Source organism: Corvus hawaiiensis, chromosome 14, assembly GCF_020740725.1.
Source record: "Corvus hawaiiensis isolate bCorHaw1 chromosome 14, bCorHaw1.pri.cur, whole genome shotgun sequence".
Lineage (NCBI taxonomy): Eukaryota > Metazoa > Chordata > Aves > Passeriformes > Corvidae > Corvus > Corvus hawaiiensis.
The window spans coordinates 20,365,160-20,503,638 of NC_063226.1; the positions used below are offsets into that span (position 1 = coordinate 20,365,160).

Sequence of the window (138,479 nt, forward strand, 5' to 3'; positions counted from 1 at the left end):
TGCCAGCTCTGGCTGCAGTGTCCCTGTGCTCACAATATTCCTGGGTTTGTGGCTAATCAGCTTTTTCAGGGGCTGTAGGATAATTCACATCAAGATTACGCAGAGTTCTGGAGCTTGGTTTGAGAGGTTGGAGGTTTGGGGGATTTTTTTTTGTAGGGGTTTATGCATGTTCCAAGATGTGGGTCTGGGGTCTTTTTTTTGGTGAGGAACTCAGTGGCAGCCTGGTGATTTTCCAGACCTGTTTGGCACATGTTTTAGTTTGATTATTGCTGTTACAGTTTGGTACCAGACCAGTACTCTGTGTTTTTCATGCCCAGCAGTATTGCTGTGACTGGGGGTATTGGGATAGAACTTGAAGCCATAACCATATTTTATCTTTAGTTAGAAGGATGGAAAATATCTGAGTATTGATTTCTGTTTGGAATTTTCTTTTTTTCTGCAGATCGATGTTTTTAAATTTTGTTTTCATTCTTTGTTGAGCTTTTTGAATCATGTTTCCTAATAGTAAATTTTTAAAGCAAAGATTTGTTCCTGGAATGTGGGGGGTTTTTTGTTTTTTTTTGTTTTTTTTTTTGTGGATGGCTTTTCAGCCTTTAAAAGGGAGAACAGAAGAGTCATGCAGCCAAGTTTCCACTAGTCATGCTTGCCACCTCCTTTCCTTCACTGTGTTTTTATAGATGAAAGGCAGAGGCTCAAATTAAATTGACCCCTGAAGGCTGTGCAGGAAGATCTGTGAACTGGCTGCACCATGGAGTGCTCTCCCTCCATGTGAGCCCCAGAGCCAAGCCTCTCCTCCCTGACAGAGGACACGGCCCAAGCTGTGCCAGGAGAGGCTCAGGCTGGACATCAGGGAGAATTTCTCATGGAAAAGGTTGTTACACATTGGAAGGGGCTGCCCAGGGAGGTGGTGGAGTCCCCATCCCTGGTGGTGTCCAAGGAAGGCTGGATGTGGCACTCAGCACTCTGGGCTGGCAGCAAAGTGGGGATCAGTCACAGGTTGGACTCAGTCTTGGAGGTTTTTTCCAACCTGAATGGTTCTGTGATTCTTCTGAAGCTGCAGGATGAACAAAGCAGTGACCAACCCCAGTTTTTGTGCTCTGGGGTGTGGCTTCTTCTGTGATTAAGTATTTCTTTCAATCTCTAAACCCGCAAACCTTGCTGCCCTTAGCAGGAGCAGGCTCCAGTCTGTGTTTGCTGCGTGATGCCAGACTCCAGAGTGGCTGTGTCACCTCAGCACCCCTCGGTGCACAGTCAGCCCCAAGCCTGGTGCTTGACAGAGGTGCTGTATCACCCCCGGGGCCGTGCCCAGCCTGTGCCCCGTGTCAGCACCAGTCCTGCACTGACAGCCACTGCATCACTGCTGATGGCATCTCTCTGATGTCTCTGGGACTGTCAAATCCATCTCTCATTGAAGATAATTACAAGTACTGTAGGGAGAGCCCGTGCTGCTGCTGCTGCCTGCCAGCAGCGTTGGCCTGCTGGGCTGTCTCCTGCTAATGCTCCTGTGCTGTTTTCCCCTTGGTCACGTAACCAAACCAATTCCTACAGAAAGTTGTTTTTCTGGCTCTGTTGGCTTTTTTTTATTTCACTCTTAGGTTCCATTTCTCTCAGCAGTGCTGCTGGGATACCTTTTTCTTTTATAAAATTACACCATCAAAGGCTGCATTATATATGGAAGATACTCGATGTATAAATCCAGACCCAGAATTCCAAGTAACTGCTTTTTTCATAAGGGAGGAAGATAAAACCGTTGAACCAGGACTTTATAGCTTTGAAATAAGATCAGAGATTAAATTTTGCAGGGCAGGCCTGTATCTAGAAGCTTCTAGTCACTGCTGCTTACCAGATTTCGCAGTCAGCTGGGCTGCAGCACATAGGAAACAGCTCAGAGCGCGTTCCAGGCACTGACTGGAGCCCAGTCCTCCCTGCAAGTGGGCTGATCTGCAGCCCCAAAACAGGTGCCTGAGGCCTGACAGGGTGTTTTTATCTCTTAGGCTCAGTTTATGGCAATATTTTTATTCCAGGTGCTAAATCTTGCCTTCCCTGGAGCAGGTGAGCATTTTGCCACAAGCTTTGGGGTGCTTGTGACTGAAGGTAAGGGTCAGTCTGTGCTGATAGCTGTGATAAGTGCTTGACTGTGTTGGGTTAGAGAAAAAGAACTTTTAAGAGAAAGTGGAATATCCTCTAATGCTGAAATTAATGGACCATGCAACTCTCTCTATCCTTTCTTTCTGTATTTTTCCTGTTCCCTAATTCCCCTCTATTTTCATTTTCCAATCAATTGTAGACATGTGGTTTCTAACTCTGTTTAAACCAGTACTTTGTTAATATTTGTCATAGCTGAAAGCAAAAAATGCTTATTTTTACACTTGTAGTGATTATGTGAATGTGTGATTTGTGTAACTTTTCAGGAAGTGCAACTAAAAGGAAATAAAATCTACTGCAAAGCTTCTCCACAGAATGGGTCGGCTTGGGAGGACTCTGGTGCCACCTCCCTGCTTAGGCAGGGTCATCCCAGAGCACAGGGCACAGGACTGTGTCCGGGTGCTTCTGGAATATCTCCAGTGAGGGACACTCCACACCCTCTCTGGGCAATCTGCTCCAGTGCTGAGTCACTCCCTGGGTTTGCAGGGACATGGAGGGGGTGGAAATCCCTGTCAGGTGAAATTCAGCCCCTGTTTCTGGAATAAGAAGCACAACTGGGGATTCACTGTGCCTGAACTCTGAACTTTTAGCTTTCTGATGTGAGTGGGAATGTGCACACCCAGCTGCAAAAAGACCTTGTCTACTGAAAAGAAAAATAGTGCAGCCTTTTGTTTTTATGTGAATATTTTAGTTTCTGCAACAGGGGATCCCTGAGGTCCTGGATTTTGCACAGCTTTTGCCAGGGTCAGTGTCAATTTGTGTGTCCACATTGCCTCCCTTGTGCAGGAATCTTCTGCATTCTAAGGAAAGGGATATTGCCATGGTTTAACTCATGGAAACTCTTGTTTTACTGGAAGCTTGACCAAAAGCCTCTGGTCAGAGATGGAAGCCTTTTGAAATGTATCTCCAGGAGTTTAATGAGATTTGTTGGAGGACAGCTTTCCATGAGCAAATTATGTTAATACGGTTATAAGTTGTTGCTTAATGACTCCCTTACACTATTAGCTATATTGCTAATTGTGTGGCCAATGCAGTTGTGCTGGTCTGAGGATATCTTTGGGGAGCAAATTAAAAGGAAATTACGCTTACTTAGACTTTCTTGTACAGGAGTAATTGCATTCATGTGGTGAATTTTATTTGCCAACACTTCTAGTGCGTTGCTATTTTCTGTTGTAGCCAAGATATAATGAATATTTTTGGGGTTGTTTGGGGTTTTTTTTCCCCCAGCCAGGTGTTGTGCAGCTCTTGCTCAAATTTGGGTGACCAGCTTCACTGGAGGTAAGCAGGACTGTGAGATGTCTTTTGTTATTAAAATACCAATAAATTCTCTGTAGAATCAGAGCCCTTAAGTGCTCCTCTGACCACTGACAGCCCTTGAGAAGTCTGTGCTGCACTTGTTTGTTAAAAACTCTGAAATGTCAGATCTGTTGCTGTTCATAAATGTTTATTATCAATAGGCAGCTGGAAATGTTACATCTGAAAAGGTAGAAACACCTTGATTTTTCAAGAGGCTTACATTTTTGGGAAAAAAATTAAATGCTTTTTATTTTTTTTTTTCAGTTTACAGTTAAGCTAAAAATACACATAAAATAAATAATTTTATTTGTTATGTACATTGTTTCACTTTGTACAGGTTATATGAGGGTCTGACATGGAGTCTGCACTACGGACGGAAGAGATGCAAGTAGAAAAGTACATAAAACTAAGCATCTGTTTTTGCTTTTTGCTCTTGCCCTTTTCTCCCCCTTTTCTCCCCCTTTTCTCCAGGGGAGGCTATTACCACTCAACTGGCAGATTCTGAGGTCCCGATTCTGTCTTTGCATACACAAAATTCTTACAACATCTAAAAGCTTTTTTGCCTGGAAAAGGCCTTTGAGTTTTTGAGCAAAACTAAAATAAAGAATTGGGGGGGGGGGGGGGTAAAGCCTCACCTTTTTTATTCCATGAAATAAAAGGGCATTTTAAAATACTCTCGGGTGTGAAGGCTGTTTCTGTGGTTGCTTTTTTTTTTATTAATGAAGATTTAATCTGACAATAAAACTTGATTGCTAAAAAAACTGTTTGCAGAGTCAGCCTGGGTCTCCAGGGCTCCCATATAGAAAATAGAGTACTTAAGCATCTACTACTGTCTTTTGCTTCTCAAAATCCTTAGCCCTGTTGCCCCCCAGACCTGCCTTATAAACACCCTCAGTAGTTTTTAAATAACTGTACAATACCCAGAAAAATAGACCCAAAAGTGCCCCCTTGCTGAAAAACAACTATTTATAGTCAAAAGGCCTCTCACTCTGTTGGCTAAAGGTATCACAGTGTTCTGTCAGCTCCTGCACAGGGCACATCTGAGCCCTGAGCACAGCATCTCTGCTGCCTCAGGAGGTGCTGCTGATGTGGAAATTCTTGCAGTGGGAAGGGAAAAGAGAAAACATCCCCAAAATAGGCCATGCTGAGCAGGGATGGGGTAGCCAGGGGGGACAGGCTGCACTGGTGTCTGTAGTGGGTGGGTGTTGATGGAGAAGGGTCTGTCAGGAGCCTCCCCCCTTGGCAGAGGGTTGGACTGGATCTCCAGAGGTCTCTTCCTGCCCAAGCCATGATTCTGCATGTAAGGAATGAACTAGAGCTAAAGCTGGGGGTGGTTTGAGCTCTATTTTTGTTATGGCTGGGGTTTTTGTTTTGCTTTGCACACCTTAAAAAAACCAGAGCCGGTGGAAGTGTTTCCCTGAAGCACAAAATGCTATCAAAGGTTTGGAGGATAAGGATCAAATGCTTTTGCTTTTTAAGTATACTTCTTTAGATGAAACATGTTTTCTTTTTAAAACAATGGTGCGTGGTCAGGAATTGCCTCCAGAGCAGTAGTGGGTCTGGGTGGAGGTAGTCATATGAATACTATAGAAATTACTCTTTTGTAAAAAGGGCCCGAAATGGGGAAAGAAGTGTGAAAATGAAATTTAATCAAATTATAAATGCCCAAAGTAGTCTTTATCTCCTCCCAAAAAATCCAGTAAGGGAGTGACTTTCTAGCTCTTTCAAGTCATGCATTCACTGAAAACTGCAGATTCTGCTGGGGGACAGTTTATTTTAGATGCCTCTCCAGTGAGTGGATTTATTATCCAACACAGGCTCACTGATTCCAATTAATTTTACCATGCTATTAATTAGAGTGCCTGATGCTTCTAGCCCACCTGGGAAGGTGTGACCAGCCCTGTCCCCTCCCTCAGCTGGGGCTGCTGTGCCGGAGGGCCTGGAAGTCCCTCTTGAGAGGAAGAGGTTCCTGCAGTGCATCCACCCCAAAAACAACTCCAGGAGTTCTCAGTGAAGTGACAACTTTCATTAACTGTAGGCAGCCCTGGTGGTTCAGATGTTTTTGCTGATTTTTTGCTGTTCTGTGTGTGGAATTGCAGCAGAGGTGGGAGGGGGTTCCTATTCCTTTGGGAATCAGCCTCTGAGGCTGCACAGAGCTTTCTATGTCTGTGGGACAGGATTGGACACTGCAGGATGAGTTCACAGGTTAAAGAGGAACTCAGCCAGGAGTTAAATCAACGCTGAACCTCCTCCTGGTTAACTGAAATATGCTTTTCTTTGGGATTTTGGCCTTTTGAAAAGGAAAGTAGCAACATCAAAGTGAATCTGGGAGGGGCAACGAGACAAACACGTAATGGTGTGAGAGCAGTGGGTGCTTGTGTGGTTTCCAGCTGCTAGAAAACCCAGAGGTAATTCAGATCCTTGCTCACACTGTTGCTGATTGTGCAGATATCCCTGCTTGCCCTGTCAGTAACATCCAGGTCCCCAGTGCAGGGACCTGCAAGTGCTCCTGTTCCTGGCAGGGAGCTCAGAGTGCCCTTACCCTGCCAGTCCCATCTCAGAGCTCCTCTTGCTCAAACCAAAGACCTTTATCCAGAGAGAGCACTAAAGAACATTGTACAGAGAAATCAGGGTGAGGAGCCCCTGTCAGGGATGCAGTTTCCTGCTGTCCAGGCTCCTCCAGCAGCCACACTCTGCTGCCTGGGCTGAGTGTCCGGGAGCTGCCTTCGCCTCTCCTGGGGCAGAACAGGCAGCAGGGCCACCCTGCTCCAGTCCCAGCCTCCCTTTGCCCTCCTGTGACACCCAGGTGAGTTGTCCTTGCCAGTGATGGGGTGAAAACTGATTATTACAGAGGTGATAATGTGACATTTTCCTATAGCCCTACCCCGGTATCCCGCTGTGCACCAGTGCTGAGCTGCCTGTGGAGCCCCCCCATGCTTAAAATGCTGTTGTACCAACCAATTTTAACTTCTTTTAAAGGTAAGGGTTTATGTTCATACATTAATATATTTATTTAAATATTCTTGATATTTACAGTGGCTGTTTCTGCTAAAAATCATGTTACATGGACTGTCAGGAAAGGGATGGAACACAAATACAGGAAGGTGACATTAAGGGTGAGGCATAAATCACAAAAGTAAAGGTGTCAGAATTTAGGCTTCCAGGGTATGCTGCTCCTGCTCTCTGTCTACTGCAGAAGTCCCCTAAATTCCCTTCATGGGGAAACCATGCGAGTTTCCTACATGGAAAATTATCGTAACAGACATACAGTTACATCCTAACCTGAATTAGTTGTAAGAAAATAAAAGTACATACTACTGCTACCAATATTAACTACTGACTGTATATAGCGCCTTTAAATTTGAAAGTGCTTATAAATAATGAACTAACCCCCCCTGCGAGGTAGGTAAGTATTATTATCCCTATTTTACAGATGGGGAAACTGAGGCATTCGAGAGGCTGAGTGACTTGCCCAAGGTCACAGGGGAGGCAGAGGCAGAGCGGGGAGTGGAGCTGAGCTCCCTCCTGGCTCTGACACTGCCCATGCTTCCTCTGAGGGGACACAGGTACAAACACAGGAGTATTTACATATTTACCAGTAAGTGAGCGATGTACAAATGCAGTTTTCCAAATAACCTGCACAGATAGTTCAGTTAATTTCTTGTTTCTGAAGCAATTTATGTAATCTCTGACCTGAGTACAAACACCTCCCAGCTCTATTAAATGCTTAACCCTGGGTGTTACTTGTTACCCTTTAAATTGGTGATGATGCCCCATCCCTGGAAGTGTCCAAGGACAGGGCTTGGAGCAGCCTGGCCTAGTGGAAGGTGTCCCTACCCATGGCAGGGGGGTTGGAACAAGAACTTTAAGGTCCCTTCCAACCCAAACCATTCCATGACCATTTGCAGGTGTGCTGCTTTAAAAAGCCATGTGAAAATGACACTGGGATGGGAGGTGAGAAAAACATGCAACTTCAAGAGCAAGAAACCTAAGAAAGGGTAAGTGGTTGAGATCTCAGTTACTCCTAACTCCAAACTCCTTGCATTATGTCCAGGGATCCTTCTTGAAGCCCACAGAATAAAGGCCAGGTGTGAACCAGCTGAGCCAAGGAAAAGTTTAACTCACAGGAGAAACTCAGTGTCCCATCAGCTCCTACCCTGGCCCTTGCAGAGACAGCACAGGGCTCATTCACTCATTTCTCTGAGGGAAAGAATAACTTTCACTAAAACGTGTTTTCTTTTTGAGCAATTGAAAGCAGAAAAATACTGGCGAAGTCCCAAATACTGTGACTGCAAGTGAATTAAGCAAAACCTGGGTTTTTTTGGGTTTTTTTAAATCAAATGTGTTTTTCAGAAGCTACTTCAATTTCACTCCCCTGAAGCTCCTGTTTTAGCATAATAATAATTCACAGCTGCTCCAAAGTCTATTGCTATCAACAGGGATGCATAGATGCAATCAAAGAGAATTTTGCCTTTTGGGGGACCAATTTGAGTTTTGCAAACTCCTGGACACGTGTATTAATCGCAGCCAAATCAAATATTTGTGTTGCATTCCAAAGTCAGCTCAGACTCACTCGTAGCTGGGAGCAAGGAAGGATCTCAGTCATGAAACAAAGCCCAGGGGAGCCCCAGCCAAGGAGCCACGTGAAGCATCTCCCCCTTTAGCACAGCACTGGGGGTTTGCAGATCTGTTACCCCTCGTGCCACTGCGATGTGGCAGCTCCCACCCCTGCCCTTTCGGGGCACAGCAGGGGAACGTGACTCACACAGGGAAGGGATTTTTACATTTTTGGGGGCAGCACTGCAGAGTTAATTCCATTTCTTTGTGTTGTCTGTACCTGGTAATGCATTCGAATTACACCATGTGAGCGTCACCAGCGGCTGTGTGCTTGTTCTCATGGAACACTTAAGAGCCTTTCCGCTGTCCAAGGATTATAAACCCTGTTTCTGGCCCGCTTTCAAGCCCAGCTGATGTAATCTGCATAACTGTACTTGAATTGTTTTCATTCTTACTCCTTACCCAGGAAATACCACAAAGATTTGCTGGCCCCACGTCAAGTAGAGTTCATAGACTGCAGTGTGGGTTAGGTGAGGCATCAAAGGATTCGAGTTCACCCCCCTGTAGCAGCTCCTGCTAACGTTTATCTTTGCAGAAACGTGCTCAGTTTGGTTTATTGACCTGTGGGGCTTTTATTGTGAGCACTGCCTTGGGGTGTTCAGACTGTGGCTCTCCCCTATCAATGGATCTGCCCCTTCAGCCAGGGGTGCTGGATTTCCTCATGGAATGATCAGCAAGCTGCTCCCCACCCTCGGGTTTTGCAAGTCTCCTTGTGTACCACCAATGTCAGTTTGCTCAGCCTTCCATGAACGAAGAGGAAATGCAGTTTTCAAAGACAACTCTAACCCTGCAATTAGTGTGAAAGCCTGAAATCTGTTGATACAAAAATGCCTTTCACTCTGCCTTAACTAACACATCCAGAGGCTTAAATATTTGGGGTTTTACACTGCCTGCTGGTAACAAGGCTGGTGTCATTATAAGCAAGGAATACAGAAACGTTTTTGAGTCTCTGCTCCTCACTGCTGATTTATCTCAAACAGGGCTGGCCTGGAGCCACAGTCTCCACCCTGAGGTCTGCACTGAACTCTTCCATGAGTCCAGGGTGTTGGCACCTCAGCTCTGCCCCAGGAGCTGCTGCATCACTCACATTTCTCTCTGTGCTCCACTGGGCTTTCTGGGTGAAGCTGCACAAGTGCCCAAAGGAAAAACCCCACAAGGAGAGTTTCCTTCACGAGAGGAGGGAGCCAGGTTTAAAACTTGGGCAGTGTCCAGCTGCAGGTGCCCCAGCATCTCTTATCCTTCTGCTCCTGACCCTCCCTGCTGCCAGCAGAGCTGCTCATGCCCCTTGCTGGTGAAATCTGACCCACTCCAGTGGCAGGTGTAGATTTTCCAGCATTATGTTTCTCCAGAGGCAATTCACAAGCCCGTTCCCAGGTGAGGTGATGGCTGGCAGCCACCCTGGGGAAATGCTGCAGCTCAATAACCCCTCCTGGGAGCAGAGCTCTGCATGAGGGCAGGAATGAAGCCATTCCCCAGTTCCTGGGCAGGACTTGCTTCCTCCAAGGAAGCAGCTGACCAAGAACAGCTCCGAGGCGGTGCTGAGTGCCAATCATCTGTGTTCCTTAGCAACACTGCAGAAGAAAGTTCAAGTATCCCACTGTTAAAAAATTAAAATAAAAATAAACCCCCCTGAAACCCCTGTTAAGAATTCGACCACCTTGCCCTTGATGGGGTTGTCTTCTCCCCCTCTCTGATGCTCCCTGGGACAACAGCAGTGACGGTGCCAAGCTCTGTCCAGACACTCCCACAGCTGGGGAAATAAAAGGTAATAAAAGATACCACGTCCTGCCACACTCCTTTTTGTTGCACCTCAGAGAAGGACCTGCAGAGCTGGAGCTGCTCTTGCCTAGGCTGCCTTTCAGACCTGCAGCTCAAGGGCCCAGGGAAGATGCTCTCCCTCAGGAGATGGTTTTCCCCCTGAAGCCCGACACCCATCAGAGAGGCAGCAAAAAGTGAATGCAGCACTGGAAGTAAGATTAGGAATTGCAAAATAAGGGCAAGGCTTAGAGCTGGGGTTTGGTTCAGCCCATTAGAAACTACTCTTGAGGTTTGTATTTCAAGCAGCCAGGGTTGGTTTGGGTTGCTTTCTTTTCAGTTCATCTACACAGAAGTTGGAGGCAAGGCCAGGTGCTGGCTCCCACTGTCAGCCTAATTGGAAGGTCCTTCTGCTCCCCAAAAGGGAGATTAGGTAAATAAGCAAATATGTTAGCAACAAAAACATGTTCCAGGTGGATGATCAAAGGGGTCTCATATCCAGTAACAATTCACAATATTAATATAGTGGCCTGAAAAAACAAGCACAATCAAAAGAATCAGAAGTCATATTGCTTAAAGGAAACAAAAAAACCCCAGTTGTAGGTTGAAACCCTTTTAAAAAATATTTTCAGCGTGATTCTCAGCCTCCTGCTCACCAGCTGGTTGTGTTGTTGAGCAAAACTGAGCAGGATGCAGAGCCAATGGTGTTGGACAGCAGCACTGAAACCCAGCTGGAGTGGGATGATGATGGGAGCACTGGAGAAATCCTTTCCTCAGCCACCCGCATGCCTGAAGTCTGTGGGGTTTGTAGACTAAGACTGCATCCAAAGGGATTCCTGTGGTGTATGGTGACCTTATAAACGGTGAAACCTTTAGTTTAGTATTAGTGAGTGTAAAAAAAGTAAATTAAAGAAGGTGCAGATGGCTATAAAATAGGCTGTAACATAAGTAGGTTTACACTTTTTTTTCACCTGTGGACAGAAAGGAAACAGATGAGAGCAAACAATTACCAATACTTGGCTGAGTTTTCCAGTGAGAGTTAAGAGAGCTTTGCTTAGAGCCGGGTGGTGACATGATCCTCCTGCCCATCTTTCCACTGGTTTATAAACAAGTCACAGGCCTCTCCCCATGAATCAAACACATCCTCTGACGAGTCTATAAGTTTGGAGTTAGAGGAACAAATACTGGAAGCACAGTGAAGGGAGCTGGTACAAACCACAGGGCACTCCTTGCTCTGTCCCGTAAGTCTCGTGTTCCCACTGTAGGCCACCTCATTGAGGTTAATTTCACTTTTGGAACAATTCTCTTCCCTCTCTCTGTCCATCGGAGAATATTTAATGTCTTTCCACATGTAGTGTGGCTGAATGATGCCGTCTGAAATGGTGTACATGGGCTCTGAGCTGGGCTCAGGGACGTGGCCGTTCATCTTGGAGAAGAGCAGGCCCAGTCTCTTGAAGGACTCCTTCTTGGAGCTGGAGAGTCTCTGAACTCTGTTCCCGTTCCGGACGAAGGAGCGCTTGCTGATGCCGTTGCTTTTTGGCTTCTCTTCCACCATGTTGATCCCAGACATGGTTTTAATCAGAGCAGATACGTTGAAGTCCTTTTTTTTGTTGGCTACATTGAAAGACACGCTCTTGGCTCTGGATTTTTCTCCAGCACCGTCCTCGTTTGTTTCATCCTTTTGGGACACCTCTGTGCTGCTGGTAGAGTAACTCCTCCTCTGGGGCTTTCTGTTCCCTAAGAGGTCAAGAACTTCATAGCGAAAACTCGAGATGTCCTGTTTTAATTCCTGGGGCAAGAGGAGACAGGAGTTACTCCCAGCAGCCTTATCTGACATGAAGGCATGACCACATTCCCTCGGGAGGGCAGTTCAGTTGTGCCAGTGGCTGATACCAAATCACACAAGAACATCACATCCAAGTCCAGGAACACACAAAAATGATGTGTTGGTAGTGCTGAGAACTGGGGACCTCACAAGGTTTTTTGTCTCCAAAGGCTGGGGACTGGCCCTGTTGATCTCTGCCCACCCTCTGCCCCTCCAAAAAAGTCAGATAAAAGAGTTATAGAAGAGGGAAAACTGCTGCAATTTGGCAGGAATCCTGTCTAGCTGATAGGCCCAAATTTAGCTTTGCTGGTCAGTGTTCTTAATATCCATCAACCCCAACCTATTCTTTGGCTCTGTCTGCATTAGGATTGGGAATGTGATGTTGATTCAAATCCCATACTTCATTCCTACCCTTTTCCAATGCTTTTGCCTGCATAGCACATTGTATATTAAAATCTGGGAGGTGATCATATAGAAGACACTCAATCATAACTCTCTCTGCCCAAAAACCCCGCTGGCCCATCAGATATATTCCCAGCTCCACTCATAATCCCATTTCCACACATCACAAATCACCGTAACAAGTTAGTGCAAACTCTGCAAGTGGCTGTTTGAATTAATAAAACAAATTATTGTTGAGGAATAATAAATTACCTTGAAGTTTTCTTCAGTTAAACCTTCGTTGGTCTTGGAAGTTCTTATCATTGCTGCAACGTATCTTTTCACAAGATTTCTTATCACTTCCTGGAATAGGAAACAATCCAAGTGATTCAATTGCTAGCTCAGCCCAAACTCTGTTCTTGCTGTGTTTCCCTGAGCTCTTGCCAACAGCAGCTGTCCTGACTCTGCTGGCTAAAAATCACTCACCACTAGAAACAAAATGCTTCCTTTTAAGCAGAGCAAACCTTGGGAAGGGGTGAAACAGCTTCCATCTTATGGATGCTCAGTTTTTAACTAAAGGCAAAGCAGGTATTTTGTACTGGAGTTTGTATGTGTCGAGAAAAAATTCTTGGAGTGGTCTCTCCAAGCAGTTCTTAGATGTGCTCTTTAACTCAGCTGCTGAACGTTTTTACTATTACCAATCTCATGTGTGCACACTGTGTATCCTGATGGGCTGAATTTGGCATTTGAAGGTGGTTTATCAAGTATTTGAAAGCCAAGGAGGTTGTGTTAGCAATAAATAATGTGAAGAACAGCCAGGACCCCATGGGACAATGGACATTCACCTCAAACCATGTTCCCTAAGGGCAGAAACTCTTTTCAGGATGGCTGCACCATCTGTGGGCAGCACTGGAAGGGTCAAATCACACCTCAGTGACTTCTCCAAGGACTCTCACTCTTCTGTGTTACCTGTTTGCTACACTCCATGGTTTTGGTTGGATAAGCTCCGTTTTGCTCTGCTCATGTCCCTCCCTGACGGCTTTACAGAAGCAAGCTGGTGCTTTGAGCTTGTCCATTTATCTGTGCCAGCCAAAACACACCAAGGCTGTTTGTGCATGTTGTGTGCAGGGAAGAGACTACTCCAGACCTGCCCTGCATTTCTCCCCCTTCATAAACAAGTCTGAGCACCACCAAGCTGAAGATGGTGTCTGCACCAAGGCTCTGCTGAGAGGTTTTTAAGAGATCCCAATGTCACAGCCGTAAGCTGTGCTGTGAAGTCAGAAAGCACCGTATGTCAGTTGTCAAAGGTGACTAATTATGTTAACCACCAACTTCAGATAAAAGTGCTCTTCAGAAAGCAGGAGATGTCTTCAGGAAGACAAATTACTAATGGCTTTTGGCAGTGGAGCCTAACGTACCACCTAACATTCTGGAGAATTTTTTTCCTTCCAGCATGCTGGCATAATACATCCCACTGAATTAAAGGGCTGAAGCTGGTGTTTTTAATAAAGTTTCATCCTTTTGTAGGTTGAGTTTAATGAGTATTTGATGACAGGCAAGCTGAGGATAAACAAAACCAGCAAGATTCAGCAAAGGAATCATTCCTCCTTTCCTGAGCCATCCCAAACAAAAGAACATCCCAACCACAGTCTGAGTCAGGGATACTTTACACAAAAGAGCAAGAGAGGAACAATTCAAGAGTGCAAAAATGCTGCAGAAATAGTTTTAATCAGGATGGCCTGACAGCCTGATGCCAATGGGGATGTGACCTTGACTTCCACAGCCACACTGATACCTGCAAGTTTTCCACTATTCCAGAGGGGCTGAAAGGCAAGGACAGATTTACTGAACCATCCACCTCCAATGAGGAAATGCTTTAATCCACGATAAGCAAAATCCTCTTAGAGGAGCTACACTTATCAAAATATATTCTGGAAGCAAGAAAGAATTGAAGTATTAGAAAATGAGGAGGAGAAAGAAATAGCAGGTAAAAGCTTTATGTGCCCAAGAGTTTACCTGGTAATGTTGATTCTGAATCAGGTTGTCAGCGTGTCGTTCCTGGAAAGAGAAAGGCATAGGGGTGTCACCTGTCTGGCCCTGTCTTTAGAGCTCCTGATGGCTCTGAGCAAGTTATGATCCAGCAACCCTCTGCTGATCCCTCACAGCCCAACACCCTCCAGAAATGAAGCGCAAAGCCGTGAGCTCCTTACTGTGAATGTTTTGAGGTTTTCGTGCCTCTTCTGTTCATTGTCAGAGTCATCACCTGGGCACAGCTGGTTGTGGATCCACTTGCAAAGGTACCACACCGACTTGGGGCTGGGCACAATGTTAAAAGGAGGGGGCAGAGTGGCACCTTCATCGAAGTAACTCATCCAGAGCTTTGTCCGTGCGAACTTCCACTCGATATCTGCATGGTCCTGTGAGAGAAAGGCAGAGACCATCAAGAGCTGCAGGCAGGTGTTCCTGGAGCCAGTGCCCACGGCTGAGGAGGTGAGGAGTGAGCAAGGAGGGATTTCTCTAGCCACAGGCAGAGCAGTATCACTCCTTACATCTCCCTTGCTGGGGGTGGGCTTAAAAAAATTGGTGTGAAATGCAGCTGGAGTAAAAAAATACCAGCCACTGAGAAATGAGAGGAGAGCAAGACCCAGCAAGGAGAATTCCATGTGCTAGAGGCCAGCTTTGTCCTTAAGAGGTTCTGCTTATTAGTTCACCAATGCAAGAAGCAAGAAAACACATTTCTTATTTTGCTTTTTGCTAGCACTTTTATTATCACAAACCACTGTTCCTCATGTCTAAACCCAATGAATTCTCATATTCTTCCCTGGGAAAAAGGTCTTCCATAGTGGTTTTTGATTTGTTTTTTATGGCCTCCATTAATTCTGCTCTTATAAGGAAATGACACATTTTATGTGTGCCGTATTTTACATCTTGCCTCTGCATTATCCTTACAGAAGCCAAGAGACATTTTACTCTTAGGTTGGTGGGGGTTTTTTGCATTTATATTATCACGGGGATGGCTTGCTGTGCCCTAGTGTTTTTCAACCCAACGAAGTGGAGGTGGGAAGTTAACACCATCATTTTAGAGCTGCACAGATAGACAGAGGGTCTGTACAGTCCCCAGGAAAGGACTGCTGAGTTATGGAAGAGCCTGACCTTACAGACTTCAAAACAGCTGGATTTGGGGAGCACTCTCTGCAATTTAGTCCATGGAGCCAACCCAGTAACAAAGAGCATATTCCCTCCAACATCAGGGCAGAGGCAGCTCCCTGCAGCCAGAGATCCAAAACAGATCTTGTGCTGCTTTGTGCTAGTTTTAAAGTTGAAAAAACGCCCCTGTTTTGTGTGTTCTGCAGAAATTCTGACATTAGGCAGAAAAGGGAGGGAAATGATTTGCGCTGAACACAGCTTACACCAGTACACTGAACCGAAATGGGGGATTTGTGTGCTGTTACCACTGCAGAGGACAGTGCTAAGCTGATGGCTGTGACATTTCAGCTGCTCAGCATTTGCCTGAACGGTGTCTGACACGAGATTAAACCAAAGCCACGATGATTCAGGCTAAGGAACAACGCAAGGTGGGAGAAAAGGACAACGCAGGACTTTAATTTCCCAAGGAGATTTCAGCGAGGTTGGAACAAGCAGCTTATTGAGCACGGGGTGCTGGGCTGCAGCTCTCGCAGGCAGGCACTGAAGTGTAGGACAGGGAGTTTAATAAAATATGGCTGAACATCATGCCCAAAAAATTACTACACTGGCTCTCTGGCCATGCTCCAGCGCCCTGACACGGGTAAAATATGCTCACATTTTGACAGTGAGGTGCAGCTGAACTCCATTTTGGTAAGGTATTCAAATTATGTGCAGCCCTCGATTTAGAACGACTGTCTCAGCGGCCCAGGAGCACATTAATCTCTGCAGATGGTCTGAACCAGCTGAGAACATGATTGTCCCCTGCCAATTTACCACAGCAAGCCATAGGTAGACTCAGAGGTGCAGCCTGACACGGCCCTTTTTCCTCCCACACCATCAGACCCCATAACTGCAGCATTGCTGTGAAGTATCACAGGTTGGTGCTGCTGGAAGTGAAGTTCTGGGTAGTAAAAAATGCAGTTTGTAGCAGAAGGAATAACTGCCACCATAAAAAAAAAAAAATGAAGAAGACCAACTCCTGCTCATTTTTAGTTCTTTTGTCTCTACCCGCCAGCCCACAGGACAACTCCTGCCTATCAACTGCTCCCAGTCACAGGTAGAGCTGCCCCAGCCCGTTCCAGAAGCAGGGCTGGCTGCTCCCTGCACCTAAAAGCTCCCTCATGCCCATCTTTCCACCTGGACCTTTCCAGGTGTGGGCAGCTTGAGCTGAAAAAAGAGGAATGATGGGCACTGCAGGCCAGGTGAGCCCAGAGGGACCAGAGAAGGGGGAGAGCAAATCTATCCCCAGAGAAGGGGCCTGAGCTGTACTTTCTGTGCTTCACTTGGATATAGCATTAGATATTACATTATTTTCCAGTTATCATGGAAAAGCCCTCTAAGATCATCAAGTCCAACCATTCCCCAGGGCTACCACTAACCCCTGTCCCCAAGTGCCACATCCACACACCTTTTAAATCCCTCCCGGGATGGAAACCCCACCACTGCCCTGGGCAGCCTATGCTAGTGCTTGACGATTCTTTGGGAGAAGGAATTTTTCCTGATATCCAAGCTAAACCTCCCCTGCTCACTACCAGGAAAAGCCCAGGGGCAGCTGCATGTTGCTGGTTTGAGCACCTACAGCATTTCCTAGAGAAAGAGCTGCATGAGCCCAGGGTTGAATTACACAGCCCTGCTGGGGCTGAGCAGGACCTCCAGATACCTGGCAGCACTGCCTGAGGCAGCTGGGGAGCTCCGGGCAGGGCAGGAACCGAAGGAGAGTGCAAAGGTTTATTTTGGGTAGAGACGTATCTTTTAAATTCTTTGTCAGCACAGGAGTAGGTGTGAATGTGCTGCCTTCCAACTCGGCATATTCTGTGATATTCTGTGATAAATCCACCCTTCCCCTCTACAAAGGTCCATCAAAGGCAAGGTGTCAGTGGTGGGATCAGGAGCTGTGACTTGGCAGCAGTTTCCTTCAGCACATTCTGAAAGGGCCGGTCCTGGGCAGACGCAGTTTGGCAGCGGCTGTCGGATGCTGTTTGAAGAGGAAGGTAAGGCAATCCTCTACCTTGGGGATTGCAAATTTGTTTCCGGGAAAGGAGGGAAAGGGCTAAAAAAGCTTTTCTGCACAAAGTGGGGTGTTTTTTTTTTACTTTTTGTTCTTTCATTTTAAAATAGCTGGATGGGACACTTCATCCCTAGAAGTGTCCCAGGCCAGGCTGGACAGGGCTTGGAGCAACCTGGTCTCATGGAAGGTGTCCCTGCCCATGGCAGGGTGATCTCAACCCAAACCATCCCGGATTCTGTGACTACAAGGGCTTTCCTAGGGGCTGAGTGCTGTGAAGCTCAGCAGGACTTTTCCCTTGGGAAGTTTTGAGGCTGGTCTGAACAAATCCCTGTTGGTTTAAGTGTGTCTGTGGGTGAGGCTGGGGGATGCTGGCTTCACCCCACCTGTATTTCTTCTTGTGCTGTCTCAGTCAACAAATGCACTGTACCCTCTCTTAAAAGACAGAGCAGACCCTCTGTACAAAGCTCGAAGTATCTTTTCTTCCCTTCTCTGTTCTGCTGCTGCAAATCCCCCAGGGTTTACAAACTCAGCCTGTCTCAATTATTCACCTTGATGTTTTGCGAACCTGAGCAAATCAGATGAGAGCTCCTGGCAGCAGTTTTGTGTTGGAAATATATAGCAAAGAGCCACTTCACTTTTACTGACAATGTCTTTGTGTGCCAGGAAACCACCATTTTCTTGGTTAGAGCTCTCCTTAGTGCCGTAAGCAGTAAAATCCCCACACAAAGCTACAGCTCCCCGAACTCTCCTCCCTGTGCTGAGTACCAAAAAACCACTTCAGTATCTGTTCTGTGCCCAGTTCAAACCTGGAGCAGCTGTGAGTTACAGCCAGGACATCAGTCCTTGCACAGGCTGTGAATGTGGCCCCACCAGACGTGCTCCAGGTTTGGGGTGTCTCCCCAGTAACTGCTGGCCCCTGGGCAAGAGATACATTTTTGGGAGGTGCCTGGGTCTGAGCAGTGAGTACAGGATCCTCCCGGACCTGTGCTGCCTCATGCAGTGTTCTTAGATGACAACTCTTTGGTAACATTTATAATAAGCTAAAACCCCACATTCACCGGTTTTGCCAGCGTGACCTTGTTGCTTTAGGAATTTTGATCTAAGTTGGGATTTCACTGTCCTCTCTTTGAGAGCTTCTGTCTCTCTCGCCCTTGTTCTTGTCACCATTTTCTTTCAAGCACTGTTCAGCATTTCAGCTATCAAACACTCTACTTAAGAGGGCTGAGCCCTCAAGCTCAAAGAACACATGAACTCAAAGAAACCAGCACTCAGCTTTGCTGTGAGAATAAAAAAACCTGTCTCACTTCCTATCACAATGTGAATGTGTCATCCTGGCCACATAATCCTCTTGCAAATCTCTGCCATTTGAAGTGAGAATTAATCTCCCACAAAGATTTTCCTGTGGGATGGCTGGAGCCATTTCACTGTAGCAGTTGCAAATATTTTCTAATGCAGTCAAAGTGATATATTCACAGATGTGCCATATTTTAAATGATTACCTGCTACACTAATTATCCAGGATAATTCAGGCATTAATCTCTGTCTTTATCTCTGTGTAGAAATGTGTTGTTTACAGTTTCTGAGATGTTTTCTATAAAGATTTCCATCACCCTCTCCTTGTTGGGCCATACAGGTAGGATCACACTTTGCCAAATGACAGCAGTGAGTCCTGACCCAGCCAGCACAGACGCAGCAGGGGAAGATGCTGTCAGCTTTCTGCATGAGGTGGATACCACTGCCACAGCCTCCAGCTTCCTTAACCTCTCCATGACTTCAATATTCCAGCTCCCTCGTGGCTGGGAAGCTGGTGGAGGAAATCACTGTGAATTTATCTGAGCACTCAGGAGCTGAAGCACATCCCATGGGAAGCCTGTGGCAGATCAAGGCATGGGAGTCCCATCTCCTGCCTCTTAAGTTCCTAGCATCCCTGAAAGCCCTGGGATAACCCTGAGCTTTGGTTGGCTCAGGGGACAGGCTGAGATGGATGCTGGTGATGCAGTGGATTTTGCAGGCGTCCCTGCACTCAGCTGCAGAACTCTGAGGGTTGCTCTGGATCAGGCTGGTGCAGAGCCGTGGCTCAAACACTCAGCTCCGAGGGGCAGGGTTAGGTATTAGGACAAAGTCCTATCCTGGGAGGGTGGGCAGGCCCTGGCACAGGGTGCCCAGAGAAGCTGTGGCTGCCCCTGGATCCCTGGAAGTGTCCAAGGCCAGGCTGGATGGGGCTTGGGGCAGCCTGGGACAATGGAAGGTGTCCCTGCCCATGGCAGGAGTGGAACGAGATGTTTAAGGTTCCCTCCAACCCAAACCATTCTGTGATTCTAGAAAACCTAATGCTGGGGTGATGGTAATGCTCAGCAGCCAGGCATGCTGAGATCATCAAACTTTTCCACTGTCAAACCATCCCAGGATAATCAGTTGCTCCAGCTCCTCTGTGCCATGCAGAGCTGCCCGAGGGCTCCTGCCCCTTCCTCTGGGAAGTGTGCTCCTGGGATGCAAATCCTCCCCACACCCACTTGGAAGGAATAACATATAAAGATCTCCAGCATCACTCTGGCTGGCACGAAAAGGGCTGCGTGTGCCTTTCCTGTGTTTTATTACACAACAGGCTGTGGGCTAAGCTGCAAACCAGGCTGCTGCCTTGTCAGCTGCAGATATAGATGGCTGTGACAATGCCCTGGGGACCAGGCTGTCTGGCTGTGGCTGAGTGCCTCTGAAGGAGGGCTGGGGAGCTTTCTAGTCGTGTCAGGAGTGCTGGCAGGAGCTGGAGTGATTTCTGCAGCAGGAGCAGCTCTCTGCTGCTGACCCGCCCCAGGGAAGAGCCACCAGCAGCCCCACAGGGTTAGGATGTGCCCAAGCTGTACTTCCCTCTAGGAAGGAAGGGGGGGGGATGGAACATTTACCTTGCAGGCTACTGAGTAAGGGAGGCTGGTTGCCTGAGAGGCACAGGAACTTCAAAGGTGTCTTTTTTGCTGTGTAATTAGCAGTGCTGCAAAGCGTAGGAGAAGTCATTAGACTCTATTTAATGTATTTCTCTCTCCACGTGCCTCTTTATTGCTCTGTGCTAAATCCAGAGCAGGAAACAGCACAGAAAATATATCAGTGCTGGCTTTCAAGCAGGCTGGCACAAGAAAGATGCCCTTGTGTGTCCTGAACAGAAAGCACTGCAGAAAGAGGGTCAGGAAAAACTTAATCTTTACAGAACTCGACACAGGCAACTCTTGTGCAGTTTTAAAGCTGTTAATTTTGTAATATTTGTTGGGCAGAGCTCGGGGGTTTGGTGACAAGCTCAGAGAAGCAAGCAGCAAAAATCCAAGCAGGCTCTTTGACGTAAATGGTGCTTAACATTTTTCAAAGAAAAAGATGTCATAGGAAGAAAAAGTCTGTGAGAAAATCAGGAAGCTACAAAGGCAATTAATGCATAGGTAATTCAGCTGCAGCTGGCAACAAATGACTTCGCTTTCAAAGCTGGGGATGACATACTGAAGGGTAAGAACTTAATAGGATCAATCTCAAAAATACAAGGAAAATTACTAAAGGGGGACAATCTAGCATTGGAAAAAGCAATTAGAACAGTTAGGGCATGAGACAGCCAGAGAAGAGATGAAAGTACTGATGAGCCCAGGCTGCAGTGGGCAAGGAAAAGTCCTGGACAGCAGCTGCAGTGGCTCTGAGGAGGAGCTGTGGCAGTGCCCTGGGACAGCGAGCCCTTGGCAGAGGAAAATAAGGGAAAACACACCCGGAGCACCCCCTGCACCAGCAGGCAAAGGCAGCTGGGTGGAAAGGGAGAGCAGCTCCCCGGGATGCAGCTCCAAGAGGGACACGGGGGGATTTTGGCTCCAGCAGAGAACAGGATGTTCATGAAGCACAGGCAGGTCCTGAAGAAATACTCATAAATAAGTACTAGCACTGGGGAACAAGGAAAGTGAATTCTTGGACCAGGATGCAGGCAACTGACCAGGCAAGAGCTACCCTTGTCTGGCAAAAGGCAGCAAGGCTCTTAGGTGCAGAAAGCAAGCAGAGCACAAAGGAAAAAAAACCCCAAATCTGAAGTTTTACACAGCAGATAAGCCATCACTGCAACTGTGAGCCATAAAAACCTGAAAGCTGGGGCAAGATCCCAGCTGGCAGAGCCATGAAAGAGCATGCTGTAATGGAGGAAGTTAGGAAAAGTTTCCTTGATTTTGTAGTGTCCGAGGCCCCCCCTTGGGAATGGCCAGGGCAATGTCAACAAGACACAACACAGCAACTGCATTTTATTGTAAAATGGATAAAGGACTCCACCTTTGGAGCCAAAGAGGCTCAGGAATTATGGAAATGGGGTTGGTTGCAATGGAAAAGAAAACCACAAGTGGCTCCTGAACACACCGGGTCAGGCAGAGAGCAGGGATGTTCCCTCCTGGGTGACAGCACAGCAGACCTGTCAGATGAGCTGTGGCACCGGCCATCCCTTCCCAGAACCTCGGCTGCTTCCCCCAGCCCCGGGGAATCAGTTTGCTTGTACTTGGAAAATGCATGCTTTAGCATCTCTGCTATTTATAACTTCCATGTGCAGAAGATATTCATAATTAAAATTTTTATTATAGCTTGCAATGCGCTGCATTCCACAATGTATTTAGGTTATATATACATATATAGAGATATATCAAATACTTTTCATCTCCCAGCATCTTGGATGGAAACAACGATAGCTAATGAGAAGGCCAGGGAATACTATATTGGAGAGAACACAGAGAACTGGGGATTGTGCTGGTTTTAATGCAGCTAAATTATGGGAACTGACACCTTTTTGTTTCTGCAGCCATATTCCAGTTAAGTTCCGTTTTTATTTTAATAGTCAGATAAATCGGAGCAGTGGGAAGGTCATGCAGAGAAACAGTTCTCTAAACAGCCTCAGCAGGAAGAAACAATGAGGAAGATATCACCAAGGCTTTGTTCTTCCTGCCATCCATTCTCTCTCCTTCATCACTGCCTGATAAGAGCCTCTTTTCATGCTGAAGGTCAGAGAGATAAGGGGCATCTGTGCCGATAATGTTAACTACCTCCAGCCAGGTAAATATCAAGTAACTTGAGAACTGGTGGGCTGAGCAGGCCCAACCTCACCTTTGGGTATGGCTAACCCAAAGTGTTTGAATGCTGATGACTCTGTTAGTAGCAAAGCAAAAAATAAACAAACTCGGCCTCATTTCAACTTGCCCTATTTCCAGAATATTGTCTTTGATTTTCTGCATAGCCAGTCAGGCTGGGATTTGATCTTCAGAGGTCCTCTCCAACCCAAGCCATTCTAAGAGTCTATAAACTTATCACTGCAAAGGGATCATATCTGCATTGCACTTGGAGATGCTGCTGGGCTTAGCAAAGTGCCCGTTCCTCTCTGAGAAACCATTCCTAAAGCTTAGGAATCAAACTCAGTTCTCTCTTCTGGCTTTAGGGTGCTCAATCACGTCAGTGCAGGCCGCCTAATGCTGGTGGGTGGGAGCCTTGGCACAGCTGGATTCTCTGCTGGACACAGCCAGGATGATTCTCTGGCACAAACTTGCCCTGGAAGAAGGAGCACTGCAGAATTCACCACTTTCCACTCCGTGTGCAAAGCACTTGGTTTGACCTTGTCTTCTCCAGCTGAGTCGCTGCAGGTGTATTTCAAAGGGGAGGACAAACCGTGACACTTCCATCCACCAGGTGTGCCTGAAGCCATGAGGAGAGCCCAGCAGCCAGCATGCAGCCTGTGAGTCACGGTGTGCTGGTGAGGACTGCAGCAGGACGCTGTGAAACTGGGCTGGAACAGCCTGTGGGGTTTGCAGGGGGTTTGGGAGGTGCCAGGCTTCACCTGCCCCTATCTCCTCAGAATTCCCTTATCTCCTCAGAATCAAAGCCAGGTGGGAGCAAGGCTGCTGTTCCTCATGTCCCACTCCCTGCTCCTCGCAGGAGCGTGACTCTGTGCATGTATTCAGGCACCAAATGCTTCAGTGTTTTGCCCTTTTATGACTGGCCATAAACTGCCTTTCCTCAGCAGAGGAGTGGAGCTGGGTTATGTGTTTTACTGAGCCTGTAAAGGTCACAGCACCAGAGGGAGCAGCAGGTGCCCAGCACCTCTGGAAGGCAGCCTGCTTGCACAGCCACTTAAATGCAGTGCCTGAGCCTTGCTGCCAAAAATTGAGTAATTGCTCCAAAATTTACAAATCCTGTGTCCTGACCATTTAAATACATCCTTGAGCCAAAGGGAAGGGATAGATTATAAATGTATGAGACTGCTCGAGTCTGTAGGTGAACCTTGAGCTGTGCAGATAGCACTGACTCAGGAGAGAAGCCCCTGTTTTCTCCCCCAAAAAACAGGGGTTATAGATGAGGGGCTACAGGGGACAGGATCAGCAAACAGAAACAGACAAGGAGCTAAAGCATCCAGGTTATTAATATATCCCCATTTAATTAGAAGGGGTTGTATGTGTCCTCTTTAATCTATATTATAAGCATCAACTTATTTGCAAGATTGCAGTGTGTTGAAAAGGAAATCTGTGAAGCACTGGCATCTAAAAAGCCATGTTTCAGAGAATTCTTAGTAATATAGCTGTTTGTTCAGTACCAGGGGAAGGCTCTTCCCAGATAAATCCCTTTTAGTTTTGCACTGCTTTTTCCTCAGTGATATTCTTCCTTTATCTTTCACTTTTCCTCCTTTCTCCTGCCTTTCTAACAAGAGTCCCCTCAATGCAGAAGCACAAGATAATGCTAATTGAGCTTGTCAGGCCTAAATAAAAGATGGGATAATGCAGGGGGCTGCAACCTATGTGGTTCCATCTGGATGCTTCAACTTCTATCACATAGCAAGAGCAAACCTTGCTGTGCTGCTCGCACGTAATGGGCAGAGAGTTATTGACCTGTCAGGCGGGGCACTGGGGTGTTAACTACACCAAAAAAAATCCCAGAGCCCAGCCCTGAAAATTCCAGAAATAAATGCCAGCAAATTCCCTGGAATATCTTAAATCAGCCAGGGCCCATCCACAGATTGCAAGCTGATTTTTTTTTTTTTTTTTTACTTAAGTGTAACGTTTCTGCCCTGAGTAAGCCCCGAAATGGTTGGGCCATGGTGGTACCCAGGGACACATAAACCTCTGTGGTTTCAAAGATGAAAAATGCAACAGAAAAGATGAACCTCCTGATTCTGCTGACAGCACTCACAGGAGTGGCAGGATTGGATCCTAAGATGGAGAATGAGCTTTGTCTGGTCTAACAACAGAAGATGCAGCATGTGAAGCTGGAGCACATCGAGTGCCTCTATTTAGAGGCTCTGCAAACACCAGATGAATATTAACAGCTTGATTCAAGTCCATGGGTTACATGTAATTAGGCCAAAGCCAGCAAAAAGACAAACAGTTCTACACCTTCAAATGAATCCTTTAGCTTGATAACAAAAAGCAATTAAGCTGCCTGCCAGTCTGGAGCAAAGCTCCAGGGCTAATTTCACACACGGACCTCTGGCTGTATGGGAGCATCTCAACACACCACGGCTGCAACCTATTTCCCTTCACTTTCCAATAAAAACCTGCTGGGAGTCCCCCCCCACAGCCACAGGGTCCAGAGAGAGCGCTCAGCCTTGGGAATCAATCCCACTGCTCTAGAGGTGGGCTACAGCTCCTCAGGAGGGAACAGAGAGTGGGGGTCCAGCATTTCTTCACATGGCTTGTACTCCATGGGGAAATAGAACAGGAATCACAGACTCATGGAATGGTTTGGGTTGGGAGGGACCTTAGAGATCGTCCCATCCCACCCCCCCTCGTGGATAGGGACACCTTCCACTATCCCAGGCTGCTCCAACCCCATCCAACCTGGCCTTGGACACTTCCAGGGATCCAGGGGCAGCCACAGCTTCTCTGTGCACCCTGTGCCAGGGCCTCCCCACCCTCACAGAACAATTTCTTCCTTATGTCTGATCTAAATCCACCCTCCTTTAGGTCAAGGCCATTCACCCATGTCCTGTCTCCCTGTCCAGGTGTCACTGAAGGCACTGACTAAGTGCAGGAGAATTTCCCATTGCAATTAATTATTGCTGATGCTGTGGATGAGTTTTAGGAGCACAGTAATTGAGATCTGGGTAATTACAGTTGTGCTGTGGAATGAAGAAAAGGTCTGAGTGTGTCACCTGCACCTCAAACACAGGTTCTGCATGTGGGCAGTGGCAGCAGGTGTGCGTGTTGGTCAGCAGGAGGCTCTGAGGGCCACAAAACTGAGGGACAAAGAGGGGGATTTCACTCAGCTGGCAAACCAAGGAAGAGCCATTTCATCCTCTTTCTAGAACCTCCTTGTTTCGCTGCACCATAAAAAGCTTCAAGAAATATTAATCCCAGCTTGTACTGGCAACATAACAAGAGCATAATTTCATTTCCTGCTGCATGACAGAGTCAAAAACCACCGACAGCTTAATTTCCAAGAAATTCAAATTAATGGTTCTGAAATGGGGCTGGTGAGATGAACATTTCCTGATGCTTTACAAGAGCTTAGATTTGAGTCCGGATTTAGGAGCTGGCCTTAACCTCTATAGGGGAATGCCTACCACCCCAAAACCTGCCACCTGCAGGGACTGGCCAGCTGTTGTATTTCAAACTAAGTTTATTGATTGATAAAATTCCTCCTTAGCAAAACCACCAGGTAATAACTGTGCAGGTTGTGCAAGCAGAGGAACATTTTCTGACAGTCCTAAGGGTCACAAATGACAGTGGGGAAGAGAATTCTGCTGGTGTTGTGAATTAAACCGGGTAGCAATTACTGCCGTGGTGCTGAGGGAGTTCAGCTGGTGCAGAAAAGTGGAGGAATCTGTGTGCTTTGCGGATGAAGAAAAGTTTGAAACTGCCACCTGAGGGAAATCCAATGTTATCTTGGAAACAATGTAATAGGGAGCTGAAAAATCTTTATGTTTCTCTGTGCCTTAATTTTTAAACTCTCTAGTCTGAGAAAATCCCATGTTTAACATCCCCTACACTTCCTGTCAAAGTTTTATTTATTTTTTAGCTGCACATGCCATTCCTGTTTACTGAACAGCTTTTGCTTTGCTATGAAAATATCTCTCATCTTCATTCTCATCCTTCACTTTGTGTGCTAATCCACTCTATTTCATTCCATCACGTAAAACTGCACCTGCAGTTTGGTGCCCAGTGCCCTGATTCCTCCAACCCAAACACTGGCAACTAAGTTCCAATTTCATCGTATACTACTCTCAGACTCACACTTAAAACTCTTTTTTTTTTTTTTTAATTTTAAAGGCTGCAGTCTTTTGCTGTAACAGCTGAGACGAGATAGCTTGAAATAACAGACACACAAACCAATAGGAGGATACAAAACACAATTTACAGAACGATTTTGTAACTTTATACTCACTGCTGGAGTGAAGTCATTATTCCAGCATCACACATAGACCCTGCATTACACACTCGAGGCTGCAACACCTTCACACACGGGAGTTAGAGGGAATCTTTCTCAGGCTCACTTTGGTGTAAGTAATCCCTGAGGTATTAAGCATCTTTGTGCTTTTATCCTAAAACATCTGAAGGCTGTGAGGGCTTGTATCTCTCTTTAATGTGCCGGTGGGTCGTGCTGCAGAGCTGCTGTGCACCGTTTATCACCCTAACTCACCTGCAGCTCTGACCACCAGCTCACAGCCCGTGCTTTTCGTCCTGCACGTGGCCCCTGCTTGCTGTTCTCCCATCAGTATTGCTCCTGCTGCTGCACAGCCAGAACTGTTGGTGCAGTTCCAGTGACTAATTGTTGCCTGACTCCCCAGAATATCACGGGTTTGTCCATAAGGAAGAGCTTTCAGAAAATATGTGAATACGAGTTCCCTGCAGCATGTACCTGCACTCGAGGGCACCACCAGGGCCAAAATGCACCTGCACCCTCAGGAACACCAACTATCCCGGTTATTTTGAAAAAATTACCAACTGGCAGGAGGACTGTATGACTTCAGGTGCAGCCAAGTGGCTCTGATGAGAAACAGCCCAGCACATAAAGTGTCCTCATCACCCACTCAGTTACTTTCTGCCACTTAGAAATGATGGAGCCACCTGGCTACTCTCACCTCATTCCCTTGTCCTTCCTCTTGTGATTGTGACAAATTCCTCTTTCCTTCCTCGGGTGATGGTATTTCTGTCATGTCTGGGAAGGTATTGAGATGAGGGACCTGGCAGTGCATAACATCCCATTGTATCCTGTGCTGCTTGTATAAAACATTCTGATCTTCCCATACTGAAACAGCACGAAGTGTATGGAAATTTGGGGGACTGCATTTGGATTTTGTTTGCTTTCTTGGTGAAAGATGGTGTCTGCCATAACCAAACTACAGTTTGGCAAAAGAGAAAAATGGGCTGTCTGAAAATAATCGATATTGAAACTGCTTCAGGGCACTCCTAGAAATATGTATTTATTGAAGTCTGAAATAGCTGAGGGAAAAAACCCAACAAAATTACGGCAGAAACGTTCTTCCTTCTCTGAGTCAAGAACCACTCGAAGCTGTGCAGAGGTTTTTACTCTTTGCTTGCCTTCCCCTGCCTTCCACAGACAGCAGTGGTTTCATGCTGTGCGCCTGCAGCACCTAATTAGCACCAAGCCCTGATCCCCAGACTGGGGAGACACAACCAAGGGGCAAGGAAGAGCAGTTCAGAGTCTACCTTCTCAAACCTCCCAGCAGAAACTCATGTGTGTGTATAGCAGAAAATCTGAAGAATAGCTGCTACAAATGCTTTAGGTGTATTTGTCCCTGGAAGAGAGGAGGGGAGGAAGCCTGTTTGCACTGCAGCAGTGCCTGGAGCTCGTTAACAAACGGGATTAATGAAGATGTCCTCCCCACTCCACTGCAGGGGAATCAGCAGGCAGAGATGCACTCGCGTCTCATCCCCCACGTCTGTTTTATTTCTCCGCAGTGATGCTCGTGGCACAGGATTTCCTGCTGGTACACTGGAGAAGAAGACCTCCAACCCACCCCAAGGACTCCTTTCCCCTCCTTCCCCCCTGGAAGCTGTCATTCCATGTGTATCCAGTATAATATAAATACCAGGAGGAAGAAATGCCCAGTCTAGCACCCAGCCTGCTGTGATTCAGCAGGGGGTGAACCTGATTAAGGGAGGTTAAAAAACTACCCACATTTGTAAAGCTCAGTGTTCATTAACGACTTGTTTTCTTCGGGGAAGCGATTAATTGATGTTTGCCCTTCGAAGACACATGAAGGAAATTCGTCCCTCAGAGAAAGCATGGAGAAATGTAGCTTCCAAACCCAAGCTGCATGCACTGCACGGGAAGAGATGGGAAGTGACTGCCTCTTGTCTTCCAGGGAAATGTCACTGCTTTCGGTATCAGCTGCAGCGAGACAGTTTAAGTGACAAAGAAGCCTCCTGTAGCATTTCCAGTGTCATTTTCCCGAGCAGGGGCTCATGGTGCACGCTGAACTCTGTGCTTTGCCTCGGTTATCTGGGGAGTTCAGTCCCCTACCGCCGGGTCTGTCAAGGGCAGACTTTCTGATGGGGCCAGTCCCTGCTCCCAGCTGCTCCAGACACAAAACCATTGACACAACAGCCCTCTCTGGACCGTTCACTTCAGTTAATTGTTATGATGGGTCCCTCTAATTCATGTGGGATTGTGTGTAATGTGTCATTGCATCACTCGAATTATTCAGGGGAAAGAATGATGAGTGGTTTGTGGCACAGTGAATAGCAAATACTGCTATTCTTATGCCAGTCTTAGGCTTGGGCTTTGTCTTAGTGACAAGCCTATTCGATGACAATAAAGGAAGGGGAATTGGAGAAAATGGCCAAGGAGAGAATCTTTGTTTTCTGTCCCTCATTCCAGTCTCCCTGGAATGTGAGGAGTAGCAGTGAACAAAGAGAAAGCACTTAAAGCATTGAAACAGACTGATAAAGCAGCGATGCCTTTGTGATAAACTGCTTTTCTGCTCATCTGGAAGGTCAGTGGTCCAGTTTTTCTCATACTTTTTACCATGATAAAGATCAGATGTCCAAAAGTATCAGCAATTTGACGGGTCTGTGCTCAGTTTGACCAAGTGAATTTAGGAGCCACTTGAATCAGCAGATAATCAACAACAGTTGTGGAACCTGTTCAAGAGAACAACTCAATACTCCCCTCTGTGCTTTAGCCAGGAAAGGAGCTCACCCACACATTTCCCCGGAGACTCGTCCAGGAATTTGGGAATGGAAACAGTAGGAGAACTGGTGCTGGTTCTGTTTTTTCTCTGCTTTATCTTCTAGAGTAAATCAAGCATCACCCAAAGCCGAGGAGGAAGCCTCTACTCTGCTTGTACCGAGTGACCAGCCAAGGACACAAACAACTCCCCCCAGTCCTTTTCTGTTCCCAGATGATGCAGCAGTCCATCACCTCACCATCTCCAAACCTATCATGATAGTGGTGAGAACTGGAAAGTAAGTGCCCACTGGTTTATCTGAAGTACTGTGCACACAAGATTTTGCTTGCTTCCATACTGTTCCTGTCCTTAAGAGCCTTAAAATGCAGAGCCACGCTGCTTTAGCTTTCAGTCTGTTGACAAATTTAATCATCAAGGTACAGATTGGCTTTTGGGTACACAGAATGAGATTACAGTGGAGAAGCCAGTTTTGAACATTCAAATGAAAGTTTAGTTTGGTAAGGGCTCTACAGCCCTGAGCTGCCTCAACTCAGATCCATCCTGCGCTGGGATTACTCAGGAATCTCAGATTATGGTTTTATAGCCAGGACACTCTGGTATTACAGATGGACATGATCTACTTTCAAGTGGGAAGACTGTGGAAAAAGAAATTGCAGGACTGGGCTCCCGATACACACGGTTTCACATGAGAAAACAGAAATAGGATTAAAAAAATATACCACAACACCCACCCCCCAAGTTAAAACCAAACATCAGGAAGCAGTGGGAAGGTTTCCCTTTATACACCCAAGATGGTCAGCAAGGTTACTCCACAGGAGGAGACAGGGGCAGATCACAGCCCATGAGTCTTTTCCAGCTAAGAAGCATTGCAAACAGAGCAAAACCTCCTCCGCAGGCATGATTCAGGCTGGTGAGCAGAAATCCCAACTACCTGCTGTCAGAAACTGGGGGCAGCAGTCTCCAGCATCCCAGAAGGTACCCACTTGCTTCAAGTCAGACAAATGAGGCACACGGGGAAAAACAACAGCAAAAAGAGAAGGAGGTAACTCACAGCAATGAGCTGGTAGGAGTTGTTCATCATGGCTATGAGCATGTTCAGCAGCACAACGAGGGAGATGACGTTGTAGGTCCCAAACATCGTGGCCCCAACAAATTCTGTGAACTCGTGTCTGGCTTTCACGTTGGTGACGTAGAGATTCAGCAGCCCGAACACAGACCAGAAGAGTGACTGGAGGGTCTCGAAAAGCCTGCAAAGAACGACGGATTTTTAGCTGGCTACCTGATGCTGGGGGATAGAAAATGACCTTCAAGGTAGGGATCACACAGACATTGGGGGACACCACAGAGCAGCCACTCAGCAGAGCCTTTTATCCCTCTCTGGGGACACCCTGTGCTCAGCCACAGTGACCCACCAGCCAGTGCATGTGAGAGTTGTCCCATCAACAGCATTTGCTCTCTGTCCAAGAGCCCAGTCCATGTCCTTGTGAGATGCAGTGAGCAGAACTACCCTGAGGAACTCAAGGCTCCCTTTCCCACTCTGCACACGTGCAAAGAACAGCCACAATATATTCCATTTAATTAAAATTGCCATGCTGTGATACTGCTGTTATCCATAAACCCTCCTGTTTAATCAGTGCCTGCATCATTACCATGTCTGCAGGATAAATGCTCAGGGAACCCATCCCAAAGTACAGCGTGACTGCAGCAGTTAAACAGTGCACAACAACAAGGCACCACGAGGTGGGAGAGGGCAGAAATCACAGCCTCTTGCACCTTTTGCTCTGATACAGGATGAGAGCTTGCAGTTGCTTCAGCTGCTGTGACCCTGTTTGCAATGCACCTGCCCAAAAACTGCTCTGTTTGCAATGCACCTGCCCAAAAACTCTGCTCTGTTTGCAGTGCACCTGCCCAAAAACTCTGCTGTGTTTGCAGTGCACCTGCCCAAAAACTGCCCTGTTTGCAATGCACCTGCCCAAAATGCTACTGTGTTTGCAGTGCACCTGCCCAAAAACTCTGCTCTGTTTGCAGTGCACCTGCCCAAAAACTGCTCTGTTTGCAATGCACCTGCCCAAAAACTCTGCTCTGTTTGCAGTGCACCTGCCCAAAAACTCTGCTCTGTTTGCAATGCACCTGCCCAAAAACTCTGCTGTGTTTGCAGTGCACCTGCCCAAAAACTCTGCTCTGTTTGCAGTGCACCTGCCCAAAACTCTGCTCTGTTTGCAATGCACCTGCCCAAAATGCTGCTGTTTGCAATGCACTTGCCCAAAAACTCTGCTGTGTTTGCAGTGCACCTGCCCAAAAACTGCTCTGTTTGCAGTGCACCTGCCCAAAACGCTGCTTTGTTTGCAGTGCACCTGCCCAAAAACGCTGGTGGCTCTGAATGGTTGGTGCAGCAGCTCTCACCCACCGCAGGGCAGAGTCCCTGAGAGAACCCTGCAGCCACTGCTCAGTACTGACTCAAATGAAAGAGTCATCACATTAATTCGGCTCAAGTGTTTCTCCTCTTTTGAAGCCTTCCTTGCATAGATGAACTAGACCTGACCCCACTGAGCTGATGAGATCATCCCAGGTCTGTCTTTGCTTCAGCCACAGACAAGTGACCTTTCGCAATCACGTCAGATGTGTAATCAGCAATCTAAATAATTGCTCTATTTGGGCATCTTTGTTTTGGCTTTCCAAAATATGGCATTTATATCATCCAAAAATGACATTTATATGCCTGTTTAAGAGTTTCCATTTTGGCCTGAGGTCAGCAGATATTTTCAGATGCGACTACTAGATAAATCAATATGAATAATTCAGATGCTTTACTTGACATACCAGGAATCTGTTCTCCCATCATCTCCAGGCATTTGTTCACATGTATCCCCCTGCCTTATATGAGGATTTTGTTTATACTTTGTGGATGTAGCTTATGTTTTTCACTGGCCAAAATCATAAAGATGCTTTAAAGCACAAATCCTTTCTCCCAGAGCTCAGGGTGTTTGTTAGGCTTATTAAATAACTGAGATGGTAAAAAGGATTCACCAAAGAATGCCAAGCATTTCTACTAGAAGTGGTGGAATGCTGGCTGTCTTTTAAAATATTGATAGTATTTTTACTTTTAACAGTAGAAGTATTGCTTGGGCTGTACGCACAGGAGAGTTCCTGTCATTAAACCGAAATCAGTTCCAGAAGTGATCAATGTGTTGTTCTGGATGCACAGCATTAACCAGGTGTGTAATTTGGGTCCAGACTAAGGCCAACGTATTTAAATGTGAACATGTCCTGACAAAGACACCAAGTGGTTCCTGCAGCTCTGCACAGCAGTAAGGCTCAGGTTTAATGTCCTCAGTGTTTAATGACAGGATGGGCCCACAGCTTCTTTTCACAGTCCATATTTCAGGGGGGGTTCACACTTTCACACTACTTTGGAATTTTGGAAATTGTGATTGAGAGACTATCCTGTCCTTCTGAGTGTACTTTGAATCTTAACCAAACAGGAGAATTCTCAAAGCTCTACCACTCTCCATGGGAGCTCAGAGAGAGCAAGTGTCCCCTCTGCCACAGGAACCTGCATCCCAGGGGGAGTGGCAGGATGACCCTCCAGGGAGAAGGACACAGCAGGCAGGGAGCTGTGACTTCCTCCACCCCTTCCTCATCTTCCTCACTCTCCTCTCCCTCCTTCAGTTGCCAGCATCACAGCTATAAACATATTTTCCAATCATCTGCCTAAGCAGCAGGCACTCTGCTTTCTGAGGGATGGCAAGGCCAAAGCAGAAATGCTTAAATTATTCATGACTTCCCCTCCTCGCTGTCACAAAGGAATATTACTTTTCCATGATCTGTGTGTGCAATGCAGAAAATTTCCTCACCAAGAAAATGTTAAAACCCACCCTTTGAGAGTAACAGGAAATAATGTGCCAGTAAACAGGTGTCACACTTGACACGAGCTGCACACACTCGAGGGGCATCCTCTTTCCTCCCCTTGCAGAATTAGAGCTCATTGTGTGACTGCCCAGGAATGCTGGTGGGAATCAAAGTGCACTGATTCAAAGCTTTTCAGATTTATTTCTTCATAAGGAATGAACCACAAGCAAAGGGAGGGTACCCAGCTCTGGCTGGACTGGCTCCAGCCTCGTTTGCTTCCCCCTCCAACCCAATATTTGGATCTGCAGCTGCTCCTTCCCAGCTGCTGCCCCATGCTGTGCATCTGTTCCCCAGCCAAATGTCAGCTTGTGCTGGGGGTGTTAATAACGACCATTTAAACTTTTAAGAACACGTTAAATAAATTTCTTAAGCGAGCCTCAAACAAAAAGTACCTGCAGAGTGTTCTGTCCCCTGCCAGGAGACCTCACTCCTAATGGATCCCCTCCCACTGGGATTTTGTTTTACACAAACCTCTGCCACAAAGGCTGAGCCCCCTCAATTTCCTTTCTGTGCTACATTCCCTTGGCAGGGGGTTTAAATGAATGTTGGGGTGGGAGAAATTGTGGTTTGTATTTAAGCTGATCTACACACTTTCTGCTAAGTGCTTCTTGTATAATTTTTAGCTGCCAAGACATTACACCTTCTTACAGACTTCAGGTTGGTTGGTTTGGGGTATTTTTTCCTGCTGGCCCAATGCTCTTTTTCCTCAGTCAAATCCTGCTGTTGCTTTCTCCACTTACCTGACACAACGAAATCTGTAAAAAAACTGGTTTGCAGTGGTGACAGGCCCAAACCAGAATGCAGAACCAGATAGAGCTGTCCACCATAGCTCCAGAGAAAGGCAGGATTTGGTACTGGATAAAATCCAGTGGGTTTGACCCTTCCTGAGGTAGAATTTGCCCCTTAACACACACTGTGCTTGCCAAACCTTCCTCCCTCTGGCTGCTGCATCAATAAGGATGCAGAAAAAGGAATAGTATTTGTTATTTAATTCCTTTGCAAGGGCAGCACGACACATTTCTGGGGCACATGAAGCAACTGAAACAGAAAAGAGTCTGAAATCTTAAATTCTGCTTCTCATCAGCACAGTGCAGGTCCATTCACTTCCCCCCAGACAGAGATCGGTTTCATGAGAAAATTAATCAAGCCTATGGTGTTCCTGCTCTGCAGAGGGAAATGGCACATGTCTGGTCTACCAGGTCATGATGCTCTTGAAGGATGGGCTCTATCCCATGAAAATTCCGTGTTTCTTTCAGGAGAGAGCCCACAGGACAATGCTGGCACCTTTCCTCTCCCAACCAAGTCATGTGGCCTCAGCCATCATCTGTTTTTGGTAACGGTGCAAATATGTCCCAAATCCTTTCTTAACCCCAAGCCTTCAGCTGACAGAGGGTGGAGAATTATTGGGCATCATGACAAGTTTTATTTAATTTAGCCTGAAGTGGTGGACAACAGTTTTGTTTTGCTTGTTTGCAGGGCGTGGGCCTTTTTCTAGACCGTGCTTTATTTATTTCTCCTGCCATTGTGAGTTAAGTACTGTGCAAGCGGCAAGAACAATTGGGTGGGGGCTGATTATTATAATTATTTCTACTATTAGTAATTAAAACAAATACATCAGAAAGACAATTCATTTTTCAGCATGTGCTCTCTCTTTCAGCTCTGCCAGCTGTCCTCACAGCAATTTCCATGCCAGCATCTCAGTAAAGCACCAGCATTCCCAGCAAAAAAAGGTTCTGCTGGGATTTTAGTCTGCATGGAAATCAGAGAAGCCTGCAACATCATGCATCCAGAAAAATGGTCTAGGTGAGATTGTTGTTATTGCTGCTGCATCACGTTATTTATTAATACCTGTTTTTAATAGGTTTATCTCTTATTCTCTACATTTTATTCAAGTTCCCCTCCTTTCTTCAGTACTGTGGCAAAAGGACACCTCCTTTCTCAAACATACTGAAATTGTGCATAGACATAGTAAGACTTAAGGTGCAGGATCATGCAGGGAAACTCCATGGTCCAGAACTAAAAGGTCTCCCACTGCCAGACCTAAGAGTCTTTGTGACAGCGGAGCTCAGCAGAATGTCTGCCCCACTTAACTCACACCTTTCCTGCAGAGCCAGCCACCTCACCTGGTATTTGCAAATGAATAAATAAAGGCTCTGTCAGTGCAGTGGCAGGCAGCAGGCAAAGGCAGGGGAGAGAAGGAACAGGGGAAGCAGCCTCAGAAACAGAAAGGAGAGGATGTCTTACGTGGAGAAGGCATTGTTCTGCTTCTCACATCGGATCCCCTTGCAGTTGTTGGGTTCCTCCGAGGCACTGGTCTCGTAATAAAAATAAAGCTGGTTCAGTCCATTGGCAAAAGCCAGAAGCACCAGACAATAGATAAAAAGGAATTTGAGGATGTCTAGCAGCATGCGTCCCAGAGAAATCTGCAGGGGTCCCAGGTGTGAGTTTGCTGTAAACAGGGATATGAGACGCAGGGAACTCAAAATGTTGGATATTGCAAAGAGGGCTTCTGCAATGAGAGTCGGGTGCCACATCTCCCACTCCTCCCTCGGGCGAGAACCGTTGTACTGGAAGAAAGAACAAGGGTATGAAAGTGAATTGTGTTGTAATGACTCCGAGTAACTCAGAGAGTCACACCTGCTGATTCTAACCCTTCACAGGTAAATCCTAACCAGCTACTGTGGCACAAGAAGGACTTTTAACCCCTTACATCTCAGCTGCTGTCAGACTCAGGATTCAGGACTGATTAGGGCAGAGATGAAGGTTTAATGATGCTTTTTTATCAATTCTGCCTACTATATTATGATCCCCTGATGGTGAGAGATGTGGGACCAGGTTTTCTTTAGAGGCTTTGGGTATGCTGGCTGTTCTTAGCCTAAACTGAGAAATTTGAATGTAATTTGTTTTACATTTGAGTTCACAGTCTGTGGGTTCCTGAGGTCCATGGGTTCATACACAATCTCCTCTTTCAACAGTTAAAGGGGTTCAGATTTTGGCATGTTCCAGATGTACATTTCCAGTTACTTTTGTTCTTTTTCCTCCTAAGTATGACTGCACATTATAAACAACTGCACATTCCAGGAACAATGGGAGGGAGGGAGAAGGAAGGGAAGAAGAAAAGCAATGAACTATTGGATGCTTTCCTTCCCATGTAATCTCTAAAAAAAAGCTCCAGCAGCCCAGAACCAAAGGGCTTTCTTCATATTAATTTTCTTATTAGTTAATTTGTCATGGCAATTTTAGGAGAGTTGCTAAAGCAGAGGTCTTAATTACAGCTGAAACACTGGGTACAGTTGAGTGCATCAATTACAACATTAACTGGGTTTGTAATGTAACTGTAAAAGCAGAAGCATTTTCTGAGCAAAGAGCAGCCAGATGCGAGCAGGTAACACAAAAGAGCTGGTTCTGTAAAATGTAACTGCTCTGGTTCTGTAAAATGTAACTGCTCTGGCCAAACGACAGTGGCACAGAGAATGGAGTCAAAGACATTTAACATCAAGGAGTAATTGTCCTTTTAACATTTGTCTCTGCTCATTTAACATGCATAGAAAGGCAAAGCTGCACTCAGAATAACACAGCTAACACCATAACCAGCGTGTTTAGGGCCTCTAAAATAATTTTGGTACGTTTGAAAAGGAAATGGTACCAATCTCACACTGACAGACAAGACTGCAGAGACTTTCTATTTAAATCTGAAGGTCCAATACATGAGCTCCCAGTTTTTTCAAGGGCTCAGCAAAACGTAGGCTGATATTTCAAACTGTCCCTCTGTATGAAGGAGATGAGACATGAGACAAAGGCATTTCAGCATGACCTCGGATTGCTTCTGACATTTCCAAACTGTTCTTTATTACGTGAACATCATGGCCTGAGCCTGTTAACTTGATTTGAAGATGGGTCTTAAAATGCCTACAGACAGGCAGAGAGGTTAATTTTTTGTGGATATCCAGCAGTGGGGGTAGGTGGCTGGGATTGGGAAGCCTGGACAGCAGATTTGCACAGTTATTCCCAATTCTCTTCTGCAGGCTGGCTGGACACAGCAGCCCAGGGCCTCTGCTAAGGTTGAGCACAGATTGCACATAAAGATATGGGAAAAGGTCTTCTGTGTCCCACACTTATTTTTGAAGCAACTGGTTCAGGCCGTATTTTGGCCCTTTATAAACTGATGGTATCTCCTTGCTTGGCAAATAGAATCTTCAGAGGAGCCTGGCATCACAGGTAACAGAGAAACAGCAGATTTCAGAGTTACCTAATGAAGCCGGGTATCTGGGAAGGCTGGAGGAGTTTGTTTTAATGTCTGTTCAGAAGATGAAACACAGCAGAGATGTACACAGAATAGTACAAATAAATTACACCATGCTGTCACATTTACCCTTCCTCATTACATGATAATTCAATGCAGCAAATGAAAACTGATTAAGAAAGTATTTTCACCCTATAATTAGCCTGAAGATTCCATTGATATCAGACAATATTAGAGCCAGGTCTTGCAAGCAGTCAAATCAAGGAGAGAAAAAAAAAGTCTTCACGTAAAAACAAGGATGGAAAACATTAGTGTCAGTATGCAATTTATTTTTTCTGCTATTTGGCAGAAAGTTAAATGTCCGTGTAATCCTTTGAAGTTCTAAGAAGTGTTAGAATATGGTATACTGGCGTATATCCCAGCCTGTTCCAGCTCAGGGCTCTTCTATAAATAACAAACCATGTTGCAAAATGTTTTGAAGCCATTATCAACGTTATAAACCCTCACGTTTGTGAGCACAGTGCAACCCGAGTGACACAGGGCAGAGGGAACTTCTGTGACCACGTATTTCAGAACTGCTCCCACAGAAGCTTTGATGCACCCTCTCAGAGCTGTCTGACACTGGCCCTCATCAGGAGCTGACCTGAGATCAGCCAGGTTTAATCCAAGAGGGTTTGATCTGGGCTCAAACAGATCTATTCCTGCAAACCCTCCTTTGTGTGCTGCCATATGGGGTTTCATAGTTTACCTGCACGTTTCTGTAGCTCTTACAGGGAACACAAACAGAGCTGTACTGCCTTTGTACCTGTGCTTTGGCTGCGAGTTTAAATCCCAGTGTGTGACTGCATAAACCCGTGGATGCACGGCTCCTCTAGTAATTTGTGTGTGAGAAAGAACCAGATTGTTAACATTTTAAGATTTCTCCGTGCATTTTACCATTTCCAGCTTTTTTTTTTTTTTTTTGTATTGCTTGCAGTTTAAAGACCAACCTTTCAAGTCTGTAATTTCCTCCCTGGTTCTGAATGTTGGGAGAATAAAAGACATAATCTGTTCCTGCTTTGATGCTGTTACAGAGCTGCCTCTTCAGGGAGCAGCAACCAGCTTAAAGCTTTTCCCTTTGAAAAGCTGACTCACCACGACTGCAGCCTTCAGAATTTTACAAAGGCCCCATAGCAGGGCTGTTTGCATTTTGGAGTCAATGGGCTTTTGTGATATTTTCTCCTCTTTCCCCCTCTGCCTGCTGGGCAGGACTAAACAGGGTTCCTCTGGGGAAGTGCTTGTCCTGGTTACTGGGAGCTGGGCTGTCAGAAGCAGAGCCCTTCCACCAGGGCAAAACTGGAAAGAGCAGGAGTGGCCAAGGAGCAGATCCCAGTAACTCGATTTACACCTGAGTAATTTCACTGACTGCAGTGAAACTGCTGCTGATTCATAGCAAGGGAAGAAGTAGGCCAAGCACAAAGCTCCAGCTGAAGCCAAAGAGAGCTGTTGCATAAGGAATTTTACAGGATGCCTTTTGTGTCTTGTCTTTGAAAAAAGGGAGACAGAAGGAAAGTGCTTCAGGCCATCCCCTGGCTTCAAACCCTGTGCATATGCTAATCTGGAGCATCACAAGTTTATAAATGTGGAAGGTGCTTTTGAGGATGAGCTCTGATGTGCACTCTCCCCACAAATGGAACATGACAGGGAAGAACCTACAGGGTGTTAAAGCCCCAGCTTGCTCCTTTGTCATTTCCCTGCCCATAGGTTACATATTTAAGAACAAGTTGACCCCTTTCTATCAGACAGAAGCCTTTCTATCAGCCTTGCTCTTCTCAGTAGCCCTTTCACAAACTCCTGATTCATAATCTCCAGATCTGTAGGACTACAGCATCTTGGCTCTAGAAGTTTTCAGGTAACCCTTCCCTTGTTTTTCCTTTTTATTTAAAAGCCATGTTTTCCCTATGCATTGTTGAAGGAGGTCCAGTGCCAGCACAGGAAACAAAGTGCTTTGGCAACTGAGTAGCTACAAAAGGCACAGAAAGTGGAGAAATTTCTCCCCAGTGCCCAAACAATCTTTTATAACTTTTAATCAAAGGGTCAGAATGAGCAGGATGTTCATTCTCCAAACAAATTAATAAGCTCTCCAGGTGAATTTTCAAAATTGGACTGCTTGAAAAGCTGCTGTTTTCTTTGCTCTGTGATTTTGATTTGTACAGTTTGTACCCTGTGTACTACAGCCCTCACCAGCACATTACAAATTCCCTCTCCCAAGTTACTGTACCTTGACGTAGGCAACAATTTTGAGGGAGATAGTTGCAAGATAGAGGGAGTTCATTGCAAAATCCATCAGATTCCACCAGTCATGTACATACTCATTGAATCCACCATCCCACATTTCCTTGATTTCTCCCCAGATGAAACCTGGAAAGAAAGGGAGTTCATTGTCATGACAAGGCATTATTTGCCATTAAAGCTCTGTGTGTATATATATGATGTAATACCAGACAATTTGACATTAACAGCTTGGAAAAAACGCCTCATCCCTCCTGCCTTCTACAAAGTACAATGCTGCTGATTATATTTTACTAGTCTGTGGGGAATGTAGTCTAGAGAGAGCTGAAAAAGACCTTGGTTTCCTACCCAGGGCTCCAGATATGCACATGAGCAGACTGCCTGAAACACATGTTATTTATAACCAGTGTGAGTGAATTGGCTCTGCTGAAATTTGTTCTACGTGAATAAACTCTTTAAGCAGCTGTATTTGGTAGAGTTTCTAATAGATTGTCTGCTCTTGCAGACACTATAAGCAATTCACTGCTCTGTTGGACAGCACTGATTTTCCCTGACTTTCTCTAGCAACACCAGAACCAGCTTCTGCGTGCCAGCACAGCTCCTCCCTGACCTGGAAATACCACACCAAAGAAGGAAGAAGCAGATCCATTCTCTGTGCTCAGCCACTGAATTTATGCATCTTGCTCTGCAAAAAGCCCACAGGGGATTATTTGTGAGGAAAGGTAAGACTCATCATGAAACAGGGCACTGCAGCCTGGCACCACATCCCTCGGCAGTGACTCACCTCATGTCAGATATGGCTGTGGGCTTTGTGAGGTGAGCGTTTGTTCCCAAGGATACGGCCAGAGTCCATCATCTCAACTCTGAAATGCCTTCTGGTGATAATTTTTGGCACTTGCTAATGCTCACTACACCTCCTTGCAGCTGAAAAGGGTGAGGGACAGTTTCTGAAGTTCATCACCAGACTGCTAAATTCACCTGACACAGTTCTGATTATAAGTAACTTCTATTTTCTTTACTGTAGAACTGTTTGTGTATTTTTGAAAGCCTAAGTCCCATTAAAAAGCAAACAGCAGCTAAGCTCCTTCATCCCCTAGGTGCTTCTGAAAATGTCTTTAAAACCCCAGGTATTTTGGATTACCCAGTTTACATTATCCTTGAATGAAAACCTGAAACGTGCGTGAAAAGGAAACAAAACAAACCAAAACAAGGTACACCTCCAGGTGCATTACCAACATAACTACCCAAACTGCTGCCCCTTCCTAACCACGGGATATTGCAGTGGTCACTGATCTGCTGCTTGCAACTCAACTTTAAGGACCTGAAGTTCAATCTGAAGAGCAGGCAAAGTTGCAATGAACTGCTGCATGCCCCCAAATATCAATCTGAGCTGTTCAGCTGCCAGCCAGCAGGTCAATGGCCACACAAGCATAATGTCAGGGCCAGTCAGGTAATCTTATTACAGCTGCCTCCACGTCTTTGCATGCACACAAACCCATAAAATAAAGTAAATCAATGGAGAGGAGCCTGTTGAAGAACTCACACACTGTATTTATAGTGAGTTATCGCTGCTGGTTACTATAGTTACAGCAATGCTGTGTGTGCCTGTTCTCTCTCCTTTTATAGTGGAAAATATTTCATAAATAATAACCTTTAATCTGGTGAAACTGTTCTAATTTCTCCATTTAATATACAGTCATACAGTATCCCTATTTATCCGGAACAAAGGAACTCAAGAACAGACAGCTGTAAGAGGTGCTTTTGAAAGGTTTTTTAAATTGGTTATCCTTCTTTCATCTGCAAATCAATTTTGCTGAAATGCCTACCATTTTCCTCAATTTTAACCATGAATTTAAAGATAAAGTGAAGATACCACCTATGCTCAGGAAAGACATTTAACCTCCTGAGCTCACTCTGAAGTTTCTACCAACACCTGCACTTCAATGCATAAATCATCATCTGATAATGAGGCTGGTGGTGGAGCTGTGCAAGGAGCACAGTGCCCTGGCTCACCATCCAAAGTGATTTGTGAACATGTTTGCAACTCTTACTTTCCTTCCTCGTTTTCCATCAGCAGTTTTAGGTTTGGCATAGGAACAGCTGGGTTTGTTCAGCACAGAGCCAGCCTGATCCAGAGCCACCACAGAAACAAGGAGCGGTGTCCTGGGGTCACCAGGAGAAGGGAGCCAGCAGGTGTGGGGAAATCAGGAGAGCCAGAAAGGTGTGGGAACCACTGCCATGAGCAGAGTGCCTGGTGACAGCCCAGCTCCCAGTGGTGCCACATGCTGATGGCACAGCAAGGGACGTGGGAGCCGAACCAGAGGAGAGATCAGGATCCTGATGGAGCTCACAGGTTTTCTCCTGCTACTGTGCTGGAGCTCAGTTTGGAAGGGGAAATACTCCTCTCTCATCAAAAATACATCCAGCTGGCTTCTCTGCTCTTCTCCACCTCATCCCATCTCACTGCCTCACCTGAACATCCTGCCCTCAGCACAGACACCTCCTTCTCTTCCCAGCTTTGCCCAAGCCAGACTGGAGTAAGAGCCTCACATTTAACTTTCAAACAATCAATACTCCCTCCTTCTCCTGCTGATATCAGAGCACTTGATGTTGATGTGGTCAGTGATTATCAGCACAGAGTGAAGCTTATCTTCCCTTTCCTGCATTCCTTATCTGGGAGGAATAAGCTGGGCTGGTTCCTGTGCACTGCTGCCTCCGGGAGCAGGTCAGGGAGCAGGGAGAGCAGAGCCAGGCTCTGGGCACTGCCTGTGCCCTGTACCAGCCAGCAGGACTGAGCCAGCAGCAGCAGTGACACCGTGTGTGACCCAGGAGCTCATTCCCAACCCGCTCCTCGCACCGAGCGTGGGGGGAGCAGGGAGGGAGCCGCGTCTGCCGCGGTTTACTCAGGTCATGTCTAAAGGCACATCAGATGGCACAGAAGAGCAGAGCAGCCCTGGGCCAACAGGATCTGTTGTTCCAGAAGGAGCCCAGCTGTTCTGTGCAGTTTCTGGAGCTGGCTGCCAAATCTCTTCACATGCTGGGCTCAGGGATGAGTCCCCACACAGTTGCCATGGGTGCGAGTCAGGCCCTGTTGCTCAGCGTTGCCGGATGTGGGATTTACAGGATTCACCTAGAACCGAGGGCAGGATGGGGTGTGGGATTTACCTAGAACCCAGGGCAGGATGGGACGTGGGATTCACCTAGAACCCAGGGCAGGATGGGGTGTGGGATTTACCTAGAACCCAGGGCAGGATGGGATGTGGGATTTACCTAGAATCGAGGGCAGGATGGGGTGTGGGATTTACCTAGAACCCAGGGCAGGATGGGACGTGGGATTTACCTAGAACCGAGGGCAGGATGGGAGTGGGATTTACCTAGAACCCAGGGCAGGATGGGGTGTGGGATTCACCTAGAACCCAGGGCAGGATGGGGTGTGGGATTTACCTAGAACCCAGGGCAGGATGGGGTGTGGGATTTACCTAGAACCCAGGGCAGGATGGGACGTGGGATTTACCTAGAACCCAGGGCAGGATGGGGTGTGGGATTTACCTAGAACCCAGGGCAGGATGGGGTGTGGGATTTACCTAGAACCCAGGGCAGGATGAGAGTGGGATTTACCTAGAACCCAGGGCAGGATGGGGTGTGGGATTTACCTAGAACCCAGGGCAGGATGGGGTGTGGGATTTACCTAGAACCCAGGGCAGGATGGGGTGTGGGATTTACCTAGAACCCAGGGCAGGATGGGGTGTGGGATTTACCTAGAACCCAGGGCAGGATGGGGTGTGGGATTTACCTAGAACCCAGGGCAGGATCATCCACTCCACAATGGTGGGAGGTGGCCCCTGCATGTGGAGGTCGGTCCTGACGATGTGCTGCGACGCCAGCAGGAGCATGAACAGGAAGGTCAGGTAAGAGCCAGTGTGGCAGATAAACTTGATAAATGGCTTTTTAATGAACAGTCCCAGCCTGCTCTTGGGTGCAATCAGGTACGCCACAGATAGCACAGGGAAAAGCAGTCCAATGGTGATGCAGGTCAAGAGTTTCACTGCCCAGTGTTTCCGCCTCCATCCTGGAAAGCCGTCATACCAGAGTGTTGCTAGTAGCTGCTGGCAGTTCGGCTGAGCAACAAACTGGGGAGGAAAAAAGAAAGAAGGATTATTACTGACTGGTACTCCACGTGCACTCCCCCTCACATATGTGTTAGAGCCCACACAGACCCTCAGATTATGTTTGGGGGCCGGCTATGGGCTGGAAAAGCATATTTTGGAGATAAAGGGGAAAAAAGGAGGGAGACTTCACTCTTCTTTTTCCTATGTAGGATTTAGGATTCCTTCTCATGGAAGAAATTTTTTTCTATTTGCAGCATCCCTATGTGGATCAGCCACTCACCACACACACAGCCTCGTGCAAAAGCAGCACCACGAAAATTACTACGAGCTGTTTCTCTCCCCATGTGTTGGAGCACGTTTCTGTTCAGAATGTTTCAGGTTTCGAGCGCCTCGAAGGAGTCACTGTCAGCATCCTTAAAAAGTGACTAAAAGATGAGACAGGAGGGAAAAGGTGCAAAGCTCTGAGAGTGTGTGTGAGAGGGAGAGCATCTCCCAGAGTGTGTGGGGTGCTGCAATATGTGTGTGTGGGCAGGGCTGGCATGAAACAGCAAACAGCAGCATGAGGTGTGGCCAGGTGACATCTGGTGGGAAGCAGAGCAGCACATTTGGAACCCTGCCTCTCGCTGTTCAGGAAGAGAGCAGCTGTAAAATGTAAGGGATTAAGCAGAGGCCAAAAGGAACCTTTGATCACAGCAGCAGAAGTGACATTTGACAGTTCACTTTCACTCTGTAAAAAATAGCATTGTGATGGTGATTTACGGCATCTCACCCTGTCCACACCACACAGGCTCAGGTTCCAGCTCCTCCAGGCTGCTCTCATACCAAACAGCCTTTGGGATTTCAAACCAAGCCACATTATTTCTGCTCAGTGCCAGAAGACTTCATGTTCCTGATTATACCTAGACAGCCTCATAGGTTTTTTTCAAGGCTTCCCAGACCCAGAACTAACCAGAGATATCTGCAAGACCAAGACAACTCTGTTTTTCTTCAAAAATGTTTAGCCCACACCCAAATCTTTTAAATATTCGTTCACCACAAAACCTGGCCAGTACTGGGAGGACTTATAAGCAGAGTTCTCAGAGTGCTCTAAACAAGCAGAGCACTGTCATTGCCTTGTTCAAAATGACTAAACCAAGGTCAAACAAAAGGACAAATTAGTTGCTCATCCTGATGAAGTCATTCACTTCTCTAAGTATTTTTAGATTCCGTTAATATATTTTATATGTCTTAACAGGCTGTTTATATCAGAATCACACCATTCTTGGACTGGGTAGTTCAAATATATTCGATGACCCAAAATAAGATCTCCAAGAGAACTACTGGCATTTATGAAGCTGCATCTTTATGTATTATTACAACAATAAGCTCCTGATGATTTCTGCATTGGCACATAACTGATGACACCCTGCTCCAGAGAGCTTGGGAAAAGAATATCAGAAGAGGCTGTGATCTGGAATCAACCAGCACATGCAGGCAGCTGAAAATGGGCAATAGCTCAGGGGGTGATGGTCTCCAGAAAAAGCCAAGACCTGTTGCTTGTAACAATGAGGAAATATTATTGTAAAATTCCGTATCTGGGGACAGTGATCATAAAATCACAGAATCGTGGAATGGTTTGGGTTGGGAGGAACCTTAAAGCTCATCCCCTTCCAACCCCCTGCCATGGGCAGGGACACCTTTCACTATCCCAGGTTGCTCCAAGCCCTGTCCAACCTGGCCTTGGACACTTCCAGGGATCCAGGGGCAGCCACAGCTTCTCTGGGCAGGTGAGAGAAACAATTCCACAGAAACTGAAAAACTGCCAAGCACTGATTGGTGTTTGGCTGTGTTTTAACTCTGATTTCAGAAGGGTCAGCGCTTTGTGTTTAACACCTGGAAGAAACAGAAGGTTACACTGCTCTGTTTTCTCAAGATCCCAATCAAGAGCTGTTACTGGATGTGTTCTGCAGTGACTCACAGGGCAAGGGATGCTGCTGCTTCTCTGAGATGAGGCACAACTTTTTCTTTTTTTTGAATTTTTTTTTTTTTTTGAGGGAGAAAATGCTATAAACACATTTTCTCTTTATCACATATGATAGAAAGCTCTAAGGGGAGAATAAAACTGTTTTTCCCTTGAGTCAAAGTCAAAGTCATTTGAGAAATCAAATGACTATATGTTCCTCTGGTTGCTGTGCAACTTGCAAGCATCTTAAAAGTGCCTCTTCTCTGCCTAATAGCTCATTTCTAAAATCTGCTTTCTCAGTTGTATCTGATGTTAGTTCTTCAAATGGAGACAAATTCACACATCATGAAAGAGCAGCTTTAAAGAGCAGATTGGCAAAAGGGAATGGAAATGGAAAAAGCCATTAAATTTTCCAATCAAGCTGGTCGCAACCTCAATGAAAATTGCCCAAGGGAAGTTTAAGAACACCACACAAAGAGACTCCCTAATGTCATAAACCACCAATGCTGTGTTTATTAAAGGTGAGGTCAAGCACTTACCAAAGTAGACTTTTACTAACTTGTATTAGTTCAACTTATTAATCACAGATTTAAAATCAGTAAGCACTGATGCTTTTATCTCCAGTAGTGCAGTTGGCTGAAAAACAAAATTTCCAGTGTGCAGAAACGCTGGAATTCTAAATTATAATGAAGAAGCCAACCAAGCCACTTTTGTGCTGCCTAAAGAATTTATTGTTTTTTGGTGACTTTGCTTCTAGGTGCTGCTAACTAAACGAAACCACCAAATTCATTGACTAGACTAAACCATTGAATGCTCAACTTATTACAGATTGTCTAGGAGTCATGGTGGTAAATCAATGCACATAAAATACAAAAATATCTTCTTTTAGATGTGAAGTACCCTGAAAATTCTGATAATATTTTGGAATTTTTGTTATCCTCCATAATTTCAAATTTCTCCGTAAAGTAAAGGAAATTTCTACTTTACAAATAGCAGAGCAGCGAAGTGGAAAACAACTTGACATCTTCAACAGTACTTATACCAAGGCCTTTCCTCAGTGAAAGTTAATAACCCCAAATGTGTTTTTTCACATTTTTGCAAAGCCTTTCATGTGCTACAGACTGAAATGGTGCCTGTGTATATCACAGCCTTTTATCATTCCACATGAATATATCTTGTGTGACAGGATTTGGTATCAGTTAAAGTTTCTGCACAACGAAAAGCAGGGAAAAACCTGCATATTGTCCCAGTTTTGTGGATGGTCCAGAGTCAGAGGCAGATGTACTGCACCAGAAGCTCTGCTAAGGGAACATACAACTATCAAGCAGTTTCTCCAACACTTGACAAGCATTTTATCCAAGGACTGCTGCATTACAGGAGCCTCCAGTCTCTACCACAAACAGCAGCACAAGACATCACCCCACAGACAGGATGGAGAATGTTCTGACAGCTGCATTAGTGAAAGGAAATGTCACCAAGAGGTGCCATTTATGCTCATTCAGTGAATGTAGGAACTAAACATATGATGCTGTGCAGGGTTTTGCTGGGGTAGAGTTAATTTTCCTCACAGCAGCTGGGTTTTGGCTCTGTGCTGGAAACAGGGCTGATAACACAGGGATGTTTGAGTTATCGCTGAGCAGGGATTACACACAGCCAGGGCCTTTCCTGCTCCTCACCCTCACCCGTGAGGAGGTTGGGGGGCACAAGGAGCTGGGGGGGGACACAGCCAGGACAGCTGAGCCCAGCTGAGCCCAGGGATATCCCAGACCATACAGCAGCACCCTCAGCACATGAAGCTGGGGAGAAAGAGGATGTGGGGATGTTTGTCTTCCCAAGTCACTGTGAGACCTGATGGAGCCCTGGGGATGGCTGAGCTCCTGCCTGCACATGGGAAGTGGTGAATGAATTCCTTGTTTTGCTTTGCTTGCACACATGGCCTTTGCTGCACCTGTTTAAACTGTCTTTATCTCAACCCACAAGTTTTCTCACTTTTCTCTCCCAGTTCTCTCCCTCATCCCACTGGCAGGAGTGGGTGAGTGGCTCCTGGGGCTGAGTTGCTGGCTGGGGTTAAATCACCACACAAGCACTGAAGCCTGTGGTTGTACAAAACATTGTCCAGGGTGGTCCCCACCTGCAGATGCATTTCTGGAGAAGCTAATCCCAAAAACAATCTCTTTGTCCATTACCTGTTGAGCAGAACCTGTCCCTAGCCGAAGATAACAGTTCACTGAATGGTTGGGAGATAAGATGCAACTCAGAGTCCCTCCATGTGAGCACAACACCCCTGTGTTACCTGTGAGCAAGGTGCTCAGTCCCCTGCCTTTTGAAAATGGGGATAAATACTTTGCCTTTCCAAGAAATGAGATCAGCAACTCCAGTCATGTTTGGGAAGCACTCTAGAGATTACTGCAGTACAAAGTCTTTTATGTTCTCTTTTTCTTCTCTCAGCCTTGCCAGGGTCTTTGTGTAACATTTGGCTTGCCAGTGGATTGTGCTATTAGAGAATTTCATTTTCAGTGTTCATCATGCTCATTGCCACCTAATCCTGTACCAAGGGGAAAATTTTTAAGGGGAAAAAGCAGCTGCTGGATGGAGTGTCTCTTCCTTAATAACTAATCTTTACTGATATTTTTTAAGTCACCTAAATTCCACTTCTTGGGAATTAAATGCTTTCTGCATGCTGTCAAACACAGAAATTATGTTTCACCCCCCTCCCCTCATCTATGGGGAAATCCCTGATCTCTCGCAGTCATAAGTAATTTAGGATCAGACACAGATGGGCTGAGATGTGAATGCCTCAGGGAGCAACTGAAATAGCTCCCTGATAGACATCACAGGGGCTGAGCACAGCATCCCTCTGCCTTTATTCTGATTATCGTGACTGCCAACAGCCTCTTGTTTGGAGTTTGCTGGAGTTCTTGTCTGTACTCTTGCTGTGGATGGCGAGGGCGAATGCTCTTCATAGATGAATAACCACTAATTTGGAACTGCAGAGCTCTGTCTTAATAAGCAGGACTGAGTTCTTCTATCAGTCAGCTCCAGCAGCTCACAGGGAGGTCACCACTGAGAGCCAAACACGGCATGGGAGCCATGAAATTACCTTTAGTTCCCACGTGACACTCATTTCAATAGGTCAGACCTCACCAACATCACTGTACCTCAGAGCATCTCAAATGTGCAAGGCTACTGGATAATACTGTCTGCTGTTGCCCTCTACAACTGAAGCTATTTTGGCTCTGGAAAGGCAGATTTTCTCAGGAACACAGCTAGATTTTGCAGCCTGTGTGCAGAGTCTGATGCAGCAGCATAACTATACATTTTAGAGAGGTCTGCAAAGAACGTAGATTTCCTGTGAATCCCTGTCTCCCACGAAAAGGAGAAATGCCATTGCCATTCTCCACTCAAGCAGCACCACACACTTCCAGGGCCACACAAACCCCTCTGCCTCCATTTTTACCGAGAACAAGATCCTCTGAGGAAGAACGGAAATTCAGGTGGTTGCATCAGGCTGATTGCTCTTAAGGGAAATTCCAGTGGGCAACAGTCAAAGAGCCTCATTTCAAAATTAGCCCAAGACAGGAGAGAAACTCTGTGTGGCCTAATTTGATGCCTGCTGCAGAGAGCCAGTGAGCCCTGTGAGACCATATATTCCTGATAAGAAATGCCAGCCTCCTCAAGTTTGCAGTGTTGCAAACAGCAAGATGAACAAGAAAACCCTCTTTTGTAGCACATTTCTTTTTAAAGTTCAACCCTGTTAATGACTGCAAAGTTATTTACATTCTGCTGCCGAAGTGTGAGCTGCAGAGGGTAAACACCTAATGGCTGTTCATCCTGTTAATTAAGTACTTTCTCCAAGAGGGGGAAAAAAATAGGGAGAAATGAGACAAAGTAGTTGGAGGGGGAGCTGTACAACATGGGGGAAAGGGACTACACAACTCAACATTCCTCATCAGACACTTCCAAGAGATAATAGTTTTTTGCAGGATGAATATCCTATCCAAAAACACAGCTGCTGCTCACATGCCTGTGAGTAGCAGCAGTGAAGCACTGATGAAAATCCAAATGCCAGCATTCCTGCCATCAAGGAGATCACACGGCTGAGCTGGACGAGCCCTTCAAGAAAACCAGGTGCTACCCAAATTGCTCAAACCCTCAGCTGGTGAATAAAACAAACTCCAGATCCTCCACAGATGAACATATGGCCTCAAATTAAGATGGGAATTTAGTTTCATCTGTTCTTAAAATATTTTGAATTATGATGACACATGAATCTTAACTAAAGGTCTCCTATCCATAATAGATCTCTCTGGTGGTAGCAGATATGAACTCAGCTTAAGTGGTAGCAATTGGAAATTCAGCAGTGAGGTGAATGCTGGCAAAAGGAAAGAGTGAATAACCTCTAAAAGCCTGCCACTGTTCCATCAAAATTCATGGGTTTAACACCTTCCAGTTGGATTGGCTTAAATATTTAAATTAAAAGGTCCCATATATCCTAGGACAAAGACAGACGCTTGCAAATCCTGGATACCTACCCATGGAAAAAGCAATTATAAAGTCTTTAAGCTTGAAATTAAATCCATCTCTACCCAGAGTGCTTCAGCGTGTGTTTAGCTGTAGGTTTGTGTTTACGGCTTGTGTCAGCAGGATTTAGGTGCATTAAATTCTGCACTGAATCAAGGCAAAGGGCTGAACTCTGCTCCTGGAGCAGACTCCCCACCAGAACAGGTTCCTCTGGGTCAGACCCCGAGCAAGAGCCCAACAGAACCACAACTTTTCAGTATTTATTCCAGCAGACAGCTGACTGCAGTTGATAAATAAATTCCTGAGGGATGTATCCCAGCAAACATCCCAGGACACAGCTCTCTTACAAAGATGCAGGAGGTCTGGGCTGGGTTTCCAAAGGCAGAGTGCTGCAGAATGAGCAAGTGCTGAGTGTGAGCAATACACCCCACCATGAGTTAATTCCCTACACACACCTGGGTCCCAAGAGCTGAGCAGGGGATATCAGACACAGAAGCACTGGAAAAACATTAAAAACCATTTAGAGACAAATCTACCAACATCTCCTAAGTCTCCTTTCAGGCAGCACTTCAGGAGTTACAGATTTTGGAAACGAATACTGGGAGCTCTCAGGGGCTTTAGCAGAAGTGGGGAAGGTATTGACTCTTAAGTAAAAGGCTGGGCTCATTCTCTCTGGTGAATTACTAACATTTACATTAAATAAATGATAAGTAAAGCAAGCATGAAAAGTTTAAAAGCCATTCAGGAGTATTTTTAAATACCTACTTTACCCGATTAGTGTTAATAAAAAGTTCCAAAATTCTTTTTCTTTGCTTCCTTTCTGAACTGAGACGCATTTACGCTGAAACTGTGTAATTCTGGTTTCCTTTTTCTTTCTGCCTTACCTTCTCCTGAATGAGTAAATTTACTCCAATATCCACAAAAGAGCAGATTAGCACACTACAAACACTTCTCACCTCCGTGGGAATGTCCAAAGCCCACCTCTGCTCCTGGGCTGTATCACCCTGGCAGAACATACGCTTTGCTGAAGGAAGTTTACTCAGCCCGCTGGGGTTTGGAGAGAATAAGAACAAAAACTGCATTCACAGCTTTTAAATGTCAGTCTGCACAAGAGCTCAGTTTGGGGGGTGTCATGACAAACCCATCTATTCATCTCACTTCTCCCAGAGCCACCTGTGAGGTGGTGACTGTTCTCAGTCACCTCATCCAGATGGTGATGGACCTGATCTACACATGAGGTGTGAGGAGGGTGGAATCTCAGCTCTCTTCTGAGTGGAGCTTCATAACTCACTTCTCTAAGGCACAGGAGTGAAGTTGAAATTCCCAGAAATCAGATAAATAACAATGATCATTTCTATATCCAAAGGAGAGAATCCATACCCCCAGTTTCCCCCCAGAGTTTATTACTTCAGGGTGTCATTCAAAGTATGAAATAACGTGATTTACTCTTCTCCACTGACATAAAGCTGACTCCAAACACACTTCAGACCTTCAGATATGGGAACACTGAACACTTGGCTGTTACAATACACAAGGCATCACTTCTCCTCTCCAGTTCCTGTTGTCTATAGAAAGCCCATCAATCACGTCCTGTACTTTGGCTTTGGCTTCCCAAGCCTCTTCCCTGGCTGGCAAGAAGACTGATGGCAAACATGAAGTTAAGGGAACTGTCAAACTCACTAAATCATCCTTGAATGCTGTTAAAACAGTGGCAACCTCTTTAGCTTTCAACATATATCCTGTCTTCGTCCAGGAGATCATTAAGTAAGAGGCACAAGGCACCAAAAATGACTTAAAGAATGATCCTGGCATTTTCTGCCCGCTACACATCACCATAACGCAATCCAAGTCCTTGTCCTTGACCTACATACCAGTCTTAGGGTGCTTTTTCAAATTTGTGCATTACAAGATTAGTCAGAGATGATTTTGCTGTCAAAAGACAGTGTTCTGCAGTTCTGTTCCGTGACAGCTGCAATATGTGGCTAACCTTCATCAAGGGAGAACATTTCGGCGTTACGTGAACGATGTACCAAATAACGCTGTTCCCTCAAATAAACATTCCAGTCCACTTTGTCAAACCGGTGAACCATCAGCCCTCAGAATATTATTTCTTCTTCCAAGTTTGGAGAGGAGTTAAGATTTAAGTGCCACTTGTCCTAATTTTTGTAACACGATGATGCAGCTGTACAGGTTAAATTTCCGTGACAATTTTCCGAACTGAACAAATAGATCTGGCAACTGCAGAAGCCCGTAGAGGAGGGCTCTGAGTCATGCACCACCAGTGATCAGCAGGGATGGCTCTTTTAAGGGTGCAAACACAGATAAATCTCCCCACCTGCCAACCCAAATTCCATCCTCTGAGGCTGCTGATAACAGCTCAGTTAGTGCCACGCTCACAGAAGATTTTCTAAGGTGGTCAGCTGCTGCTGGGATGGAGTTTGAGACAAAACAGCTTCATTTAGCACAGGCCACTGCTCACACACCAGATGGGAATGTTGCTGCAGACAACAACGAACAAATGAAAGGATGGCTGTTGGAAAAGGGAAGGTCACATCTGGACACTCACTGCTTTTGAAATCCCTAAACTTACGTTCAGGTTTGTGGCACAGGAGGTGAGGCCATCCTCACCATGGAACACACTAAGAAATACGGACGTTCCAGTTCCCTAGAAACCAAGGAAAGCTTCCACGAGGAGCAGCTCTGCTTCCCTCAGCTAGTCCTAATAAAGACCTTTTCACGACTTGCTGATTTCCTTCAAGAAATCTGGAAGTAAAAGCCTCTTTATTACTCTTCTGAGCTGTGCAGGCTCAAGCAAGACTTTCCATTGTGCCTTTAAAGAGCACAATACAATATTCAGCCCGGTATCATTATTCCTCCAGGCAGTATGGCAAGAAAACAGACAAACCCACAGGAGAATAACTTAGCTTTGCCTGCGAGCAAAGAAAGATCTGTGGCCATCCATCAAGATACCTGAATGGCTTTCAAAACGGGTAAACAAGGCGCAGGCGACGAGCTTTGATTTTCACCGACCTCGCACTTCATTTTTCATGCTTCTCTGATATTTTTATAAGCTCTTTTTATACACTAAGTGAAGTGCCCTTAGAAATTTCCCAGGTTTATGCATGCTCCCTGGAGAGGGATGCTGTGCTCCTGACTGCAGCCACACAGTTGACAAGAGTCAAGACACAGCGGAAAAATATGCGGCATGGCAGGAATGATTATTCATTCACTCCAGAACTGCATCTCAGGAGGTGCTTGTCTATGTAAATGTCCTGGAAAAAAAAAAGAAGGAAAAAAAAAGGACTGAAACTGTTGAAGCTTCATCCTGAAGAAAAAAACGGCAAAGAGCACTGTTTTTAAATCAGAAAAGCAAACAATTCTGCTTCTGTCCTCTCCTGCCATTTGATTAGAGCACGGTGAGGAAGAGAGATGGAGGTTAAGGGTTTCTGAGAGGGAATTTCTCTGTGCACTCCTTTGATCTAATTCTGTGGAAGTGCTAAGCAATAGAGTCATAGATAAAATAATGGGGTTTTGCTGAGCGCCTTGCATTGTGTAGACCTTCTTACAGACACATAAACTAAACCTGCACAGCTATTTGCCAGCACCAGAAAAACACATTAGAACCCCCACTACTGTGATGTTTCATTTCATTTTGGAGATGTGAACAACCTGTGATGGCAAGCGGGAAAGCAGGAATAAGCGGAATGTGCCTTGCTATCCTTGTGGCTCAGCAGAATGTTAAATACGAGGAGAAATCTGCCCTTTTTGACCTCAGTGCTATGCTGTGGTTGTTTTACATTACTGGCAAAGCAAAAAAAAACTTAAAGGGACATAAAAATTCTCTCTGCGTGCTGCCCCTGCTCTGATTCCCTAACCCCGCCATACACCCTGTACACACAACTGTGCTTTACGAGACTGGCAAGATCCTAAGAAATGACTTTTCCCCATCTTTTCTTAGAAATGCAAACAAATTAACAAATGCAGAGCTAATGTGGTGCCAGGAGAGCACAGCGAAGACTGATCCTCAACAGCTGAGCTGTGCCTTTTCCTATTAGGCCCTCAGCACCCTTTCTCCTTCCAAAATTAGTCATGAATAAAAGAACTAGAAGAGTAGTAACATGAAGACAAATGCCACATACTACAGAGCATTTATGAAAAGCCTGCTGGTCTCTTAGACCTTAATTACTGTGATCCTTGGAAAATAATTTCTTTAACAGAGGACTGAGAGAACTGATGTGTCCGTGCTGGGTCTAACTCATCATGTTCCACACTGTACTAGTGCTGTCCTCATTTTTCCCTAGTATTTTGTGACTGCCATGCAAACAGGGCTCACAGCTATTAAGTCCTTCCCACCTTCTGGAGAAAGTTGAAACTGAGGACAACCATTCTACACTTCAGATGAGAAGGGAGAGGGAGCTTAAGAACATCTCACAGCATGTTTTTACCATTTGCTGCCATAAAATATACTACAAAGCTACCTAAGGGCACATTTTAATCTTTCCTGTGTAATTGATTTTTTTTTCTTTACCTTCTGTGTAAACAGTAATTTACCTTCTAGGATTTAGGGGCTTATTAAAAACAAACAGGAAAAGCAACAAATTCATTCTCCATTGTTTTGGCCCTCCTCCAAAGAAGAACAGTCTTCTTCCTCATGAGCAACACATTCCTCAGTTTATAAAATGCTTAGCATGTGTCATGTTTGGGAATAATAAAATCTGGTACCTCCCAAAGGGTTTTTTTGGGGGAAAAAAAACAGAATGGGAGATTTTTCCAGCCTTTGTAGAGACAAACTCCACGATCTCTTCACCCATTTCCCCTTAACAGCTTCCCTGAAAAGAATCTTGAAGTTGACCTTATCTCCCTGATTAAGCTGAAATGGAATAATTTCATATTTGGGGAAAAAAATTCAGGCTTATTTCACTCGAAAAAAGCTTCAGGAAATTCGTCTGAAATCAGTGTGAAATTACACAGAACTAACAACTGCAGTAACAACTGACACCCCAGAAAATAACCAAAGTTCACACTGGATTCTCCTCTTAGGCTACCAGAGATTTGACTTTTCTCTTTGTCAACGTTAAGATGTAAAAAGCTTCTCCATCCAACCCAATCCCATTTAACGTCGAGACATAAAAAGCTTCAGCAGAACAAGATGATCTACTTTTAAAAGTCTGCTGGTTTTCTCTGCAGAACTGTCTTTCATGAAAACCAAACTTGCTTCTGTTTTCCTTCCTGTCCCCACAAAAATCCTCTCAGTCTGATACTCTTCAGTCAGGATTGAAAAACATTTCTCAGTGTCTCCCTGGCAAATGTTCCTACTCATTTTTTCAGAAGCTGGCAAGGATGTTTGTATCTTCCTTGATGTTTTGTGTTGTGCTAATTACCATGATAAGATGGCCTAATTATCATGATAAGAAAACCCCAGCCGCCCTGCAGGATGCTTCAGGGTTTTTGTGAATAACCACGTGGGATGACAGGGTTCAGTAGCTGGTTTCCCAACCTCATTCATTCTGCCCCTGCCCACCAGTATTCCACCTGAAAACAGCACTGACTTTAGCTGGCAACGCAGAGCATATTTGCTATCATTTTTAGGCTGGAACTGTCATGAATATGTCACAAAACATGGAATTTGTCCATATGCTTGGAATTCAGTCAAATACGCCTGAAAAAAAAAAAGATAAAAACTGTCAAGAAAGCAGGCAACGATTAAAAATTTTAAAATAAAAGAGCTTCAGGACTGTTCAGCACCACATTTCAAACACAGTGAGCTGCTTCAGACTTGCAGCTTCTGAGTGTGAACACAAGAGCAGCCACAGATTTACACCTGGATGCCACCAGTGACACAGTGGGACTGCAGTGATCTGCACACAGCAGTGCTGGGGTAACCTGGAGCTTGTGGCTGCAGAGTCTGGTCCTGCCAGGCCCGTGGAAAAACAGAAGTAGAATCTCTGCTCCTTCTCAGATTCAATGAACATTGACCTGATTACCTGCGCTGCCCTTCTCCAGAGTAACTCTTCACTACTCGTCCGTGTCCTTAAAGCACCTGTGGTGTTACCTAACCCCGTCTCAGAGCAAAAAACACAACCTGACATGACACCAGTGAGCCTTGCTGACATTTCCCTAGAGCAGCCCAGTAAGAGCAGGAAGTGGCCAAGTGCTGGATCCCAGGGAGTTTGAGGCTTTGGCTCCAGCTCATTGCATCGAGGGGCTGGCACTGGGGAGGCACAACAGCCCAAAGGGATGAAAGGAAATCTGCATCTTTCACCTCTTGGCTATCTGTACCTCGGATGCAGCCCTTCAGGGAGGTGGGATGGATCACACCATACTGGGTCAGTGTTGGATGTGGGGAAGACAGTGCAAAGAGGAGTGTGACAGGATCTTCTGCCACTCACGTGACCATCCAGACACAGAAGAATGTAATACACATTGAAATTCAGTTCCTCAACCAAGCAATCAAACTCCTCCTTCAGATAACCTGGAGCATCACTGCCCAACAGCAATATATCATCTCCTAAATTCTGTCTGCGTTTGGAAAGAGAAAGGAAATCCAGAGCCAACTAATGAAACTGTTGTCAGCATTCTCCTGGGGTTCCTGGCCTTTACTGAATCAACTTATAAAACTGTGGATTTGCAGGGCTTCTGAAAGGCTCTGTGCCCTTTAGCTGAAGTAATGGCTTCCCTCTCTGGAACTACAGGCAGGATTTGGAATTTCTGGGAATTGCTTCTCGGCTCTGAAAACAGAGATGGATCAAGGACTAAGGATCAAGAGGTGTCACGGATGTGAAGAAATATTTGCACCACATGAGTATTTTCACAAAACTGCTGGTAACTTGGAGACTTGGGACTCTGGGAGTGCTCCCAACCTCTCCTGCTCTTTTAGCTGCTGTCACTTCCCTGGCCCTTTCAAGTTAGTGCTGAGTGGGTGCTTGGAAGTGCTTGGTGGCTGCAGGAAGTGAATTGTGGATTGTATTATTTCCTGCACTCCATGAGAAATCCAGTGAGTCAGCCTTCAGGAGCCACACGACCCCTTCTAGCTCTGGCTTCCTGTACAAAAACAGCCACTGGGAAAAGCTTTCGGAGCTAGCAGACCTGGAAATGCCTGAAGGCTGTTCTTTGCAGGGGGATGGGTTACAATGAGATGGGATTCAAGCAGCTTTGAGACAGAAATTATTGGTGCTGTAGAAGCCACAACCCACTGCAGCAAGTCCCAGTCCTGTTGCCCTCAATTGTCATCAGATTCACACTGTCACCAAGGTGCCCTGAGCCTCCTAGTTTGTGACTAATCCATGGGCACATCAAAAAATCCCACCTGGGAGCCAGCACTGAACAAACCCATAGCACCTCGAGAAATGAACTATTTTACCCGATACCTTCACATTTAGGCGACTCTTACCTCTTTCTGGTGATACTTTATTGCTACCTTTAGCTTTGCCAAATCGTGACATTTTTGGGGATCCAGCTCTTCACTTTGATCATCCCTGTGATTGAGAATGATCTCCAGCTCCCGGGAACTCCGTGCTTGATCCAAAAGGTCCTTAGCAAAACGCTTGCACTGCTGTGAAAGCTCTTCATACTCAGCCTTGAACTCATTTTCCACCTTGCTCAGCTCCTTCAGCTCCCAGCCCAGCCGGAATGCAGTCAGGATGGGATCCTCGCTCGATAAGGCAATCAATGAAGGGCTGGCTAAGGCTTTGTAGATGTTCAGCCTCGACCTGGAATGCCTCAGGCTGTCCACCTCCGAGCTGGAGACACATTCCACACAGTTGCACCTGATCTGGTGCGGGCGTGGGATTGTCACCCGTCTTTGGACAAGCAGTTTGATGATCTCGTAGTTGTTGGTGTGAGCCGCCAGCATGATCGGGGTGATATCCGGAGTGAACTCCGAAAACTGGGTGTCCATCATCAAGGTTGGAACCTGCATGAAGGGATAAACCACAAGGGGTTGAAGGCGTATCTCATGTGGAGCAGCAGAATTCAGAAGTCCCTCCTTCATACCTCTGGAGTGATGTCAAAACACTTTTTGATAACAAAACAGGGGTTTTATAACACCCTCTGTGCTTTACATCCTGTTGTTGGCAGGCTTATCCACACACTGCTATTCTGGCAAAACCATTTCCCCCCAAATCCTGCCAGTCTGGTGTAAAAGTCAGTCCCATCCCCATTCAAATGATTTACACATGAATCTGGTCTGAAATGGATATTGGCTCAGATACAAAATGGGGAAAAAAAAGAAGAAAGAAGGCCCAGGTAATTACACAAAAGGAAAGAAAGGCCTAGAAAAGAGTGAACACTGAATAGATTTCCATAACTACCATTATTTGCACCATATATCTGCACCAGCAGGCCAAGAACCTGCTCGTAGCCAGTCCTGCACACACCAAACCCTGGCCTGAAGTTGGGCAAAACTCTTCCTCACTTTTTCCTACTGTTTCTATTTGAAAATATTTTTCAGTGTAAGGATACTTTACATAACTGCCCTCAGAATAGACTGGTGGGGTTTTTTTTAAAACAGATTTGAAAAAAAATTAAATGTAAAATTAATGAGCCATAGTCCACTACAAATAAGCCCCTCCAGGGTGTGCATTATTCAGCTACTGCTGCACTTCTCAAAAGATGAGCTTAATGCACATCCTGTTGTGTCTTATTACTATATGCAGAGCACAAAATTAGATGGGAATGCTCTTACATCCCAAGCACCCAGTGTGTTTCCACTTGCAGGCAGGCAGCTCTCTTTGTTGTGTGTTAATCACTACTCAAACACTCTGTTCTCCCCGTGCCCACCACTCCTGCCCTGGCACATCCCGCTGCTCCAGGGGGCATGGCTGGGTTGGGGGAACAGTGAGGCTGCTTCCCTTTGAAAATATCAAAGGTGTCTTGGAGAAACTGTTGCCAAAAAGTCCTAATGGCAGGGAACACTTCTCAGTCTGCCTAAACCCAAAAAACAAAGCAGTGATGAAGGAGCACGAGCTAAGAAATCCTGCTGTAGGATACACCTAAGGCTGGTGATGAGACCTCCAGTCTTGGAATCTCAGTTCCCTGGGAGGTAAGAGCCCCTAGAGCACTAAAGAGCCAAAGCTGATCAATACACGTAACAGGTGACAGGGACGGTTCACCACCACCCAAAGGTGGTCACCACGCTGAGGTACAGGCTCAGTTACAGCAGCAGGGCTCACTGGGGGGCTGCAGGCATTTTGGGGAATAAATCTGCTCCCCTGGATACGCCACATGAGGAGTTAAATCCCGGGCAACCTGCAGACACATGAGTGTGGAGAGGCTTTGCTAAGCAGGCTGGTGCCCACAGAGGCAGGAGGGAGAGAAAACAGTCCTGAGGATTTGCTGTGGGTCATGGAGGGCTTGGTGTCTCTTAGCAAGGTTGGACAAATGTATTTTAAGATACCCAGTAACAAAAGGCTGAAAGCAGCTCTCTGCGTAAGGTCTTGCACTTTCTTCCTTTCCCTTTGCTTAGCTCGTTTAGGTAGTTTGTTAAATGTCAAGAGAAAGGTGTGAGTTTTTCTTTTTTTCTCTTTCTTAGAAGCTCTTTTTTTTTTTTTTTAAAGACCTGATGCTTGAATACAACTGCATTTATCTTTCTTCCTGTCCTTTTGCAGTCAGTGACTGGCTGCTGTATTCAGAGCCTGTGCCTCAAAGGAAGAACACTTTCCCTCCTCTATCACTTCTATTACTGTCGAGTTTAATCTTGTTTTTCTACATGGAAGTTATTGTACCCAGGGCTGTAAAAAAAGGCATTTTCAGCTTTACACAGATGAGGTATTCATGTTGCTTGGAATATGAAATGGGCACTCGAGGAGAAGGCAGTGATGCTACAGGTGGGGATAGTGCTAATCCTGTCTGCTCCAGAGGCTTTCTAAATCTGGATCTAGGGGATGCCAAAATGGCTTTCCCAAGGTTTGGGAACGAATGCAGTGATCTCTCATCCCTTATTCTGGCTCATATCACAAGCCCTTTCCCGCAAAACAGAGCGCTGCTTCATGAGGACTCGAGCAGTGGTGAGGAAGGTGTGTTTTCCTGGGCAGCACTTTTAATTAAGGGATAAAGAGGGAAATGGTGGTGCAGAGCCACACAGGCTCCCGGGGAGCAGATCAGTGCAAGGCCTCCAATCACAGGAGCTGGAGCTATTTCTGAGCAGCAATGCAAACCAGCAAAGCACAGAACAGGGACAGTGTGACGGGGGGCAGCTGAGGCCTCTTTTCGGTGTCTGCCTGACCCAAAGGCCATGAATTGGCCCAAAATTGCCTATCTCATGATAAGTATTTTTGTTGTCTTCTCACACAGTGTTTTTTGATAACCTGCATCCTAAACTGTCTATTTTAAAGCTCTGGCCATGCAAAGCTTTTGCTCAAGGGCTGCGTTCTCTCGCTGGAGGGGCAGCAGAGATTACAACAACGCTGATGTTCCTCCTGTGATGCTCCACTCAGCTGAGTTCATGTTCAGATCAGCTTCTCCTGTGTCTTAGGTTAACTTGCAGTGATGGAAGCAGAAGAGGAATAATTTATTCTACCCCAAGGGCTCTGCTAAGCTCTTCCAAGATTATTTTCTTCAAGTGACCTGAAAAACAGAACTCTCTTCCATTAAGCGCATCACCTGACACCAGCTGTTAACCTGAGTCCTTCAGAACCTTATGTCACTACTTGCACAGGAGCAAATACCTTGTCTGTATTTCATCTTGGTTCTTTTCATTTGAGAAATTAATGCTACCACTAACAACTAGTGACTGAATGCTTGTTATCATCTGCCTAGATTTAATCCTCATAAGGTGCCTGCTTACCCCTGTACTACTGCTGCTCTGAAGGATGCTGCAGCGAGTGAAAAATCCCCTTTATTTGAAAAGGAGGCTGAAGAAACAAGCTTAATTCATTAAAGGAGAAGGATTAGCTCACATAAAAGCGCTGTTCAATGCAGCTAAGCTCTCCTCTGAATGGGAAAATAAGTTTTCCAGAAAAATAGTGCACGTCTGGAAAGGAGCTCTGGCTAGAGAGCAGGAATCTCTGCTGTTAGTCATGAGTACAGTGTAAGAGGAATTAAACTACAGAGAAAGAAAAAAGAAAAAAGCTGGCACTGAAGATCTGGTGGCCTTGTTGTAGGTCTTTTAAGAATTTTACTTTGAATTTAATCTAGTTTGGTATCTGTCCCTGGAGCAGCTCCTCTGGTTTAGTGTTGTATAAAAGCAACCCAGCTCAAGAGCTCCAAGACTGCTCAGCAATGTGAACCACACTGCAATAAACGGGAAAACTAAGGAGATTCAGCTCAAAAACATTCTCCTCGACCAAACTAACAGCCTAATGGAAATGCACCTTTTGCCTTTTATGGATAATAATGTTTTGTCTGAAAATAACTCATAGTGCTTTTACCTGTTACATTTGGAATTGCCCTGTTTTCAAGCCATCTCCATTTCATAAACTATCACCTCCCCTGGATCAGTGCAATGGATTGTAAGTATAACCATGATAAGCTGTAACTGCATTAATCTGCATTGTTTTCAGCTTGTGTAACTTTTTGTCTCAGCTTCCTGTTAGAGAAGGTTTTTCTAACTGCCAACACAAACTTGTGCAAGCCTCACTGGAAAGCTACAAATATAATTCTTACAGAAATGGAAGCTTGAGTAGTTTATTGATCAAGGATTTCCTGCTTCTACTTTGTTTTCTGCAAGCAGCCCCATGAGGGAAGCACACATGCCATCCACAGGTGTGGCCACAGGCACAGCCACTTCCTGTCATTCTATAAAGATGATTTTGTACTGCATCAGTTTGGGCTCAGTGGTCAGAAGGAGCTTTAGCAGGGGTTTTGTTCAGAATCACAGTCCTGGGGTGCCTCTGGCTGCAGCTCTGTGAGTAGAGCACGAGGGACAGAGTCAGTGCTGCCAGGCTGCAGGTCAGTCCTGGTACCAGCAACAGGAAAATGTGTCTTGAGAAATGCACATCTGGTGACTGGCACAGCCAACTGAATCCTGCTCCTTGCCTGAACCCTGAATAAATTCCTTCATTGACAGAACCCCATGGGCCTTTGTTCCCTTCTCATGGAATCACAGAATGGGTTGGGTGGGAAGGGAGCTTAAAGCCCATCCAGTGCCACCCCTGCCATGGGCAGGGACACCTCCCACTGTCCCAGGCTGCTCCAAGTTCCGTCCAACCTGGCCTTGGACACTGCCAGGGATCCAGGGGCAGCCCCAGCTGCTCTGGGCACCCTGTGCCAGGGCCTGCCCACCCTCACAGGGAACAATTCCTTCCCAATATCCCATCTACCCCCGCCCTCCTTCAGCTCAAGGCCATTCTCCCTTATCCTATCACCACATGCTCTTACGGAAAGTCCCTCTCCAGCTTTCTTGTAAGCTCCCTTTAGGCACTGGAAGGAACCTTATGTGAGACCCTGGGAGAACGGTACATGGCTGTATAAATTTCAGCAGTTATTTTAGGTGATACACTGGTGTGGGTTTCACTAACTCAGTATCTTAAGCAGAGATGCCTTGGGAGACGTCTGGTATCAGAGTGATGCCAGTATTTATATTAACAGGGAGTTGGTGTTTTTCTCTCAAGAGCAATTCATTGACTGAAATGATGCAATTTGGTTAATGAAATATAATGAACAACACAAACTGCTATCTAAAAGTAAAGTCGTTTAAGGGCTTTTATACTGGTTATGAACAAGCTTTGGCGTAAGGCACACGTTGTTGTAGATGTACTTATGGGCAAGCTCTGCTGTTACCAGAGCTTTCCACTGATTCCAATACAGCAGTCCCAAAATATCCAGCTGAAGAAAAGGCTCTTTCTCGTCTAAAATCTCCTCTGTGACTTACAAATGTGCCTGTAAAGCCAAATAAAACCTCTGCCCCTCAGATTGATACTGCAAAACAGTGAAAATTAGTACCTTTTAGTGCCTTGTAGCAAGCCAAATGCTGATACAAGGTTACCAGATGGTGCACATTAACACTAAAATAGGTACCTTTGAATAAAAAAGAGCATGCTTTAGAATCATAGAACTCCTAATAGTTGTTAATTAATTAACAATCTAATACATTGCTACTGAAAGAATGTGAAAAAGTCAATCTGTTCTATCTGTATAACCAAATATCCTTCTCTACAACCACTAAGCAAAAGCAAAATACGGATAGATCTGCTCTAGATTCTTCCAGTTTTAATTTGGCTTCTCATCCATGTGTTTAGAAATGGAGGTAGGCCCAGGGGATTAGTTCTCAGAACTAAACTGAAACCTAGTGCACTTGACAGTGGCAGAGCTGCATCAGAGCTTGTGTTCAGCCATGTGTTTAGGAAATGCAGCACAGCCAGGAAGATTGTCAAAAGATGTCACCATTTGTGGCTGATGCTACATAATAACTTCATCTGTTGGGGATTAAAACGGAGGGATTCGGGGAGGAGCCTTCAGGAGGAAAGGATTTTGCAAATATGCATTTCAATGGCCTGTGGCAAGTTCCTGCAGTCAGAGCCCTCTCTCTCTCTGTGTCTCTCTCTCTCCTGAGCCCTCTCCTCCCCATGCATGTGGAGGAGATGAGGCACTTGATGAAATGAAGAAAGAGTGCAGTCACTGTGGCTGACTCTGCAAGTCACAGAGGGATGCTGTCAAAGAGTTACCTGTGTTTGAACCTCTTGTACTGAGCTGGAGCACAACCTGAGCTCCCTTTGCCCTGAACTGCCGTGTCTTGCTGCCGTTCAGAGCCACTGAATCCAGCAGGGAGATGAGCTACTGAGTGCCTTCCCCTATTTAGAGGAACCAGGGCAGTGTTGTGCCACGAGGAACTGCAGCCTCTCCTGGCTGCCCCTTCTCCTTGATGCCATGAAGATTTTTTGCCTTTTCTTTTATACCCCTGTTATACCTTTTTACAACTTCTGTATTCCTAGTGCTTTTTGCCAACACTCTTGGACTTGTTTGTCAAGCTGAGAGACTCAACATTTTAGAAGCTTCGTAGCTAGGGATCAGTGTGCCCCAGAGCCCAAGGTCCTCTCCAGAACACATTCTGTAAACCAAGATAGAACCATGCAGGGGAAGGCTCCTTGGGGAGGGGGGCTCACTTGAGCCTTTCATTGGGGAATCTTTGATAGATCTGCTAATTAGTAAAACCTATAATGTTATACCCGATCTTTGGGAGCAGACTTGGTGGGGTGCATCTCGATGCATATGACCTGGACGTGTGCACCTAAGGATCCTTAAAATAAATACCGAGGTAAAAATCCCTTTTCCCCTTCTAACCGTGTTTGACTCTTTGATTTTAAGACCAGGAAAAGGCATCAGTTTCTGGCGACCACGAAAGGACCCTAAAGATCTTGAAACTCACAGTCTTGGGTTGGAACACATCTTGCTTTGCCCCTCTCTTTGCCGGCAAATTACAGAGGGGCCGGAGCAGCAATCTAAGACTGTGACCAGGACTTTAGGACCCAGCACGGAAAGGCATCATCCTCTGTGCAGGAATGTTTTACAAGCCCACTGTAGCCCCAGCTTATCACATATTACGTGATCTTATCACATATGTGATGTTATCACATCAGCCACATCCAGGGAACCTGGGCTCCATCGTACACCTGCATGGTCTGGGGCTCGCTGAACGGGGACACTTCTCCAGTTGCAGCAAACGTGGCACTAAAGCTCAGGACCATCACAAATCTGGACAAAAATGAAGTTGCTGAAGTGGCCTAAGTGACATGGCTCACAGCATGTTACAGGTCTCCCAAAAATGCAATATTATGGATATTCCCAAAAGGCAGAGATCCCCTGGCTGCTTGCTGGAGCTGTCTCCTGAGACTGTGCCACCAGCACAGGTTTAAGTCCAGAATTACTGATGTGAGAGTGAACTGAATTATCTCCTCAAGATTGCATAGGCAGACTAGTTCACATATTCCTGATGACTGGAGTTTTTCCCCCTCATTTGGAAACATAAAATGCTGTTTGTTTGGGTTTTTTCACCTTTCTTTATTACCATTTTAAGAGTTACTCTGCGATAGGAGCAGCTGTTTTGAGTAAAAGTTATTAGGGTTTATTCTTTATTTTTAATGCTGTTTTTAAGGTTGGAAATGAATTTTATTAAAGAGCTTGCTTAATCCAGTCCTATAAATTTCTTAACTACTCTAAGGACCTAGGATCATTGCTGCATCTTAGATATTTTTTCATTTTATGGATAAGCTTTCCCCTGACCCCAAACACAACTGAAACAAAGACAGCCCATGGTTATCTGGAAATGTGCAGTCTCTGTCTTCAAGGTAATCTTTATTTTATTATGGTTACTATTTTTCTAATATTCTTCAGGCTTTATTCTGGGAGGGAGAGTTGTCCAGCTTTTTGATTCATTTTTCTTGGTCTCTGTATTATCTATTCTTAGTGGTAACAAGGACAAGATGTGCTAATATAGGTTAATAATCATGCTATCTACAGCCTCTTGTATCATCTTTGTACATAAAACATCCCTTCTTCCTGTCATTTACCACCTTGTAAGGATGAGACATGTTTCATTAAGTTTAGGAGAGGTAATATGTTGCTAACAGGGCTTGAAAAGGGAGGGCTTTTTCCTTGGGTTGTATTCATATTCAATCACATTCCTTTAGAAAAAAAAAGTGAAATCAGATTGGATCATGAGACAGTGTCAGAGAGAGGAGTGAGTTACTGCATCTGGCGCCAGCCCAGCACTGCCTGATGGTGCACAAAACACATCCTGATGCTCACAAACCAGGAGGTTCATTATTCCCCATTTTGAATATTAAGCTGTGCTTTTGGCACTGTTGTTTTACCAACCAAGAAGACACTGCGGCTTCTGAAAAGACCCCAGAGTTTGCAACAACAAAGAAATTACAATCTAGGCAGGTGGCAGGGGCTTGCATGAGAAAAAAAATCTGTGTGGCTGTGATCTTCCTTTATTCCCACTCAGGCAGTGACTTCCTCTGATATTCCCAGCGCTAGGAAGTTGAAAGCCTCTAGGTAAAGATGTGCCCCTGATGCTGCAGAGCCTGGCACTGCCTCATCATCTCCTGCCTGGGGAGCACTTGGAGCACACCAGCCCTCTCTCACTGCCATGAATTAAGCACCAACGATTCACACGGCCCTGAGCCTCTCGAGCAGTTTTCCAGCATCCTCCCAAGGCAATGACAGATCAAAGACCTTGGATCACAGCGTTCCCTTGCTACAGCAGTTCAGAGACAAGCAATACTGCTCCCAGTACTGCCTTTTTGATATTCCACCACCACTGCCACCAAAATGCTGCCCCATCAGGCAGTTTTTTGCCATGGGATAGCAAAATACTGCTCATACAGGGATAAACAAGCCGTAAATGTGACTTTGCCAACCCAGCACAGCTCTATTCAACAGCCAGGTGAGGGCTAAGGGACTCCTGCTAAGATGCCCTGCAGTTCTTCACAGATCTTTATAGATCCCAGAGCTTTGTTTTGGAGGAGTCTGCAATTTGTAACATTCACTTTTCCCACAGAGAGAAGCTTCCCTTGGAAAAAATGTGTTACAACTACTGCACCAGGAAAAGTCTCCCACAAATCTGTATCAGGGAATCTAAACAGCCATGTCAGACTTCTGGATTTGGGGACTCACACAGACCAGAGGCAAATACATGTTGGGTGATGACAGGGGATGCTGTAATTGGGGCTTAGGAGCAAAGGGAGGTGGGTACAGTAGGCACATTCGTGGATGCTGGGTAGATAATACTGGTTTTTTGAAAGTAAACTCCTTAATCATCAGATCTACAGAGAGCCCAGAAGTTTACTTGTGTAGCAGCACAAACGGGATTTTTTTTCCCCCTACAGACAGTTCCCCTACAATAATTCATCCACCCAGCTGAATCCTGAGAACCCATCACATCTGACTGAAAATACACTGTACAGTGTGCCCAGAGCAGGCAAGCGCTAAGATCACTCCTACAGATCAGTAAAGACAATTCTCTGGGAAGCTTCTTGGATAATTCCTGACTTCTCACCTGTCTATATGCTAAATTACAAGCATGCCATGTTTGTGCATGCTGTGATGCAGTTCTTGGCTTGACCCCCACCAGCACCCTAGGAAATAGTAACAGACTTTATATTGACCCAGGAGAAGGAGCCAGTGCCTTATAGCCACTGTCAGAAATTTGGTATCTGACACTGCCTTAACCTTGATGCTGCTCACTGGGTCCAGGAGATGTTTCACTCCAGTTCTTCTTCACCTAGAGTTAAGATTACTTGGGGACCAAGGCAATGGGGAGGGAGGGAGGGAGGAATTTCACAGTTAAATGTAATCATTAGCTGAAGTGATCTTTGATTTCTCTGTTGTTTAGTTTAATTAGATGGAATTCATTTTGAAGGCAGCCGCCAGTGTCAAAGGCATGTTAACTATAACTGTGAATTATTACTGCATCAATAAAAATAATGAAAAGCTTGGGTGCTAATGGAGCCATTAGGCTTTGAAGCTGCTTCTCTGTTTTCAGACATGATCTTTCTTCCTTATTGTGCCTTTCAAATATTTCCATGCTGAGAACTTGTGGCTGTATTTTTCTCAACTGCTTCTGTTCTTCAGAACCTGCTCCTGGTTTCTAACCAGGTTCAGCCTTTCCTTTTCACTTTGGACCCTATTAACATGGAAATGACTGGCTTGAGTCCCACCCATCAGCCTGTTCCCCTCTGTGTTACAGTGCTCCACGGCCACAATGCAGAACTGCCACAGAATTCCTTGATACAGATGCCTGTTCCTAAAGCTCTCCTCTTTCCAACTGCCTGCAGAACCTAGATTTCATATCGTGAGGTTTATGAGAACTGAACTGTTTCTTTTGACTTAAAACAGTCCCATCAGTGGTAGCACAGGGCTGGCAGTGAGCTTGTACATCTCATAAGCAAGTCTAAAATCAAGGGTTGTCAGTGGTTAAGAGCTAAACTTTGCACTGGTTTCTGCACACCCGACAAGAACCCTGTGTGAGTAGGGAAATTAAGCTAAACCAGGTTGTCTCAAGAAAGTTACTGGATTTGGGCAAGAATAAAATGGTTTAATGCAATCTATATTTTCTGTTTCACAAAAGGCTCTCTCTAGGCTGTTGATCTATGGGATCTGAACAAAGATTAAGGTGGATTTTCATTCACCTAAAAGAGGATTTTTGAGGTCAAATTTTAGGTTCACTAATACTATCCAGTACAGCAATCTTCTACCAATCTGATGATTAGCAACTAAGACTGAAAACTTGCCTTTTATTCTCTGTAGTTTCCTCTTCACAACCACACTCTTCCAGAGGCTGTACCTGCAAAGCTCCTTCTTTTGCAATACATATGGATCACATTGCTTCAGAAGGCCTTTGGACCATCACAACAAACCGAATCGCAGCCAGAAATCCTAAGATCCCTCTTCTTTTTATTCTCATTATTGAGGGATTGCATTTGTAGTCCCATCTGTGAACCAGCTTAATTTGGAGCCATCTGCCACGAGCAAATCGCTAAGTTTGGCAGATACCACAGAGATGCTCCTACCCGCCTTATGTAAACAGCTGATGTCAGCTCTGATTGTTGTGAAGAAAACAGCCACCGTGAAGGTGCTTACCAACTTGGAGTAATTCAGATGACTGATCAGAGCTCCTTAAAGAAGGAAGGAGGGCTCAGCAGGCAGCACAGACCTGCGGGGAGGCAGAGAAGCAGGCGAGATCTGAGAGCTGTGATGCACCTTTAGGGGGCTGCTGCCACCACTCCACACAACTCACCCAAACAGCTTGAAAAAATGTGCCCCTGAACACCTCAACTGGAAAATTTGTACTGATTTCAACAGGTTTCAAAGTGTCAGGAAATACAGCTATTACTGATAAACTGAGAGTGAATCAAATATGGGGGGGAAATGGGAGTTTTCAGACATGAATTTCCTGCTCTTTGCTGGCGAAGGTTAGGTGCAATCTCCAGCTTGGCTGAAAACATAACCCACTGTATTGATGTTTGTATAGTAAAAAAAAAAATCTGATTGCACTTTTAGAAAAAAATCAAGCAAAACTCAAACAGGTTGAGAGACAGAAGATTTTACAGGAAAGGAGAATTCACATATACATTCCCTTGCTCCTACAGTAATTCTGAATTAAGAAAAAAAATAATAATTTCAAGTTCCCTGTTAATTTCAACCCCATAGGACCCCAGCCAGATTTTGATGTGTGCCTACTGCCTTGTTTTGCCATTGCACGTACTGGACCTGTCCCATGCACAGACAACTTTGCATTTTAACATTTCCACCCCCAAAGAGAAGATCCACCTGGTTCACTAAGCCTGGGCCAAAGTCAATACTGCATCTGCAGGTGCTGATTTTTGCTATTTCAGACCTATCCCTGCTCTTTCAGACCTATCCCTGCTCTTTATTCAGTGGTCTGTTGTCTTATCTAAAGAACACTTATTTATACTCATCACTGAGGATGGACTGCCATGCCAAGTACACCTGTACTACTCCTCTGCCACTGTGCAGTACAACAGCAGCCTCTGCACTGCCCAGAAAATCAAACAATAACTATCACAGCACCAGATTGGGCTCACTTTTGTTTCCTGGGAAATACATGATATCTGACTACAAACCTCTGCAGGAAAAGCGACACTTGCACACCCTCCAGGTTCCACAAATATTAGTTTGTTTTGTTGCTCCTCTTAATATGCATGAAGAGGTTGCTTGATTTCCAAATGCCTGTCAAGTGTTTGAGGAAAAACAAGCTATGCTATGATTTAAGTGACCAACTATGTGACTGGTCAAAGTGAACCATGGTTTATAAAAAGCTTGGATGAGTAACTGGAGTAAATTATGTAACATTTGGAAATAACAAGTTAACCTGTAAAAATGACAGAATTAGAAAAGCTCTGGCTACTGAAGAGGAGGATGGGTCATTTCAAGCCTGGGCTTTACTCTCTGCTGGGAGTGAAGCACACCAGAACACCTCTACACTCTTCCCATGGCTGCACCATGACAATTCTCTCACTGACCCCAAAATCTCCCATAGCCAAGAGTATCTTTCATTAGCCATAAGTTCATTAGCCATTACCCTGCCTGTAACTGGTGAAGCCTTCTCCCCAGCTTTACCAGCAGACTCACGGCACAGCACACAAAACCACGGCTCTGAGTCGTCTGGACCGGGCAGCACGGATTTGAGGAGAAATGCTAAGATCTTAAAATAACCCACAAACCTTGCTCGGAGATAAACCTAAAAAGAAACACATCTACTCGAGCACATCGCTGCTCAGAACACTAATCTCTCATGTGCTCTGCAGCAGCTCTGGAGCGAGGTGGTTCATGCTGCCGGCTCTCACAGGCTGCACATGTAAACAGAGCAATTTGCTGCTCTCCCAAGCCAGGCTGCAGTGCGGGAGCAGCGGGTTGTTATAGTTACTGGCTATGACTTACCCCTGCCATTGTCACGGCATTCGCAGTAAATGGCGCTTAAACAGCAGTCTAGCAAAGGTTCGCAGAATAATGACTCATAAAAATTCACTTAATAACAGGATCCAAGCCTCTGTGCCGCCCAACCCCTTCATCCATTTCCCCCCGGCCCTTACATCATCAATGGGACCCTGATTCTCTTACATAAGGAGCACAGCAAAGGTCACTACTTGTATTTGAAAGGTTTTTAACTTCTGCTCCCTGGAAAGGTCATCGTACAGGTGGAAAGCAGAGCTCTTCCCCTTGGGCAGCTCTCAGAGGCGGGTATGGACCTCTCCTCTTGGAGACTCTGTGGCTGGTGAGTGAACCTGAACCTGCTTTTGCAGGTCCAGTCTGCGAGGGACCAAGGTTTTCTACCTTGTTTTGGGTGTCCCTTTTCCTAACTAGATGCAGTCAGTGTAACTCCTCAAGAGGCTGGAATGAGCCTGTAAGAATTGCTGCCAGGATTGTGGTACGGTGATAAGGCTGGAGATACACACCCATGAAATGGATTATGCTGAATGATGCTACTCGGCTGCTTTTGAGATGCAAAGACAACAATTAACTGAGCTGATGTGAACAGACGCAAATAGGAACAGCTCTTCATGCCCGGCAGCCAGAGACACACCAGGCTTTGGGAGAGAGGCAAATAACAACCTGCTCAGAGGCAGGCAGCAGGAAAATGGAACCAACAGGTCCTCCCAGACCCCAGGCTCAGGTGGATGAACATTTAATACAGAGCAATCAGAGGACACTGCTCCTGAGCCTCTGCCCAGAGTGCAGCAAAGGCAGCCAGCCCCTGATGGCAAACAGGCTCCACACACGAGCCAAGAAGCCTTCCCCGCACAGGCTTGTTTAGGCAAACTGAACCATCCTTACATTTAATTAATAGATTATACTAAACTTAATATATAAGAAGTGCAGTGATAGCATCTTACAAATTTCACAGCCAGACAGAAACCTTCCTATGAGGTGCGGGTTTTTTGTTACTACTCGAACAAAAAAGCAGGGTTTCTACATGTTTTAGAACATCGAAGGAGCTGATGAGGACAAAGCTGTGCTACTCTGCTTTATCAGGTGCTTTTTGTGAAAGCAATTAGGTGTGGGGTTCCCAAAGGACTTTCTGAGAAAGGGTCCAGCAAGGACAATTAATGAATGCATATTGGTACTGCTGTGGAATTAGCATCAGGAGCTTGTGTTCAGAAGCCCCTCCTGTAACAGCTTTGTGATTTGACAGACTAACCAACTTTGGCCCAACTTGTTCTACCACTACACATGAAATAAATGTTCATCACCATCACCATGAGCAGCCAGGGAAACAGCTGAAAGGGAAGTCCAGTCCTGCAGCCCTCTACCAGCAAACACTTCCTGCAGTCTACAGAAGAGCCTGAGCTCCAGCCAGGGAAGTTAATCCCAGTTTGTTCATAGAATCTTGCACCAAGCCAGTGCTAGTTTAAAATACACTGACAAAACCTGGTCTTGTAATAAACCTTGTAAATAAAGCTGAAACTGGCACCGTGTCTCTTCTCCCCCACACATGCTTGCTCTCCTCCAAGTTGTAAACCCTGCAGCAGATACAATTCTAGCTACAGAAGGAGAGCTGGCACAGAGCTAAGGGAAAATGGAACAGGCCTACTATGAAATGGATCACTGAACTAGAGACACTGGAGCTGAATTTCAGCTGCAATAAATCAACCTCATTTCACAGACCTCTGTGTCTGTCCAGTTAAGCCAGCAGGGCTGTGGATTTGAGTGGACACAGTTTTGGTATTCAAGGGATGTTACAGAAATCCACACGAATCCCATCACTTGCTTTCCATGACATTTCGGGAGAAACTTGTCATTAACCTGCAATAATCAGTGGCGATTCCTCATGCTACTGAAAAAAACTTTTCTCCTATTCTGCTCTCTGTCCTGTTGAGCTGCAGGATGCTCAAATTTCTAGAAGACCAAGGAAAAAATGGCTCATTCTTCACAAATGGTCTGTATTTTGCTACTTGTATTTTGCCAGACTAAAACCCAGTACTAACATTTCAATTTTTAGGTCAGATAGAGGAGTTTCATTATTTCTCTAGTTTTTAAACCACACATTGGAGTCACACTGCTACAGCATGCACAATGCTGCCATTTCTAAATAATAAGCTTAGCACTCTTGAATTCTGTCAGGGTTGATCCTTATTGTTTGCTTTGGCTACATAAAATTACTACTGAAAAACCATGTACTAAAGGGCCTATGCATTGAAAACATTTTCTTCTATGATTGACTGGTATTAATCTTTCACACGCAGAGGGATGTGTTCCCTTCAAAAGGAGGTTTGATATATGAGGCTTATCCAAGTTTTGGATGCTCCTTTCCAAGCAGCAAATATACAAAAATTATCAGTGGTCAGCAATGTATAGAAATTATTCTCATTATTGGCAGTAGTGCTCACAAATGAAAAGAAGAAAACCAGAAAAAATCGGTTGGGGTAGTGCAATATGTGACACTTGAAGTGACAGCATTCAGACTCGGAGGTTTTTCCACAAAGATCCTTATGTAACTTAGGGATGGCTTTGCAGCTAAGGATCCTTCCTACAAGTCATAGCTGCTCACTGCTGTAAGTTATGTCCTGCCTCAGCATTTCTGCCCTGGAGCTCTCTGGAGAGGGAGACCAAGATGATCTGTCTGCACTCCAGTGAAGGACTGAAACCCAGCAGACTGTTTGCTTGCAGTTATAAATAAGCTCGTGTGCTTTCAGGATTTACTTATGAAAAGCAATTCCACTTAATATCAGCACAACAGCATGGCAATAGTTCACATTTACAGATTGTAATATAATTTCAGAGAGCCACAAATTCCTTTAGAAAGTGCTTGTCTATAAATCAACCTATAAATCAGTGTGTGCGCAAACACTGTGGGGCTGGAAAGAACGCCGAGGGAAAGAGAAAAAACTGAGAGTTTAAGTCAGGCAGACATGTTTGCTTAGGCTGGAGAATTACCATCCACACAGGACTGCCCCGGTCTGCTCTGGGCATTTAAAGCCATGGACCTACATCAAGGACTTCGCTCTGAGCAGCAGCAGTTTCCTAAGGCAGGATAATGGCTCAAACTGAACGGGAACACTCGACCGACCTGTTTTTCACCACTGGGTTTCCTGTAATTCAGCAGCAGCTCCACAGCTCCCACCACCTCCTTCCGTATCGCGTAGAGCAGAGCGTCCCCCACGTAGATGCTGTGGCTCAGCAGCAGCTCCATGATCTCCAGGTTCTCGTTCTCTATGGCTATTAGAAGGGCACTGCGACCGAGAGGATCCATACAGTTAATGTTGATGTTGTAGTAGATCTCTGCCTCCTGCAAGGCATGTTTCACACTGGCATAGTCCCCCTTCTCCACAGCACTGAGGTAGGCTTTCTCTTCCGACGAGAGCTCTGCCTCCGCTCGCACGATCTGGAGTGGGATCCGGTCTCGGTATGGGGAGAAGTTGACCTTTTTGTAGTATAGCTGGGCCATTGTTCATAGTGACCAGGCAACCTGTGAGGGAGGAGAACCACGCATCAGTGACAACACAGCCACACAGGGGACAAACTTCCCAAGGACCATCACAGGAACAGCTCCCCATCCCTTTTTAAGATGTATTCTCAACAGCCCCTGAGCAGCCCCCATCAAAGAGTTATCTGAAAGCATAAAGGTGACACCACTGCTCAGGAGAGGCACTCACGATGACACTCAGTATAATTTTTTATCTTGCTCAAACACTATGGCATTGATGTCTTTTGTCTGGTCAGAAGCACGGTCTTGATGCTCATGGGTAATCTATCACATGCAAATCAGTGGATTTCTCATCTCTGCTTTATTTCCCACTCAAACTTCTTTTTATTTCCTCCTTTTCCACTGCTAAGCCAGGTCCTCAGCATCTCTGAACTGTCAGTGATGCGAGCTGCTGATTTACACCCTCCTCTTTACAGTAATAGATTCATTTTGAACATTTTTACTGCTTCTTCTCTGCTTCTGTCTCTTAAAACAGTCTTTTATTTTTCCTTAATGTTTACTCTTTGACTAGGTCACGGTTTTATTTTTAAAGCTTGCATGTTTTTAAACATACTTTCTCACTCTCCTCATTTATAAATAGGACCTAAAGACAGGCTGATGTAGAAAGCCTCCACCCTTGCTCTCCAAAGGCAGCAATGTTGTTTTGTGGCCTAGGAAAACAAGAAGTAAATCCTGCCCTGGAACAAGTGCAGCGAACAGAATGAATTGGGGTTCCTTCCCATGCCTCAAAGATCCCAGCAGGTGACTGGAGTCATAGGAAACAGGGGCTGGGTATTTACAGGTAAGGAAAAAAGAAACCAGGCTTGTCTACCTTTGCTTGGCATTGACAAACGACACCAGGTCAGCACCAGGAGCCACCAGCAGCTATAATAATTAATTGGGTGACTTATTCCATCTCCCTGCCCAAAGCTCAACGGCTTCCTGCAGCAAATTAGCCGGAGCGTTGGTCCATTTTAGTGCCCTTTCCAGGAGGAAAAGGAGGTGCTGATAAAAGATAACGAGGAGGAGGCAGTGGTGGCTGCAGAGCAGACCCAGGGCTCTGCAGGTACCACCCCCTGCGTGCCCAAGGAGCCGCAGAGCCCGGCTGCATTTCTGCCTTTCCAGAGTGGGTGGATCTGAGCTCCAGCCCAGCTGACACTGCAGAACAGTGGGTGGCTGTAGCAGACAGCAAAGCTGCATCTGTGAACTTCCTGGGGAGCCAGGGAGCTGCACCAGCCAGTTTGGCACCTCGGGGAATGTGCTCGCTCAGGATCCCGCTCTCCTGAGGTGTGACAGAAGTTTGTGTTTGTTACATACCCAGAGATGCTGTCACATCGCTCACGTGTGTCTCTCTGCACAGACAGAGCCACAGAATCCAGTGTTTCAACCTCAAGACACATTACAAAGGCACTGGAGGCAAAGGGACCCATAATCTGAATAGAAACCATAAATATACTGGCTTATTTTCTATGGGAACACGATTCCACTAAAGCTTTTAGACCTAAGGAACAATCTCAGTGACTGAGAAGCTTCAAGTTTCAATGAACTACACATGGAACCAACTGTTCTGGTTTTGAAAAAGACCGAGGATCACAGGTCATTTTCAAATTTTGTTTTTGAAAACGTTTCCCTCTGTGATCCAGCTAATTCTCACTGAAACTCTGACAGGAGACAAAAGGATGCAGCACAGGCCTGGTAACAGCCAAGGACTAAAGAGATCTTTGGGAAAGTAAGGATAAACCCAAATGGGAAGGGAAATTTTGCCCTTGTGTGACAGTCTGGCTGATGGGAGCAGGGAACACCAACCGAGGACAGTAGTCACCATGTAAAGGTCTCCTGGGGGAATCTGTTGGCTCCAAAAAAACCTGAGGGATTCTGGCAACAAGTGCAGCTGCTAAAGTGGAATTGGATATTTTTCACTGCTCTTTAGTTTAATTGGATGTTTTGTAGATGGTGAGTAACATTTGCAATGAGCTATAACAAATGTCACCTTATGAAACATCATGCCAGCGTTGGATCCCTTTCCCTCCCAACAGTTTTGTAGAAAGAAAAGAAAGCTTCAGATATCTTAACTCCTCAGTGAGATCTCATCTCCCAGTACAACTCCAGTCCAAAGAAAGCTAGTAATGTTAATACCTCAAGCACTTAAGAAGCTGCAATAAAACCAAACAGGAAAGACTCACAAAGTTAATGATCTTCCTGAATTCCTTTCATGCCAACAGCTGCATAGCCTGACCAACACATGCTGCTGACTGGGTTTGGATATAATAGCAAGCAGTATTAAAAATAAATAAATAAAAATGTCTGCCTGGAGTTCATGGAAGATTTCAGCAAAGCCTTTATCTGTCAAGCTGCCCCTCAGCCATACATCCTGCACAGTTACAGACAGACCTTCAAAACCTGATGTCTTTCTCTACCAAAATTATTTAACAGAGCATCAGTCAAACCTGTGGATGGAATGAATGAGCACAAGATCCCTGCTTGAGCTGTCACCCCTCAGCACCACCAGTCTCCCAGGGGCAGCATCTCTTGGTGAAGCAGACAATGCTGGTAGGCCCTAGAACACTTTTTATTTCCCAGACTGGTCCTGTCTCCTGCTTAACAGCTAAAAAATTACAAAAATATTGATGAAATCCAGGTAAGAGAAGGAGAAGGCAATGCACAGGTGCTGCCTAGAGAGAAGCAGCAATGACATCCCTGAAAGGTAGCAAAAATAGAAACACGGTCACACTAAAATCTTGGAATCGGTGCACAGAGCCTGAAAACACATGTTTTCCATATGAATTCTCCTCACAGAGAGGCATTTTCTGCTACTTGAGTTAATATCTGGGGCAAGGAAAATTCTTTCCAGCCTATGCCTGACGGCAGATGCCTCAGACAATATCCAGTGAGTGGCTAATGCAGTGGTGATACCTGCACCACAAACAGGTGGAGAGAAACAAGAGAAACATAACAAGAGAAACATAACAAACTACTGCAGGCAGGAGGACTTAGCACTCAGTTTGGACTCTATCACCTCTCCCCAGCAGAGATGCCCTTCTCCCTGAATTATTAGTCCAAATCTCCAAGCCCTTTCATCCTGACACCACTTCTGTGGTGCCTGGCACAAGAAATCGGAGTTTTATCCCCTGAAAAGCAGCTGGTCAGGTTTGGGGAAGGAAAGTTTCTGGCCTTTTGCCACTAAAAATTCCATGAGCTGTCTCTCCAAGAAGTTTTCAGGGTCTGTTAGGAGTTGAGCCATCCCTCAGCTCCCACTTTACAGACACCACACGCTCCCACACACCCCTGCCTCAGGGGAGCCAGAATGACCTGGATGAAATGGGATGAGTGGAACTTTTGAAAGGGAGGGAGCTAGATTCAGTTTACAGCCATGTATCACTAGGCCCATTATGAAACAGGACCTTCCAGGACTTTATTTGCTTTGATCATCGTCATGAAGGGTGTTCCCTCCCACCAACACAGGCTGGTGAAGCTCCGTGTGTGGCTTTAAATGACACTACACCTTCTCTCTCAGACCTGAGAAGGGTTTATGGGCTGGAAAAGCCACCTGCATTTTCCAGTTGTATCAGCCCCATCAAGGAACTGATCCCTTACAACACATCTCGCTTCACTGCTTCCCCCCATCCTTCTTGCCAAGGCTGTTTCTTCTTTTTAGTGTTTCAGGGAGAGCATTTTCCTCATTTTGCAGTTCTAGTCTGGACTCCAGGTCTGGAAATCACAGCCCATAACTGTGAAAATGGCCTGACTTTCATCATGCTCACACACCACCTGCTCAGTACTATTGATCTTTTTAAAAAAGGTTATAAACCTGAGCTATGAAATAGTCCAGAAGGGCCACTTAGGTAAATAATATTACATGTAGTTAATGGACCAATTGAATTTGTGATTGGATCCTTCTTTTAAGTGCTCTAGATCTTATTTACTAACAATGCCTGGCTGAGCACAGTATGAGGAAATAAAATCGACTTTGTAACGTTCTGCAATTCCCTTCCTTCTGCAAAGATACCCTCTTGTTCCAGAAAATTGCTTTTTCCATGGAGTTCAGTGGGAACCAGATTACAGCCCTAAGTCTCACTGCTTCTCATGATGTCTCTGCATCACACTCACCATCAGAAGCAGAATTTTTTTCCCGATGCCTTTAAAGGCAGAGAGAGCCATGACTGAATAAATGTATGACCTCAGACATATTTTAATATTATAAAATTGCTGTAACCTTCCGGTGTCTACAGCCGTGTAAATTCCTTTTAGCTAAAGCCCCATGATCTCAGAAAGTTTATATCCAGCTCATAAGTTATATAAGATATATCACTGACTGGAGTAAGTGCGTCCAAAACTTGCAGGGCCACAGTACAACACAAAAATGAGACCCAACAGCTAATAAAATTGGGGATGAGTAATCTACTTTCACTGCCCAACATGAGAGAAAGCAAGAGCACTACTAGCATATGGGATAAAAATGCAAGGCTGCAGTGGTCCATGATTCACAGTGGAAATATGTCCTTAAAAGACACAGGGAAAAACTCCCTATAAAATGTTTTTCACTCATCATCAGTCCAGGTCTAGCTAAGAACACATAAATTCCCTGGGGTACAGCACAGAACCTTCTAACCCAGGAAGTGTTTGTAAAGGAAGACAACCTCAATCTTCAGATTATGAAGTCTACAGACGCCAGAAGAAAATTCTTTGCCAGTAACGCAAAATGTCACAATTTGACTCAAGTCCCAGCTGCAGTTCTTAACTTCCTGGGGAGGGTGACAATTATCAAAGATATATATGTTTGATTTGGAAAGGACAACTCTTTGGTAGAAGTCTCTTCCGCTGCATAATCAATTGATGAGTCATGACCAACTGCATATGGGGAGATAGATACGTATTTTTATATGTGTGTATGTGCTTTTTTAGATACATATCTATATAAAATATATGCTCCTTGCTGGAAGCTTCAGCTTTGTTTCCTCTTGCAAAGCACTGAGGATTCACCTGGCTCGTTCTGTTCAAAGATGAGCACGCTCCCTTTGCAACAGGATATTCTCCTCTACATCTCCTCTGCCAGGCAGAGCGTAATTCATGGACAGAGAATTCGGGCTGCAGACAGCCAGGCCTGGTCAGAAGTCTCAAATGCTTAGGACTCCTTCAAGTCTCCTCTCCCCGCAGCAGAGCTTCCTGCACGCCCAGGGACAGGCTCCGTGTGCTTTTGACGCACCCCAGGGATGGACTGCAGCGGACACTTCCCCAGCGCATGTTTCGCACGGCGTTGATGGGGTGCTAACGATGCTAAAATTTCAGCCGAGCTCCTCAGCCACGCTGGGCTGGGAACGGGGAGAGCAGCTCTGCAATAAAAACCAGCTGCAAACCAGATTTCCTCGCAGCACAGCCAGAGGAGTTGTCCTTGCACCTGGGGGAAGGAAGCAGAGGTGCAGGACCTGCAAAGCAAGACACAACTTCGGGAAGGAGGACAGAAGAAGCCTCTGGTATAGAGCCAGATGCAAAGCTCCTCTTTGGGAGACAGTGGGAGGGGGAAGTACTGACCCAGCCATGGAATATTTCAGTATTACCTCAACAGAAATCAGTCTGGGCTACTAAAATGATTAAAATTACTTCCTAGTGATGGAATGGCTGCAGAACATGCTTTTAGCTACTATTGTAATAAAGTATTTACAGTCTGCAATTCTTCCACTTCTTTCCACACAGCCATCACGCAGGTGGTAATAAATAAAAATGTACCATTGTGAGGAGATTTAAAAAAAAAAAAAAAAAAAAAGCCCTGGAATATATTCATAGTACCTATCTTTGCAAATGCAGGCAGAGCAGAAAGCTCATTTTGTCTGTCTGACGTCATTGCTCTGTCCCCTACTTGCTTGAGATGGGCTATGTACTCATTTTCCACAAAAGAGATGTCAACTGAACTGAGAAATACTGTCAAGCACGCTGCCCTGTTGTCTTATCTGCTAATGCAGCACTAATGTAGCATGGCATCGTTATCATCTCCAGGCTCTGTGTCCACCGCTGCTGCCCCTGCTGCTTGTAATCCCTGGCTGCTGTAGCTATTGAGCAAGAGATTTTCTAAATTTTTTTTTTTGCCTGTTCCCACTCTGGCTCATCACTTCTTCAATCAGCAAAATAATCCGGGAGCATCATCTCGGGGAGAGCTGGGTGGACTGTCAGACCTGCCTCAGCCTGGAAGTGCAGGTGAACCACCCAGTTAGGAGGAAAAGACAAGATGATGGCAGAGTGGCCAGGGAGAGGAAAAGGCACTGGCAGCAAGCTCTGAACTACCAACAGCAACAGTTTAGGCTCTTTTTCTCATCTAGCAATGAGTGGATTTATCAGTGGTTATCAGTTCCCACTTCTGAACAAGCTCTGCTGGGCTGTTTTCATTGGCACCTGAGTAAAAATAGAGTCAGACCCAGCAGATGCAGCACCCATCACCTGCAGCCCCTGCTCTGAGCCTCCAGGGTTACTGTGCTGCAGTAACTCTACCTCTGCTCCATTTTGGGTTTATTCCTAATTCTGTCATTCAAACCTGACTGGAGATTCTTGGAAGGAAGAAGCAAACTCATGTGCTCAACTCTCAAATGAGTGTTCCCTAGTTGCAAAAACAGGGCTATTTTAGACAATACTATGTTCACCTGCAGCACCTTTTGCATATGAAAAAGTGCAAGACCCATGAATTCTCTTCCCCTGAGCTAAATTCCAAACCGTGGTAAATATGGAGGGACTAAAAGCCAAATTCATTGCATCTGTAGAACACCAGGGACAGGAAGACAAGGAGTCTGTGCCCCTTGGAGAGCAAGCACACCACTTGCATTTCACAGCTGTCTGAACAAATGGGGCCAAACAGAGAGCACTGGGTGGGCAAGGAGCAGCCACCCTGCTCCCATGAGCGTGCTGGTGCCTGGCAGCCACCAAGACTCTGTGGAAATGGAACAAACTTCCAGACATCTCCCCTTTCTAAAACCTTCACAGGAGAAAAAAAAAAAGATTTTTTTTTTAGGGGCTTCCAGACAGAGGAAGAAAAGATCTGAAAAATCCAAATATCTGAAGTACCTAGAGCAGGTGACTGATTTAAATACAGCACAGCTTGCTGTGGGGAGATTACATCTCCTTCACCAGCTCCAGACAATGCAGCTCACAGTCCCTTTCCATGCAGCTTCCTCATCACGTTGGATCCTGCCTAGTTCAGGCACACCTCACCACCAAATCCTGCAGTCTAAGCCACCCAGATGGTTGTAGAGCTGAGAAAGAGAAACATTTCCACAAGTAAAAGGTCTCTCTGAATGTATATTATGATGGAGACTGAGCATTACAGATTGCAGGGCAGTCACGGTTTGTCTCAGTCGTGGTTCTGCACAAGTCAGCCCTGGTCATCACATCCTTCACTGCCACTTCTGCTGAGACAGTCCCTGGACAAAACAACTGCCTCGGCTGGCCAGTAAAGCAGGGTGGTTTATGGGGAGGTGGAAATGCCATCCAGGAAAGAGAAATCTTCATCGAAAGAAAGTGGGAGGGAGCTCCTCCTGACAGTGATAACAAACAGAATAGTCTGCAGATAAAATAAAGAAGCAAAGCCAAATCCTAGTTCATTAACATAGCTCAGGAAAGAGCCTAGAACTGCAGACTGGACAGTTTTTGAGGACCCACTGAAAGGCTGCAGGCAGTAGAAAAACATTCATTTTAAGTGGAAAAATGTTGTTCTCAGGAGTACTAAGCAGGCAAATCGAAAAGACACCAAAAATCCTGCCCAGCCATAAAGCAGCTTGGGAGGGGAGTAACTCTGTTATACTTCTTCTGAGTGAAGGAATGCATACAATCAGGTTTTGCCTTCCATTAATGCCCTAAAAGGTTCCTGAATAATAACTGCAGTATAAAACTTGCTTATTCAACCTCCACATCATTCCAATAAAGTCAGGTATTTGGGTCAGAGATCTGTAGGAGTAACCACGTTACTTCTTAATCTTTGCCATACTTACATGGTGCACTTTGGCTACCAAAAATAATAGCACCCTGATCTTTTGAGCCACAGATCTAAAAGTCCTTTTAAAAGGACAGATGGCTTTCTTCCTCATGTATGGACTGGAAGTGTGCAGCAAAACAGAAGTTATTTGTTTCATCCTTGTGACAGCAAGTGATAACAGGGCAGGATACCCTGTAAATACAGATACACATATATATTGTATACCTATAGCTTAATAGGTGTGACAGATCTGTGGTGCCTGTTGAGACAAGCCCAGTGCCAGAGCCATCTGGAGTGTAGTAGTTTCATCCCATGAAAGTGATGATAAAAACTAGATTATGTCCCATATTACCAGGGAAAAACCTTATTTTAAATATCCCGCAGGGCTGCTCTGTCACACACTGAAAAATCTGCAGGACATTATCTTGGAACTCAGTTCTTGATCTTCCTAAAGGGAACTTCTCACATGGGCATAGGATGCCTCCCCCCCCCACCCCAAGCCCTTGGCTGCAGTATACCTTAATGTCACTGCTTCTTTCTTTCTGTATTTCCTTTCACCAAGACACTATTCTAAAATTTTCTCCCATTTTCTTCTGGATTTAATTTTGCAGTTTGCTTCCCTGTTAAGTGTTGATTCACGACACCTCAGCTTTCAAGAGACATCTGAGGTGAGGCTCACGAGCTTTTTTCTTCAGCAGAATTTTATTTTGTATGCTCTGGGGTTCAGCCTCAGCTACAGAATAACTGCAGGGGGTTCATGTTTAAATTGAGCTGCATTCCTTTGGCTGCAGGAGTGGGCCTATGCAAAGAAAATGCACAAATCCATAAATAAGGCTTGGCACGATTTCCCTGCTCTACTTAATGCCGACATTTGCAAGCTCTGTTTTCCCAAACCTCTTGCTTCCACATTCCTGCACCTGCTAATTTGTTAATTCTGTTTTCACTGAGTTTAGACTTATGTATTCTTAATTATGCTAATGAAGAATAAACTACTTAAAATATTAATGTTTTGCAAACCTTTAAAAGCAAACAGTTAACAAATACCTTGCCCCTGAGGTCTGTCTTAACTGTTGGATTCACAGACCAGTCCAAGTGATTACTTTTTCTCTTGAGGAGATGTCCTGTCCTCCCTTTCTCCTTTCTCCTCCCTCTCAGGTCTCTTCTGATAACAGCCTCACTTTCTCCATTTCTATCTGACCTCTGTTGGGAGGAGGATCTCGAAGTTAAATGAAAATCGCCCCCAAAGTGGTAATTACCACAGATGTCTCCACCCGTTTTCTTTTCCTCTCTTGGTGTTGATCTCCTCTCCCCTCCAAGGCTCTGTAAAGGCTCCTTGCCCTGCTCCTTCCAGCCATCCCTCACAAGCAGTGTCTGGAACCTGCTGGGAGTTCCTGGGGTGCCACAGACCTCTCTCTGTCCCCCTCCTGTCCTCTGTGCATCCCTCAGATACCTCTGTCAGGCAGGAGAGTTACAAATCTGGCAAAGGAATGAGGCAGGAGCCAACGTGTGCTCCCTACGAGGCAGGAGCTGAGCTCTCCTCCTCGTGCACCCACAATTTCACCAAATTCTCCTCTGCTCTCCCCGAAAATCACTTTGCACACCTGTTTTCCTGGCTTCTACATAAAGCATAGGTCAGATCATGGCAGACGTGCACCAAAACTGTGACGGGCTGCGCATGAAAGGGATGGTGAGCGCTGAGCCTGCAAAGAAGAAAGGTGTCGAGTTGCTTCATTTACCCAAACAACAGCTACCTGCAGATCGTCCCTGGCTGCTTGGGGTTTCTTCCTATCTGTGCACTCCTGATAAAAGCTGTGCTTTTTATGCTGCCAGTCTTTCCTGAATGTCTGCGTGGAGCTGCTAAATCACAGATTACAACGTGTAGGATATCGTTCTCACCATCTCCCTGACAAGGCAGCATTGTTTCTTACAGGACAGATGGCTTACAAGATACTGATCTCTGCCAAGGGAGCAGCACCGCACTGTCTGCAAAGTGGCTCTAAAGTGACTCTGAAAGCAACTGTTTTGGCATTAAGATTGAGACTGAGGATAAACCACACCGAGGAGCAGGCCGTGTAAGAAGCATCACTCTCAGCAGCGTATCAAGGAGCTGTTTCACCCCAGGAGAGCAGCTTTCCCCAGGGTTGTGTGCCCCCCTAGCTGCTCACAGTCTGCACGACTAGACTAGATTACAGTCATGCCATGCTTGTCACTTCCCTGGGAGTCTAGCCACACTTGCCGGGGTTTATTTTCAGCCCTAAGCTTTGGGAGTTCAATAATTATATGAGAATGTGTTCTGGGGAAAAAGAAAAAAAAAAAAAGTTTCTAGCCTCTGGGGTGTGAAGTAAAGAGTGTGAGTCACAGAGTGAACTTCATTGATGCAGAAACCAGACAGAAAGTGTCCCAAATTCTCTGGGTTTAAAAATCTCCTAACTTTAAGCCAAAGTTTGCAGATTTGAGATGTGGGACAGAGATAGGAGAAATGGGCCTTGGAGCCCATGGACTTGGCAGTACTAAAATCAGAGAATCACAGAATCATAGAACATCCTGAGCTGGAAGGGACCCACAAGGATCATCCAGTCCAACTCCTGGCCCTGCACAGACACCCCAACAATCCCACCCTGTGCCTGAGAGCGTTGTCCAAACACTTCTTGAGCTCTGTCAGGCTTGAGGCCATGCTCATTCCCTGGGGAGCTGCTCCATTTGGGGATTCCAGATCTTCTCTGCAGGCCACTGACCTCCTTCTCTAAGTCCTTTCCTGGCTGGATAAAACTCCAGCATGATCCGTGCAGCAAGGGATGTGTCTGTGCTCTGCTCTGGTAGCAGGTCAGGGCGACAGTGGCATTTTGTACCCTGACTCAAGCCCACACATTCCAAGGACTGCCTGCTCTGCTATTTATAAAGCTAAAAGGGAGTTATCACTCAGCCAGCACAGCGCAGAAGCATCACTTGTGTTCTCCATGAAGGCAGTTTTGTAAGTCCATTAAATCATTCCAGCTAGATATCATCCACCCTTGTTCACACGGAGCCACAGAGCATCCCTCTGACTCAATCCAATAAAGCAGCCACCAGTTTAACACCACTTTTGGCAGAGGAGAAATGCATTTCTGTACATGCCTACTTAACAGCCAAGGCCTGCTGAAGCTTCTCTGCTGCAAGACACCTCTATTACTGCCACGCTGAGCTTAAAATCAGCTGAGAAAATATGTTACACACTAGAGAACTTTATTTAAGCACAGTCATAACTGTGGCTACAGACAGAAATGCAAACAGAGGGGATATCACCAGACAGGCACTATTTTCAAGGGGCCCTCCTCCTGCAAATCCCTGCTTCCTGACACAGCTGGTTAGGGAGCCCTGAAAAATAGGAAGTACCATCACCCCCGTTTTTTAAGGAAAGCAGAAGGAGACGCTTCCAACTTTTGAGAGAATATCCAGGGCAGTAAAGAACCTCGTTCCACTCTACACCTTAACCACTGACTGACAGCTGAACTCCTTGTGGAAGACTGCAGAGGAGAGTAAGACCTCCCTGCTGATGTTTTCCCTCCTGATGTTCTCCCTCAAACAAGGCACCGGAGCAGCAGATGTACAGTGATGATGCACTGCTGGTCTCTTCTGACAAGCACTGTTCTTTCAAATCCTCATTTTCCTTTGGTTTCCTCTTGCTTTTTCATCCAAAAGCTTCCGTCCTCGATGGCTCTGAAGGGTCTGAAAATTCAGGTGTCTGATGCTTAGACAGCTACAGGAGTTAGCAGACAGTCTGGAAAGGAACAAAGGGCTTAGAGAGGTTTGAACAGTCCCATCCATCTCAGTGAGGGGTTTAATCCTGGGGCACGATCACTGCTGGTGACAATTCCAATCCTTACATAGGAGAGGAGATGGAAAGTTACCAGTTCCCATTATTTTCCTTTTTAATATCCTTATTATCCTTTTTACTTCCATGCCTGGGTGATGTTTGAAGACACCCCCACCTATTTTGCCCCTCCTAAAAGGAGCTACGTGAATAAAACTTGTACAAGAAGTGAGCAATGATTAAGGTGTTCACTGAAACATGGGAAACAGAGAATTTAAGTAACTCTGCAAACTGCTGGAGGGACCACTACAGCTGTCAGACATCACTTGGACATGGTTTCACCTGGCACGTGTTACTTTTCCAGCTTTTGTTTGCTCAGGCTGACCCCACTCCTGGACTCTGAACCTCGTCCTGCTGTGAACACAGTGTTCAAAGTGTAATCCTCCCTTCCCAGGGCTATTTCCAGAGTAGCAGCTCTCAGCACTGACTGGAGGCAGGAGTGCCAGGCTAAGATCCCCCTGCACAACCACCTGAGGATTCCTGCACTCCTCCACAGCTCTCGGGGGGGCTGGGGAAAGCAGCCTAACCACATCCAGTTCCTCACAGATCATTAGGTCCGTGGCAAAACAAGCAGAATTAATGTGTGGGAAATGAGATTAGTGCCCAGCTCTGCCCTGACTTTGGCTTCTCATGTCAGTGAAGTGAAGGGCCCGGTGTTCCCACCAGAATGGAGCCTGCAACAGAATGGGGTCTCTTAGAAAGCACACCCCATCACACGTGGCAAAATAAACTGTGGGTGACATCCCTGAGGTGCCTGAGAGCTTCTCTGGGGTTGAAAAGTCATCAGGACTCTAACTGGGACTTTCAGCAGCAGCAGCATTTGATCCATCTGACAGTCCCGTCCCAGTGACGTGGCCAACTGGGGATTGTCCCACTGCCTTTCTGGGCGAGCAGCTTTTCATACCTGCACTTCTGTTTGCTCCTCTCATTTGGTTTCAGGGTGTGTGGCACCACAGGTGCCTACAAGCAAGCACAACCAGAGGCCCTGCTCTTGGTTGCTGTGACAGAAACCTGTTCTGTTCCTAGAATTCATTTTTTGCTTCTTCCCCTATTCAATAAATGTCACTGCACAGCTCTCCTCTTCAATATACTGTCAGCACTCTTCTTTCCAGATACAGAAGAGCAGATAAAATGTCTGATTAAAAACAGCTACAAAGGGCTAAACCCAGCTTGTACAATGAGCAAATGGCAGAGATATTAAATGAAGACCTGGGGATTTTTTCCCCTTACTCTTTCAATGGGCATTGGCATCATGACCATCTACAGCTCTGTAATTTCAAGCTCTGTGGGTAGTTTTACACATTTCCTTGTTCATGTAATTAGCTGTTAGCTTTCTTGAACATTGTCCATTAAATTTTATTACCCACAATCTAGTTTTCATAGAAGAACAGCAAAAATTACCACGAAAATAATATCCATGAAAGACATGTTACATGCATCATCACAAGGGAAAATTGGGACTTTCCTCAAATTCCGAGCTGTTCCTAGACAGACTGCACGATTGATTAAAATACTGAGTCTGATCTTGCTTCTGTCACAAATCTAAAATTAATTCTTTGACTCTTTAGGATTACCCTGCATCCCTGCTAGCTTAATTACATGCAGGACTTAATTTGGACTCACCAAAAGTGTTCAGGTTCACAATTTCCTCAAAACCTTATTTTTCAGGTCTCTTTCTGTAACTCCACTAAAGGAATGGGTTTGTATTTAGTAGCTAGCTACCTCTAGTATATGCATGAAAAAAACCTAACTAAGCCAAAACGAATTTTTCACTCTGATGAATTAAAGCCAAATTCTTCTCAACATACTGAGGTTATGTTCCCTGGGTCCTGTGTTTTGAAGTGCCATGAAGGACCTGGTTTTTTGTTTAGTGTTACAGTAGTTGCAGCCTATCTTTCCCCAGCTTCTTCAGCCTGTTTCTCTGAGATTTCCCTGCCCTGCTCATCAATTACCTTTGCTAGCACAGCTCTCCAGTGGGAAGCCAGATTCAGCACCAACTTTCCTGTCCTCTCCAGCACTCTGAGGAGCCCTTGCATTGTGTTTTCTTAGCTGGATCTTGCTGCCAGTGACGACCTCTTTTCAATTCTGTCTACGATGTGTTAGACCAAATTTGCTACTTGCTTTCTTCACCTGCCTTTGGCCCAGGTCTGATCCTTCCTCCCAGAGCTGCAGCTCGACTCAGTCTTTACTGATTTCTGATCAAACCGCAGTGGAGTGGATTTTACCACCAGCAAGCACCTCTGACAAGCACAAGCACTGCTCTCTGCAGAACAGAGCCAAACAGCCACGCTCTACCCAGGCAAGCACGGAAAACTACAGACAGCAGCCATGCCCTGATTTTAGGTACTGCAAAGTCAGCTGCTCACCTCTTTGGCTCTGTGTGAGCACAAGTACTTTCTTTCTCCCCACAGTGAGCCAGGGATGCGGCTGCCACTGCCCATCCTACAGATCCCAGGGCAAGGAATTCATCCACTCCTCTGTCAGCCCTTCTCCTTGCAAGAGGGGGTGTTCCAGCTGGAGAGAGAATTGGTGCAGCTCTTAAATGTCTCAGTTCAATCCTGTGCACTGAGGAATTTCTCCTAAAAGACACACTCAGAGTCTCCTGCAATTAACTCTTTCCCTGTCAGCTTAGTAAGGATCTTCTATGGACAAATCCAAGCATTTTGTGTTTGTTAGTAAATTGTTACTTGAACAGACAAATTTGCTTTTTTCCTCCACTGGTTTCCCCTGGATTTCCACGATGAAGAGGAGGAGGGCTAGAAGCCATATGGGCTCTACCCATATTATCATGGTAACTACAGCTCTCCCCTCTGTCCTGCTTCTGCTCCAAGCTCTACCTTAAAATAATTAAAGGTGCTGCTTGCTGCTGACCCGACTGACCCTGGCAACTGCTGGGCATCACACCCTGCACCAGTCACTGCTGGTTTTGCCCCCTCGGTCCTGCAGTGGGAAGGTGGCACTGCAGTCCTTGTCCCATCCCCAAGGCCAGGCCTTGAGGCTCCAAGTGCCATCTATTCACAGCATGCAATTTGGAGGGATTCCAAGTTGCAGATGCTTCTCTACCTCGAGTCTTTGTTTTTCCTCCTGGTACTCTGGATTTTGTTTCATCCCTGAGGTCTCTCAGAACAGTCCACCCTCGCTCAGTCATGGATGATTTATTTTCCTTAGCAAAATCAAAGTATTTTGCTAAGGGTATATTCTGCACCTTGAAATAGGTTTTGGTGGGACTTTTTTTTTATATGAGGATTATTAACCAGTTTCCCTTTATTTGTGCTTTGAGTTTTCTGTTTTTAATGACAGCAGCACTCAAACTCACTCTGAGTGTGCTGGGTCAGGTAAAGCAAACAGTGTCCCACTTGTGAGATGCCCTCTGAAGCCAAAAAACCTGCTCAGCAAATCATCCTGCCAGGCCCAAATCTCTGCTGACTTAGCCAAGAAACCTTCCAGGGGAGCTACAGGAGCGAGGGGTCTGGGTGAAAGAAGCTGGGCTCCTCCAAGAATTCCCCTGTATTTCAGGAGAGCTCCTGAGGCCCCTTGTAAACCCTTAGCAGGGCAGTACAGACTGTCACACTGTGACTGACAACAAATGTCACTTGGCTGACATTTCAGGTGGGAAAAAAATCAAATGCTGTCCGTGCGTTTCCCATGTTCCTTTCTGGACTTCAACTTTCTACAAAAGAAAACGAGGGGCAGAGACAGCTCTGGGGATGCTGCACTCGTGCCAAAGATCCCACAGCCTGATCTGCTCACAAACACACGCCAACACTGCACCTGACAATGCCACAGACAGCGAGGGGAAGTTTCAGCACACCTCAGGAATGTCCTTAAAGCCTGGAAAAGGTGACAGCACTTAAACAAACACACACACACACACCCCCTTCATCCCTTCCTGGGATTGTCCACTCTGGTTTGTGCAGTGCTGGACACAGCACCAGCCACAGAGCCATCCAGCTCCCAGATCTGTTCCTGACAATGGGGCTGGTTCAGAGCAGCAATGACACCTCTGTTGCAGTGCAGCAGGAGGTTTGCACTTGCTTAAGCTGATAAATGCAAAGTCAAGGTGACTCCACTTCGTGGATTCCATTAGCATCGGGCTGCAAATCCTGAGGGCACACGGTGAAGCCTGAGCAAGCAATATCAGCAACTGCAGCCCTGCAACCAACGAAACCACTGGGAAAATCCTCCCTCCTCACACAAGGAATGCGGGACCACATCACCAGGGAGTGTTTGCAGCCTGCTGGGCTCAGGGCAGAGGCACCGAACACACCGAGGGAACGAGGCATGAATATTGCCTGTTAGAGATACCTCCTACATGATATTATTACTTTCCATTAAATTGAACAAAAATACCCAGGTTCTGGAAACAGTGTCTCATTGTAACACCTGCATGATTGGATGAATAAATCTGTTTTAATTAACTGCCTTTTTTATAGTAGGCTGTAACAAAATATTGTGAGAAAGTGAGAGGCTGATAGTTGGCTTTGAGATTTCAAATAACCCTCTCCTAATTAAGTCTGTATAAATTTATATGGCATCTCAGAGCAAGAAAACACTTAGACCAATCCATTCTTTTAACTTCCTTTCCTATTTTCTTTTCTAGTGTTAGTTATTAATTTACTATGCTCTTCCTTCACATTGCTTCAGTCAGAGCAGAGCCAAATTCTTTCGAATGCATTTTGTGCACTCTGAATTTCACTTTGCTTATGCAGATCCACTTGTCTTAGGGACTCCAGTGACAGAACTCCTAATTGCATGGCTAAAACTGAAAAGAGAAGTCACTATCCTGGACTCCTTCCTGCTTCGTTGCACTTGTGATGCCATTGACTAGACTCTCCAAATTAAAACTCTCCTCCAGCTCAGCAGGGAAGGTATTGCAAAGCTTGGGAGCACATCAAAGCATCTCTGTGCACTGCTGCCCATTTCATGTCCCACCAATGTGGTCTGTCACCTGCTGCTACTGAACTTCTTCACTTCTCAGCCCCAATGCCTGCTAAGCTTTGAGTTAAGTCTGTTGTCACTCTCACTTTTGAGCTCTATCTCCCCTCCTCAGCACCCCAAAAAACAGGAAAAGAGAGCAATGAGGAGTATGTCTCTATCCATGCATCACCAGTGCTGTGCTGGCCTTGGGAGTGTGTGCAGCCTTAGGGGGAGCTTTAGAACCAAGTAAAGCACAAATATGGACCAAAACAGGACCATCTTCTGGTGCCTTATATATTTGTGTGCAGAAATTGGGTGTGGGGTAGCAGGAAACACTGAGGGGGCTCTGCAAGGACTGTTTTGACATTACCCTGGAGGGTGGAGATGCTCAGGTCATGGCCTGTTCTTGGGCTGTAACAAATACAAACAGGATTCACTCTTGCCACAATCACACACTGCTGGGTTTTAATATTTCCTTTGAACAAAAAGCTGTGCTTTTCTGTCCCATAAGGTCTCCCCAGCTGCCCAGACATGAAAGGCACTGTCAGCAGTGCTCCTAACACATCCTGGCTGGTCTAATGCCAGCAGATGATGGGTTTCCACTAGGAACAGTCCACTACTTCGTAGCATCCATCAGTTCCCAGGGATTCAAGCACTCATGCGAAGTGCAGACTTGCTCCAAACACCTACAAAAACAGAGATGCTCCAACTAAAAAACCTGGTATTCAAACACCCCTTGTGTCTCCAGCATCTCCACTGCACTGAGCTGGTCCATCTGGGATAGGAAAATTCCGCAGTCTGACTGAGGAGGCTGTTTCCAGAGTTCATTTTTCAGGTGCAGGACATTCTCTTTAGTAGCAGCTCTTGATAATGATAATTGATCCATATGATTGGATTGAACAAGAGTGTTGGATGGAAAACATTAGATTGGGCCTCTGGTTCCAAACCAAGATAAAAAAAGAATGAATTTAAATGAGGCATGAGTAGGTCTCCTTATGTGTTGGTTAATTTGGAAACAAATCAGTACTTTTGAGCAGCATCAGTTATCCACGATACTTACAAATGATCTTTCCTATAAAAGACTTCCCTTCCACTGAAGAACTGCCCATACTCTTCCCTTTTTATATCTGAAATCTCAGTTCTTTATGACTCGATTCCCCATTTGGTACTCACAAAGGCATATTCTGTATGCTGAGATTATAAAAGATGAATAAAATGGGAATCCATCCATCACAAAATCTACACAGCGGGATGGTGCCCCTCGTGTATCCACATTTTTAGCAGCACACTGTTCGTTTGCTTCTGAGCTAATAAACTGAACTCAGTGACAGCTTTGTGTGGCACAGCCTCAAGGAAGGCACAAACCTGGCTTGGACTTCTCAATCTTGCACGATCACGGGTGTGCTGCTGTGTTTCTCTTTCCCTGCCTATAAAATGGGTGGAAATGCTGCTAATCTATCCTAACTCCTCACTACGAGGCTCAATCCATAAAGCCGATTTAAGCTGCAATATGGGCACAGTAATAATGCCATTAACATACTTCAGATTTTCCGGAAGTGAACAAGAACTGAAAGCCTAATTCGATTTCTTAATTTTTTTTTTTTAACTCTGCATTCTCTTCATAATGCTTCAATATTTAAGCACAGGAACGTGCTCTGGAGCAGCACTCAGTGCTGTGTGGATGCTCTCTCTGCGTGCCCCAGCTGTGCCCACTCAAGCCTGGTGATCCCTTGAAAAGGGAGAAAAGCCCACCCTTAATGTGTGTAACAGCTCTCACCTTGCCAGTATGACCAGAGGACATCTGAAAAGGCTCTCAGGCTCAAGCATCAGTGTCTGGATCAAACAGAACAGCATCCTGTGGCTGCCCAAAATTTCCTACAGGCATCACGGAAAATGAGAGACCAATCTACGAGCTGGCAAAAGCATGTTTGGCCAAACATCCAGGAACGCCTGAGCCATTTGCAGAACCTGAATCAGGGTCTGAAATGCCCATAAACAAGAAAAAAACCCCCATGTAACATTGTTGTTGCTGTGAATAATCTGACAGCAGAGGTTTGACAGGTGTTTGTGGTCTTATCCCGGTTTAAATGTTGGAACAATCAGGCACAGGATCCTCTCACAGCCTAATAACCAGATTAAAGGACTCTGAGAGGGGCTCTGCAGCAGGACTGCAGGAATCACACCTCTGTGACTCTGAGCAACTCCTTAGTTCCCTTCAGCTCAGCCTGTCACCGTGCAAAACAACACACTCAGCTTTTATCCACCCATCTCTAACTCTGTGCTTCCCAGGGGCTGAGCCTGAACTCCTGCCCAAACTTCTGGGCTGAGTCAGCCCCCATTCTGGGAGGGACAGAAGGATGCTTCTGAAGAGGTCACTGGCACGAGTCAGGTGTCCCTGCCCTGCACACACACCTCTGGTCACTGAGGGGAAGCTCTGAGTGCAGAAGCAGGAAAAAGCACCTCTGATGCTAAAAAAGCAAAGCCACAGAACAGCCCTGAACTGGACTGCTCTGCACAGGTCAGTGACACAGGAGAGGGAGCCTTGTCTCCAGCTGATTTTTGCAGGAGAGAAAGATTAATCCCAAAATGTATGGGAAGGTCATGGCAGCAACATCGCTCTTTTATTACACCCCAAATGCTTCACCCTGAATTTTGATGCTATCACCTACCATGCCCTAAGAAAGAATAAAAATAAACACTTCAGAGGACAGTGAGAACATCTGAAATAAAACATTATTCTTCATGCCCAGATCTAAATCTTGCTAAAGTCAGTGGGAATTTTTTCATTTCCCACTGCTGCTTCTGTGCTTCCAGAGGGGCCCTTCAGTTTCCACCAGCAATTCAACCCATAGCCAGTCCCAGGACTGGTGAGAGAGAAGAGGCTGATTAGAGTCATGATTCCCTTCAGCCTGGCAAGAACTGGAAATTCTGAGAATTTAACTCAGCCTTGGACTGGAAATGTCCCTGAGCAGGAACCAGGTAGAGCTAATAACTCTGACAAATCTGATCTTTATTCCCTACAGAAAGAGCAGTGTTGGTGGCCTGAATCTCAGCCTCTCCTTGTCTTTCTCCAGCTCTCTGCTGAGAGATTTAACTGCCAGGCTCTTGGATTCTCTAGATGCTCCTCTTTGCATAAATAATTAAAAACTTTGGGAGCTTGCTGACTGTTGTGCTTGAAGACTGGAGTGACATACCAGGAATCTCTAAGATTTTTGTAGGACGAAACCACCCGTTTTAACCATTCATGAGTACATTCAAATCAAAAGCAAAATCAGAAGACAACTCAGAAAGATCTGCTCATCTTTGTGCTCCCTGACCCACTCCATAGGTGTACAGCCAGTGTAAATGAACTATTTTTGTCTGGAGATTGTCCAGAAACCTTTGTATATAAAAGACTTCTAAAACACCTCTTCCTTTCATCCACTGCAGCATCCTGCATTTCTTTTCAGCCAAGCTATTCTTCATCCTTCCTTTTCCCAAACTATTTCAGTCAGCCAGGGGTTCATGTGGCTCCTGTGGACAGCAATGGGTTTATTTTTGGGAGGGGTGCCTACCCTTCCCGATTCCATTTCGTGCCAGTAGCTGAAGTGATGGCTTGTTGACTGCTGATATTCATACTCCTGTCTTTGACAGGCAAGGCTCCCACTCACCAGCTGCTCAGCCTGTTTGATTAGGTTACAGACAGGGTGCAGGGAAAGCTGCAGGAGATAATGTGGAAGTGAAGATGCTCCGGCTGTGCGCAGGCGCGGCTTTGCAGGACCACAACAAACCTCTCCCAATTCCCAGAGTGATCCCAGCAGGGAGCTCCTATGCACACCAGCACCAAGCCCCACGGGTGGGGAAGAACTCAGGAGAGCTGGGAGGGTACCACTCCAACCTGGCATCAGTTCAAGATCCAGAGAAACCCACAGACAAATGTCGGAGCATTTGCCCTAACACCCCATAAACACAGAGCTCCAGGCTTAAACAAAGATGTGCATTTTAAGGCAGAAGTTTAGACCTTGGTTTAGACCTTAAATCTGAGAAGCCTGGAGCCCTTTTCCCAGCTACAGAGCACCTCCCTGCCCTGGTCTGGGTTCAGCTTGTGCCCCTTAAATCCATGGCAGACAGGAGGGACTCAGGGTCTGTTTGGGACAGGGACGTGGTGCCTCTCTCCTCTCGTGCATCCAAGCTGGCCATGGGGGATCAGCCAGGACCCCATAGGAGCTGCTCTCCCTGCTGAGGAACCAGGAGGCTGCTGGAGCACAGGGCTGTATCTGGGCAGCCCTGTTCCCTCCAGCAGGCCCTGTGGAGCCACTGGGCACAGTCAGCTCCAGTGTGGCCCTCACAGACTCTCCCAAGAGGAAGGTTAAGTCTTTGTTTTCTTGCTGAAGAAATGGGATATCGCAGGAGAAGCAAATTTTTTAAAGATTCTTCGGAGGCTCAGTCTGCTCTTCCCAGATGAGGATCCCCTGATGGTATTATACAGGACAGAAAGACCTGGGTAAAGAATTTTCACTATAGTCCCTGCAGGGACTTTGCATCTTTTGTTCAAACATTCTCTGTGCTCTCCTGCCCTCTTCCATAGATCAGATTTTGCTTCCTTTGTCCACATAACCTCTTCTTTTCAGTTAGAAAATCCCTCTCTTGCAGCAGATGCTTCTCTTTGAATCAGCCTTCCCAGCAGTTCCTCAGGGACCCACCTCACAGCCCCCTGTCCATTCAGTCACTGACCACGTCCCTGCTTCCAGCTTGACCTCACAGGAGAAATGGGTGACAAGGCACTGGCATCCTAGCAATCCTTCTTCCTCTTGTTCCTATTATGAACAATTTTAGGGCATTAGGACAATTTTATAAACCTGGAGGTCTTTCCACCTGGAAACTTTCAAATACCCCAATACACATAACACAGAGATTTCCATTAACTGCAGCTCCAGGCTAAGTAAGAGATCAGCACCTCCGTTTCATAATGCAGCACAAACCAGAATGAACAGGACACAAAGACTGGATGAGAGAGAGGAATTATTTCATCTTGTTGTCCCAGGCAGAGCCCTGAGCCCCAAATGGCTTCATCCTCTCACTGCTTTTGTCAGTAAGGCTTCACACAATAAAATTCTTGCAGCTTCCTATGTTAATCCATTAATGCCTCTGAGAGCAGGCTGAAATCTCTACCCTGGTTATCATTCTGGAACCAAAATGCCCAACAAACACTTTTCCATAAGCTCTATCCTTCCCTCTCTATTTTCCTGAGCAGAAAGTGAATTGCTGTTTTAGCAAGCTGGGGAAACACAGGAGTGGATTAAATCCATGGTCCTTCTATCCCAGGATGCCATCTGTGGTGATGGGCAGCAGTCTGGGTGCCCTTCTGCACTCTCCCTGCATCTGGCAGTTCCAGGGAGCCAGAGGTTACACCCAGACCTGCATCTTTCCTATCCTCTCTCTGTGCGTTGTGAACTCACCTCATGTTTTTCAACCTGCTTATGCTTTTGCCCTCCACAGTATCCTGCGGTAATGAGCATTACAATTTAATTAGCAGACATGATAGGGAACCTATCTGACTCTATTCAGGTGCTTAAGCCAGTCTTGCCCAAACAGTGAATCAGACTGCTCTCTAAGGATGCAAAAAGGGATGCAGGACACGTGAGAGGGGCCAGGAAATTGCTTCAGTTCTCACTGGAACATGTTCACTGAACGTGAAGAGGAAGAGGGAGGGAGAGAAAGGAGAAGGGAATAAGGACAGAGCAGCTTCCTGGCTTGAATCCAGAGACTGAGCTGAGAATAAATAATAATACGTGTCTAATGAGCTGACAGAAACACCCATAATTCCCATTAGCAGAAACCATCCTGCTGCCTAAGTCAAGTCTCCTATCATGGCCACTGTGACCAACACGATATAAAGCCTGTGCTCTAAAGAAAGTAAAAAAAGGAGAAAATGAGGACCCAAGTCTACCTGCTACTCATACACAGAGAGAAATATTCCTCATCTCTCCAGTTCCTCCCCTTCCCAGCCATCACCTCACAGAAAACACTGCAAGGATGCCATACCTACAGCCACACTACTCACTGCTTTCCAAGGCAGGAAATCTCAGCAAGAGCACAACTTTTGTGTTGAAGAACTCCACACAACACCACAGCATCCTCGTTACCATGATGGTAAAAGTGGCCAAAACAAGAGGCAGGTTATCCAGCAGGGAGGCAGAGCTCCAGGGAACTGATCCTCATGCAGCAGCGGGAGGGGACCAGCCCCAGCTGTCCTCATTTCAACTCTGGATGCCAGCACATTTCTTGCTTCCCCAAGAGGGAACTTAACCTAACTTACCCTGAAAACACACTGAAGCGGAATCGCTCCGACAGCTGAAAGGAATAACAATCCTGCTCCAGCTTTGCAGCCACTGCAGCTCCCTCACACAGGGACAGCTCCATCCTCCCCTGAGTCCTAACTGCACTGGGCCTGGGCATGCAAGAGGAGCTGGCTGGCAAGATGCTCTGTTGCAGTGATTTGTGCTTACTGGCCATCTCCCTTGGCAGGAAAATCAGCTGAGAGCAGCCTTTGCCTTGCTCTGATTTAGTGCTTGTCCAGCTAAGAAACCCACAGCTGTTTAAAAGCCACTGACCTGCTCTGGTATTTCTTAATCTGAACCACAAGCTGGGTCTGGACCCTTCTGCAGTTATTCATACCAATTCCACATTGCTCTCCAGGATTTCAGGTTCAGATACTTTCAGGAATCACTTGCTAGCTGGCTTTTTTTTTCCCCAAATTGGGAAAGTAGAGACTACCATCCACCCCTGGCAGCACCTTGTCTCTCTGGGACAGGCAGCACATCTGGTTCCCAGCTCTCACCCTCTGAAATGTGCCAAATGCAGGTGCTGAGATGAACCTGCCCACCTTTGTACCAGGCTGTCAGCCCAAGCAACTGCAAAACCCTGCTTGTGTGCAATCCTTGCATTTAGGCACTCACTCCATACAGGTGCCTCTCACTTCCAGAGATAAAAGACCGTGGCAAATCCAGACCCCAGTTTTTGATGGTTGCATCCTGTGCTGAACTTGGCGATCCTCGCTAAACATGACTTTATAAATGCCTCATCCTGCAGGTTGGCTTTTTTTCTGCTCTCCTCATGTTTTTCTTTCTCTGTCTCTAGACAGAAATGATTTACATGTTTGTTTACTCTGAGCTACATTCATCTGAGTCATTCAGCAACCCTCTACCCACAATCATATTACAGCAAATTTGGAACTGGAGTCTCAGGGAGTGAATATTATGCTGTTGTCAAGATGAGAGTGGGGGGCCATATTCTGCCACTGGGTTTCAGGAAGACCTGACTTTTGCTAGAAGCATGCCAAAATCCAACAGCCTCATAATCCCCTGTGTTCTGCATTTCTTCGGAAAGAAGGAGAATATCCAGGCAAATAAATTACTCTATATTTACACCAGTTACAGTGTAACAATTAGTAGGATTTGGCTCATTTTGTACAAATTATACTACTGTACTTGTAGGAATAATCTATTCTGTTTCAAACTAATTTTAGCCACCCTTGAGTGCTCTTCCATCTGTTGTAGGGAAAAAAAATTATTTGCACATAGCTATTGTGAATTTTCTTCTCCAAGGTATGTTTCCAAGAACTACATCTCTCAAAAAACAACGTAATCATATTATTAGCAAGACTCATAGCTCAGCTGACAGTACCTTGTCTATTAAATCCCCAACATGAAAAGACCTCAGAATTGACATTCTAAGGATTTTTTTAAGGTTGCCTGAAATAAATCTTTGCAGAAAGCAATCTGATCAAAGAATTTTGAGCTTTGCATTACCTTTAACGCAATTCTAGAAGCTATGCAGAGATTCTACCAAAGCAGAAAGAGGTTATGGAAAGTAACAACACCTTTTAAAAAATATATTACAAAACAAATGAGATATCAATACACTACAGTGAAAGCGATGCACATTAAAACAGAAATCATTCTCTCAGAAGCCCAGTAATAAAAATAAGGAATTCTGTTAATGTTCTATGCACTCACAAGATATATTAAGACTGATCACAGCTTAGTCTCAAGCTCAAGTCCTTTTCCATCCAGCTTCTCTTCACTGCTTTACAAGAAAAAAAAAACAAACCAAGACCAAAAACCAGCACCTAGACCTTTTTCTTTACTTTTAATGCTAGAAATGTACTCTGTAACAGTATCTGAGACATAGTTCTTGCCTGGGAAGACTTGCACCTAGCTGGTAGTGTACTGATCCCTGCTGTACCTGAGAATAAAAGTAAACCAGGTGGAACAGCAAAGCTCCACCACAGAGAGCAGCGGGCTCACAGCAGGCCAGGGGGGCGTCATGGTCAGGGGAAGCACCTTCATGTCTTCATCCACCACTCACATCTTAATGACTCTGGGGCTGAAGTGTTTCTTCAGCTGATAACTACTGCCAGGTTACATGCAGGGAAACTGGGAGCGAATACTCATGGACTGAACAGGGTGACACATCTGCTAACACCCAAATGGGGAGTGCTTTTCTGCCTTTTCTCGAGAAACAACACTACATTTCTTTACGAGGGAGTATTAGTCAAAACCCCAGTTCCTTTAGTCTGCTTTGGAGCTCCCTGAACAGGCATTTGGCTTCAGTTCCAATAAACTGCCTAAAGATACCGCTTCAACTTCTGAAAAGCATTTTTAAAGCAGCAATACAGTAATTTGCATTTACACAGTACCTGCCTGGCTGAAAAGTGTTTTCAAGGGCTTCTGAGCAGCTTCACGGAGCCCTGAGAAGCAGTGACACAGGATATGCCGTAATTAAGGAGAAGGCAATCAACACCGAGGAAGACTGAGAGCCTTGCCCAGGATCAGGCAGGATGTCCTCAGAACAGAAAAACCCTTCTCAGCTCTCCCGTGGGGACAGGCACAAACACACAGAGGCACTGTGACCATAAAGACAATCCTTTTCCCAAAAAATCTTTCCTTCCAGCTTTGATCCCGGTGGGTCTCTTCCTACTCGGGATATTCTGTGCTCCTTGATCACCTCTTGCATTGTGCACAGGGCACTGCATTACATAAGCTTGGCTTGCTTGCACGGAGATGCACCGGGCACAAAACTTAGGGTTTACATCTGACCGGCAGAAAGATCAAATATTTTTTACAGTACAGTGGAAAGTTAAGAAGAAGTGGTCAAACAGACTGGGAGTTCAAAGTGATGCTGCTCGAGAATGCAAGACTTGGTACGTGACTGTTCAACCATGTTACCTTAGAGCATGGAGAATTTAATGGGAGACTTGCACATTACCATATTCATAACCATGACTAACAAATCTGTTGTCAATGCCACCAAAAATATCACACCAGCAGAATGTTTTTATACCAGAGAGACCACTGAAGTCACGGCTCCATAGTAAACAAATGAACTTACGAAGAGTCTTGAAAATCAGCCCTTTTTTCTTTTTTTTTTTTTTTTTCCTGCAGAATTTGATACACTATAAACTGCGAGATGCCTGGTAGTTCAAAGGGGGTCGATAAAAGAGGCATTTTTCTTCTGCAAGCATCACAGCAGAGAACACCCCTCCGGTATCACTGTCGCCTTTCCCACGCTGAGGGCACGTGGATCACCCAGACGACTTAACAGCCAGGTCAAGGGCTGCCCGAATGAATAACAATTTAAATCGGCATTTAACCTGCTCCGCGAGGGTGCAGGTGGTCGGTGCGTGCTGTCGTTTAGGGCAAGGGCAGACAAAATCCAGCACCGTCCCTCGGGATGCGAGTCCCGGTGCTACCAGCAACTCCCGTGGGGGAGCGCGGCCCCGCATCCCGTCCAGTCCCGCATCCCTCCCGGCTCCGCATCCCTCCCGGCTCCGCATCCCTCCCGGCTCCGCATCCCTCCCGGCTCCGCATCCCACCCGGCCCCGCCGCTGGCAACTTCAGCGGGAGCAGCGCTCCACGCCGGGGCAGGCGGGTGCCGGTGGCTCCGGGGGATGCGGGCACGGAGCGGCCCCGACCACCCGCGCCCGGAGCTCGAGGGCTCGGGGCTCCAAGTTCCGAGAGTGCCCGCCGGGCTCCCGGCCCCGTCCCCCCGCCCGGTGCCCCGTCCCCGCTCACCTCCGCGCCGCTCCGTCAGGCGGTACCCGCCGGGGTGCCCGCGGGCCCGGGGCTCATCCGCGATCCGCCGGGCGCCCAGCGCCGCGGGGCGCGGCCGCCCCCATTCCGCCCGCCCGCTGCCCGGCCGGTCCCTACGCCGCTGCCCGCGGCCCCGCGGCTCCGCGCCGCCGGCGGGCAGGGCAGGGCGGCCGCCGCATCGTGCTCCGCGCCCCGGCGGGCAGGGCTGCGACCGCCTCCCCAAAAAACCCCCGCCGGGAGCTCCCCGCGCTGCTCCCGCCGCCTCCGCCCGTCCCTCGGCGGCAGCCGGGCCCCAGCCGAGCGGAGCGGAGCCGAGGCGAGCGGAGCGAAGGCGAGCGGAGCGCCCGGGCACACGCCGCGCCCCCCGCACCCGCTCACGGGCACACGCCGCCCCTCGCGCAGAGACACCCGCCCCGCACACGCACACACCGAGACACACACCCCGCACAGAGAAACACACCCCACACAGCCCCGCACACCGACACACACCCCGCACACGGACCCACAACCCGCCGAGAGAAACACACCCCGCACACCGACACACACCCCACACGTCGAGACACCTGCCTCGCACAGCAACACACACCCCGCACACAGAGACACACACCCCACACACAGACACACACCCCACACACCCCGAGACCCCCGCCCCGCACACACATACACCCCGCCCCCCCATTACACACCCCACTCAAGTGCGGGTACAGCCACACCTCACACACCCACACACCCGCACACACCCACACGCACTGGTTTGGTCGGATGGAGTTCATTCTCTCCCCAGTGTCAGGTGCAGGGCCGTGTGTTGGGTTCGGTGTGAGGATGGTGTTGCTCACAGTGCTGTAGCTGATGCTGAGCAGGGCTCACCCCAAGGCTGTTCAGTGTCCCATGCTCTGCCAGCGAGCAGGTGCACAGGGAGCCAGGACAGAGCACGGCCAGGACAGCCAACCTGAACTGGCCAAAGGGATGCCACAGTGTCCTGCCCAGTATGGGAACTGGGGGAGCTGGCCGGGGTCATTGATCACTGCTGGGGACAGGCTGAACAACTGCCAGCAAGTGGTCAGTGACTGTATTGTGTGCATCACTCGCCTTTCTTGGAGTTTATTCCTGTCTCTCTCTTGTATCTCCCTTCTCATTACAGTTGGATGATGATGATGATAATATTTAATTTTATTTCAATTATTAAGCTGGTTTTATGTAAACCCACAGGTTTTGCCTTCTTTCCAATCCTCCCCCCCATCCCACTTGTGGAGTGTGTATAAGTGAATGTCTGCTGGGCTGGGCTTAACTCCTGACACCCATGAACCTACACCCACACCCACACCCCCACAGTTCCCTCACATCCCTCACAGCCTGGCCTGGTCCCCCAGCAGCCTGGTCCTGCTGCAGGGAGGTCAAACCATGAGTGTCCCAGAGCCATCAGCACCTCCCAGCGCAGCACCGGGTGACACCTTGTCCAGGGAGCAGCTCTCGACCTGAACTCTCCAGCCATCTCAAGGCTTTGAGTCCTTATCTCCTCCTCATTTCCCAGCCACCTTGTCTCATGGATGTCAAAGTCCTTTAGACAACTGATCAAGGCTTCTAACTCCTTTAAAGACAGACTGAATCCAGGGAATTCCAGCTTTCACCTTTCCCCTGGCCAGGATAGCTTGCCAATAGCCAACCAAAGGAACTTTTCCTCCTTCCCCTTCCCACTGACCCCACCAGGTTATACTGGGGTTCACTTCTCCCCTTTCTGCACCTCAAGCTGAATTTCTAAGACTTTCCTTAGACCAGAAGAGAGGAACTGACCTCTGAAAGGAGCTAACCAGGAGGGAGATCACACTGATCCTGCCTCCACTGTGACATTCCCACAGCCAGACCCATTGTGGGCAGGACCACACCCATGTGGGAGTTCTGTCCCGTGCGGTTCTGTCACGGACACGACATCACAGCGTTAAATTATTTGTCCTTTGTAAGCACCGTAACTGTTACAATGAGCCTTTCTTACGCTTCATGCCCTGAGTCTTGGCGCTCAAGAAGAGCCTGTAATTGGCCTTATAGACACATCAAACCCATGTCCTGCCCCTTTAATGATCAAAATCATTGCCAAACTCCCCTAAATTTTGCTGTGATAGAGTTAAAAGATTAATAGTACGTGCTCACACTCTGAATTTGCTGTACCTCACTCATGCTTCCCTTGAGGAAAGAGTTTACTTGCTCCAGCCTGTGCATAGGGACCACTTTGTGTGTGACAGAGATGCAGCCACCTATGAGGAGAAATGGAACCACAGCTTTAATGGGGCACAAAAACATAACACGGACAACACTGGGCTCCACAGCTCAAAGTTCCAGAGCCCGCCAGCAGCTCTGCCAGGAATGCACCACCTAAATCGGTCACAGCATCGGGACAAACTCTTCTTCCCCTGCAAACAGCACTGGAGTCCACTCAATATTTTATTGTGCAAATGTTGAGCTGCCCTCCCTATCCTCTGAGGTTCTGAGCAGCACTGAGTAAATAATTCACAGCAAATCATTTATTCAAAACTTCTGCCTGTGTTTTGTGTCAGTCCAAGAACACAAAATTATGTTCTTCCCGTTCAGGTTCAGCCAACCTGTGTTTTAGGGTTTGGGTTTGAGTTCCGAGGGCTGGGACACATGAGGGGCTGCTGCAGGGGTTTCACTGTGCCGTCTCTACGTGTACATGCTGAGTGGGTGCAGTTGGCTTTGTAAATGACATCCATTTGTCCCCGTTCCAGTGGGATGAGCTGAATTTACTGCCAGGGAACAGCCTTGAGCCCAAGGAGAGAGTCCATTTAGCAGCCAAGATTAGGTTCAGATTACAGACAGAAAATAGTTCTAGTGAGACAAAAAATTAAAGCAAAAGCCTCTCGTTACTGTGTAGAGACAACATAGGAGGGGGTTTCTCCAGCCTTCCCTTCTGAGTGGTGCCATCAGTGTCCTCTCCTATGTTCTCTGTAGGGTTTTTATTCTGCTGCCTTTTACTGCAGATCCTGGCCCTGGGTTCTGCCCAAGCAGAGACTCTTACACAGTGTCCACAGTCTGGAAGAGCAAAAGGTTGATTTCTGCACATGTAAAAGGGTGCCATGCCATCCCAGGGGGTGACAGGAAAAGCTGATGCCACCCTGTTAGCAGGGGAACAGGGCAAAGCTGCAGCAGGGAAACTTCACTCAAATAGCAATGAAAAAGACCCCCAAAAATCCCACAAATGCAGGTGATTAAAAAGCAGTGTCATTTTTGAAACACCGTAACACAACCCAAAGTCCATTTTAAAAGGCTATATATGTCTATCCCATTTGGGAATTCATCCCTCTGGAGCCACCTGAACTCAATTAACCATCAAGGACCAGATTTCCATGTACACCAAGCTCTGGCAGTGCATGGTGGCACTGGTGCCAATCAGAATCAGGCCCAGCAGGGCACTGAGAACCCATTTTGTGTCCCAAAAGCTGTCCGGTGCCAGTAATCTCAAGAAAAATAACAAGTAAAATGGGCATGATTATTTATTTCCCATTTCTTTACCAGAAAGGGGACAGTTGCTGAGCCCTAAAAATGGAAAGGGGAGCAGTTATCCTTAGAAATTTATCCTCTGGAAAAATGCCTTTTATCTCACTGAAAAAAGTGTGTTTTCCTTCATTGTGCAGAAAGGCAGATTTTGCATATTTTAATTAGATCAGTTGAAAATGCAGGAAAAAGAGAAAAAAGAGAACCTGCTTTGCTGTCAAGCTCCTTAGTGAAGAAAAGTTCTGAAAGTTCAGGAACTTGGAGGGAACTTTAAATCTCCATGGCTAAAAATAATCCATCCCTTAAGAAAATGCCACCGATCTTTTTTTTCTTTCTTTCTTCTTTTTTTAATCATCGCTGCCTTAGATGACTTCAGGTCATCAGAACGTGGAAATTCAAGTAGGAAACTGGAAATCTTTTTCTTTTCAACTTTCTGGCTCTTTTCAGAATCTTTTTGCTGCTAACTGGGCAGCGGGTAATCCCTGCAGGGCTGCCATTCCACTTGGATTTGCAAGAAGCGCTGCAGCTTGATGAAATACAGCTTGACAAGATGTTTGGAGCTCCAGCTGGTGGTGCAGACACGAGCAGGAGATTTCTATGCCTCCTCTTCAGTAGTTTTAATTTTTCTCTGGATTACCTTTATTAGCATTATTTTAGATTCTATCTGTTTTGCTCCACTGGACACACACGGAGCAAACACCCCAGGCTCTGCTGGTGGCACAAGGGACAGCTCGGCCCATGACAGTGGCAGAGCCTTGATTCATGTCAGGGGAAGATCAGGCTCCAGGACTTACACCTGCTGCTCCCACTAAAGTGGACAGGAAAATTAGTTTAATCCCTGATGTCACAATGTTCCTTCCATCCTGCAATGGATCACAGAGTCACAGAATCAGCACGGTTGGAGAAAATCTCTGAGATCATCGAGTCCAACATTTAAACCAGCACCATGTTCACCACTAATTAGTGCCACATCCACAACACCTTTTGAAGTCTTCCAGGGATGGTGATTCCAGCACTTCCCTGGGCAGCCCATTCCAGTGCTTGACCACCCTTCTGGTGAAGGAATTTTTCCTAATATACAACCCAAACCTGTCCTGGTGCAACTTGAGGCCATTTCCTCTTGTCCTGTTGCTTGTTAAGCGGGAGCAGAGCCTGAACCCCCCTGGCTGCCCCCTCCTGTCAGGGAGTTGTGCAGAACCACAAGGTTCCCCCCGAGCCTCCTTTTCTCCAGGCTGAGCCCCCCCAGCTCCCTCAGCTGCTCCTGGGGCTCCAGACCCGTTGCCCAAGGAGTTTGTTTCCATGTCCTTTTTCCCTTTTGCTAGTAGAGCATTCACATCTCTGCCTCCCTCCTGCAGATGGACACAGGAGAACCCCGGGCTGTTTGGCTGCCCACACCAAGCCGGGTATTTCCTGGCAGGGCTGACACTGAGCTGCACCATCTCACAAGTGCTGGCTCCTGCAGGAGCCAGGAGGGGATGGCTCCTTCATAGATCCCTGCTCCTTACTGCCATTTGCTCCTTCTGGAAGTGTGCCCCTCTCCCTCTGTGCACACACAGGGGGGTGATGGATCTGCTGACCCCTCCCTGTGCTCGTGGTCCCTGCGTGGAGCTCTGCAGGACACACTGATCCTGGCATGGATGCCTGAACCCAGTGTGAGTCCTCAGAAACACCCCAGCAAATCCCCCCACCAGACACACACGTGGGTTCGGTGCATGTTGGAATTGTCAGAAAGGAGGCAAAGACCTTGACCTGGCAATAAATCTCCTGGGAAGAGCATGGTGTAATGGCACACAGTGCCAGGGAACTGCAGAGAGCTTGGCAGCCAGGAGCACTCAGGCATGTGAGAATATTTGTATGAGGCCAAAGGAGTTTAATTCCTATCTTCCCATAGTTCACCTCTAATTTTAGCCTTTAGGATGAATACCTTTGAAGTGTCGCCTTTATGCTCTCTTGCCCTGGATATCTGTCTTCAAACCTGGTCTCTTCCTTAGTGTGCAATTATTAATTCTTTTTAAAGCAGAGTTTTGGGTATTAGAAAAAAATTCTTTAACTATGAGGGTGGGGAGGCCCTGGCACAGGGTGCCCAGAGAAGCTGTGGCTGCCCCTGGATCCCTGGAAGTGTCCCAGGAAGGTTGGATGTGGCTTGGAGCGCCCTGGGATAGTGGAAGGTGTCCCTGCCCATGGCAGGGGGTGGAATGGGCTGATCTTTAAGGCCTCTTCCAACCCAAACCATTCCATGATTCTGTGATTCTATCTATAATTACTCTGGAGCTGGGCATGGTTACTTTGTATTAAGTGGCTGGAACTATTTTACATTCCATCACTGCCTCATATTATTTTTTGCTATGTTTAGTCCTTGGTTCACAGACTTCCTTTCCCCAGCAACTCCAAGCCACCCTCCATTTCAAGAAAACCACTGAAATCTCTGCATAGAACTGGAAACTCACTGTCATTACTTTCACCCCATGCCATCTGGGCAAAAGCAAATGCTGTCCAATGCGTGTCTGAGCGGGCAGTGAGAAGGGCTTGCTGTCAGCTATACCTGCAGAGCTGCAGTGTTTGTTTTCCCCAGCACCATATTCCCCATCCTCAGCCTCAGGGTGAGCCGAGGGGAGACCCCAGAGGCAAGACAGGAGTGGGGATTTGGGGTGCAAACTGCTTGAAATGCCAAGAAGGAAGGTGTTCCCTTCTGCGCTGGATGGTCTGTGCCCACTGCTTTAGGAATAGGGGGGTCATTGCAAAATCCACAGTGGCTCCACTTCAGGCACTCAGCACTGTCAAAGCAAAGGTATTTTGAAGGGGATCTGCTGTGGGGAGTGGCTGCCAGGTGATAGGGATTGGAGAGTTCAGCCAGAACTTCCCAGTCAGTATCTCAAAATGCTATGGAACCACACAGTTCTACACTATGCATGTCCCAATATAATTTTTATATATTTATATATGTATATATATTTATGCTGCACCTGGATGCAGCCTACACTCATCTGTATTCAATTAGGATTTGCATATTGGGGACATCAAATCCTGTGCCCTGTCCTTCTCAGGGCTCTGTTCTGGCTGAGACAAAAAGGCAGAAAACCACACTGGATGCAAGAGGAATAAAAATCCTGGAGAAAATCTTCCTATCTCTGCTGACAATCGGTTTCTGTGCTGGAGCAGAAGGGATTAGATCCCTCAGAGAAAGATAAACTTCTGTCTGGCTTGCTGGAGAAAACTCTCACTTTACAGATAAATCTCCCTGTGTGCCATCTTCAGGGCTGTTTATCCTCTATGCATCTCCCAGGCTAATTACAGGCAGTGGCTTTCTTTGTGTGCAGTGTCCTGCAGTTCTGAGCATTGTGCTCTTGGTTTTTATGTGCCACGAAAATCAGGGACTCAGGAGAAGTCTGCACATGCAGAATATGCAATAAATGGCTCATGAGTGTCCATCCTTCTTTCTGTGCATCTGTTTCTCCCCTCCCCCAAACTGAATCATTCCCATCTTTTCTCTCTCCCCCTCAGCAAGGACATGTCTTTTAATTCAGGATTTTGTCTTTTCATCACTTCAACTCTCAAGTCTTTCATACCTAAGCAGCATCGTGGTTATCCAGGTCCCACCAGTAAGCCTGGTGTGCCCCTGCAGTTCTCACCTACAGCCAGACTCTGATATCATTTATGCATGGAACCTAAGCAAAATATTGATTTCAGTGGTGTTTCTCATGATTTACATTTGTGTAACAAAATTGTTTGTGCTGCAAATATCCATTTTCCCTCCAATTTAATGGAAATATGATTCATCATGTGGGAATAATTCTGTTTGGCTTTTAAAACTGGCTGCACTGGGGACTGACTTTTCCAAGTAAAAAAACTCCTGACTTTGCATAGTCCAGACTACAAATTATTCTTTGGTAATAGGAACCTCTCATTTTCCTGTGGCAGACTTGTACAAAAGGAGTCCATTCAGTCATGTTGTCATACCTTACACAGTTATTAATGAGCTCAGGGATGGAGACACAGTAGAAGGCTAACACACTAATGATCCCTTATTGATTTCATTGCAAACCTTCAGGTGTCATGGGATTTAATATTGCATTGAAGGACAAAAAGAAGTATTTTTGTAAGGAATCAGCATCTATCTGCAATTTCAAACTATGGTATCAAAATTGGTCCTTTAGTAGGAGCCTTTAAAGTAATTTCCTTTGCTTGTGCAAAGCCTCTACTACTTTGCTCTTAGTATTTCTACCCATTATATTTTACTGCCTTCTTTCCTTTTTATGACCCCATTTTTATTTACAGTACAGCCCTTAATTTAGTAGTGCTGACACAGTTACATTTGCAGCAATAGCTTAATTACCATATATTCATGAATAGGGTGGTTAGGGATAGTAGCTACAGAACATGACAGATTCATTTGCATTATTATCATTAGCATGCTGCACAAACGAGTTTGTGTTTGGGAAGGGACTGTTTCATGGGGCTATATTGGTTCCACAAGAACCCAAGTCTGGAGGAGAGGAGTGAGCTGCCACTAGCACTGTACTGGCCTGAAACCTCTGCAAATTGCACTGTGATCGTGCTGACAGATGGTATGCAATGCCATTTTCCTACTCAGCAGAAAATGGAAAAATATAATAAAGACACGACAGAGATTGGAGTCTTTATCAATGAGACTTGAAATCTAGTGCACCATATGCTTGGTATAAAAAGAAACATTCATCTGAAAAAATTAAAGCAGAGCATAGGCTGAATTTATCTGTTACTCTTCGTAGACTTCGTGGTTAGGTTTTAATCCATAATTTTAAACATAAGTGTAACTGTAGTGAGTAATAACATGGTGCTCCAACATCTTCCTTGCTCTCTAGTAGCAAGTCCTTCCCTCACTGCTCTCAAAACAAAACTCTCTCTGTGCTAAGGTGATTTTGTCAGCAGGAAATGGGCTGGCACCAGCCAGGGCTCTCAGACCTCCTTCCCAGACCTGACCCAATGCCTGGGGGCACAGGGATCTGAGCCAGCAGAGTCTGACCTTTCTTTTGGCAAAGGCCCAAAGATTCATCTCCAGACATCCACAGCCAAGGCTGGTGTTTCTGCCAGGATTATTGTGGCTGCTCTTTACTGGGTGTTCTTTAGTGGCAACACACGAGGCTTGCTGACTGCTTGAAATGTAGGCTCACACACTCTGCTGATAAATATATCCCTTACAGGTATCATGCAGGGATGGCCATCATTCCTGGCAACATGCCAATGGCCAGTTCAGGTGTATGGGAAATTCTGGGCCACCACTGACTGCACGTGGTCCATCCCTGGGCACACGTTCACTGCACAAAGAGGGAGTTGCAGAGCTCGAATCACTGAGATGCTCAGGTGCGTGCCTGGTGCTTGGCACAGGAGAAGTTCCACTGGAGTTACTGCACTTGCTGAAAATCAGGTGTTTACTGAAGTGCCTCCCCTAATCTGGAGCAGGGATCAGGTCTGAGGGAGCAGGGAAGCCAAAATGATGCTGTGAGTGTCCCTTGAGGCCATGAACTCTGTTTATGCCATGAGATAGAAGTGGCTGGGACGGCTGATGGCACAGACAGGAATGACAACTCTGCTCCCACTGGGACAAGGGGAGATTTCCCAGTCTTAGCGATGAATTTGCAGTACACAAAACTGGTGATTTGGAAAAGTAACCATTTTCCCCCCTCTTAACCCGACCTGTTAGCTTGTTCTTTGGGGTAGGCACTAGTCTGAACAACAGCTTCCTTCAACCACACTCGCATGAGAGAACAGGAATTTGTTTGGAACAGGTAGAGAGGCCATTCAGCTCATTTTCATTCTCTTCTGACACTCCAGAATAAGACAAGAGAAGAGATATGTTCAGTTTTCTTATTCATCCAGGTGAGATTGCTGAGACAGCAGGGCCATAAAACCCAAAACTTGTACCTGGCTGAGCCCTAGGAAAGCTTAATCACAGACAGTGAATATAAAGACAGTTACAGTACAGCTTGTGTGGAAAACTGACCTGGGGGAAGATTTTTTGGTTAAAAACTGAGCTCATCTGTGTTAAGAAACACTGAGGTGCTGGGTCTGTGCCTTTTTGAAGATCACTCTTAAGTCACTACTCAAGAGGGGCACCTCCAAGGCCTCAGTGCTTGTAGTCAAATCCTGCTCACCCCTGGTTTCTGTGGCATGATACTAAAGACTAATCTACATCAGGGGTCTTATCAGTTTAACCCAAATTCCCTTGTTCTTTGTGTCCCTGAAACAGAAAAGCCAAAACACTTAGAGACCATAAATCCTGTAATTTCTTGCCATTTTAAGTCCATATTGGTTATGTGCAGCACGAGTGAGGGAGGCTGTGGATAAACCCTTCACTCAGGAGTTGGACATGTCCATGCTGGATCATGCTGGACGTCATTCTAGCAGCCAGGAGAGACTGAAAGGGGGCAAGCAGACAGCAACACTTTCCTAGGAAATGCTCCCAGCCTCCCACATGCAGCACTGGCACTTCCCAGTCTGGAGGTTCTGTCCTGGTATTTGAGATCCCACAATGATGTTTCCTTCTATAATTTTTCCCCTCTTGTTTTTGAGCTTTGTAATCTTCTAGCACCCACAGCACCCTGTGGCGAGGAGTTCCAATGTTAATTCACATATTCTCTTAAAAACTCTGTTTTTAACTGATTATCTGCTTGTTGTCTTTCATTCCTGAAGTCGATTGACTCCCACACTGACAATAACACGACCCTGGATGTTCCTGGCTTTAGGATGTGCCAGCAGGATGGACTTGTCAGGGCTGCAGAAGAGCTCCATTGGAATAAGACTTGGTCTCTGTGTTCCCAAGCAGCAAAAACACACTATATTACTCAGCAGTATATTCATGCTATAAATACACTTTTTTTCGCATTAATTCATCCTTATTTACCACAGCAGATAACAGAACTCCGGGCTCAGATCCATGCAGCAATAAAAAACGACAGAAATTTCTCCCAGATTATAAAGATTTGTCATGTTGTCACTACGTTTATTTTCTCCATCTATTTCTCTCATTTCTGTGCATTGCTTTATGCTCTGCAGGGCCCTCAGGGGATGAGAAGAGGGTATTGTTTTGAAAAATATAAGGGTTTTTTGATTAAAGGATACAAAATTAATTTGCTTCACAGAGCCTGGAAGCATATTATTTGACAACTGTACTTCACTGAACAAACACAGCACACATGGCCAAATTCATCATGTTGATCACCAGACCCTGGCCGTTTGTTCTCCAGTCTGGGGCATCTCTTTTGCAATCAGAGAATGTGAATTTGGTAAAACACATGGAAACACAGCTTGGTTTTTTTCACTAGGTTGCATAAGGTTAGAGGAATGATGTGGCTGCAGCTCCCACTGAACTGGGGAGAGCACAGCACTGACCACACTGGTGATACTGAACACCACAAAGACCAGTGCTGGAGACTGAACTACCCCCACTGGTAACCCCAGTTTAGGTTTAGTAGCAGGGTTTAGTTCAGGGTTAGGTCCTAACTAACCAGCAGAGATCAGAAGAGTCACAGTGGTTTTCTCTGAAGAGTAGATTATTCCCATTTAAAGGGTTGGGAATTGAGGTTCAGAGTCACATCTGGATGGACACCAGGGCACCACCACTGCCCTCATGCTGGTCCACATCCCAGCTACCAGGCACTGCACTCTGAGGTTATTTTGGATATGTGATGCTCTCAAAACAGAGCATAGTCCTTGGGCAGACACTGTTAGTAACTGGGAAATAGAGCTGAAGACGATGTGCTTTTTTGGGGATTTATACACCAGTAAATGGGGGAGAGAAATCTGTGTGGCTGCCCTGCCCTGGGAAGGCACATCTGTACCGTGCTGTCCCTGTGGATGCAGCTCCATTGGGAGATCCCCTTGATGCACAATAGTTACATTGCCTGCTAAGCCTCTGTTTTGCTTTGTGTTTTTGAGTGCAACAAGGAAGAGCCCAAAATTACTCACACAGGCAGAAATGTCACTATGGAAACAAGGAGACAGTTTAGCCTAGTTTGGCCAGTATTCACAGAGCTGCTCTAATAACCCAGAAGATGGTGCGACCCTGGCTGTCTGCAGAGAGCTTAAATCTTCTAAAACATCTCTATATTTGGCCTAACAGACATTATCAACTCTTCCCTATTCTCACAGGGCCTTCCCATATCTAAAGGACCTTGGGAGCTCAGGGATGGGACGAGACCTGACCAAGCCTTGTGAAGACACCCTGTTTTCCTGTCCCAGCCTTTCCACTGGATCAGATGTGTCTCTCCATCAGTGTGTGTTTAGAAATCACATGATGTTTACATGCACAGAGCAGTTCAGGTCTGTTTTCTGCAGCCCCAGCCTAGGCTCAGGATGGAGAGTGTCCCGTGGTGCCTGTAAGCACAAAACACGCTCTGCTGGAGGACCAGCAGTTACTCCTGCCTCAGCAAACACATCTCGTGTGTACAGCATAACCAGTTCTGTCAACCCAAGTGAAAATAATGTCATAAAAACAAGCTGGATGAAATCCTGCTGCTTGTGAGCCCTGGAGAGAGTGCACGTCCCCATCTCCCTTCTCCCCATGATTTATTTGCCTCCGTTTGCCTCAGTCCACCCAAAGATCTTTCAGGAAGCTGCTGCTGTAACCATTTTTCTCTGCAGATGTGTTGTCTGTGGGGTCTTCCCCTGTAGCCACTTGTCTGAAAGATGAGCATGAGGAATACATGGAGATGAGACCCTTCCTGCAGATCAGCACCAGCTCTCCCTGCCAGCACAGACTGTCACACCTCCTGTGGTATGAAACCAATTTAAGTTGAAAATACAATTAGAATTTGTAATGGGAGTGTTTTAAATACCTTCCAGACAACTCTGTACCTAGAGAGAAACTCAACGTGGCATCTAAGTGGATGGTTCCCAAAAAAGAGTGAGTGAGAATAAGCTCCCAAGGACCCCTTAGGGAAATTTTGGATAGTTATTCCTGCCAAAGGTGGGGAACATGCTCAGGGCTCCCACCAATCCCAGAGACCCTCAGCTTGAGCTAGTTTCCCTCTGACAAACAGAGTAATGAGTCTGATTGAGATGGTTTTGCTGTTTTTATTGCTTTGTGGAGGCAATTACTGGAGAAGAAGGAAAAGAGAAGGAAAAGACAGCTTTTAACCATCTTGGGCAGATCAAACCTTCTCTGTCCTAGAATATCAGAAGTGCTCGGTGGCCCCAGAGCTCCTGCAGGGACCCAGGACCAAACCTGCTCCCTGGGAAGTGTTTCCAGCAGTGCTGGGCGCTGTAGGGGAGAGCTTCAGGGGAGATGCTCTCGCCTTAATCCCTGAGCCACACTCAGCTTTAGCTCAGCCTTTGAACACAAAACCTGTTCCAGTGCAGTCAGTCACCATCCACACCTGAACAGCAAGAGAAAGCAGAAACCTCCTGTTTTTTCAAGCCTTCACCCAGCTCAGGTCAAAGTTAACTTGCAGGGACAATTTTTGTCACTCTCTCCATGGAAGCAGCAAAGCCAGTGCAGGGCTGGGAGCTGGATTTGGGGAGCAGAGAAAGAGACACACACACAGACACACTCCCACCTCGAATTTCCTTAGCATGCATTAGAGGATGCTTTCAGTACAACCAGGGAGCTGTGACCAAAGGTTGGCACCATTTCAGAAAGGCATGATTTCCTCAAAAAAAAAAAAAAATCATTTTTAAAGATAATTAATTGACCCATTTCATCTTTTGCTTTTATTCTTTTTTTCTTTTATGTGCTATTTCCTCTAGCCTATCATTCCTAATCTGTAACTGTGTCACCTTTTACACAATCACATTTCTTACAATAGGCATCTTAAAAGAAAATTAATCCTAAAGAGTCAAATCTATCCTGGTCCTTTCTGGGCTCGTGTTTCTGATCTGATCCATTTTTTCCATGCTGCTCAAAAGGAGTGGAAACAAATCTTCCTGCAAATCACTGCCTCCTTCAGCCTGTGATTCCTCTTATATGATTCATTTAGTTCTGTATAGGAAATAAAATGAGGCGAGATGGTAATTTTTTTCCCACTGAGGCAAGTTTATATTGGGACTTCTTGGAGTCCAGCACTTCTTACTCTTCTTACTCTCACTGTGGTACTACTAAAAACACACAGGAAAGTGAGCTGGTGAAGAAGAGCTGTGAAAAATGCGAGGGATCTGCAAGGTTTCTCCATGTTAGGAAACACAAGGGTTTTGTCTCAGGCTGCTCTAGTAAACAGAATGTAAAAATGCAGAGTGAGAGATGGAATAATCTCCCATACACAATATAATTTCTGTGGGAGGAAGACGTCTGCACCCTTAGTTATACTGAACATGTTCTCCTTTGCCTGCATTGTGCTTTTGAGTCTCGAGTCTCTAAAAGATTCCCCTTGGAGAACATTGAAATGAAAGACTGAATCAAGAATGAATTAATTGTGCTCAGTCATTTTAACGCTCACGTTACCTGGTCCTTCGGAGCAGTGGGAAGAGCAGCTGCTGCTCTGCCCTGGCAGCTTCTGCTCCCTGCAGCCAGGAAAAAGCTGAATCTTTGTTTTTGATGTTTATTTCAGCCCCCAGCATCTTGGGGAGCATGTGAAACATTCGCTGATGCCAAAGTGGTCCCAGTCCTGGGATGGGCAAAATGCAGGCTCCTGCTGAGCTTTGTCAGGAGCATTTGCTCTCCCAAGGTCTTCTCTACTGCAGAGGCACTTCAAATTTAGCCAGGAAGGCTCTGGTGAAGGAGTATCACATACAAACTGGTATTTCAGCATTGGTATGTCAGCTTTCAATCCTGTTTCAGCTCTCCAAGTCCCTTTACAGACTGGAGGTCACCCAGGCAGGTTGACCAGGGCTGACAGCAGTGACCTGATCAAGGTGCCCTCTGGTGACCCCTCCCATCCCAGCCTACCATGGCAATGAAAGTTGGTGGCTTTAATTTAAGACCTAAATAGTGCTGTGACAGCTTCACTCCCCCACTAAATATCACCCTTTCCAAGCCCAAGTCCCTTGCCACCAACTGGGGAAATTATTCCCCTTTTTTAGATGCATTGATGTGAGGCATGGATGCTGTGGCAGGCAGCTTCTCCTCTTGGAGCACCATTTGGCTTCACACACAGTGTTCTCTGGGCCTGGTTTGTGGCCAAGGAGCCAGCAGCAATGTCTTGGGTGCATGGTGAGCCCTTATTGTGCCTCGTCCTTAGCATCAGATGTGGTGGGGAGCACTGTGTAAAATTGGATGTGGAAATAAGAATAGTCCCAAAAGGCATGTGTCAGTATTACTGCCCACTAAACCTGCCTGCTTTTAATTTTGGAAGTGTTTCTGCTGTGCTGCTCTGAGCTTCTCCGACCTTTCATTCAGCACAGGCTGTCTCAGACTAGTCCAGAGGCTACTGAGCACTCAGGATGTGCAGTGGGGGAGAAGGAGAGAGAAAAGACGTCTGGAACTTGGATATTCCCTCCAAAGAAGTGCTGTTTCTATGCCACAAATCAAGTGCTCTTTGAATTTTCAAGGCTCACCGCCTCTTCCAAAGTGGCACAGAAAAGTCACCAACCCCTCAGGAGAGTCTTATGCCCATTGACTTTACAGCACGTTGGAGAACAATCCAAAATGAACATAGATTATCAAAAAAGTCACGGAGATCAGCCTGAGTGAACATTTTGGCTCTGGATGCAGCAGTGCCAAGTCAGAAGACAAGCAGATACACACAGCTCGGCTTTTTTCATAAGAGCACACTTTAAATGGATGTCATCCTTATATATTTTTAGCTTTTAATGTGAAGTTTCACCCCTTTAAAATTAACTTCCCTTCTGACATATAATGATGTGATTGTTCATCACATCTTTGATTCTGCATTAGCTGTTGGAATTCGAAACTCTTTTTTCCTCTTTTTTGAGTGTGTCTTAATAACAAAGTTCGGTTTAAAAAAAAAAAAAAAGTTTGTCTTCGTATGCATTTCCCATGCGTGTGTAAAACTCACAGGCAGCTCCAGAGCTGCCTCCTGATCTGAAAGCCCTCCATGAGTTTTTATAAACTCTACAATATATCGCTGTCATTTCGTATTTAACAGCAGGTGCTATTAAGGGACATAAAATATGTCAGCGTAACCCCCGAAGGAAATGGGAGAGGAGCATCTTGGTTGCAGAGCTTTGTGTGCAGCAGGAGAGTGACAAGTGGTGGGTGTTTGGTTCTGGCACGTTCTCCTGGCAGGCTCCTTGCCTTGAGGGGTGGGGAGTTATGGTACCACTCGTGTGGCACCAGCTCGTCATATATGAATTGCAAATTCTGATCCTCCCTTTTTTGGGGGGGAGTTTTTGGTGAGGAAAAGGCAGGACACTACTTCTTGTTTAGCAAACAGATCTCCTGATGTTCCCAAATGGGGAGGGAAAGGAAATCCTTAATGATACAGGAGTCATCAGTCATTGTCACATGGAATCAGCTGGGGTGTAAAGGCATCATTATCGTATCAGTGTCATCCCTGGGCCCTGGGGAGAAGGCGGTGACAGACATTGTGACAACGTCAGAGAATCCCAGAATGTTTTGGGTTGGAAGGGACCATAAATCTCACCTCATTCCATCCCCACTGCAGGGACACCTTCCACTAGAGCAGGTGGAAGGTGTTGGAAGTCAGACCAATGATTTTTACTGCAACCTGGAAAACTTCTTCCCATGTAGTAAACCTGGAACAGAAAGAAGCAGGAAAAATTCTGAATTTAGATCCCATCTCTGAATTTCACTGGATCTGATACATCTCCGAGGCTCTGGGCTTGGCAGAGCAGAGGGTGCTGATATTACCTGCATTTCCGAAGTGGAGGATCTCTTCCTCTGCAGTTGCATTTCACTCATACGACGAGATTAAAAAATTCTCAGTGGTTCTGTACACATGTAGGTGTATATATAGATATATATATATATGTATCTGTATATTCATCCACCCCTAGTGTGAATCTAGAGCACAATGTCCTGCTAGCCCAAATTTAGATAAAGGTCACAAAGCACCCTGGTTTTCATAGAATGGTTTGGGTTGGAAGACACCTGAAAGATCATCTACTTCCAAATCCTCTGCCACAGGCAGGGTCACCTTCCACTAGACCAGGTTGCTCAGAACTCCATCCAACCTGGCCTTGAACACTTCCAGGGATGGGGAAGTGTTCAAGTGTTCATTTCATCCTGGCAGCATCCAGCCTTTGTGCTTTTAGGAATCTTCTGCTACATCTGGGCTCTTGCTTGTACAGCACATGGAATGCAAGCTACAACCTAAAATACTCAGAGGAATTAAAAGCATAAAGGCTGTGGAGTTGTAAAGTGAAGGAAGGAAAACACTGGTTCACTGGTAAAAAGAAAGAAGGATTTATTTCCTATTTCATTCTTATTACATCGTGGATAATGTCAGTGAAGACAAAATGCAAATGGCACCAGGAAGAACAGAAACTTCCCCTAAATCAGGGTTTCTCACCCTTTAAGGGGAGAGCAGCTCCCTAAATGAAACCTGTCATGATTTTGGTATAAGAACAAGACACTGCAAAGGATGGCAAGAGATGTCAGTGTAAATGAGGCATGGGGTGTTCTGAGAGCTCGGGAGAGGATGTGTGCTCTCGAGCCAAAAGGTTGTCAGGAGACAGGGCTGAGGATCAGAGTAGCTGGAAACTGCTCAGGACTGGCAGGAGAACACTTTCCTGCCTGCTGTGAATCCTGTCTCCTGTGCACAGTTTGAAGTAATACAAAGTAGGCTCTGGAGGAGATAAATTATATTATTAGCTGTTTCTGACTTACTACCTTGCTCTGCATGGAGATTGCTCTCTTCCATGGACAGGGATTGGGAAGCATCAGCCTAAAGAGGTTGGGATCACAGAGGGTCTGTGGGGTGTAGGTTGCAAAAGCCACCCAACCTCAGTGTTACAACAGTGTAGATGTGTACACACACACAGAGGTATAAATGTGCACTTGGGCCTGCTAAAATGCACAGTAAACACAGCACCATGTTTTCATGTTGTCTTATGTTCTCAATACTATATAGAGGACAACAACAGGAACAGGGAAGGAAACAGAGTTTTTGCTCCAAGCAAAATAACTGCAGCTTTTGACATCTACTTAGCTGGGAAAAGGCAGAGTGATATTAAAAAAATAAGAAGAACAGAAAAGCAAAACCCCATTTTTCAAGTTAATTAAACAACCGTAGCAGCCCAAGTTCTTGGTAGACTCCTTTGAAATGCACGGAGTTATCGCTCCTGCTTTAAAGCTGACTGTAAAGCACATCCTTTATCTTTACTCTCCCAGCCTCCTGCTCTCTGTAGATGAGTCCAGCTGCAGCCCAAGGAATTGCAATAAAGCACTGCAAGTGCAGCAAGGCAGAGAAAAGAGGATGACTCCATGTCACATGTGCAAGATCTCCTGGCACAACATGAGAAGTCACTCACAGGGTACCCTGGGTGTTGGGTGCAGCTGTGTCCTCTGAAAGCCCCAAATATCTGTAGTGAATGTGGCCCTCAAATAAAAGATGTCTCCCTTTTACCTGTGCCAGGATGGGTCCAGAGCCTGCTGGGGTATCCACAATGGCAAAAAATGGCATTTTCACTGTCGTTTACCAAAGCGATCCATTTACCGCAGTCTGTTTCAGCTGAGGCTTTCCAGATGCTCCTGCTGTGCATTAATCACCGACAGAAACCCTGAGGGTGGCTGGAAGAGCTGTGTGCTGCTGAGACAGGCAAAGAGAAAGAGCTGGTGCAGACAACTGGAAGGTTTTTTGCAACACGGCTTGATTGCAGCCATGCTGCAATTTTTAATGTGCTTATGATTTAAGATTACAGAATGACAGAATGGGTTGGGGTTGGAAGGGACCTTAAAGATCATCTTGTTTTACCCTATGGGCAGGGACACCTTCTGCTATCCCAGGTCTCTCCAACCCTCTCCAACCTGGCCTTGGACACTTCCAGGGATCCAGGGGCAGCCACAGCTTCTCTGGGCACCCTGTGCCAGAGCCTCACCACCCTCACAGGGAAAAATCTCTTCCCAAAATCCAATCTAAAGCTGCTGTATGGATTGTTTGCAGCAATTTGCCTTAGAGAGCAGTGGGTGACACTGAGATGAGGGTGTTGGTGGGTGCCCAGCACGTCTGGGTGCTGCAGAGCAGCATTTGAGGCAGCAGAGGTTGGGGTCCCAAAGGGAGCAGGATAACACAGGCCAGGAGCTCCCTCCTCCTCACTGAAAAACAAGAGATCTTCATAAATACAGAGATTTCTTTCTCTTCCTCACAACTTGCAACAGCACTGACAGCCAGGGCAGGGGGCTGGAACCAGGGAAATAATTTGGGGAGCTGGAGGAGGCACAGGGAAGCCTGGCAAGGTTGGGGGGTGGATGTTTCAGCAGGGCTGGGGCTGTGGGCAGGACTCAGGGCACCCTTGCAAGCGTGCCCTTTAACCAGGTGGCTGAAACTGCAGCTTGGCAAGACAAAATCTGCATCATCCAACTCCACTGAGCGCCATGGAAGAAGGCCAGAGGCTTTCTGGCTGAGTGGATGCATATTCCTGGCCCATAAAATGTTTGGGGGGAATATGGGCTTGATATTGCTTTTTATGCATGCTGGCAAGAGGTTTTTTAATAGGGTCACTCCCCAGAATGGCTGTAATGGTATTTATATTGTAATGTATATTCTGAAGGTATAATCCTCTGGAAGTGTCACATTTATGGGAAAATCAATAACATTTTGAAAGTTCTTTAATGTTTTATGTCACATGTGCTGCTTAAGTAAAATAATGGGCTTCATCCTCATTTACCAAGAATGATACCTTCATATTGAAAACCAATGTTTTAAAAAATTCATTTCCACATCGGATTTGAAGCTGGATATTTAATATATAGATATTAAGGGTTTTGATTAATATCTTAGTTCCGCTGTTCATAGAGCAGTGTTATTAATAACAACAGGGAAAATGGAGGCACTCTTTCATGCAGGCTTTAATGGAAAAATTTATTTGAAAGTTTATCTTGGAACAACAGGCATTTTATACAAGAAAAAAAACATATTGGTTAGTTTGCAGACAGTTATCCTACCAAAAATCTCTTGCTCAGAAAGGTTTTGCTGAGCTAAGGGCTATTTCCTTCATCATTTCTCCAAGGAGGCAAGGGCATCTCAGCAAATTCTGCTGAATGGAGTGTTGACAAGAGATGCAGATTGACACTGCAGCTCAGAAAATGTCTTCAAGCAGCTGTCACAACATGTCCTTATTATCAAATCTCACATTCTATTGTCACCAAAACCTAGGTGAAATCTTTATGGCCCTCCATGACAACATTTCTGTATCAAATGGGAGGTTCCTACTCCTACATCTAATGAGCCCTGAAACCTGATGATGGCCTCAGGCAGAACATGGCCCAAGCTGGATTTCAACAACATGGAATTTTGATAGAAATTTTGCTTTTTTAGGTGGGAAGAAGGGCACATTTCTGTGAAAAGTGTCTTTGCAAATCACCAGAGGGGAGGGAGCTGGGGAGGGAGCTGAGAGTGCTGGGCTACGTGCTGCTCTGGTGGTCAGAGGAGCATCAGGCACACAACTGAGCACATGGCTCTTTAATTGGCTGCATAAATAACAATGTAGGATCTGAGAATGCAAACAGCTCAGCTGTGATCTGTGTCTCCCACAGAGCCCGTCCCCGCCAACCCACCGCTCCCGAGATGCCTCTTTTAAAGGTGGCAGAGTCCAAAACCCTCACTTGCCAAAAAAGTTTGAAACTGGCAGGAGCCTCTCTCAAATCCCTTCTCCACAGTTGAATTCCCATATCCTCCCGGCAAGTGCCTCATGTGCTGTGAATATTTTATTGGCTCATTCCCTGGAGCAACCTACACACAGCTCCCGCCCATCCCTGCTGGCTCCTGTGCCCCGGGGAAATGTGCCTGGAAACTCAGGAAAACCCATACAATCTCCAGTCAAGCCACAGCAGCAGTGTCCTGTCCCGTTAAGCAGAGGCAGGTGAACTTCCATGTGAGCAGAACGGGAAAATAGTAGAAAAATTACAAAGAAATCCTTTTTTTTTTTTTTTTTTTTTTCCTTAAAATACATTTCCAGGCAATACTGGTTTCTTAAAATGTTTCTCTCTCAGATTTTCTCTTGCTGGACCATCCTGGTGTGCTGGATGCTGGAGATGCTGCTTGAGCAGTTTCTTAACAGGGCTGATGCAAACCCAAATCCCACCAGCCCATCCTTTCCCTCCCTGGGGGGGGAGGCAGGCTCGGCAGCAGAATTGAGTAAAATGAGGATTTTCAGCCACACAGAGGTGATTGCAGCCAGAAGGGCCAGAGCAGAGATTTAATCAGGGCAATGTGCTTTTAATTTGCTTTTTTTTCCTCCTTGTAACAGGCCCACTGAACAGCCTGGGAAGAGGAATAATTAATACATGAGGCCTGAGAGCAGCCTGGGTAGCAACTGCAGAAATTTCATTGAAAGCCAGGTTTAATTGTGCCTGCCAGCTCCCTTCCAGCAAACTGCTGCCACACCAAGTGCTTTGGAGGAAAAAGGGGACCATTTGCTCAGCAGCTTTGATGTTCTGGGCTTGCTCAGGCTGCCCTGGAGGGCATTTCATAGAATCACAGGATGGTTTGGGTTGGGAGGGACCTCAAAGCTCATCTCCTTCCACCCCCTGCCATGGGCAGGAACACCTTCCACTATCCCAGGGTGCTCCAAGCCCTGTCCAACCTGGCCTTGGACACTTCCAGGGATCCAGGGACAGCCACAGCTTCTCTGGGCAAGCTGTGCCAGGGCCTCCCCACTGTCACAGGGAGGAATTTCTTGCTGGTATCTGATCTAATTGATGGGTTTCCCTCTGTTGGGGAGCCACAGAGCTTCTCTGCCTCAGTGTCTGAGATGAAAACCTGGACGAGATGCTGGGGAAGCATCCATGTGCCCTGAACCCAGAGCAGCACAAAGCTTTAAAGCACAAAGAAAAGAATGACCCAAAGTCTTTCCACAGGCTTAGACCAAAAAGCTGACGTTGTTCTCTGCAGTCTTTTTGAAAACTAAACAGGATCGTTTTTCTGTAGAGCAGTGCTTTTTTTTTTGTTGATGAAAATCTAGAAGGTTTTGAACTCCTTCAAAAAATACAAAATTCCCCATCTCCCTTTCTACGAGTCAGTTACTGGATGCGCTCAAATGAGATTCACCAACATCAGTCCTCTGATCTGTATTTTGTGATGAATAAACTCACCTTCAAAACTCTCCTGACTCGAGGCAAACCTGTAGGAAGAAAACAAATGAGCAAAAATTATTGCCTTCTGATAGTTATGCCATCGCTGACATGATATTTTATTAAAATTATGACCTGTCAAAACTACAGATTGCCCTCCACCTGCCCTAATAGTCCCTTCAGACTGTGCTATCAGAGCCCTTGGGAAGGCATCTCCCATTGCCCTGCCCACTCTGCATTTGCCCTGCAAATTCTGTAAGTCTCTGGAGCATTTAAATCATGAAAGGGAAGAAGGAGGCCGGGAGCTTGTTGTGCGGCACATACCGTTTTTCTTTGCACCATTTTCTTTGCTCCCCTTTCAATCCTTGTGTTTCATAAACTCTCTGCAGTTCTGCTGGAACAGAAATCAGCTCCCAGAAGACATTTTAAGAGCAAATGGTCCTGAATTTCCAGGCAGGAACCTGTTCCCAATAACAGAGCAGCTTTTAAGGCCACGGTGCAGGGTTGCAGCTTAAACTCAGGATGAAGCAGTGGTTGGGTGTGAGCGAATGCAGCAGCAGCTCCACGGCTGTGTGAGCACTGGCAGGAGGCACTGCAGGAGCTGCATTTCCCTCTGATCCCAGAGGAAAAGCAGAAGCTCCCCCCCAAGTCTTTAATTAAACTCCTGGATAATGAGAAACCTCAGTGTGGAAACCCTCCAGTAGCACAGGGCAGAGTTAACACTCATCTCCCAGTGCTGGGTCCTGCCAGTGCTGGATCCTCCAGCTGCTCCAGCCCCACCACTGCCTGTTCCTAAAGCATCACAAGAATTGGCACATCGGAATTCCCACTCAAGGCATCTCCATCGGCCGGGCTGGCACCGTGCTGGTGCTTGGCTCAGGCTCCAAAGCTCAGACTGGGAGGGGAAGACCAGGACAGAGGGCACCAACTGTGCTGGCAACCTGGAGGCAGACACATCATCCAGGGAGGAAATAACATTCTGTGGTTAGTCTGGGGATGTGGTTCCAAATTCCTCTGTAACTGACTGTGACGAATATTCCTGGGTGGCACCAGTTTTTCCCAACATCCTCGAGCCACTTTGTGAAGTATGCCCTGCTTCAGATGGGCATCAAAACTCAGAGCAAGGCTGATTATTTGAGGTTTCTTCTCTGAAGAACTGGGAAATTGTAACAGAAAAGGAGATTACAGCAGAGACCAAAAAAAATGCAATTTTTTGAGCAAGACGTTGTTACCTACAAAACCCAGGTGCGACCTTCCCTCCCCCAGCACTCCCACTGCAGGGTACAGTCTCCTGCTGAGACAATAATATGATTTTGTGTTCAAACAGAGCTTTTTAAAGGAGGAAATAGCTACTTTCCACCTTCAGGAGAAAATGGAGGTCAGTCGTCCAGGGCTGCACGGTGAGGCTTAGCAGGGACAGCAGCAGATGAGGGACATGGGCTGTCAGCTCCCCAGGCAGACTCTCGTCTCTCTCGGCCAAACTGCTGGTGACTCAGTAATTTTATTTTCCGTTTCCTTCTGAACCTCCAGCAATTGTGAGCCGTGGGGCTGAGGGCAGTGTGATCCCCAGACCCAGAGTCTAATCAGGTTTTTCAGTTCCTAAATTCTCAGGTAGATTAGAAAGTCATTTTTGTTGTCATATTTAGGTTCATTAGTAGCCTGTCAGATAAATTATCTCTGATCTCACTGATGACACTTGGTTGGGCTCCAGGTCCAAGCAGACCACAACACTGCCGGTGGCTGCCTGTGCTATTCCCAGCCAGCTGTCAGCAGGAGAAGAGAAATCATTGCAAATTTTGTCACTGTCATTTGGTCCAGATTGGACAAACTATGATGGAAACTTTAATGTCTCATCAAAACAGAGCCATTGACTGTAAGTGGCCTTTGCAGGCTCTTCCTCTCTGTGCTCTCTAGAGCCATCTCTGAGTTGTTTGTGAGCAGCAAGGATTGGAGTTGGAAGGGCTGTGTGCTGGCAAACCTGATCACAGGACCTTCAGTGGCTATGGGGGCTCCCATGGGAGACTGGATTTAAACTAAAAGAAGAGAGATTTAGATTATATATTGGGAAGGAATGGTTCCCTGGGAGGGTGGGGTGGCCATGACACAGCTGTGGCAGAAGCTGTGGCTGCCCCATCCCTGGAAGTGTCCAAGGCCAGATGGGATGGAGCTTGGAGCAACCTGGGATAGTGGAAGGTGTCCCATGGCAGGGGGTGGAATGGGATGAACTTCAGGGTCCCTCCCAACCCAAACCATTCCATGATTCCATCATTTAACCATCAATGTGTGGTTGCTCTCCCCAGCCACAGCCTTGGGAGCAGGGAGACAAAATGAGAGGCAGAAATGATCAGCCCCAAAGTCTTCTGCCTTTTAATTCATTTGCAGCCGATAAGTGACTTGTCGTTACAACCCGCTCACATTTTAAAGAGCATTCTGGCAGGTTTCCACCCCATAATACCATATAGATAATTCTCTCACAATGTACCATAGATAATGCAATTAGCCTAGAGTTTCCATAGACATGTTTTATATTATCTACTTAAAATAATCCTGTTTCCTTGCTGTAATCTAATCTAGCTGTGACTTGGTGTGCCCTAAACAAGATATATGGTTGAAGACAAGATAGAAATAATAAGCAAGGGGAGGATAGGTGTTGTGTCCTTGTTTTTCGATTGAGACACTATGGATTTGGCGTAGATTCATTGCTCTGTCTGGCTGGGGTGGTATATTTGTGTGACAGTGAATATTTTAAAGGCGTTGCTGATCAGAGACTCATGGAAATATTAAGGTTGGAAAAGCCCTCTGAGATCACTGAGTCCAACCATTAAGCTGACACTGCCAGCCCAGCACTAAACCATTTTACTAAGCACCACATTCACACGTTGCTTGAACACTTCCAACCACATCCCTGAGCATCCTGTTCCAATGCCTGACCAACTTCTCAGGTGAAGAAATTTTTCTTCTCAAATTCAGGAAGATCAAAGCACTCTGCTGGAAGAGTGTGACTGAGCCCCTTAGTCAGTGCAGCCCCTCATGGCTTTGGGAAGAGGGCAATGGATCTGCAGGGTTATTCCTGCTGCAGAGGCATGCAGGGCCTGCCAAAATCTGTGAGAAAATAAGGTGATGAACCAATATTCATGGCCTCAACCATCACCTCTGCCTTCCTCTGGCATCCAGCTGGTCCTGCCGGTGTCCAGGGCATGCAGAGTGGTGAGCACTCCAACAAGGAGCATCCTTCAGCAGCTCCTTGGCACTGCCAGAACACAGCTTTCCCTTCAGCTCAGCTGGCACCGCGATAAACACAGCTCCACCACCCCCAAAGCACAGGAAGGGCCCAATGCAAAGCAAAACATTAGCAGTTATTAGCATTGGAATGAGATTTAATGATATGATTAGCAGGTTAAATAAGGACTGATGGGGATCATCCAGCTGCCAAGCTGGAGGTGTTTGCTGTGGAAAACACACATTCCCCACATTGCGTATGCTGGAAATCTGAGTGACCATGTGAAATGTCCTGTGCCATACCCAGGAGCTCCCCAGTGATGTGAAAAATTGCCCCATCTGCATCACAAAAGAGGTTTGAGGGTTTTTATTCCTATGTCATCCTCTAATGATCTGTGTGCTGCAAAATTAATTTCTATTTGGCTGAAAACCTGGATGGGCTTTCAGTATCTATCAAAACTTCCCAGTCCAACATCTGCCCTCTGCAACCACAGGCATCCATCACTTTTTTTTCCCCCCTGTCTTCAAAGCATCTTGTCATGGATGGGCAGGAAGTTCAGGAATTCAGATGACTTGTATGGAAAGCAAGAAAATCCCCTGTTTAAATATCAGACCAGATTCTGCCTTGCATTTTCATGCACCCTCTGTTCCCATCAGGACACCTCTCTGGTGGCGTCTCAGCTCAAATGCCCTCAGGTGGGGTGAGTGCCACAATCCCTGTCCCCAAGACAGGGGCTCCTTTTTGTGCCCTGGGGACTGAGCTCTATCAGTCAAAATCCTGGGAATGGGCACTCCTTCCTCCTGCCCTGAGCCAGGAAGCCCACAAATGTGCTTTCCTTGTAGACATGTATATTTTATAGGCAAACATTCAGCCTGCAAACTCCAAACATCCTTTGGAACTGTTGTCACAGCTGAAAAATCTGATGGAAGCAGGAAGGCTCGCAGGTATAATACAAGTAGTGGTTCTGTCACAGTTTAAAGTCAGATTAGTCGATATAAATGGAGGCCCTGGTTGTGCTTGTAGCATCAGAGATGCATCAGCTGTTCAAGCTTCTGAGTGCCTTGTTCAGCAAGGCACTGGAGCATGTGCTCAGCTGCAGGAACATGAATCCCATCCCTGCACTCTGTGGGATTCGTGGCTGTGCTTAGGGATAAAAACACCCTCAAAGTGGCTTAAGTGCTCCAGGAGCAGGGATGGAGCATCTCATCAGCTTCCACTCTTTGCCACAGTGGCTCTTTGAACAGGTTCTGTGGCTTTCAAGAGGTTTGTGTTTGTGTAGAGGAGGCTGAGTACCCAGCCCCACTGTCACCTCGCTGTCTCCGAAAGCCGCATTTATTCCCGGCTGTCTGTCCCTGCCTCGGACCGTGATTTCCACTTGAATTCCGTCACTGGTTTTGGCTTCCCTAGGTTTCAGTGTCTCAGTCCAAGTATACAATTTGTTCGACTCCCCTCGATTAGAAAGGTGTTCTCCCACATTTATCTATCTCACGGAGATAAAAGAATATATACCATAAAAATAATTTCAGATTTAAACCCCTGCATTTATAATACTTCCCATATCGCTCCTTTTTTTGTCTTTAAAATTACTCTATCACCACTGAACTGCAGCGTCTCTAATCCGCGTGTGGATGAGGATGCAGGAAATCCAAAGCACATTATTAATACACAGTAATTTCCAAAGCATTAAAAGCAGACACGTATTATGGCAGATGCTGTAAAGCGGCAGAAAAATCTAATAACATGTAAAGGAAGAGAAAACCGTACTCCGGAAAGCTTTTTACAAGTTGAAGGAGGATGATGTAAAACCCAGTGGGCAGGAGCATCTGGAGATAAAGGAAATGGGCGCACAGAAATGCAGCACGCAAACGCTGAGCGCACGGCTCGATCACAAGTTAATTGCTGGGGAAGGGGTGGCTTTGTTCTGCGGCTATGAGAGGGTCCCAGCCCTTCTCCGCGTCCCAGCAGCGCTGATGTCCCGAAGGCAGGCGCTAATGGCAGGATTTATCACTGCCATCACACTTCATTACCGCAGTTTAGTGTTTAATGGAGCGAGCAGAGGCTCCTCGCCTGCCGTGGCCCCCGGCTGCGGCTCCTGGGCGCTCGGGATGGGCGGCTTTAAGGGTTAATTTAATGAGCCCGGCGGTGTGACAGCGCTGCTTGTCCTCACTCATCGGGAAAACAGAGCCGTGGCAACCCCGGGTGGGACGTCCAGAGCCCCAGGGTGATGGTAGAACCCCATGCGGGATGTGCAGAGCCCCAGGTGGGATGTGCAGAGCCCCAGAGTGATGACAAAACCCCAGATGGGATGTGCAGAGCCCCAGAGTGATGACAAAACCCCAGGTGGGATGTGCAGAACCCCATGAGGGATGTGCAGAGCCCCATGAGGGATGTGCAGAGCCCCAGAGTAATGGCAAAACCCCAGGTGGGATGTGCAGATCCCCAAAGAATGACAGCCCCGGGTGGGGTGTGCAGAATCCCAGAAAAAGGACAGCCCCGGATGGGATGCCCAGAGCCCCAGAGCAGTGGCAGAACCCCGGGTGAGATGTGCAGAGTCCCGGGGGGCCTTGGGTGAGATACAATCACTAACGATCACTTCCTTTTCCTCCAACCTTCCTGGTCAAAGCCATGTTTCAGTGTGGTGTTTACCAATTTCTGATTGGCAAGAAACAGATCTATATTTTTAACGAGATTCAAAATTTATTCTGCTCTCAGGCGTGAACTTTGAACTCTTGATATGAATTTCAATCCTGCAGATACACATATGAATGGTCTTCATGTGTGAGTGGTGCTATGGAGCTGGACAGGGACCGCTTGGATGAATGAAGCTCATCACATGCAGAAGTGTTTTTAGAACTGAGCAGCCCCTTGTGAGGTCTCACTGCACAAAGGAGGCAAAATCTGGCCCCAAAAAAAGGGAGCAGGAGCCGGACACAGCACCCACAGCCCAAAGGGAGCAGCACAGCGCTCATCCTGCAGGTCTCTCTCTGCCCCAGAGGGAGGGTTCGGAGGGTTTATGGCTCTTGCAAGCTTCTCTCTGATCAGGGCAGGTTTACAAGAGTGTGTATAAACATGAACACCCTGTGATGAGCAGATAATGAAAGCATCTCCATAAAAAAGGAGAAGAATACACAAATGACTGAGCAAGCAATGAGCAGTTTGAAAAAGTAGAGGCAGCAGCCAAAAATCCCGCTGCATGATGGTGTTTCGGATGCTGGTTGTCACACACAGCAACCCAGCCAGGTAATTTGCTGCCTTTAGAACTGAAACAACTTCATTTTTCTTGCTTGAAGTGTTATCTTGGTGCCAGCTGCTCTTGTGCTGCCTCTGTTTTGCCCTGCATCCAGTCAACCACGCTGCTCTGCTGTGGGGAGATGTCAGTTTGAGAGATCCCACAATCTAGTACGACCCCAATTCATCCAAATTCTTCCAGATACTTCAGTTATCGGATCAAAAAGAGCCTCACATTTGGTATCCAAGTCACATAACACAAGTTAAAGAGCTTGGAGAGTTAAGCCAGCTTCAGCTACCCTGCTTTAATTTTTTAAATGCCGAAGCTCCCCAGGAAGCATCCTTCAGAGGAGGATACCTACTTAAATCCTAAACACTCTGATAAAAACGCTATTTAAAACACTGGAATATACGAAAAGAGGCACTTGAAAGTGAATAAAACATTCAGCAAAGTAATTGTGCACACACATAAAACACTCACCCTGTGCACACTCCGCTGGTTTTGCTTTCTAAGCTTCAAATGATGGCCCATGAATTAATGCTGAATAGAATGTGAAGGTTATGGAGTGAAATAAAATACAGTAGCAAAAAAAAAAAACCCCAAACTCTATAAATAAACCCTGCCTGCTGTCCTGAGCTGTCCCCCAAACACACATTCTCGTTCCACCCATGAATTGTAGTGCCTGGTATACTGTCCATCGGGGATTTAATTTCATTATTTCATCAAGGGAAGATCATAAAACCTGATTTTACAGCTACTGTAGAGAGGCTGAAAAGTGCCCAGGGAGGAGATGAAGTGTAGTGTTATTCCTGATTGACTCGAGCCAGTTAGATTGATTTCATCAGGAGGAGAATATTTATTAACATCTTCTCAGCCACTAAATAACCAGAACGATTTAGAGTCGGTGCCTGTGATACAGGAAGTCACCCACACCCTCACCAGCACCCTGGACAGGCCTGGTGAGCCTGAGGAGTCTCGGTATCCCTCTGCAAGGGTGAGACATTCATTTGTAGCACATTTAGCATAAAAACCTCGCTGCATTTCCTGCTCCATCTTTACACTCAGCCTCTTTTAGAGGCCACCTTGTGTATTGTCCTGGGGTGACTTTGTGACCTTTATCCCCTATCGCTGCCCCATGCCCAGAAATTAATTTTGTGTCTTTCTGTGCCTTTAAACTGAGCCTGAGAGGGGGGAGAGACAAAAGTGAGGGAACTTTCTAAGCAGTTTGTTTTCTTGTTTTCAAGGACACAGAGATGGAGACGGCTCTGTGTTCAGCTGTGGCAGAAGAGCAAGAGTGGGGAAAGCACCCTGCTTGCTTTCAGCCAGGTTTTCAGCTCCTTTTTCTGTCTCCAGAGAAGGAAAGTTGAACTTTTGTTTTCCTGGGACTGTGGGTTTTTTTCCTTTTTTCTCTGCTGGACAGTTTCAACATCAGAATACATTGGGAGGACTTTCCACCGAGGCCTTGGCCCTGGAGGGGGGCCCACCACCCCGTCCCAGCTCCAAGGAGGGGGAGAGAGAGATCTACGGAAGGACTCTGAAATTTTCCCAGGTTTCTCTCAGCAGAGCGAAAGGTTTTGTTATTTAGCATCATTATCCTTTTCCCGTGTGTTTGTTAAATAAATAGCTTTTATCTCTTTCACTTTCCTTCGAGGAAAAAGTTTCTTTTTTCCCAAACCTGGTGGGGGAGGGATGGTTGTAACCTGCCTTCTCTCAGAGGATATATTTCTGAATTTGGCCAAACCAGCACATGTGTAAAATGAACTTGCATCCATCTGCATCTTCAAACTTAGTGGAAAAGGCTGGGTGAATCTCCTGGATGGCCCCAGATCTCATTTCAAAGGCATCTTCATAAAGATACTGAAATAAATGATGAAGAAAAGCCAGCCCAAACCAGCTCCAAATCCAGCTGCCGTTGAACTATTTGGGACATGCAACTTAGGAACCTCAGCCATTTTAAAATAAAATCAGACATCTGATTTTTCTCTTCTTAATTTAAACCTCATGACCATCACTTGTGCCTTTCTGCAGGCGCCCAGCTCGGATCCCAGACGTGATGGATTGTCTGTCCCTGCTGTGTAGGGCAGCTCTGCTGCTCTAAACTAGAACTGTTCTCACCCAACAGGTTTAAGCTGAACCTTTTTTCCCTTCACCTTTGAAAATATTAAGTCCAACATTAATACGAGGTATAATTTTTAGGCTTCTTGTTCCCTGCTTCCCAGATGCAAACTGGGCTGGACCCCAGCAGGGGTCAGTGGGGCAGAGCTCAGCTTTCTCTCTTCTTTCAGTCTCCATAACTTCTCCGTGTTTCCAGTCTGGATTTTATTCCGTGCCAATTGGCACATGACAGCCCGGCTCCTGCAGGGAGGTAGTGAGGGAATACCTTCCTCAGGCACACAGGGGATTTTGCCCTGCCCAGAACCTGTCAGTGCCTCAGCATTGTCCTCTGCTCCATGGGAAAGGCAGGTTCACCTGCCTGCAACTCCTGTGCTCCTATTCCTAAACTGAAGGATGAGCTTCTCTGCTGGGATGGCAGGAAGAGGGGGTTACAAAGACCACTGGACCTCTTTAGGGTGACCCTGAGAAGGCAGCAGGGCCACCCCAAGTCCTTCAGCTCCAAGCCAAGCCCAGGCACTGCCAGTCACAGGGATGTCTGTAATGGTTTGCTTGACTCACAGACAGAAACTCTGCCAGGTATCCTATCGAAAACCCCTACTCTTGTGTTGAGAAGTGGAGGCTCGGGGCAGTGTTACCAACCCAGTTTTAATTTAGAACCTCCTGATAAGCTGGTGCCACTTAAATGACTGCGTAGGACCCATGCTCCGACGAGGTTCCATTGCTGTCTGCCCCTGAAGTTAATGTTTCCAAATATTTCTATATTTCCATCAATCATTGAGAGACTTCTTGTTTCTCTGAGCGTGCCATGTGCTGGAAGCATCCCCTCAAAGGGCTGCCAGGGCCAATTCAGAACCTAATCTTGTAGTGAAAAAGTTTCAAAATGGCCTCAGGTTTGAATACATTAAAAATGAAGATAAAATTCTCGTTGGCATTTGAACGTGCTGAGTTGATCCCTGAGCCACACTGTGTCCGCAGCTTGCCCTGGAACTTCTCTTTTACTTACAGAATCATAGAAAGGTTTGGGTTGGAAGGGACCTTCAAGCTCATCCCATTCCATCCCCCCTGCCATGGGCAGGGACACCTCCCACTGTCCCAGGCTGCTCCAAGCCCTGTCCAACCTGGCCTTGGACACTTCCAGGGATCCAGGGGCAGCCCCAGCTGCTCTGGGCACCCTGTGCCAGGGCCTGCCCACCCTCCCAGGGAACAATTCCTTCCCAATATCCCATCTAACCCTGCCCCTCTGGCAGTGGGAAGCCATTCCCTGGGTCCTGTCCCTCCAGCCCTTGTCCCCAGTCCCTCTCCAGCTCTCCTGGAGCCCCTTTAGGCCCTGCAAGGGGCTCTGAGCTCTCCCTGGAGTCTTCTCTTCTCCGGGTGAACACCCCCAGCTCTCCCAGCCTGGCTCCAGAGCAGAGGGGCTCCAGCCCTGGAGCAGCTCTGTGGAAGTGCAGATTATGAGCTGTAACACTCAAATGAACCCTGAGCTCTAAACATGGACTGGGACCCCCAAAGCAAAGTTTCTTATCTGGCTTTGGTGATTGGCAGCCCAGATTGCCTCTGCTCTGAAGAGACCAAAGCTGAAACTCAGCTGTCAAATCATTAAGCCAGATCAGGCTTTGATCCAGGTTTCCAGCCCATCCAACCCTGTGCATCCCAGCTCTGCAGTGGATTCACTGTCCTGGTGGAGAGATGTATTTTCTTCTGGAATGAACAGTCCTTCAGTACTAATATCTGGCACAACCCTTCCCTCTAAGGGATGTGCTTCCCTCAGTAGCAGCACTGAACAAAGAAGAGGGATCTCTGAGGAGAGCTATCAAAACCAAGAGGTCAGAAGGGAAGCAGAAGAGCTCAGGTACCCAAAAGCAGCCCATTGCATTGCATGACAGCTGGTAAGATTAAATTGTTCAGAGAAGAACAGCAAAAGCTTTTTCTTGTCTTCTCGTAGTTCTCCCTCCAGTACTATTTTAATCAGTTTGGCAGGAGAAATGTCTGCAAGGCATCTCTCACCAATTTATTCTTTTTAGTGGTAAACATGTATGAAATGACAGATGTTCCTATGGAAACTTGAATCCCGTGGCCACTTGACAAGTTGTAGAAAATGAGGCCAGGGGCTTGTAACAAGTGATATGCTCATTACCTTGCCCGTGCTGAGATAGCAGGAAATACCCACCTGGCTTGGTGAGACAGTTTCTGAGAACAGATGTGTTGATATCTGCAAAGCACTTGGAGATCCAGCATGGAGCAGCAGTGCCAGTGTGTGGTTTGGAGCTGGGCCCTGTTCCCTGTGAGGACAGCAGCAAAGCTGGGGCCCAGAGGTGGTTTTCAAGATTTCCAAGTGCCTGACCTTGCTGTTTCAGCAATACTTAACATTGCACTCACATACACACACATATACACAAAAACCAATAAATAAGATTTAATCATTTTTTCCTGGTACTCACACAGCTGCACTATTCTGGGAATCGCTTCATTGCAGCATTCAGGGGCAAATTAGTCTTGTCAATAATTGCTGAGTGACAAGTGTGTTGTGTTTTCTCCTCCTGGATGTTTCCATCTCTCCCTCCCCTGTATTTAAGCACAGACCAGCACTTCTCACTTGCTGTTCCCCTCACTGAGGGCCAGAGCTGTGACTCTTGTCGAACACTGGCAAGGGAGATGGACACCCAGGCTCTCTTCCCAAATAGGTTTCTGCCAGAGTAAAGATTCCATGGCTTGGGATTTGGTTGCTCTGAGATGAGCCTGGTGCCACCCCACCAGCCCTGTGGATGGTTAGCCCAGAAATGGGGTGCTTGTGCCATCAGACTGGGTGTCCCAGTCCTCAGAGTTCAACCAGCCAGTTTTCCCCTGTGTAAATTCTGAGGCACCCATCCATCCCTGCAGCTGGTGCCCTCTTTCCTGGCCACTCCACTCCTCCCACACCACATGGAAATCAGCACTGGACTGTGGAGTTTGCATCCTCCAGTGCCTCTGACATGCTCAGGGTGCTGTGATGCCTCAGGGTTGGGTGTCTGGCCATGCCTGGGGTGGGAGATGCACAAAGTTCACAGGATCAGAGAATGCCCTGAGCTGGAGGGACCCACAAGGATCATCAAAGTACAACTCCTAAGTTCAGTGCTTCTACCAAAATCTGAGCCACAAAGATCGGGCGATAAGGGAAAAAACCTTTGGCCTGTAACCAGGAGTGTGTTTGATACCTGTGGGGATTAACAAATTGATTGTTTTCTGCTCCTGAAGATGAAGCCCCAGTGCCTGCACCCTTTGCCCTGCCTGGGGCAGCTGGGTCAGGGTGCAGAGCCTCTCTCCCCTCTTTTTATTCCCTACCTAATGCAGTCAGAGTAAGCTTTTCCCTTCATTTCCCCCTCTCTTCCCCATCAAGCAGGGCTGCAGAGATTCGGGCTTTCCTTCCAGGCACAGGCAAGCCCAATATCCCCTGGAGCCCCATCCCTCCAAATCAAATTTTGCTCCCCACCAAGGTCTCACTCCACTCCCCGTGTCCTGTCCTGCATTGCAGCCAATCCCATCAGTGCTCTTACTCAGACCTGCAGCTGAAATAAAATGCTTTTTTGTACAGGAAACACTTTTCCCAGAGCTGGCCCAGGCACCCACCACAGAAGCAGTGGATAGGGATGGTCTCCCTGATGGACCACGACCGCTCTCCCGATGCCCTCAGCCCTCGCTGGAGCTGGGCAGTGTTGGCTGGGGACCAAACCCTGGGCTAGAGCTGCTGGAAAACGCCTTTTTCAAAGTCAGGGCTCAATCTGTTGGGGAGAAAAACTCTTTGATCCATTTTCCTGGCATTTGCAACAGAAATGCAGCACAAACCTATTCCTGTGGGAATTTTCTACTCGAGGTACCAGGCTGTTTAACATGAGCTGGGGCTAAGCTGCCTGGAGATCAGCATGACAGAGGCAGCTCAGCTCTTCTTTGGGTCATAAAAATATTCTCAGGCACGTTTTGGGGTCAGGAAAATGTGCGGTAGAGCAAGAAAAAACCTCCAGCCTCTCTGTCCTGCTTGGAGGGGCTGCAGGGTGCCCTGTGCTGGAGGTATTACAAACCACCTCAAAAAAAACCTTACTGCAATCCACAATATTTTGGCTCCAGCTCTCACAGGAGTGGCTGGCACACCTCACTCCTCATCCATCCTTTCCAGCAGCCCCTGCCTGCCATGAGAACAGCACCAATTTGATCCCGCTGCTCCTCAGTCTCTTGACCAACAAAATTGCCAAATTAAAGCCTTGGAAAAGATTTTGACATCCTCAGCAGGAGCTGGGGAGCGGATGAGGAGGAGATTGTGAGCTCAGGCCCCCAGAGCTGTAAGTAGTTAATGAGGAAACTGCTAACGATGAGGTTAAACCTGGCACTCCCCTCGGGTGAGTTACTGTGAGCATTGAACTCCAGGGCCTAGGAAAGCTCTTTTTTGGGCTTCACGGACTGTTTTCTCTGCAAACAAGTTTTAAAGTGACTAAAAGCCTAAGTATTATCAGCAGACGTATGAAACTACCACGTCTGCTTAGCAAGCACAGGAATCTGTGATTCTTTAGGAGAAATCAACCCCCCCTCAGTGCCACTCAAGCATCCCCATGGCCCTGTGGGTTTATTGAGGTCAATGGTTGTGTGCAGCCACCTCGAAAAAAAGAGCCAATGTCACCTCTGAGTCCCCAGCAGGGACAGCCCAGGTGAGGCACTGGAAGTTGTGTGGGGTCTCCCCCAAGGGATGCAACCCACAGGGAAGGTGACCCCATGGAGGGAGCAAAACAAAATCCAGCCCCCATCATTTATTGTAAAGATGGGCTTCATCTCCCCTAAGAGGCAGGAGGTGCCGCTGGCTCCTCCGGATGTCCCTCTCCCCTGGGGGACACAGCCCCTTTCCACCTTCCTCTTACACCTGAAGTCCTTCCTCTCACCCAACCAGGTTAACATTTCCCAGCTTCTCTCTCAGTTCTTGAATAACTAATACAGCTGGAAAATACAAGTTGTAGGTGTTTGTTTTCCTTCCCTGGGGACTGTTGTTGCTCCTTGTCGTGGCTTTTCCCCCCAAGCTCTTTGTAAGTGCCTGCCTGCATATCCCTGAGGGACTGCCGAGGTGCTCAGGTGCTTCACTAAGGGCTTAATTACCTCGAATTGAAATTTGGCCTCGTTTTCTATTTTTAACAGTGGCCCAAAATTAAGGCATTGCTTAAGGAAAATACAAAGAAAAACCATTTTGGTTTCCTGCTAGAAACTGGAGAGGGATTTACTGAACAAGCTGCTAAACTGGGCTCAAAATTAGGGATAACTCATCTGTAGTGTCACTTCCTGACACACGGAGCACAGCATCCATCCATCAGCCCTGGTCCTGCCCCAGCATCGGGATCAAGCAGGCAACTGCACCTCACAGTAAAGCAGGTCTGGAGGACAAGCATCACTGCTCCACAGGGAGTGGAGCCCTTCCCAATCACTCCTAACAGCCAAATAACTTCTAAAAAGACATTAATGCTTCCTGGAGCAGAGCTGGAGCTGTATTTCTGTGTCATCTTCTCGGGTAATTGTCACTTGTTTGGGCCTGTGGCGCCTTGGCAGCAAGGATGGGTAGGCAATAATAGAGCAGGTTATTAATTATGCTGCTTTATAAACTCTCCATCTTATCTACAAGCAGATCTTTACTCTGACGAGGAGCCTGTGCACGCAGGCACAGCCAGCTACAAGGTGTTATTAATTGTAGCACATCCCTGTTTACAGAGATACAACCCCGCTTCCACCCAGAAACGGATTAAAGGAGACCTCTCCCAGAAGTGTGTGTGAAAAATGGACCTGAAATGAAATTCTTCACCAGGATGCTATTTTTAAGCCGGAATTGCATTTTCGCTCTACAGGCACATCAGCCCTGCAGCAGGGGCGTTAGATTAAACTGCAAAATTTAAATAAATGACACTTTAAAAATGCCCCGGAGTCAGGCAGCTCCCGGAGATGAGACGTCTGCAGGGAGAGAGCAGCAGCATGGTTGTGCTGTGGGCATCTCTCCTGGCTGGGGAAGCTGCTCTGCCCGGCCCAGCCCAGCTCCCAGAGCCCCACCCCACCCAGGCAAAGCCTCTTCTTTCCCTGTGCATTGCTCGTTAATCCTCGCTCATCACAGAGCAGTCGGACAAGTTGGAAATTGGCTTTTGAGTTGGCTGTGGCTCACGTCCCTCTGGTCAGAAATGACCCAGCACAAGAGCTGGCAAAGCTCCCTCTGTCCCATTCCACTGGTCTGGGAGCCCATTGCCATCGTTTTCTCAGCATCAATCCGAAGGGGCTTTACTTCTGCTCTCTTTCATCAGCTGGGCTTTGCACAGGCTCAGAAATTTGGCTGAAATACAGGAAGGCCCTAAAGACACGGAGAAGATAACACTGATAAACTTCCTTGTGCTTATTAGCATTTTCCCAAGAAATGTTTCATCCTCTCTGGTAGGCAAAGTGTCCCTATTTCCCCAAAATACCCAGGCTGCCCTCAGCCCCATCCTCCCCTCCTCGAGCTGTTGTGACAACACAGACACCCATTTTTACAGAACAACTCACCCTTACTGATGTCAAATGTTGTTAAAATAATCTTCTTAGAAAGCTGCTTGATTTATGGTTACTTTTTACTGCTGGGCTATTTTTTTTAAAAGAAAATCAATCCTTTTGTGTTTTCTCCTTTGAAAAATTCCTTCAGTAAATTTCCTCCTCTGAACTGCTGTGGCAGAAATCACTTCCCTGCCCTTTCTGCTTTTTAAGAAATGGGAAAATCGGAGGCAATAAATGACAAACCTCTGAGCCTCATTGACAGAAACGGGATAGTTCAGAAAAACAAATATTATTTATAGTTATCACTGTTTTCCTACTTGGTTTCTGTTTTTCAGCCGTGTCTCCTGAGCTGTGCTACATCTATGGGATGGCATTTATGGCTTTTTTCCTCACGTTGTTGGCAGTGACACGGGATGCCACCCCCTGTCCCTGTGATGGTGTGGCAGCTCAAATCCCTGTTTCCTGGAGTGCACCAGGGGCTGCTCAGGAATTTCCCTGCTTGCTGCTGGGAGAACAGGCAAGCGGTTAACTGGGATCTCCAGCTGCTCCAGACGCTGGAGGATGACTCAGTGCTTGCATCAGGCTGTGAGAGTTCAATTGCTTTTGTCCTTGTAGGGAACTGGTGTTATCAGCCCAGCTTCTGCACATGACATGCAGTTCTTCAGTCATTTTATGCAAAAGTGCACAGTAGGACAGTTTTATTTTTGGATATGGCAATGAGTGAAAGTTTGGCAGGAGGAGGCAGGATTTGGATGGAGGAAATCAGATAG

The 138,479-nt window shown here is 46.3% G+C and overlaps 1 protein-coding gene across 1 annotated transcript; it reads right to left on the reverse strand.

Annotated features, from left to right (window-relative positions):
- Positions 1-7,263: 7,263 nt before the first annotated feature.
- On the reverse strand, positions 7,264-101,059 carry TRPC5 (transient receptor potential cation channel subfamily C member 5). Its single transcript, XM_048319083.1, has 11 exons — positions 100,981-101,059; positions 73,809-74,207; positions 57,732-58,253; positions 43,563-43,899; positions 39,759-39,898; positions 35,500-35,822; positions 30,398-30,593; positions 14,230-14,436; positions 14,036-14,077; positions 12,293-12,382; positions 7,264-11,602 (listed from the first exon to the last, which is right to left on the reverse strand). Exons 2-11 carry the CDS (start codon positions 74,184-74,186, stop codon positions 10,868-10,870), a joined length of 2,970 nt encoding a protein of 989 aa, XP_048175040.1. The 5' UTR covers positions 74,187-74,207; positions 100,981-101,059; the 3' UTR covers positions 7,264-10,867.
- Between the last annotated feature and the right edge of the window lie 37,420 nt (positions 101,060-138,479).

Coding starts and splice junctions, on each gene's coding strand:
- TRPC5 (XM_048319083.1), bottom strand. CDS start 74,186: ATGGCCCAGCTATACTACAAAAAGGTCAACTTCTCCCCATACCGAGAC. Junction 58,254..73,808: donor AACCCAGTGGTGAAAAACAG/GTCGGTCGAGTG, acceptor CCCTTCATGCAG/GTTCCAACCTTGATGATGGA. Junction 35,823..39,758: donor AAATTGTTGCCTACGTCAAG/GTACAGTAACTT, acceptor TCTTTCTTCCAG/TACAACGGTTCTCGCCCGAG.